The sequence below is a fragment of the Populus alba genome, chromosome 5 (assembly GCF_005239225.2).
Source record: "Populus alba chromosome 5, ASM523922v2, whole genome shotgun sequence".
Lineage (NCBI taxonomy): Eukaryota > Viridiplantae > Streptophyta > Magnoliopsida > Malpighiales > Salicaceae > Populus > Populus alba.
The window spans coordinates 1,831,714-1,967,750 of record NC_133288.1 but is presented as its reverse complement, the minus strand read 5'-3'; the positions used below and the strand labels follow the sequence as shown (position 1 = coordinate 1,967,750).

The 136,037-nt window shown below is 34.7% G+C and overlaps 21 protein-coding genes and 3 non-coding genes across 34 annotated transcripts; 18 read left to right on the top strand and 6 right to left on the bottom strand.

Moving 5' to 3' along the window:
• Window positions 1–1,355: 1,355 nt before the first annotated feature.
• LOC118047636 (zinc finger protein GAI-ASSOCIATED FACTOR 1) lies at window positions 1,356–4,927 on the top strand. Its single transcript, XM_035056978.2, has 3 exons — window positions 1,356–1,859; window positions 2,641–3,037; window positions 3,721–4,927. Exons 1-3 carry the CDS (start codon window positions 1,679–1,681, stop codon window positions 4,700–4,702), a joined length of 1,560 nt encoding a protein of 519 aa, XP_034912869.1. The 5' UTR covers window positions 1,356–1,678; the 3' UTR covers window positions 4,703–4,927.
• Window positions 4,928–5,736: 809 nt separating this feature from the next.
• On the top strand, window positions 5,737–7,406 carry LOC118047635 (psbP domain-containing protein 7, chloroplastic). The gene is made up of 3 exons (XM_035056977.2): window positions 5,737–6,555; window positions 6,657–6,882; window positions 6,966–7,406. The coding sequence occupies exons 1-3, from the start codon at window positions 6,231–6,233 to the stop codon at window positions 7,270–7,272; spliced, it is 858 nt and encodes a 285-aa protein (XP_034912868.1). The 5' UTR covers window positions 5,737–6,230; the 3' UTR covers window positions 7,273–7,406.
• Window positions 7,407–7,596: 190 nt separating this feature from the next.
• Window positions 7,597–14,378, bottom strand: LOC118047634 (E3 ubiquitin-protein ligase JMJ24). 6 transcript variants are annotated; one of them, XM_073409372.1, is made up of 14 exons: window positions 14,096–14,378; window positions 12,898–13,439; window positions 12,618–12,760; window positions 12,437–12,536; window positions 12,178–12,316; window positions 12,020–12,083; window positions 11,095–11,785; window positions 10,639–10,968; window positions 9,750–10,214; window positions 9,576–9,648; window positions 9,288–9,373; window positions 8,398–8,517; window positions 8,221–8,291; window positions 7,597–7,866 (listed from the first exon to the last, which is right to left on the bottom strand). In XM_073409372.1, exons 2-14 carry the CDS (start codon window positions 13,432–13,434, stop codon window positions 7,767–7,769), a joined length of 2,919 nt encoding a protein of 972 aa, XP_073265473.1. In that variant the 5' UTR covers window positions 13,435–13,439; window positions 14,096–14,378; the 3' UTR covers window positions 7,597–7,766. The 6 variants fall into 6 exon arrangements, with proteins under 6 accessions (XP_073265473.1, XP_073265474.1, XP_073265475.1 ...); XM_073409373.1 differs by having other exon boundaries at window positions 12,178–12,310; XM_073409374.1 differs by having other exon boundaries at window positions 12,443–12,536.
• A 1,815-nt stretch (window positions 14,379–16,193) lies between these two features.
• LOC118047633 (acyl-CoA-binding domain-containing protein 4) lies at window positions 16,194–24,183 on the top strand. 3 transcript variants are annotated; one of them, XM_073409578.1, is made up of 19 exons: window positions 16,194–16,503; window positions 16,926–16,996; window positions 17,535–17,598; window positions 17,686–17,757; window positions 18,759–18,950; window positions 19,063–19,140; window positions 19,450–19,560; window positions 19,702–19,768; window positions 19,849–19,910; window positions 20,275–20,414; window positions 20,648–20,774; window positions 20,855–20,969; window positions 21,308–21,396; window positions 21,922–22,005; window positions 22,089–22,277; window positions 22,383–22,538; window positions 22,723–22,782; window positions 23,257–23,465; window positions 23,854–24,183. In XM_073409578.1, the coding sequence occupies exons 1-18, from the start codon at window positions 16,339–16,341 to the stop codon at window positions 23,446–23,448; spliced, it is 2,034 nt and encodes a 677-aa protein (XP_073265679.1). In that variant the 5' UTR covers window positions 16,194–16,338; the 3' UTR covers window positions 23,449–23,465; window positions 23,854–24,183. The 3 variants fall into 3 exon arrangements, with proteins under 3 accessions (XP_073265679.1, XP_073265678.1, XP_034912864.1); XM_073409577.1 differs by having other exon boundaries at window positions 23,850–24,183; XM_035056973.2 differs by lacking the exon at window positions 23,854–24,183 and having other exon boundaries at window positions 23,257–23,721.
• A 603-nt stretch (window positions 24,184–24,786) lies between these two features.
• Window positions 24,787–29,910, top strand: LOC118047632 (PWWP domain-containing protein 1-like). Its single transcript, XM_073409287.1, has 3 exons — window positions 24,787–25,951; window positions 27,075–27,590; window positions 27,738–29,910. The coding sequence occupies exons 1-3, from the start codon at window positions 25,006–25,008 to the stop codon at window positions 29,579–29,581; spliced, it is 3,306 nt and encodes a 1,101-aa protein (XP_073265388.1). The 5' UTR covers window positions 24,787–25,005; the 3' UTR covers window positions 29,582–29,910.
• Window positions 29,911–31,637: 1,727 nt separating this feature from the next.
• LOC118047657 (protein SRC2) lies at window positions 31,638–32,844 on the top strand. The gene has a single exon (XM_035057007.2). It carries the CDS (start codon window positions 31,813–31,815, stop codon window positions 32,713–32,715), a length of 903 nt encoding a protein of 300 aa, XP_034912898.1. The 5' UTR covers window positions 31,638–31,812; the 3' UTR covers window positions 32,716–32,844.
• Window positions 32,845–34,109: 1,265 nt separating this feature from the next.
• Window positions 34,110–34,562, top strand: LOC118047628 (protein SRC2-like). Its single transcript, XM_035056968.1, has one exon. The coding sequence runs from the start codon at window positions 34,110–34,112 to the stop codon at window positions 34,560–34,562; it is 453 nt and encodes a 150-aa protein (XP_034912859.1).
• Window positions 34,563–36,015: 1,453 nt separating this feature from the next.
• Window positions 36,016–39,251, top strand: LOC118047740 (autophagy-related protein 18a). Of its 2 annotated transcripts, none has more exons than XR_004687360.2 (4): window positions 36,016–36,814; window positions 37,455–37,662; window positions 37,751–37,886; window positions 37,982–38,108. XR_004687360.2 is itself a non-coding variant. In XM_035057112.2 (4 exons), the coding sequence occupies exons 1-4, from the start codon at window positions 36,083–36,085 to the stop codon at window positions 38,963–38,965; spliced, it is 1,155 nt and encodes a 384-aa protein (XP_034913003.1). In that variant the 5' UTR covers window positions 36,020–36,082; the 3' UTR covers window positions 38,966–39,251. The 2 variants fall into 2 exon arrangements, 1 of the variants encoding a protein (XP_034913003.1); XM_035057112.2 differs by lacking the exon at window positions 37,751–37,886 and adding an exon at window positions 38,878–39,251 and having other exon boundaries at window positions 36,020–36,814.
• A 576-nt stretch (window positions 39,252–39,827) lies between these two features.
• LOC118047739 (probable histone H2A.5) lies at window positions 39,828–40,877 on the bottom strand. Its single transcript, XM_035057111.2, has 2 exons — window positions 40,563–40,877; window positions 39,828–40,248 (listed from the first exon to the last, which is right to left on the bottom strand). Exons 1-2 carry the CDS (start codon window positions 40,767–40,769, stop codon window positions 40,018–40,020), a joined length of 438 nt encoding a protein of 145 aa, XP_034913002.1. The 5' UTR covers window positions 40,770–40,877; the 3' UTR covers window positions 39,828–40,017.
• Window positions 40,878–43,606: 2,729 nt separating this feature from the next.
• On the bottom strand, window positions 43,607–52,200 carry LOC118047738 (ATP-dependent DNA helicase Q-like SIM). 2 transcript variants are annotated; one of them, XM_073409514.1, is made up of 16 exons: window positions 51,963–52,199; window positions 51,148–51,769; window positions 50,820–51,039; window positions 50,619–50,729; window positions 50,066–50,255; window positions 48,682–49,024; window positions 48,225–48,451; window positions 47,705–47,761; window positions 47,157–47,237; window positions 46,849–46,912; window positions 46,474–46,573; window positions 46,288–46,371; window positions 45,949–46,042; window positions 45,651–45,764; window positions 45,433–45,525; window positions 43,607–44,955 (listed from the first exon to the last, which is right to left on the bottom strand). In XM_073409514.1, the coding sequence occupies exons 2-16, from the start codon at window positions 51,746–51,748 to the stop codon at window positions 44,638–44,640; spliced, it is 2,697 nt and encodes an 898-aa protein (XP_073265615.1). In that variant the 5' UTR covers window positions 51,749–51,769; window positions 51,963–52,199; the 3' UTR covers window positions 43,607–44,637. The 2 variants fall into 2 exon arrangements, with proteins under 2 accessions (XP_073265615.1, XP_034913001.1); XM_035057110.2 differs by lacking the exon at window positions 46,288–46,371 and having other exon boundaries at window positions 51,148–52,200.
• Window positions 52,201–53,036: 836 nt separating this feature from the next.
• On the bottom strand, window positions 53,037–57,058 carry LOC118047737 (formin-like protein 11). Its single transcript, XM_035057107.2, has 4 exons — window positions 55,079–57,058; window positions 54,810–55,000; window positions 54,270–54,505; window positions 53,037–54,182 (listed from the first exon to the last, which is right to left on the bottom strand). The coding sequence occupies exons 1-4, from the start codon at window positions 56,797–56,799 to the stop codon at window positions 53,454–53,456; spliced, it is 2,877 nt and encodes a 958-aa protein (XP_034912998.1). The 5' UTR covers window positions 56,800–57,058; the 3' UTR covers window positions 53,037–53,453.
• Window positions 57,059–67,061: 10,003 nt separating this feature from the next.
• On the top strand, window positions 67,062–72,825 carry LOC118047736 (respiratory burst oxidase homolog protein B). Of its 2 annotated transcripts, none has more exons than XM_035057104.2 (13): window positions 67,062–67,410; window positions 67,759–68,312; window positions 68,553–68,712; window positions 69,387–69,435; window positions 69,525–69,638; window positions 69,849–70,277; window positions 70,377–70,763; window positions 70,895–70,990; window positions 71,335–71,450; window positions 71,555–71,657; window positions 71,784–71,857; window positions 71,952–72,469; window positions 72,579–72,825. In XM_035057104.2, the coding sequence occupies exons 2-13, from the start codon at window positions 67,805–67,807 to the stop codon at window positions 72,686–72,688; spliced, it is 2,664 nt and encodes an 887-aa protein (XP_034912995.1). In that variant the 5' UTR covers window positions 67,062–67,410; window positions 67,759–67,804; the 3' UTR covers window positions 72,689–72,825. The 2 variants fall into 2 exon arrangements, with proteins under 2 accessions (XP_034912995.1, XP_034912996.1); XM_035057105.2 differs by having other exon boundaries at window positions 67,064–67,410; window positions 71,955–72,469.
• A 2,574-nt stretch (window positions 72,826–75,399) lies between these two features.
• On the top strand, window positions 75,400–77,631 carry LOC118047735 (heavy metal-associated isoprenylated plant protein 35). Its single transcript, XM_035057103.2, has 3 exons — window positions 75,400–75,676; window positions 75,762–75,837; window positions 76,190–77,631. The coding sequence occupies exons 1-3, from the start codon at window positions 75,608–75,610 to the stop codon at window positions 77,071–77,073; spliced, it is 1,029 nt and encodes a 342-aa protein (XP_034912994.1). The 5' UTR covers window positions 75,400–75,607; the 3' UTR covers window positions 77,074–77,631.
• Window positions 77,632–83,564: 5,933 nt separating this feature from the next.
• Window positions 83,565–86,216, bottom strand: LOC118047733 (small ribosomal subunit protein eS21y). Its single transcript, XM_035057101.2, has 4 exons — window positions 86,097–86,216; window positions 85,915–86,015; window positions 85,685–85,817; window positions 83,565–83,822 (listed from the first exon to the last, which is right to left on the bottom strand). Exons 2-4 carry the CDS (start codon window positions 85,962–85,964, stop codon window positions 83,757–83,759), a joined length of 249 nt encoding a protein of 82 aa, XP_034912992.1. The 5' UTR covers window positions 85,965–86,015; window positions 86,097–86,216; the 3' UTR covers window positions 83,565–83,756.
• Window positions 86,217–87,102: 886 nt separating this feature from the next.
• On the top strand, window positions 87,103–88,377 carry LOC118047626 (uncharacterized). Its single transcript, XM_035056967.1, has 5 exons — window positions 87,103–87,108; window positions 87,232–87,364; window positions 87,614–87,709; window positions 87,882–88,079; window positions 88,151–88,377. The coding sequence occupies exons 1-5, from the start codon at window positions 87,103–87,105 to the stop codon at window positions 88,375–88,377; spliced, it is 660 nt and encodes a 219-aa protein (XP_034912858.1).
• A 5,889-nt stretch (window positions 88,378–94,266) lies between these two features.
• Window positions 94,267–95,025, top strand: LOC118047732 (rapid alkalinization factor). The gene has a single exon (XM_035057100.2). It carries the CDS (start codon window positions 94,439–94,441, stop codon window positions 94,799–94,801), a length of 363 nt encoding a protein of 120 aa, XP_034912991.1. The 5' UTR covers window positions 94,267–94,438; the 3' UTR covers window positions 94,802–95,025.
• A 4,583-nt stretch (window positions 95,026–99,608) lies between these two features.
• LOC118047731 (REF/SRPP-like protein At3g05500) lies at window positions 99,609–101,741 on the top strand. The gene is made up of 3 exons (XM_035057099.2): window positions 99,609–99,833; window positions 99,997–100,224; window positions 101,091–101,741. Exons 1-3 carry the CDS (start codon window positions 99,798–99,800, stop codon window positions 101,553–101,555), a joined length of 729 nt encoding a protein of 242 aa, XP_034912990.1. The 5' UTR covers window positions 99,609–99,797; the 3' UTR covers window positions 101,556–101,741.
• A 6,174-nt stretch (window positions 101,742–107,915) lies between these two features.
• LOC118047741 (U2 spliceosomal RNA) lies at window positions 107,916–108,111 on the top strand. The gene has a single exon (XR_004687361.1). It is a non-coding gene; the product is annotated as a U2 spliceosomal RNA (small nuclear RNA).
• Window positions 108,112–108,532: 421 nt separating this feature from the next.
• Window positions 108,533–112,357, top strand: LOC118047730 (uncharacterized). Its single transcript, XM_035057097.2, has 7 exons — window positions 108,533–109,103; window positions 109,369–109,487; window positions 109,593–109,658; window positions 109,818–110,015; window positions 110,640–110,758; window positions 111,086–111,191; window positions 111,637–112,357. The coding sequence occupies exons 1-7, from the start codon at window positions 108,863–108,865 to the stop codon at window positions 112,174–112,176; spliced, it is 1,389 nt and encodes a 462-aa protein (XP_034912988.1). The 5' UTR covers window positions 108,533–108,862; the 3' UTR covers window positions 112,177–112,357.
• A 336-nt stretch (window positions 112,358–112,693) lies between these two features.
• LOC118047729 (F-actin-capping protein subunit alpha) lies at window positions 112,694–117,295 on the top strand. The gene is made up of 10 exons (XM_035057096.2): window positions 112,694–113,137; window positions 113,228–113,343; window positions 113,934–114,023; window positions 114,129–114,193; window positions 115,004–115,165; window positions 115,337–115,415; window positions 115,649–115,726; window positions 116,477–116,551; window positions 116,627–116,662; window positions 116,923–117,295. Exons 1-10 carry the CDS (start codon window positions 113,035–113,037, stop codon window positions 117,028–117,030), a joined length of 912 nt encoding a protein of 303 aa, XP_034912987.1. The 5' UTR covers window positions 112,694–113,034; the 3' UTR covers window positions 117,031–117,295.
• A 362-nt stretch (window positions 117,296–117,657) lies between these two features.
• On the bottom strand, window positions 117,658–117,729 carry TRNAE-UUC (transfer RNA glutamic acid (anticodon UUC)). The gene has a single exon. It is a non-coding gene; the product is annotated as a tRNA-Glu (tRNA).
• A 2,207-nt stretch (window positions 117,730–119,936) lies between these two features.
• On the top strand, window positions 119,937–123,857 carry LOC118047728 (uncharacterized). Its single transcript, XM_035057095.2, has 13 exons — window positions 119,937–120,174; window positions 120,650–120,787; window positions 120,885–120,966; window positions 121,108–121,184; window positions 121,262–121,377; window positions 121,466–121,583; window positions 121,799–121,915; window positions 121,995–122,086; window positions 122,586–122,652; window positions 122,735–122,816; window positions 122,917–123,008; window positions 123,120–123,263; window positions 123,442–123,857. Exons 1-13 carry the CDS (start codon window positions 120,040–120,042, stop codon window positions 123,586–123,588), a joined length of 1,407 nt encoding a protein of 468 aa, XP_034912986.1. The 5' UTR covers window positions 119,937–120,039; the 3' UTR covers window positions 123,589–123,857.
• TRNAC-GCA (transfer RNA cysteine (anticodon GCA)) lies at window positions 120,379–120,450 on the top strand. Its single transcript has one exon. It is a non-coding gene; the product is annotated as a tRNA-Cys (tRNA).
• Window positions 123,858–125,635: 1,778 nt separating the features above from the next.
• Window positions 125,636–129,741, top strand: LOC118047727 (26S proteasome regulatory subunit 6A homolog). The gene is made up of 10 exons (XM_035057094.2): window positions 125,636–125,903; window positions 126,434–126,550; window positions 127,012–127,119; window positions 127,408–127,599; window positions 127,696–127,887; window positions 128,056–128,174; window positions 128,299–128,386; window positions 128,586–128,705; window positions 128,803–128,943; window positions 129,429–129,741. The coding sequence occupies exons 1-10, from the start codon at window positions 125,787–125,789 to the stop codon at window positions 129,504–129,506; spliced, it is 1,272 nt and encodes a 423-aa protein (XP_034912985.1). The 5' UTR covers window positions 125,636–125,786; the 3' UTR covers window positions 129,507–129,741.
• Window positions 129,742–136,037: the final 6,296 nt, after the last annotated feature.

Below are 136,037 nucleotides of genomic sequence, written 5' to 3'. Positions count from 1 at the left end.
AACGCGTTATTAATTGTAGCAAAATCCATTTACTTTTTTAATAATCTCTCTCTCTCTCTCTCTCTCTCTCTCTCCTGCAGGCCGAATTTGTTAATGAAATGAAAAACTCTCTTTAATTAATCAAATTTCTTAGCCACAGAGGCACATCTCACCGTCCCATCATGCTTTGAGAAACACTTTTTCTTGGACCAATCTACCCCTTGTTTTTGCATGAAATATCGTTCAGGTACAGCCATGCACGTGAATGGGGAGAATTTTTTTTGAATCATTGTTGGGTCCTTTTCGAGAAGGATTTGATCAGTGCCAATTGGCCACCCGTGACGGATGAGGCTATTTTGGTGATTTCACTGCTCTTGCCGGCTGTTTCTGTAGTGGCAATTATGTGGTTTTGGATGCATGGGAGGGCAGTCTTGGGATAAAATTACTTTTGTAGAAATATCAGCACAAGGAGACAAGATTTCAATCGGAGGCCGTCACGATGTCCAAAAATAAATTCGTTAGCGGGGCACACAAATGTTAAATACCAAAACTACCCCGGAATTTGATGAGAATTACTACATCTACACTAACGATGATTCATATTCAAATTACTAATATATTAATATACCTTTCTTTAAATTTATTTAAATTCAAAATAATACTGTGGAATATACATATATTAAGCATCCGAGAAATATCTTAATGTTATTAAATAATTTATGTATCATTAAATCTTACGAACACTAAACTTTTATATGAATGTTTTACTCACGGTAAAATAATAATTTAAAATTAATTTTTTATATATTAAAATTATATTTTTTATTAGATTTAAACATATTATTTGTATCCAAACCATTACGTTTTAAAAAAATATATTTTATTATAATTAGTTTCATGATTCAGATTCGGGATGATAATATAAAAAGCATGTTTGCTTACCAACCAAATTTAAAATACTTTTATACTATATTAAACATTACGTTAATTATTTGATTAAATAGCTTCAAGTCTTCAACTTCTAAATTAGTAAGTAAATTACTTTACAACTATTAAATTAAATCTATTTGGGTATCAATTTCTTTCATTCACCACTATATAAGAGCTTAATTTATTTATGGATATTCACTCACATATTTAAGGAGGAAATTTAAGAATTCAAAGGATAAGAAAGAAAGAAATTAACATCAATTACAAAAAGAAAAAAAAAATTGTGTGGATGTGTTTGACCGTAATATATATATACTATACAAAATGAATCTTTCAAGATTTAAATATTGAGAAAGGGCAATAACCTTAATATTCAAGAAAGCTGGGGGCAAGAAAAAGAAGAAAATTAATATATATTTATAAGATGCCTCCAAAGAAGATCTGCTTCTTCTTCTTCTTCTGTTCTCTCCTTGTAACAAAGCCTGTTCACTATCTCTTCTTTTTTACCAGGAATGAAGGAGAGTTTCCTGGTTTTTGTCTTCCTCTAAGTTACAAACAAATCTCCAACTTCCATGCTTTTGTTTTTGTTTATTTTTAAGCACTAAACAACACATCTTCTACCAAAAACAAGCAACTTACAATAGAGAAAGAAAACAAGGAAGTTTGGTGAGTAGAAGAGAAAGAAAGAAAGACAAAATTAAGGTTTAAATCTTCAAAAAAATAAAATTAATTCCCTTTCTTTTTATCATATTTCTTTTCCCTTCCTTCAATGTCAAACACCACAGGTGATGGCACTGGCAGCTTCTCTTCTGGAGGTGGTGGGGATGAAGTTCACTTAAAATCCTTAGCTTCAAGCACTGTTACTGCTACTAACAGCAATGGCTCCACTATTACTCAACAGCTGCAGCAACCTCCACTCAAGAAGAAAAGAAATATGCCTGGAAATCCTGGTATGTAGACATACACTTCAGCTATCTATTGATTTCTTAAAAGAAAATATATATAATGTTCTGTTTTATGATTTACTTTTAACCCCTTTTTAGTTAGGTAATATGGACTTTAATTTACTATATATAGCAGCAGCCTTGAAGATCTGATGAGCTCTAAATTGTTGTTGGTTTTTTGTATGCTTATGGACCATGAGCTTCTTTTTGATAGTTCATGGTTTTTTTTTTTTTCTCTTTTTCTATGGCTATTTGGGTTTCAAAAAAATTAGAATTATTGGTTTGTAAGTGGTTGAATTACTGGCCAGGATCTCAATCATTGCATTGGACTGTTGCTTTGCCTTGCTAGCTCCTTTTTAATTCTGCCTTGTTTTTTTAACTGTTTCGGGCAAAAGGAAAACATATATTCCTTCATGGAATATATATATATCTTTAGTCTCCTCCCTCTTTCTCTCCCCATCTCTCTCTTGGTTCTGCTGCACTGATGATTCTTTAGTCTCCATGGATCAACAATCAAACCAAAAAACATACAGGCTCGCCATCATATAGATATGAGTGTGTGTGCCAAGAACAAGCAAGCTACAAGTTTTGTGCCTATTAGTATGATTATTATTGCTATCACAAGCTAATTAAAAACATGATACAGCAGTAATTGTGCTTAGCATATAGCTAGTTTGTTGAAATTATCATTACCCTTTTATATAATTAATGAAATTTGACAAAAATATAAATATATATATATAAATATATTCTGATCAGAGTTTTTTATACATGAAATATGTGGCAGACCCTAGTGCTGATGTTATTGCTCTATCACCAAAAACTCTTATGGCTACAAATCGATTTGTATGTGAGATTTGCAACAAGGGGTTCCAAAGGGACCAGAATCTTCAATTGCATCGGCGGGGCCATAATCTACCATGGAAGCTAAAGCAAAGAGCAAGTGGTGAAATTCGAAAAAGGGTTTATATTTGTCCAGAACCTTCATGTGTTCATCACAATCCGGCTCGAGCATTAGGAGATCTTACAGGAATTAAGAAGCATTTTTATCGAAAACATGGCGAAAAGAAATGGAAATGTGACAAATGCTCAAAGAAATATGCTGTCCAGTCGGATTGGAAAGCTCATGTCAAGACTTGTGGGACTAAGGAATACAAATGTGATTGTGGAACCATCTTCTCCAGGTTTGTACTTTGCATTGATCACTAAGATAGCGATTATTAATTATCATTTCAAGAAAAAAAAATGAAAACAGAAACAGAAAGAACAGTTCTGAAATTCATTTTAAAACTGTTTTAAAAATATTTATTTTATATTCATATCTTTATCTCTCGAAATTTCAAGACACCAGCTTAATACAACCTGATATATTACTTAATTTCTACTTAATTAATAATTAATTTCCCCAAAAAAATTGAATTGGTTAGAGACGATACTTGTACAGTACTTGTCTATGCATGCAAGATGATAATGGTTAATGGTAGGTTAGGCAAATTGATTGATTGGTCATGATGTGGGACCACTTTATTTTATATATAAATACAGTGGCTTGTTGATTAATAGGAGATCTGTGCCTCGACAGCACTCCTAGCTTTGCTTCAAGTCTTTGTTTGACTATATGCAATTATGAAATCATTATTTTATCCAAAAGTCCCAATCATGCTTTTAATTAAGCTTTCATTAGGCTTAGTTATTCAGCATAAATATAGTTGTCGTGATCATCATATTAATGTTTAACAAGACTGGTTCAATTGCATTACCATTGAGGTAGAGGGTCTCTCTCTATCTCTATCTCACAGCATTTTTATATGTAAAAATGTTTAGTTTTTTTAATTAGGGTTTGATAGTTAGCTGTTTGAGCATGCAGGAGGGATAGCTTCATCACTCACAGGGCTTTCTGTGATGCCCTAGCTGAAGAAAATAACAAAGTGAATCAAGGACTAATGCCCAACATGGAACCTGCAAACATACAAGGCCAAATCTCCAGCCTCATACCCTCCCCCATGGCCATCAACAATAATCCTCCAAGTCAATCTGCCATGATGTCTAGTTTTAGCCATCTAGACACCAAAAACTCGCTGTCCTTGCCCCAAGCACTCTTGCCAATGCCACCTAAACCCTCATCAGGAAGCATGTTTTCAAGTAGCACCGCCAGCCTTTTTGGTGGTTCAAGAAGCATGCCATTCAATTCTTCCTCTGCCCTTCAGTTGAATGCAAACTCATCAGCAATCTTTGAAGGAAATGGTCATCATAATTTAGCTGGCTCGGCTTCAATGTCAGCTACAGCTTTGTTGCAAAAAGCAGCTCAAATGGGTGCAACTGCAAGCAGTAACAATGTGAGCTCTCCCGTGATGCAAAAGAGCTTTGCTACAAGCATGGCACCCCCAACATTTGGTTCCATGCATGCCCAAAATGACCAATCTCATGTGATAGGTGGTGATGACGGATATGCTAACCAGTTTTTCAACTCAAACGGTGGTGTTGGGAACTCTGTGTTGAATGATATGGGGATGTTTAGTGCAGTTTTGGATCAAAACAATGCGTTATTCAAGACCATGGAGCACGCTAGCAGCAACAATGAGAACGCTTTTCAAGGTGCAAATTCAAGCCCTGGTTTGAGTAGTCCAACGAGTGGAGCTAATCCAGGTGGTTTATCAAGATTTAGTGGGGACATGATGACTGTTGATTTCTTGGGGATAGGAGGCTCTAGGCAAAGGAATCTTCAAGAACACCATAACCATCAAGAAATGGAGTTCACTAGAGGAATTAGCCATCCAAGGATGCAAGGATTGAACCACTTCGAGCAGCAACAAGCAGCAGCACTAGAGAAACCCTTGTGGGATGTTTGAGAAATTAAGAAAATAATCTACACAATTTCCTTTTCTTCTACCTCTATAGCTATAGTCCCTGTAATGATTTCTATCATCACTTCTTTTTCTTCAAGTTAATTGTATCAGCCAGGGAAGAACCTCAACTGTTTTGCTAAAGAGCAAGCAAGGTTTTGAGGATTTTTGGCCCACCATTAGCGACTTCAATATGAGTAGAAGATCACATAGATTTTCTTTCTAATTAAAGCTCGTCTCTGATCACTCCAAAGTTTCTTCTATCATTTGACTTGTGGAGCGACTCGAATCGGTGTGTGACCCATCATTATATTTTCTTAGGTTAAACATCATCGATCGGTGGGTTCCTTTTTTTTTGGTTTAATTAGCTTTTAAAGTATTTTTTTACACTGTTTTTTTTTTTATTTTAAAAATATTAAATTGATGTTTTCTTTTAGAATATTTTTCAATAATTTAATATAATAATGTTAAAATTAAAAAAAAATCTAAAAAAAATTAATTTAATATATTTTTAATTGAAAAAAACTCTACACCACAATACCAGTCTCACATTATAGGCCTAATTAAAATTGATTTGTAATTGATGTTCAAAAACAGGGCATGTGGCTTGGCTGGAAGACTTGTAAGAGTTTTGAATTCAAAGTTCATGTTCAATTCTGAAAATTGACCTCTGGATTTGATTGATATATATATATATATATATAGAAAACTTGAATTATATATCGAGTTTCGATTGATCAAAATATTTTATATCAATTTAAATGTACACATAATTGAAGAACTAATTATTAACCAATTAATTTGGAACTTAATAAGAGCGAGGTTTCATAGAAATAAAAAAAATTCCACACTCATAACTCAATAAAAAATTTAAATTAATCTACCATCTAATTAAAACCTGCTTTTAAAAAAAAGATTAAAATAATATTTTTTTAAAAAATTTTTTAAAAAATCAAAATTAAATCAATTGATTGAATAACGATGTTGAATATATACCACTACTGAAAAAAAGGGGAAAAAGACGCTTCTCTCCGTCAAATCGTTGAAGTTAAGGCATTCAATCGAAGTGGAAAGTTTTTAACTATTGGACACGTCGCATTAGACCCAAGATACCACGAAAAAGTCAGCCGAGCTAGACGGTGACATGCATGGCCCAGACCAAACTTTTAGCGTATCGAATTGACCGAGCCCACAAAAGGGTTTCGACTTTCCATGACGAACATGGCTACTTTATGCTGAGCCAGGGCACCACCATAGGTCCACACAGCATTTTTCACGCGCTGGAGGCTGGACAGGGAAATTTGTATGGCTCCGAGCATTCCTTGTGAACCAAAAAATGAGAACCACCGAAAATCAGATAGCATTATCACTGTCAAAGGGCAAGCCCCTCCTCCCCTTTGTGCCTCTCTCCATGAGCCTAAGACTGCACCACCCTAGATCAATTAACAGTTGGCTAGTCCAAAAGGTTATGTGAGCAACTTTAGAGTTGATAAGCTAGCTAGGGTGGTGCTACACAGCTGGAAAAGCATCGACCATGGCATTGCAGCATCACTTTCTAGCATGCAGAAATGCCTCCATCCAAAAGATTTACATGACTCAATCATCTGGGGACTGGAAGGAGAGCTTCCCGGAGGTGCCTAGGCCTCCAGCCGAACAGTTTGCACCTCTGGCATCGACTTTTCAGCGTCGTCTGCTTGTTGGTGTTGGTTCAGCTTCTCTGGTGGCTGTTGGTGCAAATTTTGGTGGGATTACTAGTTTTCTTCTTGGATTATCACCGGAAAGCGGTCGAAATGTTAAGCTTGATGTGCTTTATCCAATTGGAGGGTATAGCCGATGCATTGAGACAAATGAAGGGTTTGGTTAGTGAGTCCTCTGTTATATGAATTTGTTTAACATGATTTCTTGGCACCTATAGGATTGATGCGTTCTTCTAATACTATTGAGTGCTTTTTGAGAGCAGAATTCATATACCCTGCAACTTGGGTTGGAGATCAGAGGCTGCTTTATCGAGCAGCTGAGAAGACAGAATATGAGAGATCACTCGATCCACCTCCACTGAATAATGGGAAATCTGGTGATGGGCGGCGGAAGAATGTGAATGAACCGGTTGTTGCATTTGGCCCCCCGGGTTCAAGTGGTGAACTCAATGTCAGTGTCATTGTCTCACAAGTCCCTCCTGACTTCTCGTGAGTACCTAGAAAACTGATGCTAAGATCCGAGCTTTCGAAAAATAGAACATGTAATGAAGGTTCATTTATGAATTTTGTAGGATTGAAGCATTTGGAGGGCCTAAGGAGGTGGGAGAAGCTGTGGTTCGGAAAATCACAGGATCACGCCTTGACGTGAAAGGTACTTTGACAGAATCAAGTTTAAGAGAGGACTCTCTGAGGAAAGTTAATTACTACAAGCTGGAATTCAGAGTTGAAAGCCCCGCATTTCACCGGCATAATCTAGCGGTTTGTTGTGCTCGTGGTGGTAGATTATACACCTTAAATGCACAAGCACCGGAATCTGCATGGCCAAATGTGAAGGCAGACTTCTATAGGATAGCAGATTCATTTAGTATCATCTCTTGATAAAGAAAGAAAAAAGCACAGAAGAGCATGAACAGACATTTTGAAGTTTGTATTCTCCTGAAATCTTATTTCAAGGCAGCTAGTCCTGGAGCATTATTACACAGTTTAACAGAAAAACATGAGATTATACTTTATGCTATTGACTTCAAAAGTACGCAAGTCATGCTAAATTACTGTTGCGGCAGCAAGCTGAAATTTTTACTCGCAACTGAATTCATCTGCCGCGGGTTCAATGAAGTTGAGGGAAACCCTAAAACCAAAGTTACTTGAATTTCAATATCAGATATGATAAGAGTAAACAGTAAACAATCCAAAACATCAATCAAACAGAAATGACCTAAAACTAGTTACTTTTACTTAAACTCTGCATATTACAACTGCCATAATCTGTCAAAACAAAATTTACATTTATACATTTAAATTCCCTCAGGGAGCATCTCAGCCACTTAAAAAAATATTTTTCTATATCTAAATCACTAATAATGTACACTGATTTAAGCACAACTTATCTGTCTTGGCTTAGCAACCTTCTTCAAGTTCTCAGAAACTGCTGCAGTTAAATTAGGATCCTCGAATCCAATTTCTGCTCCAAGCCTGCGAAAAAAATTATAAATCTTATAATCCCAGTAAACAGATAAAGGGATGGGAGAAGGCAACTATTCTATATATGTGCAAAAATCCCCAATAAAATACAACAAGAATCGCCCAAAAGGTTGGCTAGGTCATAGGCAAGGAATATAAGCTAGATATAAGTGCACTCCAGTCTTGTTTCAAACCTTACTCCTAATGTTAACCCCTAACTGGGATATGTGTGATGCCACAGGTCCACAAGGCCAATGCATCAGATGTTAATTTCACTTTTATTTCTCATCACAAAAATCAAATTAAAGATTTGAAAACACAGACAATAAGCAAGCAGTGGAATGAAAGTCAAGCTGTTTTGCTTACTTAGGATCAAGCACCAATTTCTGGACTTCTTTAATGGCTGAACTAGCAGCATAGAGTGACATCTTACCCACCTGTATCAAAACCAAATAGAAGATAAAGAAATCATTGATAGGAGAACAAAAGAATTTCAAGGAAAAGGAGGCATTGAATTTTCGAGGAAAGTTTCTGTATTCTTACCTCCAAAACTTGAAGTTTTGCTTCGTGTTCATTTGGAAGACAGCGAATTTCTTCTGCCAATCTAGAAGCCATCCCCAGACTTTCAGGAGATAAGAAATCAAGACCCAACTGAACATTGGACTGCAAATTTACATGAAGAAAAGAAATAATTATAATGCAGAATTTAATTAATTCTGAATTAACCATGTCAACAATTTAGACAGATCTATATCAAAACTAATTCAAGAATTACAAAAATCACAATTAAAAGAAGAATCGGAAATAAAAGCAAAAGCTTCAGGAGCCACTCTAAACATAATGGTCTCTAAATATCTTTTGTCCAGGAAACTGTAAGTATTTTTATAAGACTTTTAAAATCAGGCAGTACTTGAATTTAAAAGAAGGAAAGAAAAGCAGCAACTACTGGCTGTTCACAAGTGTTGTTTTCAATAGCATATGCCAGTCCCCCAAACTACTAAAGCACCTTTTTTTATCCCATTGTTCGATGATAAATATGGTCCCTAACCTGAAGGCCTAAAATATTCATCTGCGGAGAGTAGAAGCAGCCCCATTGCAGCAACATTATTTGGAAACCACAAATAAAATCATCTCCTCAAGGATGAAACTTCTATTCTTTTAATACTTTTAATGGATAAAGGATGAATATGTCGCAACTTTGGAAACAGACCAATGCTGGTTCCAAGAAAAAATGTGTGAATGAACCTTGGTCTAATTGGGGAAAATCACAAACCATTTATAGTAAGGATATCAATTAATATCCAACCATTTGAAAAATAAAATATATATTTTCATCATTGTAGTTTAGATGTTTTAAGATCATTTTACACTTAGAAGTTACTGAGTCATATATCTATCAGAATTCAGAATCCAATTAGTTGCAACAAACTTGCCTGAAGATTCCTCACTTGGAAAGGGCAGCCAGCAGGGACGAATACAGCTTGCCCCAGGTGCTGTTCAAATGACCATGGTTCAACCCCTGAGGAAGAAAAATAATAGGAAAGTCAGATACCCTGCTCATGAACAAAATAAACAATAGGAAGGTCTATGCTAACAAAGTAGAAGCTCGGATACCTGACTATGTCAACAGAAAAACTAAAAACAAGCAGGAATAACTGGCTCCTGCTAAATCTGATCCATTTTATCTATTTTGAAAACTAAGAAATGCTATTGTTACTCACCAAATTCTTCCTTCAATTGTCTCTTATGAAACCCATTTAGGAAAACTGTTCCATCATAAAGGGGACGTGTGGCCTGAGATCCCATTAATAAGATCAGCAGCATGCAAGTTACAGAAGCCATTTGTCTTGATTAAAATATGAGGTACATTTCCAAAGATAACTAGGTCAACTTACAAAATCATGCACTGTGTTGTCAGGCTTCCAAAGGTCCTCACAGTGTGTTCGCAAATAGTCAGTGAACTTAGGAACATCCTGCCGACGAAAGACATCCCAACTAACTCCTGTGTGAATCTCTACAGGCATATCATCATGATTTTTCCTCAACTGCTGACACTCCATTCCCTCAACCTCTTCCATTCTGATGGTTTCCGTTCTCTCAACCTCTGGAGCACTGGTGGTTCTTCCAGCCCCTTGATCTTCAATTCTCTCAAGCTCTTCAATGCTAGTGGTATTATCAACCCCTTGATCCTCCATTTTCTCATTCTTTTCTTCAGCTGTCTTCACTTCATCTTGTATGTTACACCCACCAAGTGATATATCAGGCAACCTTACCTCCTCCAAGCTCTTTTCTGGGTCAAATGAGCCATTCTCCTGGCAATGTTTTGCCTTTGCTTCACATGTATGCACCAATAAGTATACCTGCCCATGCCTCAGCAATGCCAACATATATTAGACACCTTAGACAAGCGAGATTGTTCAGAAAAAACAAATAAACAGCCACTTAATATTACATGTTGGCTCTCTGTACAGGGCATGGCCACAGCTGCACTTGTTGCACTGGAAGCCAACCGAATTTGTAAAATACTTGTTCAACCCAATGTTAGAGATACGAAGAATTTATTTGTGAACCATGTAGATTGAATTTAGGATCTCAATGGGATTAAAAAGATTTCAGTTCTAAAAACACCTCATGTGTATATTTTAATTCAAAGTTTGTATACAAATGCTAAATTTCAATCTAGGACCTATAGTTTAAATCTTCTAACATGAATTTCAAGAAGGAACAGCAATACATGCGAGTAGAAAGTGTCACAATATCAATGTAATAACAAATATAACTTACCATGTCACGCATTTTGAAATGAAGATTGATTACAGAATTGCCCACACCGAGTTCCTCATGGCTCCCATATGATATACAAATCTTAGGTCCTACATCATTCTGCAAAGAGTAATGGGGCAACTTTGCAGCAACATTTAAAATACCCAACCTCGAATGGATGAATTCAAGGAAAGGCAGTTTACTGATAAATTCAGGTCTCTGGTATAATAAGAACTCTTCAGAAGCACTGGGGGAAGGCCAATCCTTCAACTTCAACATCTCTAGTGAACCGTTTTCCTGCATTCGTCCCTCGGAGTATCCTCTGATAAACTGATCAAGATCAATATCAACCTGCCAACACAGAAAACCACATATCATGGAAATCAAATAGATTAACACAACAACAATTTATTTACTGATGTTATTAAGAAAGAAGAGCCATACTCCTAACATAAGCAAAAGTGAGAGAAAACACACCTCAGACCAGTGTAAGCAATCTATGGCCTTCACTGTTCTGTTTTCATCTTTTATTTTCTCGTCTGATGTTTCCCGGACCCCCCTCCATATGGCCATTGGATCCCAGCTTGATATGGATGAGCTGTCAAATACCTGCTTCACAATAACAGGTTCGCCTCTGACCCAATGTTTTCTAAACTTGTTTATCCCATCAACTTTTATATCTTCAGATAAGGGGCAATATAAGAAATTATCATCACTGTCATCTCTATGAGCATACTGGCAGAGTGTGGAATCATTCAACCCAGATTTCTGTGGAGTGTCAGCATCATAGACCTTGCAGCCAATGACCATTTCCTCCACATTTTTCACAAGTTTTGCTACCCAATTCATCTTGAAAATACGGCTTAGGTTCAATGATGAGTAATTACAACCACCGTGCTCCTTTGGAGGGCATGGAATGCTGCCATCATTGTTTGCCTTCCAGCCTTGGTACTTATCTGATAAATTTATTCTTCCTCGGGAGTCTATCACAAATTTTGATAGGGTCTCTTTGTCTTGAATTCTCCTGTCAATCTGGTTTTCATTCACTTCAGTTCCAACACCATGTTTTGATGCTCCTCGAAGATCTTGACAGCAATGGAGGCACAGATCATACGAGCAATTTGCACAATGCCGATGATAATCAATGATTGGTATCCTACATATATTGCTGCAAAATGATAAATTACAATGAACAACAATACTTGAAATGAGGAGGAATCTATTGTACTTGTACACCCTCCAAAAAACCCTATCTAGAAGACAGGCTATAGTTCAGCTTTCTGAACTCATCAAATTGCAAGATTATTTTATAAGATAAGTAAAGACCAGGGTCCTGACTACAATTCATATGCACAGTAAAGAAGAACATAAAAGAAATTGATAAAGCAGTGCATAAGTTTACTTAATATACCAGCACATCTGCTCATCGGCATTCAATTTGGCCCGGACCAGATCTATATCAGTTCCTGAAGAAGTAATGCCCAGTTAGTCACATAACAGGGAAAAGCTTATAAAGCATTCTAAACTCCATATGCCACTAAAATATAAAAAGCATCTCACCACACAGCCTCTGTTCCAGCTCTACTTCAAAGCATTGTTCGTGATGGATCTGCTTAACTATAGGAAGCACTGAAGATAATAGGCAGTGGAGATATTGTAATTTGTCTAGAACAGGTATCTCTCGTATTCTCACCTGCAACTTATAGGGGGGAAAATATCCTCAATGGATAAGATAATCCCACTACTATTTGTTCATGATACATAAAGAAACTTAACAATATAATAGAAACATGGTCCCTTCAGTTCATGAGTGAAATACCTTTACCATATTATCTCCTCGCAAGCAACTCCTGCAATTGCAGATCCCACGACATGCAGGACAAACCTTCTCAATTTCTTCCAGTGGAATGTCCGAGTACCTAGAAGTACAGAATAAATCTTTGACTGAGCTTATAAGTTGGAAATATGAATACATTTTTGCAACAGTGTTCAACCCTCACCATTCAGAGATACAATTATCACAAAAACCTCTCTTGTCACATCTGGGACACCAAATAACTCTATTTCTGTCATTCCTTCGGCACTGATGACAAGTTTGTCCACCAACGTCTTCAGAAGAATCTGTGCTTGCATCAGAGTATTCCTGAAAACAATGTGTTCATCTCAATATCTACAAGTTGAAGCAGAAGAAAAAGCAAGCATACAAAACATAAATGAACAGTACGGTACAACAACAACATTTTAAAACATGCTGTCAAGTACGATTTCAATTTCACTCACTGTCATAGCACTGGCATCAAAGCTTCTTTGTGATATGCTCTTGGATGAATCCATAGTTAAAAGAGGAGGCGTCTTATACGACCTCCGATTCTCTTCAAACTTGAAATCTCTTTGCGAATCATCATTTAGTTTTTGAGAATTCAGACCAGACAAACTCCTTATAGATGTTTCAGGAGAATAGCGAGACTGACTTTTTGGTACTTTCTCGTTATGCCTCTTTGATGGAACAAAAAACGGTTGTTCCTCTTCAACTTTCATGTTCACAAGTGGTATATCAAAATCATCACTCTTGCTCTTCAAGTAAATATCTCTTTCACCTAGCGATCTTCTTTTGGCCTTCTTCAGACTGGCTCTCAAGGCAGAATTAGCTGCCCTCTTCTTCGCCTGAATATAATGCTTCTCACAAACAGTTTTATCTGGCATAGACATGGCAGTGCATCTCCACTGTTTCCCGTCTGACCTCTTGCAGCGCAAGTCATCAGGAATCCCACCACCATTCTCCTCACCATTAGCCAAGGATGATCGTGGGTGATCCATTATAGCTGTGTCACAGAAAAATTCAACAAGAACAAGACACTTAACTAACAACTGTACGCTCATAACACCAATCTGAAATAGAACATTACAAACCAAAAGATCCAGAAAAAGTCACAACATAACACCACAGAGTCAGCAATCATTCAAACCACACAGGTTGCAAAGCTCCAACACACGACATTCATTCGCAATCATCATGTGAAAAACCCCAACACAAGAAAACAGATTTACTAAAATTAACAAGATTTTCCCATAATAGATTTGCAAGAAACGCGAGATACAAAAACTAAAAAAAAAAAAAAAACTAAACTGCCAAGTTTCAAAATTTAACTTAATTCATCAAATCATTGCAAGACACAGCAAAATTCGTCAATAAATCGATAGCCCATGTTCCAAACTTTCAATCCAAACACAGAACGCATTGAAAAACACAGTAACAATAACCATAACAAAGTTTCCACTTGAGAAATTGTTAGAGGGAGAGAAAGAAAAACAATATTCAAGAAAAGAATCAGAAAAACCAGGCCCAATTAAAGAATTGGGTGCTTCTTTACCAAAAAAAAAAGGAGTAAGAAATCAAGCATTGCAATCAACCCCGGATCAGCAAAGACTATCAAGAACAAAAAAAAAAAAAAAGAGGGAAGGAAAGAGCAAAGGGTACCTGAGAGAGACTAGGGTTTTTGGTGGTGAAATAATAATGTATATAAAGAAGGGAAAAGAGAGTTATGAGCCAGAGAAATACTGCTCTTCATTATAGTATAAGCTAAGGAAGAGTGACTTTAGCAGATTTTTTAGTGGACGGCTTGTGTTTCACAGACCAGAGACACACCAGCAGTAGAACTGTACTACTGTTTTGCCTTGCTGTCTCTCTCCCTCTCTCTCGGGTTCTGGTTTTAAGGTTCAGACTACTGTGTATGAAGTTCAACAGAACTGGAACTTATGCCAGTCCTCTTAGCTCTGTTATTGACTTTTCTTTTCTTTTTTAAGACTTTTTTATTGAGAATAAAAATCCAATTTTTTTTTTTTCATAATTACAAAAAATACTTTACAGGCTGAATTGTTGATTTTTTTTTTCCTTTTTCAGCATGGCTTTGTTGCGTGCATGATTTCCGATTTGGAGGGGGTCAAGTCCAAAAAAAAAAAAACAAGTTAATGATCAAATTTTATAAAAAAATCACCTATTTAAAAATAATATTACTAATATCACTAACTCGCGTGCTAGCTAAGTGAACTATAGTAATGATTCAATGAATTATAGGATAAAAAAATATATATTAAAATGCTTCATTGTTTTCATATGAATAGTAAAATGTTATAAAAATAATCTAGTTCTTTTAGAGTGTTTAATCAAATCCAACATTTTCTTATAGATTAACATGGTAAATGATATGAGATGTTACTGCTTGTGACTGCAATGTGATATAATATGATTTTATTAGTAAGGTATTTATATATAATCTGAAGAAAATCTGCATTTGAGTGAAGTATCAAATATTTAAAATAAAAGGTGAAATATGTTATTTTTTTCTTCTTTTAATCCATTGGAATTGACACAATTTATCTCCATCAAAATGGATGGCATATTCACAATGCCCAAATAAAAATACACCAAATAAATGAGTTGGATAGCAGTGTAGTTTATTTTTTAAAATGTTTTTGTTTTTTAAAATATATTAAAATATTTTTAAAAAAAATTAATTTTAATATCAATATATAAAAATGATAAAAAAAATTAAATAAAATATCGAAATTTAGTGAAATGTGTTGCTTCTTTGTCAACTCATTGGCGTTATAAGCTGGGTAGAAAGATTTTTAATTTTAATGTATATATATATATATATATATATATATATATATATATATATATATATATATATATACATCTTTAATGTTTTATTATTAACAAAGAAAATTAAATAATATGAGAATTAATCTTAACAATTATCCTATAAAAACAAGGTAATTGTTTTTTAAAAAAAAAAAAACAAAAAAAAATAGTCAAATGAAAGCAATTTTACTGTTTTTTCCCCTACACTTAGAAAAAACAAAAACAAAAATTAAGAGTTGTTTTTTACAGTATGGTTATGGTTGTATTTTAAATAATTTCTTGTTTTAAAATATATATCAATGATATTTTTTTATTTTAAAAAAATTATTTTTGATATCAGTATATTAAAATAATTTAAAAAAACTAAAAATATATTAATTTAAAATTAATAAAAAAAAACTTCAAACATTTTTAAAAATAAGTTATAAAATATAAAAACAAACAAGTTCTAAAAACACTCACAAAAAGATCCAATAAAACAAGAATATAATAAAATATTAATAAATAAATAAATAAAATAAAACAATAACCTATTTAATCGTGCGCTATTATTAATGGTTATTAAATTTAGTTTGGTTTAATTAATTGAGTTAAAAAATAAAATTAATTAATAATTTGATAAAAAAAAATTAATTCTTTTAAAATATTATTTTTTAAAAAAAATAATAATTAAACCAATTTATATGAAGTGTAATAACTATAATTATTATTTAGTTTTTTATTCTTATGTGTTAAAAATATTTTTGAAATACTTTTAAAAAATTTTATTTTTTAAATTTTAAATTAATATTTCTTTAATATTTTCAAATTATTTTAATACATTAATATTAAAAATAATTTTTAAAATATAAAAAAAAATATTATTTTAATAAAATTTTAAATAAAAAGCATTTTTAAAAACAAAGTAACCTCATTCTCAAACATCTCCATACCATATAAGCACTTCCCCTACAAAAACCAAGTGTTTCCTTCCATTTCACAATCTCTCTCACGCAAATAATTTCAAATCTCTCAAACCAAACCAGAGAAAGAGTCAGAAACACGCACGAGAGAGTAATTAATTGATAAATTATTGTATGCAAATGGCGATGGCGAGGTCAAGCTCTGGCCTCGCATATCCTGAGCGATTCTATGCAGCGGCATCATACGCTGGATTTCATGGATCTCACAACTCTACCACCACTGTCTCTTCTAAATTCCAAAACGACACCGCTCTCCTCCTCTACGCTTTGTACCAGCAGGTCACCTCTCCATCTCCTTTCCCTGATCCATTGCGTTTCTATTTCAACTCGTACATTGCACGATCTGATTCGCATTGTTCTGGCGCGAATTTTAATTCTATTTTCCGTTATTTTTATTATTAATTATAGGTTTTATTAGCTCGATTCTATATTATAATTTCCCTGTTTAATACTTTAATTTCTTTTTTTACGCGATTTATGAGTTTTTCAGTGTTACTTATTTTCTAGTTTATTTTCTTTTTGCAAATGTTGCGCGTTTTGAGAGTGTAATTTTAGTGGATCTAGGGTGATTAAAAATTATACTGTGATTTGAAAATGTTAGTTTTCTTTTTAATTATATATTACGACGCAATGAGTTTGGAGTGAATTGTGTTAATCCGAATTTTTTAGTGAATTTGGTAATTTTTGGAATGTGATTGCAGGCGACAATTGGACCGTGTAATGTGCCGAGACCTAGTAGCTGGAAGGCTGTAGAACAAAGCAAATGGAAAAGGTTTGTTTGCTTTGCACATCGGCTTTTAGTTTTGCTTTTGGATCTGTATTTAGTGTGTACTTGTTATTTATTCACCCAAGGCTAGATGCGTAATAGGTGAAGTACGAGATTTTGGAAAGTTGGAGCAGAAAATGTTAAGAAATTGGAAACGAGACTTGCTAGAATAAAGCAACGTGTAAGATGGAGAACATGACTGTGTCTAGGGAGATTAGTGTGGATTTAGAACTTTTCGTGGAACTTAGAGGATCATTTTTAATTTGTTGCACCAAGGAGGGTGATTTTTAGTTCCTGAACTCCTTTGGGTTTGCTCGATGGATGGATCTGTCTCTTGTGAAGTAGGAGGCCAATATAATGTGCTTGTTATGATCCAGTGAACAGTTGCTGGAATCTCTAAAAGATTGCCATCTAGTGATTTAGATGGTGCACCATTGTCATTTTATTTCACATTTGCTAATTTGCACATTGTATTTTCATTATAATAAATCTGTTTGAATGCATGGATGAAAGTGCTCCTCTAAAAATGTTTGTGTTTGTGCAGCTGGCAGGGGCTTGGAAATATGGCTTCCACAGAAGCCATGCGTCTCTTTGTGAAAATACTGGAGGTAATGGCAATGGGGTTTTCATGTTCATCTTTTCATGATGATTTTAATACAAGTTAATTTAATATTGTTTTTGCTTCTCTTTGGCAGGAAGATGATCCAAGTTGGTACTCTAGAGCATCTAACTCTATCTCAGAGTCTGTCACAGACACGCAAGTGAATGTGAGTTCATTGAGTATTATATGTTGGAGCTTATTATCATTTCTTCCATACTGGATATTTTATCTTCTAACCATGAATTACTTCTATATGTTTTTATGAGATTGATATTTCTTCTAGTTAACATACGAAAGAATATCAAAGTATTTATGTGAACCAATACCTTTGTTAGTTGTCCTAATGACTCTTTGTTTAGTTAGGTGTGTGCATGATTGTTGATGCACAAGTTGAATTATTTATGTGTAATTCACAGATAATACCAGTGTCATGTGACAACCTTTTAGCACCTGAATGGTTTTCTAATTCGCGTTTCCTAATTCAAATTCAACATGATAAAAGTATGTGTGGCAATTGATTTGTGTCCTTTGAACACACCATGTATGATTCTTTTAGGCAACACAATTTAAGCAAAGGATAAAATGGAGAGAGTCATTGGAATATTGAACAAGGAAAATTTCAGTTAGAGGGAAGGAAAATGTTGAGCAATGACCAACTAGCTATTTGAATCATCACAGCTGCTGTCATTAAAGTGCCGCTGCTTACCTCAATCCAAACCATCCTCCACCACAATCCATAGCTACTACCCTGCTACCACCTGCCATCAACAACACATCAATTTCATAGCTTACCACAGGCACCACCAGCACCTTCAATCTAGAACTTTCAAATTGCACAGCTAATGCCACTTCTGCTCTCACATAAGTACATCTTTTAATTGAACTGAACCAATGAAAGTGTATATTTATGTCTCATTTGTATGGAGGCTTGCTCAAGCATACCTTGCTTGTATGTCCATACGTGTGTTTCTAGTGAGTTGCATTTGTTTGATTAGGGAGCTTTCCTTTTCCTTTATTCTACTTAAAATCAAAACAGTGGAGGGAAAGAACTGAAGGAAACAATGCTCATCATGGCCATCAATGTGATACTTGTGCCTTGTTCTGCACCTTTCTCATTAATTTCTCCCTCCCGAGTTTTGCATGCTTACCTGATATTGCTTCCTGTAGCATTACTCAGATGAGCATGTCATTGAGAATGGAAACTCTTTCCCAGACACAAAGACCATTTCTACTGAGAATGGAACCCTAGTAGAAACTCAGGATAAAGATGTCGTCTCAGAAGATGTTGGGACAGTTGCTGTCTATGATCAATGGATTACACCTCCAATAACTGGCCAAGCACCAAAAGCCCGATATGAGGTGAGAAAACCTTTTAAAATGGCAACTGCACTTGGTCCCTTTTCTTTTGTTTTTTTTCATTTCCTCTGCTTTCCTGTCATTCTCTCTGAACAAGCTCTTTCTTATTTTCCAGCATGGAGCAGCAATTGTTCAAGATAAGATGTACATATATGGGGGAAATCACAATGGCCGCTATCTCAATGATCTTCATGTAGGCAAACCACAGACTGGAATATTATTTTGGTAGATGTAACTAAGTTCGGAAATATTTATTTGTTTGGTTAAGATATAATCCTTATTTTTTTCTGAAAAGCTATGCTTTATATCAAACTAAATCTGGAATACTAGAATATTTTAAACATCACATTTCATGGTCCTGTGCTTTTAAACTCCATTTTACCTCTTATATTTTACTGTGTATTTTGCTTTTACGTTGAACTAATGACTGTTGAAAATGACTGTCAGCTATGCCAACACACCTTTTTAAATATTGTTTCTCAAAATTTGGTGCCCTATGCAGGTGCTGGATTTGAGAAGTTGGTCATGGTATAAGGTCAATTTTAAGGCTGAGAATGAGCCACAGGAGGGACAGTCTCCAGCTAAATTAACTCCTTGTGCCGGCCATTCCTTGGTTAGTATATAACTGAATTTCCTTTTATACGTGAACTTCTTGAAGCAAGTTTCTCGAAATATGCTGATCCATCTGCAGACAAGTGTGCAGTGGTGTTGAATTATCCTCACACATTGATGAATAGGACAATGTGTTCTGCAGATACCATGGGAGAACAAGCTTCTATCAATTGCTGGACATACAAAGGATCCTTCTGAAACTATGCAGGGTATATAATGTATTACCATTATGTGGCCGAGTGATTTAAACCAACATTGCCTTAATATTTGATTTTTTTTCCCTTTACAGTCAAGGTATTTGATCTTCAATCTTGTACTTGGTCAACCTTGAAGACTTATGGGAAAGCACCGGTATGCATTTTTTTTTCCTTTCTTTCATCTACTGCATTTCATACAAAACAAAAATACTCAATCACTGTATTATTCAAAGTTCAAAGCTGGAGTCTGCTGAGCTGATGCACAAAGAAGAAATTTTAAATCTTGACTTAATTTTTTTTTTCTTTTTTTTCCAAATTTGTGAATTATTTTTCTTTTTGATTTTCAGCCAAAACTTGTTGTTAGCGTATTGACACTTGAAATGAAATTGTGGGTTGGACTTGCGAAAATGTAACAGTGAATCACAATGGAATACTTATGCTCAACAGTTTTCCATTCTCTTTTATGACATTGGTTACTTATATAATGTATAAAATGTTGCATATTTCATGCATTGCAGATCTCACGTGGAGGTCAATCAGTTACCCTTGTCGGGACAAGCTTAGTGATTTTTGGTGGACAAGATGCGAAGAGATCTCTCTTGAATGATCTGCATATCCTTGACCTAGAAACCATGACTTGGGATGAAATTGATGCCATGTAAGATGAATCTTGCAAATTGATGCCATAATGATTTAAGATACAACTCTCCAGATTAGCACATATAAATAAGATTTCACTTTGAACCTATTATGATTTTCTCTATTGACCACAACAATATCTCATGTTTCTAGCTCACATCCAATTTTTGAGATATGAATGTTGGATCTTTGGATTTCTGTTAAAAATGGAACAATGTGAGCAAGGATTAATTTTTCTTTATTATTTTACAGTGGGGTGTCTCCATCTCCAAGATCTGATCATGCTGCTGCAGTACATGCTGAGCGTTACCTTCTTATTTTTGGTGGAGGCTCACATGCCACTTGTTTCAATGATCTGCATGTGCTTGATTTGCAAACTGTAAGATAACTAATCTCAATGTTTTTTGTTCTTGTGCAATAGGACTGTTAGTAATATCTTCTACATACGTGGATTTTTAGATGGAATGGACGAGACCCACACAACAGGGGGAGATACCTACACCCCGGGCTGGACATGCCGGTGTAACAGTTGGGGAGAATTGGTTTATTGTTGGTGGTGGTGACAACAAGACTGGTATATATTTTACAACTTGGAGCTTATGCATTTAGCATTAGCTACCAAATCCTTTTATATTTTCCATTTGTCCTGAATGAAGTAAAATTATAAACACAAAGAAAAAAGGGAAAAAGTTTTTCCTGGAAATTCCTTCATGTTTGCTTTTGTAAAAAATGACTGGAGCAAGTCCCCAGCCTGTTTAAGTATTGATCCCAGTAAGAATGAATTTTTTTATTCTATTAGTCGAGCAGTTTTAAATGGAAGAAAATGGGCAGGAATTTTGATTTGAATGATTTAAATTTCTCTCCAGCTTCATAAATTTATCTCATATATTCCTTTCTGTCTACTTTGTTTAGGGGTCTCTGAAACTGTTGTCCTCAACATGTCTACACTTGGCTGGTCTGTTGTAACTTCTGTTCAAGGGCGTGTTCCTCTTGCCAGTGAGGTATTTTACGTAACAGAATTGTGAACTATTTCAAGCTGCATGTAATTTTACTGGAAAGTTGTATGATTTTTGTGTTCCATGTGAAACTTTTTGCAACCATCAAAATCTACGGAGCGCAAAATTTTTCCATGCGTCTTGAAAGTTTTTTTGCTTGGTTTATTTTAATAGAGCTTTAATAAGGAGCAACTTCTATAAATTATCAACAGTTTAGCTGTTATGAGTAATCAAAGGATGTGTACCTGAGTGCTGTAGAGACTGTGAATTGTGATTTAGATGCATCTAAACTGTTGAGTTTATTGCTGCCTTCTGGAATGGAGTCTGAATTTATCATGCTAGTATAAGTGTTGTCAATTTCAGTCTTTGATGTTGTTTTCTTTCTCTAGTATTTATAGTTATCTTAGAATTGGTTTTATCAATTCCATCATTACTACCGAGGGGGTGACAGGCTGTAGACAGATAGGCTTGGCCTTCTTGACTGTGAGTTTTTTCCCTCAAGTAGAATGAGCTGACCATCTTTTATTGCAGGGCTTGAGTTTGGTCTTGAGCTCTTATAATGGCGAAGATATTCTTGTATCTTTTGGAGGATATAACGGGCATTACAGCAACGAAGTTAGTAGCAATCTTCCTTTCTTGTGGATCCCCCTCCCCCTCCCTTCCTTCTTTCCTTCTTTCTGATTTTGTTCTGTTGTCAGGTCAATGTTCTTAAACCAAGCCACAAATCAACTTTGGAATCAAAAATAGCAGAGACTCCTGTGCCCGACAGTGTTTCTGCTATCCATAATTTTACAAATCCCACCAGAGATGTGGACTCTGAATTTGAAGGGGGGCATGAAGGCAAAATTAGGGAAATTGTTATGGATAACATTGACCAAGGGTCCACGGTATGGCAAATTGCAATTTTTTTTTAACATATGTAGAGATTCACGAATTCTTTTGCTGTATTGTTGTTTTGGATTTGCATCCTTAAGACTTTGAATTCCATGCAGAAATCTAGAGGTGAGGGAACTAGTGAGCATCTTTTAGCTACTTTAAAGGCTGAGAGAGAAGAACTGAATTCTTCGCTCAGCAAGGAGAAGTTGCAAACTCTCCATTTAAAGCAAGAGTTAACTGATGCTGAGACTCGTAACACTGATCTTTACAAGGTAATCACCTGACATACAGGTTTAGTCATCGTTTGAGCACTTCTGTCAAATCTTGTACCAGAGTTGCATGCCATCTGAAATTTATCCTGTGGTTGTTATCCACTTATCAACTTTTCTGTACCTCATAAGATGTTCTTTCTTTCTATATCAAATGCCCCTTAATTTTGTTCTCTTGGCATCACAGGAGCTCCAATCTGTACGTGGTCAACTTGCTGCTGATCAGTCAAGATGTTTCAAACTAGAGGTATTTCCTAGCTACTTTCTCTTCATATTCTTTTTTTCGCATTCTTTGGGTTTGATCGGTGGGAATTATTGGAACTTCCATGAAGAACTACAATCTTTGTCTGTTGACTTCTCTGATATGTATCATTTAATTTTTCTTTTTTGGTTAAAACAGCCACAGGATATCTCTAGTTCAGTAACCCAACCCAGAACTGAAGATATGGCTAATATCATCTTTGTCTACTTATCAGGGAAATGAAACTGTGTTTGGTTTGCCATAAAATTACTGTACAAAAAAAGAGATTGAACAATGGCCAATATAATATCCGCCTTCTTGTTGCTACGATAAGTAGGGTGAATTATGTTAATTAAGAACCGCTAGCTTCTTTTATACTCTCCTTTTACTTACAGGTGTAGTAATAAGCGAATCTTCCAAAAATAGCACCACCAGTTACGAAACAGATTCATTTGTGTTAATTACTCCTTGAACTAACAGGTTGACGTTGCGGAACTACGACAAAAGCTTCAAAATATGGAGGCACTGCAAAAAGAACTTGAACTCCTGCAACGACAAAAGGCTGCCTCTGAACATGCCTTGAATGCAAATCATAGGCAGGGCTCAGGTGGCGTGTGGGGTTGGCTTGCTGGAACCCCCGGCTCTGGCAACCAAAAAGAAGACGATGCGTAAATTTTGTGTAAGCCTCGGTAAGTAGTGATTGTGTAGATTTGGTTCTCGCTGACCCACTACCTACCAAATATTTTTGTTTCACTAGCCTGGTTCTTTTTGTGATGGGAATAAAGATATCAAAAAAAATTTGGGTCAGATTGAAAAGTCCCTTTGGGGTATAGTTTGTAGTTTCATACGGTCGTCACTGCAAATTTTTACAGGGTTTGTATTGGAAGTAAACGGTACTGTTTTGAATGGTCACTAAATTATAGAGTTCATTATTTTCCAACAAAATTTGGCAAACATTCTTTTGTTATAGCAATGTTAAGCTCTTAATTTTACTTCTATCTACAGAAATTGTTGATTTTTTCGGTGCAAATTGGGAAACTATTCTGATTCTGTTTCTTCCCTTTTCTGTATAGCTAGTTGTCTATTCAACCAAGAATTTATTGAGCTGCCATAATTATGAACATGGAGTTGCGAAGGAGTAAGTGTGATGAACGGCCCTTTCCTCCTCTTCATATTCACTCGAATCTTTATAATATTGTGATTAATCACGAGTCATGGCTGATTCAATATCTGAGTCAAAATAAACAATATTTGTCAACTCTCACAAACCTGAATTGGTGGATTGGTGATTTTTATGATACTACAGAGTATAGAGTGGTCATCACGACATAAAAGTGCCAATAGAATATGCAAAGAAGATCCATACATTCCCTGGTCCATGGTCGTGTTGATCTAAACTTGAAACTTGATTCAGCTGTTAATTAGTAATTTGATTAATTTTATAAATCTAGCTCAAACATTGCCAACTGCCAAGTAAACCTTTAAAACTCGAAAAACAAAATAAAATAATGTTATTTTAATAAAATTGTGTTAATTCACGAATGCCCTAATAACTTAAATTTATCTTTCAAGCCAATTTCTATTATCTTTCAAGTCAATTTCTAAATTAGATCTGGAAACCTAAAACTTAGTTCTCATTTTATGAGAATAATTTTCAGTATCAAAACAAAATTATTTAAATTCAAATTAATATATTTATGAAATTTTTTATGGAACACAATGAATATACTTTAAATCTCGTAAAAAAAATATATATATATATATATATTGTCCTAAAAACAAGCTTGAAAATGATTTGGTCCAGACAATTATCAACCTCATTCTATATATATATATATATATATATATATATATCTCACACGTTTCTCATCTTCCTATTTTCTTTGAAAATTCACTTCCAAAAAAAAATCATTAAAGAGAAAGTTGGTGGGCCCCGTTTCCATCATACGGCCAGAACCCACTCCGAACTTTTACTTCCACTATCAAATAACGTGGCACCATCCAAAAACCCTCTACAGCTCCTCATATTACACCCACACTACCGCATAAAACCTTCGTAATTTTCTCTCCATCCAAACACGCCCTTATCTCTTGCCCTACAAAAATCTCACAGTTCCTCATACTTGCACAGGAACCAAACAAACCCTAATCAGTCTCAATAGAAATGCCTTTTTAGCCTTCAAGACTCCAGCTTTCTAGGGTTTATTTTATCAATTCCACCTCTCGCAAATGATATCTTTTGAATCAGACGCTAAAAAATCGAATGAAGAGGAAGAAGAAAAACCTAGGGTTTCTGAACAGGAAGGTAACAATGTTAGGGTTTCTAAGGTTGAAGAAGAGGAAGAAGAAGAAGGATCTAGGGTTTCTGAGTTGAGAAGTGAAAGCAGTTTTGATTTTGAAGAGAGAGAGCAGAATAACATTTCAGCGGTAGGGGATTGTAAATCTTTATGGAGTGAATTTGATGATTTTATTGCTAATGAGAAGAATGAAGCAATGGAAGGTACGTCTAGGGCATTAAGTTATGGTTTTGAAGTTGGTGATATGGTATGGGGGAAAGTGAAATCGCATCCGTGGTGGCCAGGGCATATATTTAATGAGGCGTTTGCTTCGTCTTCGGTGAGGCGGACGAGGAGGGAAGGTCATGTGTTGGTTGCGTTTTTTGGGGATAGTAGTTATGGTTGGTTTGATCCGGCGGAGCTTATTCCGTTTGATGCGAATTTCGCAGAGAAATCGCAGCAGACGAATTCGAGGACTTTCATTAGGGCGGTAGAGGAGGCTACAGATGAGGCTAGTAGGAGGAGTGCACTTGGTTTGGCTTGTAAGTGTAGGAATAAGTATAATATTAGGCCTGTGAATGTGGCAGGGTATTTTGCTGTGGATGTGCCGGATTATGAGCCAGGAGGGGTTTACTCGGTGAATCAGATTATGAAGGCAAGAGATGGGTTTAAGCCGGGCGAAGCTCTTGCTTTTGTGAAGCAGTTGGCTGCGGGGCCTCATGGGTGTGATCAGGATGGTCTTGACTTTATTAAGAATAAGGCTAGGGTTTCAGCGTTTCGCAAGGCTGTGTTTGAAGAGTTTGATGAGACATATGCACAGGCATTTGGAGTTCACAATTCACGGCCTTTGAATGATACAGCTAAGGTTTCAAATCAGCTTGCTAAAGAGCCAACTCGAGGTATTGTCTTATTTGTCTTTCCCTGATTTTTTAGCTTTGCAGATTGCATGGGTTTTGAACATCTGGTCTGATTTGTACATTGGAGATATTATCTTGATTTTATTGCCCCGTGATGGTGGATATCCATGCTTCTTCCTTGTGTGCCGTTTTGTTTCTATCAGATGCCATTTTACATTTCTCCTTGAGTATGACAAATAGTTAGAATTACTTCACCATGCTTTTGCTTGTGCACTGAGTGCTTTCACTTCTCTGATGCAACACAAGCTTTTACCTTAAAGTTGCAGTGAAGGTATGAGAGTTAAGATCTCACTCTGTTTTATGACATAAGGATGGGGTATCAGTGGTTATCAAATGGTAAATTTTTTAACTCATTGAGAAAGTGGAAGGTAGTGGTTGCATCACAGTAGCTTTAGAGGATGCGTGCACAACTTTGTTGAAACTCTTAATTTAGCAAGCATGCACATTTAATTTTATGTGTTTTTTTTAAAATGCTTGTATTTGTGATTGGCACCTCAAAGCATCGTTGCTTGTGTCCTTTTATTCAACTCGATCTTTTTCCAAAATGGAAATTTCTGATCTTTATATCTTGTCTGCCGTTGAGAACTAAATGTCCCCTTTTAATGTAGTTGCTTGCTATTGAATTTGACATTTGATTAACAGAAGGATTTCCAATTTGCCTGGTAATAAAATCTTATGCCTGAGTTGAATTGTTTCATTTCATGCCAAATAAAGGTAGTATTAAGACTTCTAGCCTAAAATTCTGAGTTTAAAATTAACTCTCTTGCAATTAAAACTGCAATATGTGTAATATACTCAACACTCTTTTCTTTTTTTGTTGTGTAAGATTCACTGCACCAAGTAATTCTATATTCTGTAATTTCAGGGATTTTATAAAACACAAATGAGCTCCTTCTCTGAAAAATTCTCAGCAACTTTAATCACTTGCATTTTTGGTATAGGTTTGGTTCTTTTATCATCACGAATCATACACGGGTCCTGCATTTTTCTTCCTTTATTAGCGTGTGTTTCATAAATTTCTCTTGATTGTCCTTTTTTATTGCCCCTTCTATTGGCTTTTTCTTATCCTATGTTTTATATTCTCATTGGGTTGTTGCTCCTTCAGCTCCTTTAAGTGGTCCATTGGTGATAGCTGAAGCTCTCGGTGGTGAGAAGAGCTCAAAAAAACCTATAAAAGTCAAGGAGCATTCAAAAAGGGACAAGTATCTCCTTCAGCGAAGAGACGAGCCAAATGACCCTGGAACTTTTGAAATTGTTCAGAGGCAAGCAAGTTCATCATCCCCAGCAATTCATGTGGAGGGTTCATCAGCAGCAGAAGCTGGTGATTATGTGTTGCAAAAAAGAGCTCCAGCACCCCACATTTCAGCAAAACATGAACAGTCTCCATTCATAAACAAAGAAGGTGTTGATTCTAGTGAAGATGTTGCTGGCAAAGCAGCATTACTTTCGGATCAGGCTCCAGGATATGGTGGTGCTAGTTTAAATGCAAAGCCATCTCTTGATAACAAGGATGCTGTGAAAGAAATGAAAGGTGAACCAGTATCTGATGTGGCTGACAATCTGAAAAGTGCGGGGTGGTCTGATTTGCCTGGGAAGGAGCAGCTTAAGGGTGTTTCAGGCTGTACATCACCAACCTCTCAGCAACAGGAGGGTATAGTTGACCTTAAATATGAAGAGAGTGCAAAAGCATCCAGATGAAATGAAGTTTCTCAGCAAACTGAACTAAACTTTTCTGCAAGAGCTGAAGGAGACAGTGGATTGAGTAAAGTTCAGGATGGTGGCCCTGGTTCACATCTTTCACCACTTAATGCCTCACAATCTGGTGGAACAAGTACTGGTAGCGGAGTGAAGAAGGTCAAAGTCGTTAAAAGGCCTACTGGGCCCCTCAGCTCTGAGACGTCTATTATGGGGGAGAAAAAGAAGAAAAAGAAGAAAGAGTTGGGAGCAGAAACTAATCCTGATCATCCGAAGAAGCGGTTGGCCACTGGAAAAGGTGGGGTAGCGGGAATCTCATCTGGAAAGTCCACTCAAATCAGTATGTCTCCTGGAGAGGATTTTCAGCTTAACAGTCAGAAGAAAGATGTTGGTGCCAGCAATACCTTGCCCAACAGTATTGAGCTTGAGCTACCCCAGCTACTCAGTGATTTGCATGCTCTAGCTCTCGATCCCTTTCATGGTGCAGAAAGAAACAGTCCTTCAGTTACAATGTCTTTCTTTCTGCGATTCCGGTCCCTTGTTTACCAGAAAAGCTTGGCTTTATCACCACCATCTGAGACTGAGCTTGTTGAAGCTCGTGGCGCTAAATCCTCTTCCAATATCGGGGCGTCTGACTATTCTGCCAGTGAGAATTCCAGAGGTTTGACATCTTCAAAAGCAGCAAAATCCCTTGCCAGACTTGATGATCCAACAAAAGCTGGACGGAAGCGTTTGCCTTCTGATCGCCAGGAAGAAATTGCGGCAAAAAGGTTGAAAAAAATTTCTCACCTGAAGTCATTGGCTGCAGGGAAGAAGGCTGGACAGAGAAGTTTGGATACGCAGCGAGCAGAAGGAAAGGAGCCAATGGCTACCCAGCGAGTAGAAGGAAAGGAGCCAGTGGCTACCCAGCGAGCAGAAGGAAAACCGCCTGCCACTACCCATCGGGCTGAAGGCAAACAGCCAGTGGCTCAAGCTCCTAGAAAGTTAGTTAAACCAGATTCTTATAAAAAGATGGAGCCTCCAGTTAGAGCTACTGAGCCCACCATGTTGGTGATGAAGTTCCCTCCTGAGACATCGCTTCCATCTGCTGCGCAGCTGAAGGCAAAGTTTGCTCGATTTGGGTCGATAGATCAGTCTGCAATCCGTGTCTTTTGGAAGTCATCACAATGCCGCGTTGTGTTCCGGAGAAAGCTTGATGCACAGGCAGCTCTCAGATATGCTGTCGGTAACAAATCCTTGTTTGGCAATGTTAATGTAAGATACAACCTCCGGGAAGTGGGCGCTCCTGCCTCCGAGGCACCTGAATCTGAAAAAAGCAGAGGTGATGACACCTCTGTTGATGCCACACAGGCCAAAGATCCTCTGGTGGAACGACAAGCAGCAGCATTTGCACACCAGCCTCCTTCACAGTCAGCAGGCCAGCTGAAATCGATATTGAAGAAACCAAATGGTGAAGAAGCAGTACCAGTACCTGGTGGTAATGGTGGTAGAGGAACACGTGTAAAATTCATTTTGGGTGGGGAAGAAACTAATAGGGGAGAGCAAATGATGGTTGGTAATAGAAACAACTTCAACAACAATGCTAGTTTTGCTGATGGTGGTGCACCTTCTACTACTACTACTGTTGCTATGGATTTTAGTAGTAAGAACTTTCAAAAGGTTATTCCTCCATCTCCACTGCCTATCCTTCCCCTCCCTACTCAATTTGCTAATGACCCACTTAATAATTCACACCATCATACTGAATTACCACCCAGAAATTTGCACAATTTCATGAGTCCTCCTCCAAGCTCTGGACCTAGTAGTGCACCAAGCATAGATATCTCTCAGCAGATGCTTAGCCTTTTGACAACGTGCAACGATCTTGTCACCTCTGTGTCAGGCTTGCTAGGCTATGTGCCTTACCACCCTCTTTGACAACAAATATGGGCCAACACAATACTCGCAACTCTCATCAAAGGATTGGACTACATGACAAACAAAAAAAAAGCCAGTCATCTCCTCCAAAGCTGCTCGATTGCTCTTGTGGGCGAAGCAATTGAGACGCAATCGACATGGCCGCCCAAAATTTTCTCGTGAGAAGCAGCAACTGAAACACATGGAAATGGGGTCTTTCTTGCCGGGTGCCATTTAAGCAAATCCATCACGATCAAGTTTGGTGTAAAACTATGTAGTTTTGAGAGTGGACTAGTCAAGAATTTGTACCAGTGCCATCCTTTTGCTTTTGGGCTCTTTTCCCCCCTTTATTTTCTCCCTGCTCATGGCATTTCCATTTTGCCCGTTTGCGAACGCGGTCCACTGTGATTGCACCTGTCAAAAACAATGTATTTGTCGCGGTGCATCACGCCGATCATCTTGTGCTTGATCTGCGTGTGGTGAGAGCTCGTACCAATTTGCTCGTTGCCTCTTCCTGTTAGATAGCGACCTGGCTATGGCAACGAATTCGTTGTATATAGTCCCACCTAACGTGTCGCACCCAAAGTCTACTGATTATTTACTACTATACTAAATTAGTAACTCCTTGCAGTATTAAAATAATTAAATAGTCATCTGATGAGTGTTTGTCATGCCTAATTCAGTGATATTTTGTTTCAAAAAAATATCTTTTACTTTTCCTATAATTTAAAATAAAAAAAATAAATTAGAAAAAAAAAAGTCAAGTGGATGTGTATGAATTTAAAAATATAGAGATTTAAGTGTATCCATTAAAAAAACTTAAGGACTAATTGGTTGGTTGTGATAAACTACAAGGATTAAATTATATTGAACTTATTAATTTTTTTAGTGTTTTTTTGAATAATTTTAAAATATTAGTGTTAAAAATAAATTTTAAAAAATAAAAAAAAATTATTTTAATATATTTTTAATTAAAAAAATACTTTGAAAAAGCAATCAGCATGAAAATCAAATTATTGATTTTATTTTATTTTTCTTAACTCGAAATATTTCAAATCCCAAATAAATGGCACCCAGGTGGAGCCATCATGTCAATCCAGGATTTAATTAAGACTAAGGGTCATGCTATAAAGCCGGCAACAAATCGTTGTGATGATAGAAATCGGCTGCTATAATAATACTGCTTGCTACACGTTCAGCTTCAAGGAGACGTGTGCCTTTACGTGTCTATATCGTTCATTCTCCGTCCTTCTAGAAGAATACATTTTTTCCTTCGAGAGTAAGGAAAAGGCAAATAAAAATTACATATCTAATCTTCACTAGCAATACTTACTTTCCTATTAAATACAGACACGGGGATTCCAAGCATTTGCCCGACAACAACAAAATAAAAAAAGAAGATATTATCCACCATTCTATCTTAATTATTACCTCTAATTATTATGCTTATCCTCTTGCAAGATAATTAACGAATTATATTCTTTTTATGAATACACATTTAACTTGAATTACTTGAATATATTATACATGATTATCGGATGAAGAGTGAGTTATTATTAATATTAATATTAATATATTGACTATAGCTTTGAAATCCGGCTCGGCCTCGTAGATTGATCTGGGACTTGAGGTTGAAATTGGATCTGGTTTAAAAAAAATAGGGAAAGAAAAAACTCGGGAGACCCAACAAAACCTGGTTAAAAACCCGTTGACTTTTATCTTTTTTACTAAAACGATGTTATTTTAATTTTAAAAAAAATAACTTGAGCGAGTCGGTGATCTTGTCAAAACCCGAAACCCGGGTCTTGTACCGGGTAAGGTTACTAGACCGAATTTAAAAACTATGATATTGATGTTAAAAATAAATTTTAAAAAATAAAATATATATTATTTTAATATATTTTTAAATTTAAATTTAAAAAAATAGTTTTGATATGCATATTTTACAGAGCTTATAGATAACTATAGCTTTTGGAAAAAAAACGCGTAGGATATTATTCATAGAGAATCTAAAAAAGGTAAAACCCTCTTGAACCTCTCATTTAATTCTCCATATAAGACGGCTCGCGCGGCTAAGGAATTTTCCTGTCACTTTCCTTCGAACCAAACAGAATTGTATATATACCCAACGTTTCTCAATTGACTCTTATAGAAAACCTCGAATAAAGAACAATCTTTAAGGAAAAATTCTCTCTTTTTCTTGATAACAATTACTTGATCGTTTTTGTTGTTTGTAGAGGAAAATAGTCATCATGGAGTGCAGGTCATTAGAGATCACAGTTATCTCAGCCAAAGATCTCAAAGATGTCACCCTTTTCGACAAGATGGATGTGTACTGTGATGTTTCTCTCAAAGGAGATGATTATAATTCTAAGCAGAAACAGAAGACACACGTTCATAAAGACTCTGGGCCAAATCCTGTATGGAATTTCCCCTTGAAATTCACCATTGATGATGTTGCTGCTCAACAGAATCGCTTAAAGCTCAAGTTCATGCTTAAAGCTAAGCGAATGTTGAAAGATAAAGATGTTGGTGTAGTCTTTGTGCCTGTCAATGAATTGCTGGGAGCAAAGGATGGGAAAGGTTCCTTAAGCTATTCCGTCAGTACCCCGAGAGGGAGGATGAAAGGAACATTGAATTTCTTGTTTAAATTTGGCGAGAAATTCAATGTTGCTGCGCCGGCAATGGCGAAAATGATGGACGGGAACGTCTCTGCTTACCCTGCCATGGGATATCATGCTGCTGCCGGCGGGAATGAAATGAACAAGCCTGTCACTGCCTACCCTGTGATGGGATATCAGGGTGCTGCAGGTTCAAGTTATGCATACCCTGCGCCACCGCCTCAAGCGGGGGGGGATAAGCACCAGACTCCTTATCCATATCCTTATAATCAGCCGCCGCCGCCACAACAACATGGTTATGGTGGGTACCCACCTGCTCCCGGACATGGGTATCCGGGTTACCCACCACAACCCATGTATGGTGGTGGGTATCAACCTGGGATACAACAGAAGCCTAAGAGGAGTGGTAGAGGAAATATGGGTTTGGGATTGGGAGCTGGATTGCTTGGTGGATTGCTGGTTGGTGATATGATTTCTGATGTTGGTGACATGGGTGGTTATGATGGTGGCTTTGATGGTGGTTTCGACTTTTAGTTTTTTTTTTTTTTTTTGCATTTTCTTATTTCCTTCCATTTGAAGGCTTTTCTTTTATTAGGTTTTATTACGTAGGTAACCAAGGATTTGAATAACTATTTTATTTGAGTTATATTAAGCTTTTTCTTAGATGCAATTGTTTTATCCATTGCTTAATTGTGATTAATTACATTGATATATGTATGCTTGGGATTTAATTAAAGATTTAAGATATGAATTGAATTTCCAAGTTATCTATAGATAATTACTTCTTACCCACACACCACTCTTAATTATAAGAAGTTTTGTAAAGGGTTAATCATCTAGCAACAGGTGGTCGATGCTAAAAAGTTTTGACTAAAATATTTGCTTCTTTTTTTTATGATTTCAGTTTAAACTATGTGGTTGCTAATATTAATGGTTACTGGAAGTTTCAGTTTATCTTATTATTAACTTTAAAACTCGTATGGGGAATTATTTAAAGTACACGTAAGTTAAACCGAACACCCACATGAATCAAAAAAATAAAATAAAAAATACAAATGATTTGATTCAAGTTACAAGTTGATTGGTTTCTTATACGATATGTTTTAGGCTGTTTTAAATGGTTCTGGTACAGGCATATCTATATAATAAGCAAGTTAATGAATGGACTTGAACCTGAATTTTATAACTAAGACATCAATAGAACTTTTTTAATGAAGTAATGTTAGTATTATTAAATATTTGAAGAATATTTATAAAGAGATTATCACTATTCTTTCTTTCCTTTTGTTTCTTAACAGATTTTCATTCATGTTGCCGATGAACATGCATGTAGCTAGCTCAACTAGCAGTAGATTTTTTTTTCTTTAGAGATCTCGTGTTCTATTCCTGTAGATTTCTATATATAAAAATCCGAGAGTGGCAGAAGGTATATAATCATGTATGTATCCAAACTAATAGATGAAGGACGCAGCGACAATAATTGAAAAAAATCCATGGCAGCTTCTCCGTTTAGACTAATGCAGTGTTAATGGGTTCTTGCCTTTCTGTTAAGGAGGCGGAAAAGAAGATTTTTTCGAAGAGTATCAGTATCTCGATATTAATATATTAAAATAATTTTAAAAAAATTAAAAAAAAAAATTAATAATAATACCGCCATCATAATGATATTTATATTGATGATGACATGTGGTTTTTTAGGTTGATTGTCGTCTAAGGATTTTTTTTTTTTTTTTTTTTAGCATCCATTGTTTTATCTTTTCTTTCCGAGTTGTATTAATAATACAAAGAATGGGAATTTGAATTATATAATATAACGTAGCACTTAAAAAACCCTGATCTTTTTGTGCATGCAAAGCCAGATTTCTCCCCTCAATCAGCTCAAATTAATAGCTTTAATAATATTGATCTTTTCCTTCAAGATCACAACAATGGATTGCAGGACCCTGGACATTACTATAGTGACGTGCTTGAAAGGCCTTGAACTCTCAGAATTGTTCTCCGAAACTCGTGTTGTGGCCTCCATCGTCGGTGGCTCTCTGATTTCCAGGCAAGAAACACCGGTTTGCACATACAAAGGAATAGGCAGTCCAACTTGGGATTATCCGATGAGATTTTACTTAGAAGATCCGGTCAAGCTCCTTTTGGATAATTGGACAGAAGACAAGCAAGCAAAGGAGGGTTCTTGTCCAGTCGTGACTCCATCAGGAAAGCATCGAGGTTGCTTGGTTTTCAAGTACGATTTTGGACATGGTACGATTAGGGGTGCTCCCAAGAAGGCCGGTGAGAATCTTATTAATCCGGCATGGTCATCTCAATTGCTAACGTCAAGACACCACGGAGGATGCTTAAGTGCACCTAAAGTCTTGTTTCCTAAAAAGTAATTTTTGAAAAAATATTTTTTAAATTTTTTTTGTGTTTATTTATTATTAGAAAAGTTGATCAATAAAAAACACTTTCCAGTTAATAGAAAATATTTTCTAGTTAACGAAAAATATTTTCCGATAAACAAAAAATATTTTCCAGTCAATTTCAGTCAAAGAAAAATTTGGCTTTGTTTTCAAAAAAATATTTTTCTTTTAGCTTGTATTTGTTTTCTGAAAAGTGGTTTTCAAGAAATCACTATCAAAACTTTCTTGTGTTTGTTTGCCATTAGAAAAACTTGGTCAATGGAAAAACACTTTCTAGTAAAAGGAAAATTTGGCTTGGTTTTTAGGAAAGTGTTTTCCTGAAAAATTTGGGGGAAAAACACTTTCCGAAAGTTGTGAAAAAATTAAAAATGTCATTATTTGCTGATTATATCAAATTTGATCCTCAAACTTTTGATTGCTATATATATTTTGTTTTGAATATTTATTTTTCAATTTCATCTCTTAAAATTTTATTTTTATATTAACTTTGGTCCTTATTTTTATAATTGCTATTTGTTTTCCTTATCATTTTTTTATTAAAAATTTTATTTATCAAATTTAGTTCTCATTCTTTTGATTGTTACTTATTTTATTTGAAATAATTTATGAAATGTTGATTATTATTATTTTAATTTCTTCATCTTTCATTTTTTTTAATGTTTTAGATTTGATCTCTATTATTTTGATTATTATTTATTTTATTTGAGATAATTTATGAAATTATATTTTTTTTTCAATTTCATTCTCATTCAACTTTTTAATTTGTAAGATTTGTTCCTCATTATTTTAATAAACTTGAGAAAAATAAAATATTAATAAGTTATTTTATAGCTCATTTTTCATGATATAATCAAACACTAGAAAGTATTTTCCAACTTATTTTTCATTACACTATCAAATATCAAAAAATAATTTTCCGAAATTCATTTTCCCAGAATTCACTTTCCAAAAGAAAACTACTTTCTAGCCAACAAATGTGGCATAAGTCATCACCGTATAATCTAGCATATTATGAAGCAACTCGACTGCCATAGGCTCCACCATTTGGCACCATATATTGATTAATCTTGTATGATTAATTAAACTCGAGAACCACTACCAGCGTCGCTATCGGAACCATGTGGAGGTTAATCTTGTATGGTTAATTAAATTTAGGGCAATATTCACTTGACATTATTGATATGCACGCGTATGTAAAGGGTATGTTTTTATACTGGCCTTTGACACATACCTTTCTTGTTCTAATTAGTTTATATGATTCCAAATTAGTTTTTCCATAATATAATTGTAGAGTTTGATTCTCTTTTATATATTATAATTCTCTATATTATTCAATTTGTGAATATGGTGATTGATTTGGATTTCAAAAGAAATTTGTATTAATATGAGGACTAGATTAATCTTTACCTTGCCAAGTGTCATCATGAGGTACAAAATCCCCGCAAAAACCTATCCCCTCTCAACACTCTACTCTCTTCAACCGCAAACCTCTCATGGCGACCCGACCCGGGTGCGATTCCGAACCCGACCATCCCAAAACCTCTTCCTCCGCCGCCACCGCCATAACCCACAACCCGAATCGAGTAGCAACCCCGCCAATCTACCACCTATCCTTCAACCAAAACCACACCTGCTTCTTAGTTGGACTCCAAAACGGGTTCCGGATCTTCGACACGGACCCATTCAAACCCTCATTCCGCCGCGACATAGACGCACAAGGCGGCATCGGAATGGTCTCCATGCTTTACCGCAGCAACATCTTCTGCCTAGTCTGTGGCGGACCCGACCCTATTTACCCCAGAAACAAAGTGATGATTTGGGACGACCATGATTCTCGTTGTATCGGAGAATTATCGTTCCGGTCGGAGGTGAAAAACGTGAAACTTCGTCGCGATATGATCGTTGTTGTGTTGAATCAAAAGATCTTTGTTTATAATTTCTTGGACTTGAAGTTATTGAATCAAATTGAGACGGTTTCGAACCCTACTGGACTGTGTGAGATTTCGCATAATTCGTCGCCGATGGTTTTGGTTTGTTTAGGGTTGCAAAAGGGGCAAATTAGAGTGGAGAATTTTGGGTCCAAGAAGAGTAAGTTTGTTATGGCGCATGATTCAAGAGTTGTTTGTATGAGTTTAACTCAAGATGGGAGGAGGTTAGCGACAGCGAGCAGTAAAGGGACTTTGATTAGAGTGTTTAATGCTTTGGATGGTACTTTGCTGCAAGAGGTATGGTAATTGTTAGGCTAATTAGTGTGATTATATGTGACAATGTGGTTGTGATTATGGTGATTGGTAAGCTAATTAGTTGTGGTGTTTTTGGAGTCTGTTGTAATCTTAATTGGTGTGTTAAAATTTTGTTGATGTGATTGTAAGTAGAAAGGAATGAACTTTTTGGATGCGAGCATATGTCTGCATGAGGTAGTTTTAGCAAGGATGATTTTCTCAGTGATTTAATTGATGGATATGTTAATGTGATTTTGCCAATTTTGATCACATTGGACAAGTGCGCAGCCACTCTTGTTGATTGAAGATTTAGCTCATTTCTTTTATAAGAAAATGCAGTGTAGTTGCATAAATCAAAGAATTGTAAAGTGATTGATAATGGATTTTTAAGCAGTGAGCATGTAATGAGATCATGAGGTTTCTATAAAAAAAGAATAAGATCTTTAGGTTTGAATGTTTTATGAGCTTCAATTTTTAATTTGTTTTTGTTGGAAACATAATTGAACATGTGTCCAATTTCTGTTTTTGGTCGATTAATTGTGTTTGTGATAGATTTTCATCCAGCTAGAAACACCCAATTTCTTGTCTGTGGTTTGTTGATGCTATTTGCTAATGTTCAATGATTTCTTGTGCCTCATGCTAGGTTAGGAGAGGTGCAGATAGAGCAGATATCTACAGTCTTGCATTCTCATCCAATGCTCAGTTCCTAGCTGTCTCAAGCGACAAGGGAACTGTACATATCTTTAGTCTCAAGGTTGATTCAGGGTCCCTGGCCTCATTGCCAAATGATAGATCTCACTTTGCATCTGAACCAATTCATTCTAGAATTTCATCTCTTTCCATTTTCAAAGGTAATTTCCCAATTTATTGTTGCTTATTCTTTGAACTATAAATACTGTGCTAGTTTGCTGTGAAATCCTGAGAAGTTAGTGCTATCAGTTATTTGAAGGCTATAGGGGCCAGTAAATTTTAGTAGCTGGGCATGTTACACTCTTGCATAGGTTAAGATATGACTCCCAAGTTCTAAATCCAGTTCATTAGCTTGCATGGGTCAGAGAATCTTTGATTGTCATTGGTGAGTGTACAAGCCTGCTAGATAACTCCCCTTTAGGTTTTGATATCATTGTTTGGAAGTGAAGCTTATATTGGGCTTCTCTCATTATTTTACAGGGGTATTGCCAAAGTATTTCAGCTCTGAGTGGTCAGTAGCTCGGTTTCGATTACCTGAAGGTTTGCAGTACTGTGTCGGGTTTGGCCACCAGAAGAACACTATTGTCATCATTGGCATGGATGGAAGGTAATGAAAAACCAGATCGTTGTGGTTTTGTTTATTAGTTATCGTTTTGCTAAATTATTTTTTTTTGCGGGGGGGTGCTGTCATGTTTTCTTCATGGCACTCGCAGGGGTGGTGTGCTAGGAGGTTATCCCTAGGGCTGATAGTGAAAATGTCCTTGGAAAAATAGCAAAAATCATATTAATGCAATGATGTCCATTCTCATAATATGCTTAGTTCTTATGCCTCGATCATAGTGGCTCCTTCAGCTTCCTTGGGAATATGCTTTGGATTTGTCTCATTCTGCTTCAACTAAAAAACTCTTGTTGCTTTATTCTGATGAGCATAGATGAACGATCTTTTAGAAGTAGTGTTACTGATATCATTGTCATTCCATATTCATAACAAGTTGAGCTGATTTTTCTCAATTGTGCTGGGTTTGAATTCCCATCGAACCTAGACTCCTCAAGTTCATTGATGAATTCAAGAGTTAATGAGAAGTTATCTTTGGTAATCACATAAACCACATTACCATGTGTCCATTCTAATACTATGATTGGTTCGTATGCCTTATGATTTCGACTCCTGTCGGAATATGTTTTGTACTAGTTACGATAACAGTGGATCTTCAATCAGCTTTAAGCGGACAAGATTGTATGCAGATCTTGTTTTGATTATGAATATATCACTGTAATTCATGGATGGATCGTGTTTTGAATATTTACTGCACCCAAATTTTGTAATAATGATCATGAAGAATCCTAACAAAGTTGTTTACTGGATGGTTTTGCAGTTTCTATAGATGTGAGTTTGACCCTGCGACTGGTGGGGAGATGATCCAGCTTGAATATATCAATTTCCTGAACGTGGAGAGTTTCTGAGTCAATCAATTTGGGGGTAAATATTGTTAATATTATATTATCAGGAGACTGGAATTAATTTGTACATATAAACATACGAGTAACTAAAACCAGCATGGGATTAACCCCATTGAATTGGGCGGCGTAAGAAAAGGTTCTGGTGCGTGCTTTTTGTTAATAATGGTGCCCTGTACATTCATGTAAATATTAGCCTTGATTGTGAGCATGATTAAAAGGGACAAACATTTCTTAGGTGATCAGTTGGCAGAGCCATAATACTCAACCTGGCAATCCTTTTTTTTTTTTTCTCTTATTGAAGGTGGAGGGTGAGACTTGACGGTGATTTAACAAAAAACCACCCAAGTAGTGTTAATACGTTCAATATATTGACGTTCTTCTGGTCATCAAACAAGCTATACAATTTCAGAGAGCTCCTGAAAATTGGCTCCTTGGAAAGATTTCAAGGCCAGGGAAGCTCTCTATATTTTAATCGCCCCCAAATAACAGCAAAGGAAATGCCGCAGCTTCCAAGACAAGGTTTTTATATTCCATTTCAAGAACTGTGATTTCATATTAAGAAAATGATTAATTTAAACACTTACGTTGAGCAAAGGTTTGTGAATTGGTGTTTTGAAGCTATGGTTTGCTCATAACTATGATATTATGTTCTCATTGCTAAACATAGCCAAAACACAAGCACCTTCCCAAAGCGTCCAATTTTCAAGTTTACGAACGCCATCAGAGCCAAAACTTTTGAATTTTGAAACCCCCAAAGCCCACTGGGCGTTATGAAAGCCGCAACTTGGTACCAAGGCAAGGCAGGCAAGCTCGATAAATTTGAGCAACCACACAACAAGAGAGCAGCAAAGCGAAACACATGCGATGGAAAGAAGAAACCTTTCCATTAAATATTTGATAAACATGAGAGCGGCGGCGGCTGCTACATTATCTTTGTGCATCAAAAAGATAAACTTGTAAAGAACAAACTACACTGCACGTCTAAATTCCTACCACATTGGATAACAACCGGTCGTCATACAACAAAATAAAACCTGATTTTATTACAAGTGGTTTTAGGCCTTTTTAGGTGATTTTGGCTCTGACCCAGAAGATTTCTCACTAGCTGAAGTTTTCTTAGGCAAAAGTACTGGGTTAATGTTAGGTAACACTCCGCCGCTTGCTATTGTAACTCCTTGCAGCAATTTTCCGAGCTCTTCATCGTTTCTTACAGCCAACAAGACGTGTCTTGGGTTGATCCTGGTCTTCTTGTTGTCTCTCGCTGCATTTCCAGCCAACTCCAGCACCTAGAAACATGAAATAAAAACAAATTAAAATACAAAAATAGATGATTATATTGGGAAAAAAAAAAAAAAAAAAAAAAAGAGTTTTATATGGATAGTATCTTGTTTAAAAAAAACCAAGAGAAATTAAAACAAACACAGACTACTAATCTTGTTTTTTATTTAAAAAGGAAAAACGATTGTTCTTCCATAGAAACACCAAAAAAAACCGAAAAAATAATAGATCTGAAATTTTTAAATAAAAAAAGACCGAAAATTAGAAATTTCTCAAAAACAAAGGAAACAGGGATGGTTCAAAACGGAAACACTGGATGTACCTCAGCAGCGAGGTATTCAAGAACAGCAGCCATGTAAATGGGAGCACCAGAACCAAGACGCTTAGCGTAGCGACCTTTCTTCAAGAACCGAGAGATCCGACCAACAGGGAATTGAAGGCCAGCTTTGATCGATTTTGAAACGGACTTCTTGCGGTCTCCTCCTCTTCTTCCTCCAGCACCTTTGGTTGCCTTTGTCGTTGCCTCCATTGTTAAAAGAAATTGTAGAGAATGAGAGATAGTAAGATGCGGGTTCAAACGGTAGCGTTTTCTAAGAGGGAACTGAAACTGGAGAGCGGGATTTGCAGGGGATGGAGAGGGTGTTTGGGCATTTATAGCGGAGTGTGACACGTTGGCGATCCGAGAAGATTTGGGTTTGAGATTTGAATGGGCGGTGAGATCGCGACAGGTTGGCGATCCTGGTTTTTTTAAATTGGTAAATGAAAATGAGAGTTTGGTTTTGGGTTGGTGTGTGGGTGAGGTATGTGAGTCGTTGGATTTGCCATGCTGGCAATCCGTGGAGATAATTGCTGGTGTGAGTTTATAGCTGAAAATTTTAAAGTGATGATAAACATGCTTGTGTGTGAGTATTTAAATCATCATAAATTAATATTTTTTGGACCACGTGAAGATTTATTAATCAATAGAAATATTATTAATGGATAAGTTAATGATTTAGTATTTTATATATTAACTAATAAAAAATATTTATTAAAAAAATCATTATTTTTTACTAAAACATTTAATTTAATATGTATATTGTATGATGTGGTAATAAAATATTGTATGGTTATTGAATTATAGATTATTATTATTATTATTCTATGTATTTTTTAACAAAAATAAAGTTTTAAAATGTAACAGTTTTATACAATAGGAGTCATGTGTATATCTATTTTTTCAAGGAACTAAAATTACTTCATAAACGTTAAGTCAAGCAAAAATATTTATAAAAAGAACATGCAACATAACAAATAGTAAAACTAAACGTGAAGATTTATTAACCAATAAAAATATTATCAATGGACAAGTTAATAGAAAAATGGATGGTTTAAAAGATCAGTTACTTGTTGATAATTACCTCACTCATTTAAAAAAAAATTGATTAAGTCCATGGAACAACATGACTTCAAATAATTTGAATAAATATTTATATGGTATGGGAATTAGAAAATTACATGCTCTAATTAAAGAGTTGAAATATCATCATGATACAATTAAGTATAATGTGAACTACCAATAAAAAAATAAGTAACTTCATGTTTGTCAAGTGACAAACAAATATATTAGGAAAGTCATCTAAAATAACAAAAAAAAAATAAATTGAAGATGATAGATATTTACTTGTGCCCCCGTCTCACACAAATATGCACTCAAATTAACAATACATTGCATAATTTTTTCTTGCAATACAAGAACAACACACCAAACTTCTCGACATACTGAGAAAAGTTAGAGATAAGGTTAAAAAAGGCATCAATTTGAAAAACAAATAAATAGCATTGGAGTCATATTTTATAAAGACCTATCAATAGAGTTTTACATGTGTATAATCTTGATCTATTAAAAGATTATTAATCTATATTTTAAGTGAAACTTATTTATTTTTTATAAAATGTATCATCTTAAAATCTAGCAAATTATTAATTTACCACATCGGATCCCAAATCAAGGATCAACCAATAATATCATTTAATCAAGATTATTAATTTATTAATTTATATCATATATGGTAAAATATGTAATTAAAATTTAATTTATATTGGAAATATTTCTTAAAAACAAATGAAGAGATTGTAAAAACATTATTCTTCTTAGACACATTACATTGTAAACGGGAATGGAGTTTTTATTGTACTACCCTTAAAAAAAAAAGTCACATGTTAATAATCAAGGGTAAAAGTGTCTTTGCAATGAACTAATTGAAATTGATCGAAAAAACTTTACTTGTAATGGGTTTTTTCATTTTTTGTTAAGAGAACGAAATTAAAAGGTCCTTATTATCCTTTTAAATTCAAATTCATGTACATTAGGTCAGAAGGTATTATTGTCATTGCACTGGCATTTTTTTTTTGTCCTATTATCAAGTTAGGATAGTCACATTTGGTAATTTTATAAAAAAAAGTAATTTTTAAAAAATACATCGACGCATGTTGTGCACGTCAACCACTTCAGGATGAAAGCGTGTGGCTAATTTCAGGAGCCAAAAACATTGTTTAGGGATGACATGTGATTCTTCTTGGTATTTTTTCTATGACCGGACAACGCATGCATTGAAAGGAACTCTGGTTTGACGTTGAGGAAAACAAAAAAAAAAAACAACCTTGTGGTGTGAAAAGACACTAATTCTCAAGTTAGGTGTAACTATTTCTTGATATATGTTTCAAATCTATTTTTATTTTGAAATATTTCTTGTTGTGATAAGATGCATGATAACCTAAGCTTCCATCAAATAAGAATTAAAGGAACATGATTTAAAAATTGAAAGTTGACGTTAGCATAAATAAAATAGAGGAGGCAAACGAATACAGAATCAAGAGTACATATATAGATGGAAAGAAGCTCTCAAGCCTCAACACACCAATTACACCATACACACAAGGCAAGTTGCTCAACTGTTCATCCCCATTATAAAATTAAGTATTATTCATGCCTTTGATGTGTTTAGATCTTGAAAGGTTAAGGTAGCAAAGAAGGGACAATACGAGAATAATATTTTGACACCAAAAGGCATTTGTTGAAAAAATCTTTGTTTTAAGATCCGGAGATTATTCAAGGGTATAAATCATTCTAGGTTAAAATTTAAAACAAAAACACTTAATTAACTTGGTTTAAAATCAAGATTGACTCAATGACGAGGCGTCAATTCAAATTAAAACTCAACTATTAACTTGGCAACTAATTTTTTTTTTTTAAAATCATATCGTTTTGATTTTTTTAAGTTTTAAAGTTGACCCAAATCAATTTTTCTAACCTATAAACAATACCCATGTATATCTGCACGTTTTAAAACCAATGAAAGAAATGGACATGATGGTGCTCATAGCTAAGATAAACAACAATAGCAATGCAGATGCTTGCTAGTTCATATTATTGAAAATATACAGGGAGAAAGGGGTGGGAACAAACATTATAAACATGCCAAGAGGAATAAACATGGTTTCCTAATATCTAGTAGTGTAGTGACCAATTAAACAGTTTTTGCATGACCAAGCCAAGCAGCTAAAGCCAAAGCCCATGTTGAAGCTGCTCTTTTTTAAGCACTTTAATTGTTCCCAGGCCTGGCTGCATTTGCATATGGGCTATCCAACATTGAAAGATCAGCTTCATCTGGGAAATTGACCAGGACTCTCATTTGCACTTCCCTCAATTTGACAGCAAACTCCATTGCCTCATTCATTGCAGCCCTAGCACCAGCCAACGCATCTCCGAGTTCTTGATTGATCAAATAATATGAGCTTATTTGACCCAGTATGTGATCATGCCTTTCTTGAAATTTGTGAGCCCTCTCTTCAGCATGTTCCAGCACCTCAGCAATAATCCCCAGTTTCTCTTTTGTGATTTGTTGCTTGTGCCATAGCTTCAAGTTTGGCAAGAGGAGAGAGAACGACGCAGAGAAGCCAGCAATGGCGAAAATAAGGTGGCTATAGCCCATGAACAAAGCTTTTCTTCGTGTCTATGCATCAGGAGAACAAATTCACAAAAGAATATATTGAAATGCAACTATGGTGCTCGAAATGATTCCTTGCTTTCATCGAGGGACATCACTTTCGTTTAATACACTCCTTTTGTATTGTAACGTTGCTTTACGAAATACAACTCCCTTTTTCACATCATGGAGCTGAGTTTTTTAATTTTTCTTTGTCATGAAACAATGTTTCTGAGATTTTTCCCTGTAATTTTCTTATGGAACGACACCGCTATTAAACAGTATACCTAAATCATACCATATCCAATTTTGGTCCAAAAACACCATGCTTTCGTGATCAGAAGTTCTATATGGGATATTAAGGAGGTTGAAGGGTAAGACACAAAAACATGCACTTACAAGGACACAAGACTCAGTTAGTATCATTACTCACTTCTGTTTGCAAAAGAGCTTTGCTGCTATTCTACCCCTGGAGGTTTTGAAATCCAGTTTCATTTTACCAGATTTTCTTGTCCGTCTCGGCTTTCGTGGTTTTCTATTTGATTGCTTTCTTTCTAAGCGCTGACGACGGATCTCTGGATCAGCCCAACCTTTGCCCCATTCCGCAAAAGAAGAATATGATTTGTGTTTGTTCACAGAGAGTTGCATATCAGCTTCCGGGTAAACAGAGAGCGGTTGCTCTCTATCATATTCCAGATACTCGAGTCCTAATTTTGTTGGCTCCGGGAATTTTATCTGGACATGGCTCTGCATAAACAGTGAATTTAATACAAGACCAATTTAGCTGAGAACCAAAATTTCAAACAAACACAACTTATAATCTGCATGCTTGTGAAAGCAATGGAGATTCGTGCGATAAAATACAGATTTCAAATTTTGCTTAGAATCCACAGCTAAGCTTCAGGAATTTGCCTTGTTCAAAAGACAGCCATGAGATCACAAATTCAATTGTGTCAAAAATGTTTCTTCCGCTAATTAATAGAATCAGAAAACAGGTCAAAATAAAAGCTAGGGCAATCAGACCTAGGAGCTGCCAGAAGGCTAAGCAAATCCCGAGTCTAAATTAGCAACCCATCCATTTGATTGATGCCCAGGAAACAAGAGATTTTCTTAAGTTTTACACATGCATAGCAACGCTGACACAGAAATACTCTGTAAACACTTGGTATAATTAAGGACTTCAAAGACACTACTAGGAGAATGGAAAATCATTTGCGCAGGTACCTTTTCATCACCCTCTCTGATGTATCCTTTGCCTTCCATAATCCGAGCTAGACCTTGCCACCATAGCTGATCTGTTGTCCAAAATTTTTGATACTGCACAAAACCACCATAGATAATCAAAATAACATCTGATAATTTGAGTGAAGTGAAATATTCCTAACCAGTCACTGTTCCAACACATGAAAGAAGTATAAAGAGATGGTTTGCATCTAGGTTACCTGCTCCTTTATTTTAGTGACGAACATTCTGAGGTTTGGCTTCTGCACCGCTCTCTGTGATTTAGTGTCATTACATTTACCATCATATGAGCTATCAAAAGAATGGTTCTGTTCCTGAAACTCAAAAAAAGCCTTCCATTGAGAATTTTAATAGGAAAAAGGAGCAGAAAATGACTTATCTGGATACACAAGAATCTCTCTTTATTACTCATCTTATTGTAGATCTATATGTCAATAAAACTACTGGTAACATGTAACCTGGCACTTGCAAAAAACTAACCAGAAATAAAATCCTTACACTTAGATGATACGCTGCAATGACCTTCATTAAAATATCAGCCTCCTCTTTCAAATCCTGCATTTCTGGAGGCCCATTGACACACACATCGCACCTGCATTAAAGGAGTCCCATTAAAAATGGCTTGAGAAAGCATGTTGTGGAACAGTAACTTGATAGATATGATGAAAAGTAACTGTGCAATCAATGTGAAGCAAGGGGTATTAGAGCAAATAGTAAATAAGACAGAATCTCAGCAGTAAAAGTAGGTAACCACGGAGAAAAAAAATTCAAGTCAAAAGAGCACTTTATTGAAATAGATATTAAAGCAGATTCTAAAATGAAAGAAACACTGCGTACAAGAGGCACTTCTCATAACTGAAATCCTCCCCAAAATACTCTACAAGTGTTTTAGCTCGACAACATGAGGTATTCATTCCATACCTGCAAGAAGACAAGTAAAAAGGAAAAGAAAATCTGTAACAAAAGTTGAAACGGAAGCCAAGATGCAGGACCGCAAAAAATGTCTTGAATGACAAAGTGGACCTGAAACAATCAGACAGCGTCTTGAATGCATGTTTTGTCTGAGATTCACTTCTTTTACTTGGTAAAAGTGATGGTGTTCTTGACAGGTTTGCATACAGAACTGCTTGGCAAAGAAAAAGATTTTTTGGTTAGTTAAAAAAAACAATCATGATGCTGATGACTTCTATTACAATCATGCAGTGCCTCATCCCAGAATACAAATCCTTCACTTGGAAGCAACCGTAAGGAATGAAACAGATATTGTATGAAAAGGGAGTTTACTGTACAAGTTTTGATCAACACCATGACATGGAACTTCTATTCAAATTAAAAATTATGACCAAATAAGATTTATGTCCAACAATGATAAGTAGTCTATACGTGAAAAGAGCTTACCACATTCTGCTAGTTTCCCATCCCTTCCAGCACGGCCTGCTTCTTGATAATATGCTTCCAAACTCTAAAATTGGACATTAGATGAAAGAAGCGTTAGGAGAACAAATATAACTGAGAATTATGTGATAAAAAAGGAAAAAAGAATAGGCAGACAAGTTGCCAGAAGGAGAAGTGAACTGTTGCTATTGCTTAGGATAATAAAAGTGAGAGCACCAGATTTTTCCTACAACATATGATAAGTTCTTGAGTACAAATGGATAACAATATCCAATACAATATTGCAGAAATATCAAATCTCAACTGCTAACCTGTGGCCATCCATAGTGAATAATTCTTCTGATATTTGATTTGTCAATTCCCATTCCAAAAGCAACTGTTGCGACAACCACCTAGAAAGGATGTTTTGTCAGAATTTCTTGCTATTGCCTTATTCTACTAGGAAATAACAGAAAGTGAAAGTTAAAACTAGGTTATTTTCTTCCTTGTCTCAAGAAAGGATGATAATAAGAGGTTTAGCTTCTACGAAACCACATGGAAAGAACCAGTTCTGATTTTTTCAGCACCCCCATTTGGCAGTACCTTTAGAAAAGTCAAGTGCATCATAGAAAGAGGAAATATAATCCCCGAAAAAGAAATAAATAATAAGAAGAAATTTAATTGTTGTAAATTCATTTTATCACAAGCAGACAAAAAAATGGAGATCAGAAATGGTGCAAGACATGCCCAAACAGGATGCTGCATGAATACAGGATACCTTAGTATTCAAACAGTGCAAGTTATTAGCACCGTTAAGAATTCAAAAACCAGATGAAAGACGCATCATGCAATCCAGAATGATCAGTTTCCCTACCCATACCTGTATCAAGTTTTCGTGGAATTCCTGGTGGACCTGCCTTAGGTGTGATTTTGGCAACTGAGAGGGGAAAATGGCCATGGGTCAGTTGCATGTTAAACAAGAGAAGTTTTCATAGGAGTAACTACCCTTAGTCATGTGATGTGAAAGATTAAAAAACAAGTGAACATAAAGAATCACCACCAACCAAAAAAGGAAAAATACAAATAGAGAAAAATCCAATGATTAAATCTGCAAAGCAGTTTGAAAGGTAATTAGAAGTTGAGGTTACTTTTGCTTGATAGATCAGCCATCAAATCAGACAGGTTTCCTTTTGTAATATTTACACCATCAAGTGCTATGCAACATAGCAGTTTCACTACCAATATGTCGCATTATATTACAACTGAGTCAAAGTGATTCCAATTCAATTGCAAGGTTGATTCAGTAGGCTTAATAATGGAAAAAGAAAACCCTTATCAAACTAAAATAGAATACATGGTATCCATCCAATTGACCTGGGAAACAATCATGTGATACATACCGATGCATTATAAGCAGCAGCTTTCACACCAAAACCACAAAGATACTTTGTGATGCTCAATGTTTGTTTTCTTGTAGGAACATATATGATGGTTGGTCCTTTTTCTAAAGGCTCTTGCAAAAGTTTCGACCTGTCTTCTATCTTACTAGAGGGATCAACTGTTTCAGATGACTCGCAAATATACTGGTCCTTGCAAGGAGATTGTCCACTGAATTCACCACATGCAACTTCAAAATGAGAAATAATAAGAATTAGAATAGAATATATATATTAATATTGGAGGTTAGAGATGAAAGAAAATTTCTTTTTTCTAGTAGCAATTCTACTGGCATAAAACTCAATACTTTGCATCTGCAATTTTCTTTTCAAGTTCTATGTTGCATTCATGGCATATTTTTACAGCCAGCCAGTATAATGCAGCAACAGACATGATCTAAATTAATAGAAAGATGTATACCATCCCAATCATCCACAATGTTAAAGACATCAACATCATTTTCCAAATATTCAATTGACATTTCTTTTTCCCTTGAAGCAGTCGATCCATTTTCCTTTGTTAAATTTAATTCATCATCATCTACATCACAGCAATCATCTTCAATTCTGTTCATGTCATTTGGAGAAGATACATCTCCATCAGATATGCTATTATCAGCAGAGCTATCGGAGCAATCATCTAATTCTTCCGCAATACTATTCCACTTCTTTTCATTGGACCTTTTCTTTCCAGCATATATGCCTATCAAATGGCTGAGATTCTTCCCATAAGAAGATGGAGAAGAGGTTCTACAATGTTTTACCTGTAAGAGCAGAAACTGAATTTTGGTTTTCCACACCAGTAGATATTTGATATGTTCAATAAAATATGATATATAAGGCATGTAAGTTAGGAAGCAAACTAGAAAACATGAGAAGAAATCATAGAGATTCATTAGGAAAAAAAATAACAAAAAATTCCATCAGGAAATAATCTAACATGTATACTATTTAGAACATCAAATTCAATTTTCAATTGCTGGTCCAATTGTAACAATATCAGACTTCATAGGGGCATGATTACTGCAATACCTAGAGAACATAATGATGCTGTAATTAGTAGGTTGACATCATGGTCCTCTTGGATTTAGGCTAAATATTTCAGATGCAGACTTGTAATTTTCTGTTTACCATGTTAAAAATTTTCAATGTGAAGCTGAAACAGTCATAATGTTTTGTTTCATGAAACCTGATATGAAACTAGCAAAAATCACACTTCTTGCATTAGTCACATTAATCTTCCTTTCAATGGAAAGTATAGACAGGGATTAAAAAAAACCCATTAAATATTAAACATCATACAAGCAGGAACCACCCTCTGCACATTATGATGCATAGTCCTCTTGGACCATTCTCACGAGTGGAGTAAGAAGGAAACTAGTTGGAAAATGAGCTAGATGTGTATGTGATAAGTTAAGATTTAGACATCTTGTACTAAAATTAAAATTTTGGAAGCATGTTTTTAGTACATGAAAAATATGGATACATCTTGTTTATATATCACAATATATCGGTTAGTTTCTATGCATCCAAATCAGGTAAGAGTAATTCTAATGCATATGACCTGTGGACAACCTGCAGGAATTAAACCAATCAAACAGCAGCTATGTAGAAATGGTATTTTTTAATTCAAAAGCTGTTTTTCAATCCTTTACTCCTATTCCTTTCTTCCCTTTTACTTGCTACCATCAAATTAAGGTTGACAGGTTTGGGTGTTGTTTTCACCTTCCACAAAAAGAGAACAAGAAAAGTTGAGCCCTGATAGGTCAAACAACTATTCAAACATAAGTTGGAGGGCAGATTACCGAGAACTGTAGATTTGGCCGAAAAAATGAAGTAAGCACAACCTTTGTTTCCTTTGACATTCTCAGCACTTTAAGCACATCTCCTCGAACCGGAATTGTGGCAGTTGCGGTCAACGCCATCAATGGGATGTTGAATTTTAAGAATTTTAGATTGCAAGCACTAAAGTTCTCCCGGAGAACAGACAATTGCCTGAAACATTACAATATGCTTCTTGTTAGTTTTTGTGATGACATCTAAGCGTATAGTACTTTAAGCCAAGTCCAATAGCATGAGAAATGGTGAAAAAGCTTCATAATATCACCTTCCTTATAAAATCATCACTGATAAGATGACTATCAACACACATTAAATAGATAAAGGACACATAGCTAGCCAACTTTCTTAACTTGGATTTGCTATGTTTAGCTTCATCTGAGCACTGATGGTACTTCTCAGTACATGAAGTTCATAACTATATGTATAAAATTAACCAATACAATCAGCCTGTGATTGTAAGAGAATAGGTATAACAAACAGGAGCATGAAACAGCCAACAGAACGAAGAACACAAACCTGTAGCTAGGCCGAAAATTATGTCCCCACTTAGAAACACAATGAACTTCATCAATAGCAAACAAAGTTATGCCACGACTTTCTGCAAGTCCCTGGAGCGGTTTTATCAGTCTGCGGTGAAATTATACCACTCTTTCAATCAGGAGAGCTAACAAACTCCCTTTTTTAGACACAAAAGCGAACCACATACATGCAGCTTACCTTGAAATTGTCTCTGGGCAGACATATATTATGTCATACATGCCTCTCATTGCTTTCTTTTCCACACTGCTATCAGGCTGCCCAGATCCAAGAAAGCACGCAGAGACCCCATGTTTTGATAGCTTTAAGCACTGATCATGCATCAAGCTAATCAACGGTGAAATCACAACCACAACCTTTCCTGTTAGTAATGCTGGAATCTGGAAACACAAAGATTTTCCTGCAACAAAATAATCATATAACAAAAGTTACTACCGCTGACCAAAACAAAGAACAAACCAAACTAATCATATATGACAACAAAACGAAAAGAAGAAAAAAACAATACCAGATCCTGTAGCGGCAAGAACAAGGCAATCTTGATGAGCTGCCCAAGCAGCCAAGGCTTCCTTTTGGAAACCCTTTAATGAACTACAACCAAAACGCTCTTGCAATACCCTATTCGCTCTCTCCTCCCAATCCAATCCAAAACCCACCTCTTCTTTACACAAAACTGGCAAACCATCCACTGCATCCTTGACCTTACCACAATCCACACTAACACACGATTCCTCACATCCATTCACACTAAGCGGCAAAACCTTCGACCCAGAAACCAAAACATCAGACACATCCCTACTAAGCATGCCTCGTTTCACGCTGCGTGGCAACCGGAAATGCTCCAATATACTAGACTGTCGCTTTCGACCCGAATAGGCAGAGCCAGACAGCATTCTCTTTCCACTTCTGCTGCTTGTAAAGCATTCAGAACTACTGGTCATAGTACCACTACCTTCACAATTTCTGCTCAAAGAACCGTTCAATAAATAATCCACAGCTTTATCCAACGACGGACCGACTTCTTTAACAGCTTGTTCCGCCGCACAACTCTCAAAACCCATTTCTATGAGCTTTTCAACGGTTCCATCACAAGCCACAGATTTTTCCATCACACCAAACAGAAAAATTCACTATAAAAGGAAAAGGAAAAAGAAAAAGAAAAAAACTGAAATTAAGAATTGTTCCTGAAAAAAAAAAAACCGTGCTACAGATTCATGATTTTAAGCGATTGGTGTCGGTTTCTTATACGTGTCCGTATAAGATCTGTGTGTATACGTGTACGTGTGTGTGGTGGAGATGGAGAGGTTCTGAGCAGTGAAATACGATAGGAATGTTGTTCGATTGAGCAGATGGAAACCCTAGGATTATGCAGGTATGAGAAATTGAGGATTCTTTTATGAGAAGTTTTGTTTTTCTGTTTTTGAGAGAGAGAGAGAGAGAGATGAATCAATATAGTGCGTGGATGTGTGCGATCCCGCTCGAGAACTTAAAACTTTGCCCGCGCAATTCGGAAGATTTTGACATTGTTATAAAATCAGATCGGGCTGTTATGTTAATCCGATTATCCATCAATTTTATATCTTAATATGAGCTGGATTTTAAATTAAATTTGATAAAAACTGATTTAGTAAATCAGGTTATCTTTATATATCAATTCATGATTTAAAGTTTAATTTGATATTTTTATTTATTTTTAAAAAATAATATTATTTTAATTTTTTTTAAAAAAAAACTTAAAATAACATATTTTTTATTAACTTAAATCAACCTAAATTAATTTATCCAATCCATAATTTAAGTTTTGAAAATATATTATATTTTCATGTGTATATTAAATTTAGTAATTGTTTTCATAAAAATAATTAATTTATAGTTGTAAAAAATTATTAGACTAACTTGTTTGGCAATATAATTACGATTGTTTTTCAAATAATTTTTTGTGCTAAAATAATTATGAATAATTTTTTTTATTTTTAAAAAATTATTTTTGATATTAGCATATCAAAATGATTTGGAAATAATAAAAATATATTGATTTAAAGTAAAAAAAAAATTTTAAATTTTTTAAAAATTATTTTTAAAATGCAAAAATAAACAGATTTAGCGGTGAGAAAAGTTTTTTTTATTTGGCTGAATTATACTTAATGCCCATATATTTTAGTGAATTGCAATTGGCCCTTCAATTATTTTTAATTATGCAATTGACAGTCATGCTCAAAGATAAAATAGAAAGAGAACAGGGAAAAATTGAGATTTTGTTTTACAAAACTAAAGGGATTTAGAGTTTGTTTACATAGAGTGGTTAAATCTACTCTACATTTTTCTTCATTGGATAAATCCCATGCAATTCCCTCTCTTCACTCACACATTCCTTGCTAAGCTTTCCCTCACACTTCATGTTCGAGTAAAAGAAAGCGAAGTACAGAACAAAGGTAGAGGGAGTCGAGCGAAGACTTGAAGAGGCTAGAAGAGGGAGTAGAATAGTTGAAAAAGCTGCTGGGATTAATTCTTTGGCTTTTGATTCACAGTGGTGGAAATGGACATCATCAACGCATCAGAAGAAGTTGCGAGGAGGAAGAATAAGCAAGATCGGTGGAAACTCCACGAGACTGTTATTACAAATCCTTGACGTGCCCGATTCATTCTAATTCAATCAGTTGAACAAAGACCAGATTCTAGCTGGTTGGGACTAGTCACAAGGCAATTAATCTAAACAAGCTAAAAAATCTACTCGAAATTCATAAAAAGAAGGTTACATTCAAGTTGGTGATTGGATGATAATCCTCTAAACACGCAATGCAAAGATCCAGTCTACTACCTAAATGGAGCAAGAGGGTTTGGACTGCTAGGGACTTTGAGGCTCTTAAGTTCTTTACAGACATGATCTAACATTCCCAGAAAGTCTCTTACAATCACGAAAATACGAAGTGGATTGGATTCTTCCCTGCTTACATATCCATGAAAGTATTCTGTAATTTCTCTAACATGCAACATGACTCTACCTTCGTCTTCGTGCAGCTCCTTTAGATTCCTTGCTGCGTAATTTAGGAAGGTTTTCGTCGTGTGAACATAGTCTCTGCTCTTTTCATCGGTCAATAAGTCCTTGTTTACTAGCTGTTTTAATTTTTCCATTCCATCCGATAGGTTTGAGACTGAACTTGCAAGAACATCAAGGTCTATCGTAGCTGTTTTCCTGACATTGTAGAGTTCCGTGCTTAGACCTGAAACCAGGTCGAGTCCCATTCTTCTGTAATCTTCTTCCCTTTCTTCGACGGTTTTAGTTTTGTTTTTCTGATTGATCCTCCCCATGATGCTATCTGATACTCGAATCCCTTCCGACCGGATTATTTCTTGGACAACGAAGTGGAGCAAGGTAGTTTTACCATCTGTTCCTTTCACATCAGAAAGTTTAAGGAGTGCATCGAGTTTGAATGCTTTTGCACCTCCTCTGATCGTTCCCACATTCATCCGGTTGCCTGTTTTGAGCACTGTTTCAAGCAACTTTAAGAAGAGTCTGCTTGACCTGAGTTCTTTGCAGGCTTCCTGGTAGAGAACAAGAATTAGAAAGGAAGATGGATTAGATGCGTTGAAATATCGTTTCGATGAAAAGTTTGCGTGTTTGATGGTTACCTCTAGCATCGAAAAAGAGTTTCTCAGATGAACCACCTCATCTTCAAAAGTTTCTCTATAAAGCATGGCTTCAACTCGTTGAAAGGCAAATGGTATGCTAAGAACTACTCGAACAAACTTCTCTGCAGACCCCAACTCATTGATGTTTCCTTTATAACCGAATAGCTTAGCCTCTTCTTCCTCAGTAGGTACCATCTTTGCCAGTGCCTCGAGTTGTTGTAAACACAAGCCATCCCCTGATGTCCACAGTATTAGTCAGTTGTTGTAGGTATATAGCATATATGTTATGTGTATATTTGTACATAGTACTCCTTTCTAACGAAATGTATCCAAAGAATTTATAGTTCGTTGCAATGATAAGGCATCTATCAGGAATCCATTTGCAGGAGGAGATGCACTCTTGCTTGAAATTTCTAACTTTGATCCTAAAAGTATGTATTGTCTGCTTTTGCAAAATTTAAAATTCTGTCCAGCTTTGCTGTTTACTATTGGAAGAGGATTTTGAGATATTTCAGGGCCTTTCAAGTTTACAAAACACACCTCTCATTAGTGCACCACACACTTGCTCAGCAGTTGCAGTTATGGCTTTTGAGAGAATGGTGATGTTCTGCAGTCTCTTTGGCTCAAGCACATGCTTGCTTGGTGAAGGAGTTTTGCTCTTTGCTTCATCATTCTTCTCTGTGCTTTGGAAATTGTACCCAAATAGTGATTCAATCATCTCTTCATCTAATCTATTACAGAAATCTCATGTTAGTAAACTCCAAGCGGAAGATTGGAACTTTGCAGTAAATACAAATTCACAAACTTACTCAAATGAGCTTGATCTTATCTTGTCCCACACCATGCTTTTGTCTGGTGCCGCTCTAACTTTGTCCCAATGAAGTGGCTTCAATTTTGTCAGTGGTGCTCCATCTTTTCCCATTGGTGTATATTGAGAAGGCTGAGATGGCGGGGGAGGTGGCCCAGTGGCAGAGCCAATGTTCCCTTTCAGGAATGGAGGTGGGCATGGTGGAGGAGGTGGGCCATTGGCAGAGCTATTATTTCCTTTCCGAAATGGAGGTGGGCATGGAGGAGGAGGAATACTTAATAGCGCACCTGTAGGTTTGGGAGACTTTTGAGGTGAAGTCGGCAAGTCATACCGAGGTGTTCGGTTTGATCCTGAAGAAGCACCTGGCTTCCTAGGAGGTGATAAGTTTGGTAGTGCAGAAGAAGTTGAAGCTTCAGATGCCATTCTGGTAGACTGCAAAGATGTGCTTGAAGGAGGCATGCACATTCTTTGTGCCAAAGTGAGTGGAGGTGGTCGAGGGGGAGGGGGCGGTGGCGGTGGCAGAGGCAGTGACGGGGATTGAGTTGTAAAATTCTTATCATGAACTAGTGTTTCTTCTTGAATGTTTGGATTTTTTGGAGCTGGTGAAGGAGATGGCATTATCTTTAGTGCGTTTGAGGGGGAAATTTCGGAAATATCGTTGAGACTACCAGCCGAAGCATTCGAAAGCCGAGCATTAGATGATCGAGAATCAAGAAAAGAGTGAAAAGATTCATCATCTGATGAATGACATTCAGCGGGAATAATTTTATCCCCAGAAGAAGAGTTACCACCATCAGATTCATACATTACCGATTCCAAATTATCATGAACATGCTTGATTTCCCTTGTGGAAGAACTACTGGCATTATCAGAATCTGATTTCATTACCAATTCTTGCTTTGATTCCTGCCTCTCATGTATCGTAGACTTCGGTGTGCTATGATTTGATAACGTGTTTACAGTTTCAGGAATTCGATTGAGATAAGTAGTTTGTTGCTCCAAATCCTTTTCTATTGAATTAAGATACAAGAGATCGAGGGCAGGATTTAAGCTCACCTTGCTTGGTGACTTTTGAGAACTCACAAACTTTGATTCACCTCTACTTCTTCCTCTTTTCCTTTGCTCCGAAGTTTTTCTCGCAGATTTTTTCCTTTGCTCCATGAATTTGCCAGAGAACCAAATGAGCCCAAGAACACAAATCAAGAAGGCAGCTCCTATAGACCCTAGAACTGCTACAAGAATTGTCTCAAGCCTACTCTTATCTTCGTGCTCCCTCCAAATCTTGTGTGGTGGTGAGGCTTGATGGTTGTGATGCGGTGGAGAATAGGAATGTACATGAACTGGTAGCTTTGGAGCAGGAGCAAAAGCTGGAGGCTCAGCTTCAATGGTGGGTGATGGGGAAGGTGCTGGTGACACAAACTCAACTGACGAGCTTCTTCTTTTGGAACTCTTTAGTCCAAGTAAAGCTCTAAACTTTTGAACGATCAATGCTTCTTTCCCTTCATTCTCATCTTCTCCTGAAACTTTCTCAATTCTCTTCTCATCATTAACATCTTCAGTGCTTCCCTCCATGAAATCTACCTTTGGTAGGCCAGGAGCTTTGAAGCACCCTTGTGCGTCCACTGAAGCATCAGAAATCAAAAGGTGGGAACTTTGTGATAATACAAGCATAAAAACAGTGGCGATGAAGATCATGTGGAGAATCTGAGGAGCACAACCCATGTTCCTCAACGAGAAATCATCAAAGCATAAATTCTAACTTTCTGCTTATAAATCTAGCACATTGTTTTCCTAGACTCTTTTTTCTTGGAAAAATATTTGTTTTTGGGTAGTGTAGGTGTTGTAACAGTGAAGAAGATGGAATGCAGTGACTTTAATGCTACTCCAAGAAACCCCTGAGCTTTGGCAGCTGTAGTTGTACTGGGCCTTCTTTACTTCTCTCCTCATAGATTCTTATCTCTGTTCACCTCCATAAATTCCCTGGAAACATTGTTAAATTGCGTGTTACAGTTTGTCTTTAGGACACTGTCCTCGGTTTTTACTCTCTGTCCCATTCTTATGTTTAACTTTGAAAATCTGACCAGCTGAGTATGTTCTGTTTTTGCACTTCATTAAATCATGTACTTTGCACTTCCAAAGTTGAAAAAGTGATACCAAAATCTTTATTAGCGTCTGAAATATCGAGTCATGAGGTTTTTCTGTTGATCAAAGCTTTTTAGCTGCTAAAAGCCACAAAAACAGATGATGAAAAAGTTTTCTAGGGGGGTCCCCATTTTTGGTTGGACTTGCTTAACCTTCCAGTAGCGTGTTGGCGCAAGTTCTCTTCTCCAACACCCCCATCCTACCTATAAGATCCGGAGCCTTTTCAAATTAACCTATATGATCCGCAAACCCGAATCTTGAATCGGGTTTGATAACCATGTCCATAATCGATGAAAGAGAGGGGTTGGAGGGGGCGGTGGGGAGTTTTAATGCTGATTTATGGGAGGCTGAGGAGGTTACGGCTTCCAACTATAATAGGAGTCCCTTTCCTGAACTTTTAATGGCTACCCTGCCAAATTGGTTATTGCTGCTGCTGCTGCTTTCAGGTTCACAATGTGGTACCACAGTTTGGTAGGAGGCTGATTTCTAAGACATTGTTAGGTTATTTGCCTTCTGTTGTCTCTGACCCCAAACTCAAAGGAGAGAGGAGGAGAGGCCTGTCTAGAACCAACCAGAGTAGTTAAAGTAAAGGGATCCTTTCGTTGGCTGATCTGGGAATGCTTTGTGAGTACTGTCTGAGATCATTAATGAGATAAATACCAGATTTAAGTAAAGTCAGGAGATGGTCAAACTTTTGAGCCCAATTAAGGCAAACAGGTAGATTCTTATTTGTACTTTAAAAGATTGCCGAACTGTTCTGTTTTCCACTTAACCAATCCCATTTCATGCATGAACATGAAATGAACGTATTAGCAGGCTACACTTAGTTTTACTAAACCATACTCAGTTCTCGCGAGTCGATCCAGTCATACAAATTAACTTAATATAACTTAAACAACATGGCAGGTCATTTATTGATTAACTAGTTAAATCGATCAAAACTCAATTAAAAACTAATTTGACTTTTTTTCTTGATTTTATATCATTATAAACTTTAAAAATAAAATAAAATAATGTTTTTTAAAATTAATTTAGGTTAACTCATCACACCCCACCTCAAATTTTAAACCGAGCTAGGTTTAATAAAGCTGGCCGCACCCAAAAGGCAGACGAAGAACAAATCAAGCTAGCTAGATACCAAAGAAGAAAAGAACAGTCCCTCTCATTCATGAAATAAGTCAAGTCGGTAGCATACCAATAATCTTTGTTTTACTTGGTTAAATCTCAAGCAATAGCCTCAAACTCCCAGGTCAATTAGGGGACCTGAGGCGTTGCATTTTAACTGCTAATCTGGATCTTTACCTTAATTAAGAATCACAGTAAAGATAAGACAAGAAAATCATTGAAGAACAGATCCATGGTGAGCCAGAAAATTCAAAAAAATTGGATCTTGCAAGAACGGATAGTGGTGGCCAGATTTGAAGATTTTCACGGCATCAGAATTATTTTATATTTTATTAGGGTTAAATGATTCTGGGTTTGAAGGGCTTGGCCTAGGAACATGACCAGACTCCATATCAGTCCAAACAGTATGCTGCTGAGCGATGAGCATCTGTCTGCTAGTACTGTCAGCTCCATTACATGTGCCACAGGAAACAACAAGTCTCATGTGCTGCATACAATTCAACGTTTTGAGGGCAAGAAGCAAGAGGCAAGAATCTCATGTGACGTGTACTTGTACTGGAGGGGAAACATGGACAAGACGATATGGGCATGATAAAAAGAATCCTCGACCAAAAATCTCATTTATCGAGTGCAAACCATAGCTTTTAGTAAATTTTTTTTTTTTTTTTGGATTCGTGGATAACTTACTTTTTAAAAAGTATATTTTATGGATTCAAGTGAGCGAGAAAAATCCCAGTTGTCCTAGACTTTTACAAGAGATGAACATCCTGACTCGAATTCAAGACCTGCTCTAGGGATTTTAAGTTCTTTACCATCACGCTATGTTTTTTTAGGACAAAAAAGATGCAAATTAAATATCTAAAAATTTTTGTTTTGAATATTAATGATTTAATTTTAAATGGAATTGAATATCTAAAAATTATATAAAAATAAATCAAATGTCAACCTTGCTAATTTATAATTTCGATGAGAAAAAATTTAATGTTAAAACTATATTTCCCAAATTTCTTCTCTTCCCATTAGTATTGATTGTGGTGACGCACTTGGACCTTCTCAAGAAAAATCTCCTGGATCATTTACATTAATATGGATTTTGGAAACTTCAAAGAAATTACTTCAGATCTTGAAGTTCAGCATTGAGTACAATTTATTAATATGAAAATGTGTTTTTAATATTATTCAAAAATAAAATTTAATCCGAACTGATATATAAAACGACATCAAAATATAATTATATACTTTGGAATAAATTCAGTGTGCAAGAACCTTTTTTTTTTTTTTCCTATCGAAAAAAATAATAATCGGGCTTTTAAAAAGTTGGTCTACGGGCCCAAGGCCCTGAGCTAACACTAAATTGTAACGGGCTTTGCATTCATCGAGACAGCTATGCATTGATTAGATCTATAACGGGCTTTGGCTTTTTAGCGGTTTGATTAATTTTTAAAATAATTTTTTATTATAAATATATTTTTTATTTTTTAAAATTTATTTTTGATATGAAAAAAAAATTAAATTTTAATTTTTAAAAAAATTACTTTTAAAACATAAAAATAATAAACTCTATATATACTTAAATTGAACATTCTAGTTTTTATTGGAAGACCAAAGCAAACCATTTTTTTTCATAAATAATAAACTCTATAAAAAATACTCCTGAGTTAGAATTTTTTTTAGTAAATAATTTTTTTGTATACATATTCTTCAACACATTTTTGTAATTAAAAAAATTTAAGTGAAAATAAAATTTTTTTATACGTACATGTAATTAAATAAGTAAAAAATTATGTTTGTTAATAAAAAACCCATAAACGATTACCAAAAACAAAAATAAAAAAATTAAGAGGCAAATCAAGGCTTATGTTTTTCTTTTTTATCCAAGAACTTCTTTTCCAATCTATTTTTAAATCAAAACACCTATAAATAAAATTATGCTAAACCTATCCATAACCTCAATAAATAAAATTTACATTAATATGGATTTTGGAAACTTCAAAGAAAGTACTTCAGGTCTTGAAGTTCAGCTTTGAGTACAATAAATTAATATGAAAATATGTTCTCAAGATTATTCAAAAATAAAATATAATATGGACTGATATATAAAGCGACATCAAAATATGATCACATACTTTGGAATAAGTTAGGCGTGCAAAACCTCTCTTTTTTTTTTTTCCTATCGAAAAAAATAATAGTCAGGCTTTTAAAACGTTGGTCTAAGGGCCTAGGGTTACATTAAATTGTAACGGGCTTTGCGTTTATCGAGACAATTATGCATTGATTACATCTACAACGGGCTTTGGCTTTGTAGGGGTTTTTATTTTTTAAAATATTTTGTAATTAAAAATATATTAAAATAATATTTTTTATATTTTGAAATTTATTTTTGACATATCAAAACACTATATATATATATATAAATAAAATTTTAAAACATAAAAACAATAAAATCTATATATAATTAAACTGAACCCAACTAAAAATGCTAGTTTTTATCTTGAAGAACAAAGCTTTGATGAAAAAATATATATTTTTAATATGTTCAAACTTATCTGGTTCTAACAAAAATTAAACCAAACGAATTAGTTTAATTCTTTGGTTCAGTTCTATTCAGTTTAAATTAAAAAAACAATGGTTCGGTTGATTTCTTTTAATTCAAACTAAACCGTTTGCATTGATACCCTTAAACGACATCACTTTTAGATGACAAAAAAAATAGGTGTTACCATCCCAAACCTTCTTACCTAACTGTCAAGAACCAATCCCGATTCATTTTTACCTGCATTCTTTCCTTGCGCGCGCACAAGATGCTTTACATTTGATTCATTGCGAGTTAAATATTTTTTTTAAAAAAAAAAAATTATACGAAGGCTTTAACACATTTTTGTAATTAAAAATATTTAAGTGAAAATAATTTATATATATATATAGATATAATTAAACAAAAAAGAAATTATGTTTGTTAATAAATAAAAAATATAAAAAATAAAAAAAAAAAATTAGAGAAAAATATATATTAAAATATTTAATTTTGCAAGCCAGGACATTTACCTGGTTATATTTTCTAAATTTATTTATTTTTTATTCAATCAATTGATAATAGAAATAGAGAATAAAATAAAAGAAAAAAAACCATGCAAAGCTGCACATATTAGAAATATTATATGAAAATAATTTTTTTTGTTTTCAAAAATAAAATTTATTTATACAAAATATTAAAAAACAATTATAGATGAATCATAAAAGCTCTTTAAAATTTAAAAGTATAATAAAAAATAATCATTATTTTAAAAAAAGCTCTTCGATCAAAATGAAAGGGAGAAAATGTATTAATTTAAATATAAAAAAATTAGAGAAAAAATCATATAAAAAAATGTTAATTAAAAAAAAATTAGAAAAAGAAGAGAAAAAAGCAAAGTCCAGCTTGTATGGCTCATTTTGTCAGGGTCCACAAGTGTATGGACCTTTTATTGTAATTAGAGCCGATGATGTGTCGTTTATTCTATTTGTTTTGAAAAAATACAATTAACATGTTGTTTGATTTGCTCAAATTCTGACCATCGTGGCAATTGAAAAATTGAAGTTTATTTGTTTTTACCCAATAACTTGCTTTTCAACCTACTATTAACTCAAAACACCTATAAAACTATAATAAATCTATTAATGACCTCAAAAAAAAAAAAAAAAAAACTAAAATCAACCTAAAACAAAAAAGCAAATCGAGTTCAAATATATTTTTCATGGAGTTTAAAAGTAAAAAACACCTAATATAAACTCTCATCATCAAATAAAAATAATTTGACATAAATATTAATCATTTTGGTGTCTTTGATAGTCTTGTAATTTACCAAAAAACTTATCTAAAAAAATGCTCCTCGATATATGGCTTAATCTTTTTTTTATTACAGGGGCAAAACTATAATTATATTGTATTAAAAAAATATATATAAAAAAAAACAAATTACTCGTCTTACGCAATTTTAAAAATTTCGATACGGAGAGTAAATATATCATTACAATATTATATTTAAAAAGATGAGAAGATAACAATTATTCCCGAACAAATTTTTAATAACTAATATATTATCTAAAAAGATTAAAATACCCCCAATATAAAAGTTATTGAATTTTTAGAAAGGTAAAGATGTCATTTCTAGATAGAAAAATTAGTCTATGCAGACAATGCTTTTTCCTTCAGCTTTAGTGTTTCTTTCTCTCCTTTCGTGTGTGTGTTTTTTTTTCTTTTCGTGTTTCTGCATTACCATATATGCATTGAATTTAAAGGAGCCCAGGAAATTACTTTTCCTGAATACATTAATTTAATTATAAATCAACGATTCATTTTTACCTAACTGTCAAGAACCAATCCCGATTCATTTTTACCTGCATTCTTTCCTTGCGCGAACACTAGATACTTTACATTTGATTCGTCACGAGTTAAATATTTATTTTAAATAATTTTTTTTATACGGAGGCTTTAACACATTTTTGTAATTAAAAATATTTAAGTGAAAATAATTATATATAGATATAATTAAATAAATAAATAATTATGTTTGTTAATAAATAAATAAACCATAAATAATAATTTAAAAAAATAAAAATTAAGATACAAATATAGATCTAAATATTTAATTTTGCAAGTCAGGACATTTACTGGGTCATGTTTTCTAAATTTATTTATTATTCAAGCAATCAATAATAGAAATAGAGAATAAAATAAAAGAAAAAAAACTATGCAAAGCTACACATATTAGAAATATTATATGAAAATAATTTTTTATTTTAAAAAATAAAGTTCATTTATACAAAAGATAAAAAAAATATTATAAATGAATCATTAAAACTCCTCAAAATTTAAAAGTATAACAAAAAATAATCGTTATTAAAAAAAGGCTATTCAATCAAAATGAAAAGAAGAACATGTATTAATCTAAATATAAATAAAAAAATTAGAGAAAAAAAATTATTAATTAAAAAAAAGAATTAGAAAAGAAGGAGAAAAAAAAGTAAAGGCCAGACCCGCTCATATAACTACTTTTATCAGGTTCACATGTGTTGGGACCTTTATTTTTTTATTATAATTAGAACGGATGACATGTTGTTTGTCCTATTTTTTTTGAAAGAAAAAAACAGTCACCACATTGTTTAATTTGTCCAGATTCAAATCATTTTAGTGATTGAAAAATCAGAACTCATGTTTTGTTTTACCCAAGAACTTCTTTTTCAACTTATTTTTAACTCAAAACACCTATAAAACTACAATAAACCTATCAATGAGCTCATGAAATAATAATAAAAAAAGAGTCCAAAAAACCAAAATAAAAAAATAAACCAAGTTAAAGTAAAAAAATGCTCCTCAAAGTATGGCTTAATCTTCTTTTATTATAGGGGCAAAACTACAATTCTATTGTATTTAAAAAATAAAAAACCAAAATACTCATCTTATCTATTTTTAAAAATTCTCACATACATGGAGGGTAAATATATCATTTTATTATATTTAAAAAGATGAGAAGATAACAATACTCCCGAATAAATCTTTAATGACTAATGTGCTGTCTAAAAAGATTAAAACACCCCAACATAAAAGCTATTGATTTTTTAGAAAGGCAAAGATTTCATTTCATTATTATAGTAAATAGAAAAATTAGTCTATGCAGACAATGCTTTTTCCTTCAGCTTTAGTGTTTCCTTTTCGTGTGGGTGTGTTTTTTCTTTTCGTGTGTGTCTGTGTATCCACACATATAATTTAAAACCTGCATTACCATAAATGCGTAGAATTTAAATTAAGGAGCCCAGGAAATAACTCTTCCTGAATACATTAATTTAATTATAAATCAAAGATTTAGATTCTTTGTGGGGGCTGGGATGATACGGTTTTGACATATGAACATTGTTTCTAAATATACTAACATGAAAATACAAAAAAAAGAGAAAGAAATAAACACAGAATCCATCATTTATCGGCTTTGAAATTGCCTCCTGTCTCCTAACTTCTCGAAACCTATCAATTCCTGAATTCTGACATCGACATCAAAGCTAGCCTCCATAATCGATCTCCAAATGCGTACAAGTCTCCGTCTACAGTGATCATGTCTTTAAATTTTTCAAGAAAACATGTTTTGCCATTTCCAATCTACTGTTAGACAAGAACAAACAGCCGCAGCACAGAAAGGCTTGTTCATATGGGGATTTACCAAGCAGGACAGGATTTTCACTTGTTTTGACAAGTTGCTGGTTCAATTGTCTTCTCTTTAACGTGGAATATCCACACTCGGAACATGAAAAGAACATCGCAATTCACAAGTGTCAAAACCTAGACGAGGATGCCTTCAAAGTTGACTGGTTTTACTTGCTTAATTAAATCCAGTGGCTGCATATAGCTGATTTTGGAACATACATGGCAGCTTCTTCTAGTGCTGTTCTCCAAATCGAAACCCAGATTGACTTTCGTATGTTTTCACTCGTATATGTCATTGTTACTCGTCTTCTGTCTTTTTGACATCTTCTGCGCTGTATAGTTCCCAGGAGTCGAGGGTGGATGTTTTTCACGAGAGAAGTTTTGAAATAATAAATTAGTGATGTTTTATTAATTAATTATTGTTTTTTAAAAAATTATTTTTAGTAGGTAACCAGTGATATCATTCTTTCTTCTTCTTGTATCTGTTTTTCTTTAAAGTAAAAAATAATTAATAGGATTTTACCAGTTTTTTCCAAGCATAAAAAAATTTCTATGTAGATTATTCTGTTATGCGATTATCAAGGATAATTTTCATTATTACAAGTTACGAATATAATAATGTCAAAGATACGAAACATAATGAAAAAAAAAAAAAATCTAGTTTTGTAAGAATTACTCGGTCTCGACTGACAGGTGGCTTGAGAGTTGATCTAAGATAAATTAGTGAAAAAATTCTTATGTGTATTTTTATTAAAACAATTGTGTTTTAGATTATTTTCTTTGAAAAAAAAAGAGTAAAAGTTTGGTTTTTATTTTTTTGAAAACCAGGTTTTGATCCATCTACCGGATCAACCCCCACCCGTGATTTATTTCAACCCTTATGGAAGGTTGACATGAATATATCATCATCAACTAATTAGGCTGCTCATCTTAATTTATATCAATTTCTTTCCTGTTTATGTGTTCATTGTCGGCATCCCAAAGGCGAAAGTCCATATTGAACTAAGTTAAGCACTAATCCATTTGTTGATTATTCTATTTGATCCATAAATGCGAAGACAAGAGAATCATCATTATCTACGAAATGGGATTACCACATACGCATTAACAAAAAGTAAAGGGTTTTGGTGTTGATTGTTGATTTTTATTCATTATTTCTTACCTCCCCACTAACCCATATAAGTTGGACCATCTCCAACATTTATTGCACACTTCAAATCCCATCTTTTTCTTGCCATTATTTATTCATTTCAAGATTCTTTTTCATTTTTTAGGTAGATATTACAACTATAATTATAAAATACTGATTGACTTGATAAATCAACTCAAAATTTAGCTGATTTAAGATCTAAATTAGTTTGAATTGTAAAAAAAATCTAACTAACTCAATAAAAAAAATATAAATTAACTCGTGTTTGATTGATTTAATTTAATAAAAATATAAAATATAACTAAACTAGTTTGATCAATTTAAATTTAATTTAGTAAAAAATATATCATTTTAATATATGTATCTCTTGTTCAATTTTTAGACTTTTCAACTATCATTGCAACTCTAATGTGCTATGGCAATCATTTCAACCACCTTTTATATTGAAATTAAGTTTTGTTTGATATTACAAGTTACCTGCATGGTATATGTTTATTCTCTGGCCGCATTTCAAGACTATCATTAGACATAGTAGAAATTATTTTACAAGATGTCGATGATCCATTGCACACTAAACCATGACTTCATCATACAAAACATCACATTGCCGAAAAAAAATAAATCAATTCACCACTAGGCCCAGAAAAATGGACGGAGAGGATATACTTTCTACATAAAAAATTGACATACTTGTGAGCAAGATATATAAAATCAAGTCTAAACAACAAGTTTAGATGGCCAAATATAAATAATTTTTTTTTATTAATATGAGTATTGGACTAGTTTTCATATATCTCGATTAATTCTATGAGTTTTAAAGTTAACAATCATGTAAGTCTCTAATGACTTTGAGATTCGTAAAACTCAAACGGATGATTTTTAAGAATAAACTTGATGAATTAAATTGCGTACACCCCTAGGATTTAAATATAAATAATTTTAATTTAATGACCAGATTAAATAAAGATTTCACGAGCATATTTTACTGTTCATGTTTAAGGAAAATGCCCAAACCCAGCTAGCCTAGTTTCATGGATGATTAATCTTCAAAATCTATCAAAACAAAGTTTTCTCTGCGATTTAAATTTAGAACAGTAACCGTAGAAGACGTAATTAATTCCATGTTTTGAAACACGCTGCGTCAAAAAGGATTTGATCTTGATATCAACTTGCGTTAGTGGAAGAGTAATTCCACACGCCATACAAATGTTTTAATAACAGGACCAGATTAGATGAGGTAATGATTTCCTCCACTGTTATGGATTATCTAAGAGCATATTGATCTTGACAATAATCATATACCCTACCACGTTATCTGTCAATGGTTGATCTGTCACTAATGCAAACTTTATAATTTTTCTCCGTAAGTTTGTTAAATGTCGAAGACTCACTTGTCTCTTCTTTGACGAAACTGGGTAGGTGATGGATGATCTTTTGAATATTCGAATATAGAATTGATCAAGAAGTATGAACCCTAACTACTACAAATAACTACCATTTCAAGACAACCCAGATGCGCCCCTGGATTTCTGTGTTCTTGACTTTCTTCCTCATCCAAAACCATCCACGCTATTAAGCCACCCCACATGAGTATAAATCATAGGCATTCTTCTTTACATCCTCACGGCAGATTTCTATACCTTCTTCCAAAAATATATGTTCTCTACCTTCAATCTTCTTTTGCCCTGTACAATCTCATCAAACGTTGAAAGATTTTACCATTTCGAGTCATTTTCAGGTAGAAGATTTTATGTTTCAAAATGCATTCCATCATTTCAATTCTTACATCCCAAGTCACGTCCTTGGCAAATGGCAACATTCAATGAGAACTTAGCTTGATGTGATTGATTGACGTTATATATAGTTCAACTGATATTAGTGTCTAAGGTCTGAAGAATTTGTTCTGTAACAAAAGGAAGAAAGCTAAGCGGTGGATAAATATTTGATTGATACCCGGCCCTTCAATTTCTCCACCAGCATAACATCTTATTCTAGTCAAACTGTACTAAATATTGCACTTAGCTCCCCAGTTTTTTCACCTATATGACCATACTCTAACATGTTTTCAATTTGGTCCTTAATTCAGGAGGCCAAGCTAGGTAGCACTGTTTCAAAACTCTAGAAGAAAAGAGATGGAGATTCAAGAGAACCAACAAGATTCATGGTCGGAGACAGAGAGCAATACTAGCAGCACCAGAATTGGTTACAGTGGTCCGCTAAGCGGTCCATTGGTGACCACCACCAAGAAAAACAGCAGCAAGAAAAGCGCAAGATTCAAAGATGAAGAATACGTTGAAATCACTCTAGATGTTCGCGATGATTCAGTTTCTGTGCAGAACATCAAGGGAGGTGATTCAGAGACAGCATATCTTGCTAGCCAGTTGGGGAGAAAGCACCCTTCACTTGGATCACAACTCTCTATTAAGCTAAGGCAGGTTTCACATGAACTTAAAAGAATGACATCTTCTAAAAGGTTTGACAAGGATGATAGAAGCAAGTCTGGAGCTTCTCGTGCCCTGAAAGGGCTAAAGTTCATGACCAAAAATGTTGGAAGTGAAGGTTGGTCTGAAATTGAAGCAAGGTTTCATGAATTGGCTGTTAACGGATCTCTTCCAAAATCAAAATTTGGCCAATGTATAGGTACGTGATGGTGAGATGATAGAGTGATTATAATTTAATCAAGGATAATACATTTTGATCATGTCATGAAATCTTCTTCTATGCATGTTAAAATCATGAAGGGGAGAAACATTCATGTTCTGAAATGCATGAATTTTCTGTCTTTTAGAGTGATTATATGCTAAAAAAATGGAAAAGAAAAAAATATTGTTCGATAGATATGGTCTCACTGCTGACAAAATATGGTGTTAATGTGATCAGGGATGAAAGAATCAAGTGAATTTGCAAGCGAATTGTTTGATGCATTGGCTCGGAGGAGAGGCATAACAACACCTTCAATAATCAAGGCTGAATTGTATGAATTCTGGCAACAAATTACAGATCAGAGATTTGATGCTAGGCTACAGATATTCTTTGACATGTAAGAGCCTCTCACTATTTTATACTGTGTGTGTGTTTTATAGTTACTAAATCTGGATTGTTCTTACAGGTAAACTTCGTAACTTGTTGACTTAGAGTCTGATTTGACAGATTCATCTGATGATCCTGTATGTGTGGGGTGGAGAGTATTATAGTTACGAAACTTGGATTAGCCTAGTGGGTAAACTTGATAACATGTTAACTTAGAACATGGTTTGACAAATAGATATGATACTTGTATGTGTGTGTGGAGAGAAGGTGTCATATTTATTAAACTTGGATTAGCCTAAAGGTAAACTTGATAACCCGTTGACTTAAAAATTTAGCTTGATAGACCGATCTAATGACTCATTGATTTAAAACTTAGCTCAAACTAAGTTATTTTTAAATTTTTTTGGATATTAACCCTGTCAAATTCAAATAATCCAGATAATCCAACCAATCAACCTCCAAACCCCTTGAACTTGACAAAAGTAAGACTTTACCATGAATTTTTTTTTTATCAGTAATATATATCATGCAAGGAATCAAAACCGGGATTCTAAGCACACGGACATGCATGTGAAACCATTCTTTTCTAATCTTTAACAAGCATCTAGCATCAAGGATATTGATGTCGACAACTTATCTTATAAAAATATTACGAGTTGTTTGCCTAACATATGCCTGATGCAGGGTGGACAAAGATGCAGATGGTAGGATCACTGAAGAGGAGGTGAAAGAGGTGAGATCAATACTGAAAAATGAAATGCCAAAAACAAAAGAATCATAACATTACATTGACTGGACATTTGTTTTATTTGAATCTTGCAGATTATTGCCTTAAGTGCTTCTGCTAACAAGTTATCAAAGATTCAAGAACGTGCAGAGGAGTATGCAGCTCTAATCATGGAAGAGCTGGACCCGGACAACCTTGGATTCATCGAGGTTTATATTCAAAACTCCTCTGTTTCTTTCTTCCGTCTGAAAATTTGATCAACCAAGCCAGCCTCAGTCCATTCTTAAGGCTCTAATCTGTCAAAACGGCTAACATTGGGCTTTCAATTTGATGGCAGCCCAGTCTTGATCACCCCTTCTAGCCCCTCTATGGCCTGGCCTAATTCTATAAGCAAACTAATTTTATGTGTGTTCATGCAGCTGTACAACCTGGAAATGCTCCTTCTCCAAGCTCCAAGCCAATCGACAAACCTAGGAACCGATAGTCGCGTTTTAAGCCAACTTCTAAGCCAAAAACTTGTGCCAACTAAAGATCATAACCCCATCAAGAGAGGTTATCGGGGGCTATCCTACTTCGTCGAGGACAACTGGAAGAGAATCTGGGTCATTGGCCTATGGCTTGCAGTCTGTGCAGCTCTGTTCACATGGAAATTCGTTCAATATAAGCACCGTGCCGTGTTCGATGTCATGGGCTATTGCGTCACCACAGCTAAAGGTGCAGCTGAGACACTTAAATTCAACATGGCATTGATTCTTCTACCAGTTTGTAGAAACACCATTACCTGGCTTCGAAGCAAGACCAAGTTAGGAATGGCTGTTCCCTTCGATGACAACATCAATTTCCATAAGGTACGATCCGTTCAAGAAAATGGGATTTTTTTTACTTTTTGGGTTCATTCAGGTACGATCTGAGCTGTGTAATTTATTCGGCTAGCTTGCATTTTGCAGGTAATTGCTCTAGGAATTGCTATCGGAGTTGGGCTACATGCTGGCGCCCATCTTACCTGTGACTTTCCTCGGCTACTGCATGCCACCGATGACGAGTACGAGCCAATGGAGCAATTCTTCGGCGAGGACCGGCCCGATGACTACTGGTGGTTTGTGAAAGGGACCGAGGGTTGGACCGGTGTGGTGATGGTGGTGCTAATGGCCGTAGCCTATACACTAGCCCAGCCTTGGTTCCGCCGGAATAGGCTAAGCCTCCCTAAAACCCTAAAGAAGCTAACAGGATTCAACGCCTTTTGGTATTCACATCACTTGTTTGTTATTGTCTATGCCCTCTTCATCGTCCACGGATACTATCTTTACCTCTCCAAGAAATGGTACAAGAAAACGGTAAGCTTCTCGTAAACAAATACAACATTTGTAATTAAGCCTATTCGATCATTGGATTAACACTAACAATTATACTTAATCACCTTAACTTTGTCTAATGCTTAGCATTGATCTTGCATTGCCTTTGACAGACATGGATGTATCTTGCTGTCCCAATTCTAATATACACGTGTGAACGCTTGACCCGTGCTTTTCGGTCAGGTTATAAAACCGTACGAATATTGAAGGTACATGTTTATTTAATAATTAATATTTTATGCATAGTTGTTAAATTCAGTTGAGTTCTGCGAGTTAATTTAACTGTTCGGCTGTATTAAGATTTAAATTAAATCAAGTGGGAGTTAAAATGATGAAACCAAATTGATCTAACAGGCCAATTCATGACCCGGTCATATTTTTATTTGAATTTTAATTTATTTTTTAAAATAATATTATTTTGAATTAATCTGAGACAAGCTGTACAGGTCATGAACTTGGGTTTAACGACGTTGGTTTTATATAATTAATTTTTTAATTGGGTGATTAATTAAGAATCAAAACTGACATATATATTTCCATCTTCAAAATTCAGGTTGCAGTGTACCCTGGAAATGTACTATCATTGCATATGTCAAAACCACAAGGATTTCGATACACCAGTGGGCAATATGTGTTTGTAAATTGTTCTGCTGTTTCTACATTTCAATGGTAACGATTAATCTTCCTTCAGTGCGTCTCTGTTTTTTCACTTTCTTTTTTTTCTTAACGAGGACATATAGTGAAGCAAATATACATGCTGGTGTGCATTTCAGGCATCCATTTTCAATCACTTCTGCTCCTGGAGATGATTATTTGAGCATCCATATTCGAACCTTGGGTGACTGGACATCGCAACTCAAAGCTGTTTTTTCAAAGGTGTTCTTCTGCAAGAACTGCTCCAAAATTTCATCTCTTATACTCCCCAATTCTTGGAAAATTTCCTTTCACACAGCTAAACATTTTGCTCCTCTCATTGTTCTGTCTTGTGGGGTGCAATTGCAGGTATGCCAGCCAGCATCAATACACCAAAGTGGCCTTCTAAGAGCTGATATGGAACAACGCGATAATCAACCTAGGTAGTTAACTGCTTGATTTCCTTCCTATTGACACTTGTTTTTTAAGCAATTATTTGAATTTGAGCTGTATCATAGTAATGATCCTGTACACTAGCAGGTTGCCAAGGCTGCTAATCGATGGACCTTATGGGGCACCAGCACAGGACTACAAGAAATACGATGTTCTCCTTCTTGTTGGACTCGGGATTGGTGCCACCCCTCTGATAAGCATAGTCAAAGATGTGCTTAACAACATCAAGCAGCAAAAGGAAATGGAAGAGGGGCTAGTAGAAAGTGGTATCAAGGGCAACAACAGAAAGCCTTTCGCAACCAAACGAGCTTACTTCTACTGGGTCACTCGCGAGCAGGGCTCGTTCGAGTGGTTCAGAGGTGTGATGAACGAGGTAGCTGATTATGATCAAGATAGAGTCATCGAACTTCATAATTACTGCACAAGTGTTTACGAAGAAGGCGATGCCCGATCAGCTTTAATCACCATGCTTCAATCTCTTCAACATGCTAAAAGTGGCGTCGATATAGTCTCCGAAACACGAGTTAAGACACATTTTGCCAGGCCTAATTGGCGAAAAGTGTTCAAGCACGTAGCTGTCAATTATCCTGATCAAAGAGTTGGTAAATTGCCTCTGCTTAACACTAATCTTCCAAGTTTGTGTTAACAAAAGAAAAGGCATTGCATTTCATTATACCGAGCTATGCTAATTGTTGCCTGTTCTTGTTGCAGGAGTGTTTTACTGTGGAGCACCTGGATTGACCGGAGAACTAAGAAGGTTTGCTCAAGATTTCTCCAGGAAAACTACAACCAAATTCGATTTCCATAAAGAGAATTTCTAAGGGATCTTCTAAAATCTTCTTCTTTAGAAATGTTATATCAATCTTGTTCTTTGTATGATAAGGTGCTATGTTTAGGTTTTTTTTCTAGTCATCCCCTGGTCAGAATATTTCTTGCTTGGTAAATGTATATTGGCATTTATAGTCCTCATAAAATATATATATATATATATATTGGAGTTTATGATTCTAGTCCCTACTTCTAGCTACTTGTTGCTGCCGTAGTGGCTCAATTCCTTGATCTAGCACGGCCAGTCCCAAGCAATTGTAAGATATAAAAAAATTCCTCATCTTATGGGCAATTAATCAACATAAAAACGGTGATCTGTTAATTTAGAACCTTGCTTACTTCATGGTGTTGTTTTTGTCTTTAAAAACAATGACAGTGTATTTTCAGGAGATATTTTTTTATAAAAAATAAAAAATAGTTTGTGTTGACCTGTTGACCTTGGACCGGATTAACATCATGTTTGTTCTTATAACTAGGAAGAAAGATGAACGATGATCATGCGTGTTCTGTTTTTTTCCCCTGAAGTTCAAACTTCAATGGATTAATGCCAGCATGTCAGATTGTATGACCTAGATCCAAATCTAGAAGGATGTAATGTTAATGAAAACCCAACTACATATGATTAAGGCAGTGATTGAAAGATGAGCAACCAAGTTCATCTTAAGAGCTCAGCCATGAATCTGGTAACATGTGCCGGAAGTTGATTAACTAAGTTTTTATTAGTATATTTTAATAAAAAAAAAAATACCTATTCAAAAATATTTAGAAGTATAAATTTTTAGATAAACAAGTATGTCTAAGTGAAAGCGTATTGGGTCTAGCACTAGCTTATTTGACATGTTGGGCTTAACAGTGTGACAAGCTTTAAAAACACTAGGTGTGGCGCTAGCCAAACCCAAACACGATTGGGATTGACAATAAATCAGGCCCCGAGCACACTCAAGGGAATGTGCATCCTCACTTGGACCTTATCCTTTCTTAGGCATGTCCAAGGAAATAACCATCATACTTGGGAGATGCCTATAGAAATAACCCTTTTCCTTTTCACAAAAAAACAAGATTTATAGACTATAAATACACTATAAGTCCTTCATAACAAAGGTTCATAATTTTTATGTTTTACTATGTATATATTTTTAGAGTATTATTTTAGAATATTCTTGTATTTTCTTTATCTAAAAAAATATTTATTTAAACATCCAAAATTCCACTTCACCAAAAGAAATATTTTGCAGATACTAGCTACAAACCATCTTTGCCTACCAAGTACCTAGTATAAACTATCAATCTCCTTGGCTAAAGATAATAAATGATATTGCTAGGACCAATTGATTACTAATTATTTTATTACCAGACTACTTGAATTATTAGGATTATATTAGTTTTAAAAATATATTAAAATAATTTTATTTTTATTTTTAAATAAACACATCAAAATACTAAAAAAATATTAATTTAAAATTTTAAAAAATTAAAAAATATACAGTTATGGCACTTGCAAATAATGACGTAATCTTAATCATATCTTGTCATGCATGAATCGCTAGAAGTGATCATTTTCGGTTTGATTCGATTTATATATATAAAAAAAAAAGTAACTAAAATCGGTTTAAAACAAAAAATCAAAACCGGTTCAAATTGATCGGTTTTGGTTCGGTTATTTTGATGAAAAAACCGGTTTGAAGCGGTTCGGCTCGATTTTTTCTGGTTTAACTTGGTTTTTTCCATTCGAGTTTAGTCAGTTTGGTTTTTTTGATTTCAGACTTATAAAATCGAACTAAACTGGTCAGTTTTATCAAAATTTTAATCAATTTTTTTTCACAGGTCGATTTTTTATTTTTTTTTTCTGATTTTCTCGATTTAATCCGTTCTTTAATTATTATTTTTTTCATCCCCTAGAGTCACCATGTGTCCTGTCACGTGTCACATATATGCTGACACGTACGTGGCATTATTAACAGAGCAAGGTGGCAAGGGTCCAATAAAGTTATCCCAGGCAAATTATTAACACTCTCATGGTTGTATCACGTATAAAAAATAAATCATGGTCTAATAATTTAGGGATCAAAGACTTTAAATAGTGAGAACAGAAATCGCATCACAATAGACTTATAATAATAAAAATAATTAAAACAAATCGTATTGCAAACCCACCAAATAAATATTGTCATAAACAATACCAAATATTTGAAAAAAGGTTGTTTTAGGTTTTTTTTTATTGAAATAATATTATTTTTAAATAAAAAAAATTAAAAAATATCTAGAGTTAATCTGACCATGTTTCTCTCGGACTTGACTAAATTAATCAAATCATGTGTCACTTGAAGAATCGGTTTAATAGTCACCTTGTTTTAAAAAATAAAATTATATAAATTAGACTAGATTTAACCAGTGCTGGGCTAAAGTAGAGTTGAAAATACACATTAAAATTGTATAATTAATTTCTAACTTGGTTTTTAAATCAAGACTTCTACCTTAGCATTAATTAAGCAAAAGCATCAAATGTCTTTGTGATCACAAATGAAGTCCATTAATTTGATGTTAGTAGCTAGCTAGCTGGGAACCAATCTTTTATAAAGCTAATTTTTGCTTATAATACCAAATGTGATATATTCACCTAAAAAAAGGGGGGAAAGGTATCAAATGCGAATTTAATTAATTAGGCATCGCTTATAATTTATGACATAAAGTTAGTCTAAAATTCAAGCAGTACCAATATTCACATCTCAGCATCTCTGTTTTTTCCTTCTCACCAAGCACGAACCTTGAGGCCCTACATCTCTCCCTTTCCTCTCACCTCGAGTCCTTGCAGGTTTGCAACTTTCAATATTGTTCTTAGGCACTTCCACCCTTTCTCGAATTCCTCCCCACTCTCTCTTCCTCATCCAGAACAGACGCCCACAATTCTCCTAATGGCAACAGCGACAGAAGCTAAAGAAGGAGGACCAGGAGAAAACACAGAGCCACCTCTCAAGTACAAGGTAACTAAATTAAGCCAAAACTACGATAAAACTGCCGTCTTTTCCATGTTTTTAAGTTTTAACCTCCTTTTCCTTTGTTCTTCAGAAATTGGTCTTGAAGGTCTCAGTTCACTGTGAAGGGTGCAAGAGGAAGGTCAAAAAGATCTTGAATAATATAGATGGTATGTAGAGTGTAAGCCCAGTAAAACCTTGCATTGATTCCTTGGATTTTTTTCTCTTATTTCTTGTTACATGCTTGCAAGATTTCCAAGATTCCCTCATTTTCTTTTTATCGAAGTCTTCTTTATCTTCGTTTAATTTCAAGCTTTCTGCAAAGCTTTTTGTACAAACTGTGTTCTTTCACAATATTTAGCTACAGAAGTTTTATAATTTGTCTCTCAATTTTCCCATCTGGGCTCTTGTTAATTTTCACTCTTCCTTTGTCGTTTTTAATTTTGATTTAAGGACTAAACCCTTGATTCTACTTATGAACTTCATTGAAGTTGCTAATTTCTGTCATGATTGTATTTGTAGGCGTGTACACCACAGATGTTGATTTAAAGCAACAAAAGGCCACGGTAATAGGGAATGTTGATGCAGATACTTTAATCAAGAAACTTATAAAAAAGACAGGGAAGCATGCAGAGCTGTGGCCTGAAAAAGCTGATAACAATAAGAAAAATAAAAAGAAAGGAAAGGGAAAAAAGAAAGAGAAAGAAAGTGACCAAGAAAGCAGCGATGAAGAAGGCAGTGATAGTGAAAATGAGAAAGAAGGTAAAGGCAAGACTGGAGTGGTAAAAATCGAAGACCCTTCTGATCCTAAACACGGTGAAGGTTGTCATGGTGTTGTTGGCAAACCAGGTCAAGAAGGTGGTGGTACTGTTCAAGTGATGAGGGAAGTAACGGTTAACGTGGTTAGTGCTAACCAACCTGTTACCTCACCGGGAGGTGGCCAGCCAGCGGTGACTGACAAGAAAGTTGATGGTCAGAGTGGGGTTGGAGCCGGGGGTAGTGCTGGTGGTGGTAAGAAGAAGAAGAAGAAGAAGAAAAAGAAGGGGCCTACAGCAGGGAACAACAACCCTGTTAATGAGGGTGGACATTCTGGCCATGCGCCAGCAGGCACTGGATCACCAGCTCTTGGGCAAGTTCATGTCGGAACCCCACACCCTACCAATCACAGCCCTCCACGTCATCATGGGTGTGACTACCCTGCAACAACTTACTATGCACCCACGGTGTTCGCTGTGAGCAGCAATGTCGCCTACCCTGGCACTTGTTATGGTGCCTCATACTATGCCCCACCGTATTCCTCCGCGTGTATGCATCCGCCATCCGATTTGGATACATGTCCGCCACAGCCGTGCGGTTCATTCGAGATTTTTAGCGACGAAAACCCTAATGCATGCTCAGTTATGTGACAATGGCTTCACCAATGGTGGCAATCAGCACATTGATCAACTTGTACTGCCTGTACAAGTCTATGAGGGGAGGGAGGTATTTTTGTAATGCATGTAGATATATGAAAGGTAAAGTTCTTCAAGCTTTAGAATTAGGGGATAATAAGAGGTGAATTAGGGTTTGGGGTGTTTATCTTTAGTGATCATGGGTGTTCATGCTTTTAGCTTCCTTGACCTTATTAAGTACTTTTTACTGCTTTTAAGGCTGGGTTTTAGAAGAGTTCTATGCATGTAGCAGCAGCCTTGTAAACCCTCTCTTGTTGACTACCTGCAGAACCACCTCAATGTCCCTTCATCTATCGATCTATCTCGGCGAGGGGATCGATTTGGCATTTTGGATCATTACAATGTGATTAGTGTTGATTATTTGCATAATTCAAAAGCGGAGCGTTTCGATATGGGATAAAAAAAAAAGGACAAAAAAGAGATAGAGAGGACATATTTTTCTGTATTTTTTATTGTTTTGAAAGTGTAGAAACTACATTTGATTTAAAACAATGAATTTTCTATTCTCGTCAAGATATGTAGAAAGAATCTTGCTATGTATGTATAAATATAAGTTCAAAGCAACAAAACAATGGCCTTGATTTGGATAGAATTAAGATAAATAGGATGGGCCGGATTATATTATAATAATAACATGATTAATTAAGATCAATGTTTTCCTTTCTAGATACATTGAAGGGAGGATTAGCTCTTGACTAGGGTCTTGGTGTTAGTTCCTCTAATTAATTAATTAAATTCTAATCACTTTGGTATTTGTGTGTGTGCTTGAACCTGCAGCCTCTTGGTCTCTGGCTCGTTTTCACTTGGAAAGTTTCTCTTCCTTTCATAAAAACAACCTTTGAAGTGTGTGTGTTTCTCTCTCTCTCTCTCTCTCTCCTCAAGTTTGCTCTGTTCAACCTCTATTTGTGTTTAACTTTTTTTTTTCCGGGTTTTTTCTTTAATTTTTGTTTTAAATAGCTACGAAGGAAATAGTGCATGATGCATGTGTACTGTTTGTGTTTTTATATTTTAAAAATATTTTTGAAGAATTTGAAATTTTTTTTTTTTTTATTTTACTTTAAATTAATATTATTTTTTTGTTTTTAAATTATTTTAATTTACTGATATTAAAAATAATTTCTAAAAAATAAAATTATAAATTATTTTAATATATTTCAAAATAAAATAAATATTTTAAAAAACAATTTAAAAACATTTTTCGACAAACGGGAAAGGAGAATCTTAAAAATACTGCACTGTAAACCTCACCTTTTTCGACAACTTTGATCGGAGTTCTTGCTTTCCAAGCAGCTGATCAAGAACAACCACCCCTTCCTTTACAATATCCAGAAAGCTCTCTTTGGAGTCTATATTCCCTCTCCCACTAGATGGTCATTTGACATTCCAGGCTGCTTGCTATCAATGGAGAATCTTCTTGTTTTATTCTTATTCTTCATTGAGGTGTCCATTTTATCATATTAAAGCTTTTTTAAGGCTCCATTTCCTGTGCTAAACTACCTGGTCATCTTCTGCTGCAAAACCCTAGATACAGAAACTTCAGATTTAATTAATTAAGCCATTATTAATTAATGTCAGTAAATGGAAGTCGTCTTTACTGATCAGAGAGGAGGAATCGAAGCTTGGATATATTGACTATTGTGAAGGGGCCAAGGTGGAGATAACATATTTGACAGGTAGAAGATTATTTATTGTTTTGGAATACTGATATGGATACAAAAATTCGTCGTGTCTGGGATTGATGTTTAAAGTGGTTTTTTTTTTTAAATGGTTTTATTTTTGAAAATATATTAAAATAATATTTTTAAAATAGTATATCAAAATGACAAAAAATTAAAATAAAAAAATTAATTTTAAATTTTATTTTATTTTTTTTAAATTATAGTTAGATCATCAAAACAAACAGGCTAGAAGATGTTTGAAATATGAATAATAATTATTTTTTATAATATCTTAAAAATACATAAAAATAATATTTTTTTTTAAAATAAATTTATTTTTTATATTCAGTACAATTTAAAATTAAAAAAATAATTTAAAATTAAAAAAAAATTAAAATAATATATTTTTATCTTAACCGAAATTCATATAAAAATATTTAAAAAACAAATGATATGGAGAAAAAAACAAAGACATCGTATCATTGGGAGAATCTTAATCCACGAGAACGTCATGTTAAGCTCAGTCAATCAAACATGAAATCTGCATATTCCTGTCGTCAGTTACTGGGCATTTTCCATTTTATCAGGAACCTGATTCCTTCATCCATCTTCCTGTCCAAGCCAACCAACGGTTTTTGGAGCTCCTGTAGTTTTACAGCTTACACAAGGCCAACAGATTCAGCTCAACCCTTGTTCGGAAAGCCACCTCATTATATTTTACTCAATCGGAGCTTCCGACCCGCCACTGTATCAATTCAGGATTTCACCTGTTCAACTAGCCGTTCACTGGTTCAACTAGGTTCGGTTTAATACCCAGATAGAGTTTCTTTTTATTTATTTTTCTCAGATTCTTTATCTAGTAATATGCGGCACGATGATGTTGAACCGGTTCCATCTAATTCTTTGTTGGTTCAAGTTGTTTCTTTTTTTGTTAATTGTGGGTGTCCGAGTCGGCTTACATGCATCTCGACTAATCTTCTAAGACCTTAAAATTAATGATCATATAAGTTTTCAATAAGTCTAAGATTTATGATACTAGAATTAGTGATTTCTATGCAGTGAAAAAAAAAATGAAATATACATGCAAAGAAGATGAACCTCCCACTTTATTAAAAAAAATTCAAACCTTGAAAGCTTAACCGGTCAGGTCTTAAGTTGTTCCCTAGAGGTCACCAGTTTGAGTTTTATAAATCTCAGGATCACTAGGAATTATATGGTCGTGAATTTTATGACCCGTAAGATTAATCGAGGTGCGCATATACTAACCCGGACACCTATGTTAGTAATAATAAAAAAATTTGTTAATATCCACGGTAACAACTCCAAACTTATGAAAAATGAAATTTTCATCGTGAATCAGAGCGTGTTTGATAGTGTGGTAGCGGTTGCTTTTCAAATAGCTTTTCGTGTCGAAATACATGTCAATGATGTTTTTTTATTTTTTAAAAATTATTTTTGACATCAGCACATCAAAACGATCTAAAAAATACAAACCGAACTCAATTTTAACAAAAAAAAAAAATCAAATTTGGACAAAACACAGGTACAACCTCACTACCAAACGGTGCCTCAATCTCAAGGCCTTTACGAAGTTTGAATCAGAGATGATTTTTCTTTAGCCCTGGTTCCAAGCTAGAACTAGCCCCATGTTTAGTAGCCAGAAACTTTGGAAGCACATAGCGTCAGTTCCTTGAAAGCCAGATCTAAAATAAAAGAGATATTTTCAAATTAATTTGTATATTAATTTAATTTAAGATTTATCTTTAAATGATTTTAAAGATATTCTATACAGACATGATACATTTAATAAAATAATTCCTCGTACTTAACAAATCTCTTGAACATATTCTTATTCCTTGGGATATTGCGAACGTTAAAATCAAATCAAACCTCATTTTGTTTTTTTACAAAATTCTTAAGTGCTTAAACAAAATAAATAAATATTGAACGAGAATCACAAATCAGCAATGATTATGGATAGTGATGGCATGATTAAGATTGTGTTTGTTAATAAAATTGAATTTTTTAAAAATAATTATCTTAGTAAAATAAATAAATAAACTCTAATCACAATGTAAAAAAAAAAACTATAATCACGATGTCTGGAAATGTTGCATAGACCAGAGATTAGGCAGTTTTTTTTGGAATGTAGTTGTAATTTTTTTTTAAAAAATATTTTTTATTTATAAATATATAAAAATAATATTTTTTAAAAAAAATTTTATTTTTTATATCAGTATATCAAAATAGTCTAAAAATACCAAAAAAATATTAATTTAAAATAAAAAAAAATAAAAATATTTAAAAATATTTTTAAAACATAAAAAAAAAATTACATGTGTCCCATCAGCAGGGGACTAGGCCCTCTTGAAATTTGCAAACAAGATTGTATTGATCCACATACCCAATTAAAAAATTGCTGGTGGTTAATATTTGCCCTAATTACCTTCCAAAAAGCTGTGCATGTTGCTAAACACCCACCTTGATTTTTTTCTTAATTTACCAATTTCAACTTTTAATATCATTTACCGGAAACATCGTCAAGCCCATTGCACTTGTTCCTGTTACCAAAATCAGTCCTTTGCAGTATTATAAAAATAAATTTATATTATTTTTTTAATAAATTTCCTAAAATAAAAGCTATTTAAATTTATACGTTTTTATAATTATCCTATGCTTAATTTTCTTTAAACTTGAAAATTATATAAATTCATAGTGTATTATATTTAATTTTATCAATTTAATTAAATAAAATAAAAATAATAAATTCTAATTATTTAACCTTTTCAGGATTTAAACTTGAAATATGTATGAATTTACAACCATCTTATACTTGATTTTCTTTAAACTTTAAACTCACAAAGTTTCATCAATATTTTATGTTTATTTTTATTAATTTAATTATATAGAAAGAACTTTGTAGAGTTCAAACTACTAACTGCTAGCACTTGATAATAAAAAAAAATTATAATATTATTTCAAATAACTATTTTATATTAAAAACTTAAAATGTTAAATAAAACTTTTAAAAATAGTTTTATATCATTCTACGTCAACTTAACCCAATCGTATTGGTCTTGCGCTTTTATGTATTTTGTATTATGGTGTAAAATGATTTTTAAAAGTGTTTTTTCATGAAAATATATTAAAATAATTTTTTAAAATTTTTAATATCAATATATTAAAATCATTAAAAATCAATTTATGCTTTTTTTTTAATAAAATACACCTAAAAACAGAATTTACAACAACACTCAAAAAGTTTGAAACTTATTTGCAGAGCAGTAATAACTTGTCTGCCTCTTACATTTACAAGAGGGCAGAACCTAACTCGAGGAAGAAAAGTGTGTCTAAAGCGGGAAAAATGAGATGGTAGCAGATGAAAAAGGTCCATAAAACTGAGGACAGAGGATGATTGTGGAAAGGATCAGTCAAGCCACGACTGCAGCCAGCCCCACCAGTTGAGTAATTGTGGCTTTTCTGGGAACAACCAGTCAATCAATGCAGCGAAATTATGCATCTACGAGAAAACACAAACAAAAGAGACATGCCAATGTACTAGTGATCAAAACGCAGCTATTAATTGCTTCTTTTTACATTTAAATGTTCTTACATAAATTTTTTTTTTATTATTTTAAAATAAGTTTTTTGTTTTTTAGCATGTTGATCTCAAAAATTATTTCAAAAAAATATATTATTTAAATATATTTTTAAACGAAAAATACTTTAAAAAACAACTATTACCACATTCTTAAATACCCATAAGAGTCCCTTTTGATTTTAAAATAATAATAATTTTTTTTAAGTATTTTAAAAAATAAAAAACATATTATTTTAATTTATTTTTAAATAAAAAATATTTTAAAAAATAATTATTATTATATTCTTAAACACCTCCTAAATATAGGTCATAAATTAAGTAGATTAATCTATAATTGAAATAATATTATTTTATTTAAAAATAAATAAAAATAATATTATTTTAAAAATAAAAAATCCAAATTTAATTAAAATCTAATGAATCAATTATTTAAAAACTTTTGTTAAAAAAACCCGGCCAGAGAGATGATGATCTGACCTTGAAGCGTCTCTCCTGATTCGTCTCTCCTGATTCTTACTACGCTTGTACTTGGCAATTCAGATTTCTTCTATGGTTTATGGGCCCATAATTCCAAGTTCTCGAAAATCCATGATAAATTCTAATTCATCAAAATCATATTATTTAATGACATACTTTATGCTTAAATTATTTCAATTATGGTAAAATAAAGTTCCGACTATTAATTTAATTTACTTATTAAACAAATTAAGAATTATCATAAAAGAAAAATAAAATTTATTAGGACTGACTTCAATCATGAGTCCAAATTTTATAATCACCTTCTTTTAAAATAATTGACCTTTTCCTAATTAAAAATAGAATAAACAAAATCTGAACAGCCATAATTCAAAAGAAGAAAATTGTTCAGCAACATTCAGAGCTCGCTTTTTCTACATTTCTAATTATTTTTATTTGTAAACAATATCTAGTTTCTTTATTTCTAATTGTTTTTATTTGTAAAAAACTTAAAATAACAGCTTTTGATCGTAGATCTTAACAATCGAACTCGACAACAATACTAAATTTGTCAAATAAATAATGATGTAAAAATGTTACAAATCAAATTATAGTGTTTCAAACCTCAATTTAGTGTTTTAAACCTAAATTTGGCAAAAAGGCCTTAGTTGCGATAGAGATAACCCCACCTCACTTGGAGTTCAAGACGTTCAAACTAGCAAAAGACTTGATGGCAACCAAAAATTAAAATATTGGATCTAGGAAGCGTTCAAAATATAATCAAGCTACAAGATAAACTTGTTCAGGCAGAGAACTAAATTAAACATGGTTTCACGAAAATGAGAGCAGTTGTCACTGCTATCACACACCACTCTTCTTGCACTAACAATGTTTAAGACAAAAAAACGTATTCTCTAACGCAGTTACTGCTGGCGGAGTTCAGTCTTTTTCTTTTGCCACAGCCTGTCCACGGCACTGTCGGCATCACCCTGGAAATATGTATAAAATCACATGTGAGATTAAAATCTCATGTGAGATGAGCACGGAGGCAGTACAATATCTTAAACGTGTAGAAAGAGCTAAGGAACACGGCTGTATATCAACAAGTGAGGGCATGATCAAGGAACCTGATACGTTTTATGTTAATGAAGTCCAGGGAAACCCTAACATGGTTACTCAAAAAGGAACTAAGTGTCGAATGAATGAAATGCATCCAAAAGGGTAACACATTCACCAAGAACCAAGCCAAAACAAGCCTTTCTATCCAATGTAGATCTCTATCATTCTAAAGTGAAAAGAAGCTTATTATAGCAATTCCTATTTGAATGATGAAAAATCTAGCCATTTGATTCGGACGGTGTAACACAAATGCCTGCATATCAAGTTTTTCCAGCATAACTCAGTATCCTAAATATAGTTCATTATACATAATAAATGTTTAAAAGCCCTCGGATCTCATAGCTTGTGAAAATCATTCGCAATTTATTACTAAAGGCAATCATCAAAAGCCTTCACACTGCCAAAACATATCAATGTGTGAAAGGGAGGAGGGGGTGGAGGCAGCAGTGAAAGTGGTAGTGAGTGAATGCTAGCAATGAACAGCCCATTAGCAACCATTCAACATGGTTTATGTTGTGCATCCTTGGGCCAAGCAAAGAATAATAAAACAGGATCATAAAATCAAATTTTGTTTACTAGAATATACTAGAACGCTAAAACCATTTTCAAAATAGATAGATAAATACTATCGCATACATAAAAATAATGTAGCAACAATGACCAAATTATACTGTTCAAAAGTGAGAACAGTAAGAGAATGACAAAGTGTGAAATGTTAAGCTATTAGAGAAAGTGAAGGAAACAGCATGTGAGACAACCAAAAAGGATTCAGCATTTCATAATATACAGCATAAAGTCTTCCTAAACAGAGCCTCTAACAGGGATCATTAACCCTTCCCTAAACTAGATTTTAACCCAAAAAATACATGACAGTAGTATGTATCCTAAATTCTGCATAGGTATAAAAGGTTTCACAATCCAATAGCACTGAGTGATTGTGAAAAAAGATTAGCTGCAATAACACTACCATATAATATACATAGTTTATTATTAAAAAAAATGAAATAAGTGTTAGAATGCCCTCAGATCTCATAGCTTCTGAAAATCATACACGATTTATCGCAAACAGGATTCATCAAAGGCCTTCACACATCACCACGATGTGTGAATGTGTGGTGGAGTAGATGAATAGTGGAGGCAGAGGTGGAGGTGGTGGTGAGTGAAGGCCAGCAATGAATAGTCCATTTGCAACCGTTCAACACAGTTTGTATTGTGCATCATTGGGCAAAGCATGGAAAACAAAAAATTCCCGCTCAACAAAAGTAAAATAAAAAAAATATTTAACAAACCAAAAAACCCTGAAATACATCAAGATCGATAAATATAATTGGAAAGATTAATCTAATAACAGCCAGGACAAAAACATTTGGAGAGAAATTAATAAACCAAACATGAGACAATCCGGCAAAGAACTTGGAAGCTATTACATAATAAAAGCATCAGACTATCAGTGACCAATGAATTCCATGACAAGAATACATGTCCTAACAGAACTAAAACCCCATCTACATAGGTCAAAACGAAACCACTCTCCATCAATTGGAACCCTTGTCGACAAACACTAAACCAAAACTACACAACCACACTTACTAGCAGCTATTAACTTGAAACTATGCTATCAAAAACAACGATAGCAGATAATAAACAACCTACATTTTACCACAGAACACATAAAAAATCACAAGACAAAACAACTGAGTTCTAATTCTGAGAGCAAGTAAGACAGAAATACCTGGGCACGAACGAAACCACAGAGAGCAAAAGTGGTGAACTGGCCAGTGTAATGACCACTAGCATCCAAGTGACCAATGTTAATCTGAACAGACGCATGGTCCTTAGAGGTAATAAGCCTGTTGGTGGCAGAGCTGCAAGAACAACACAAGTACACAACAAAACCTTAACTGGGATTCTTAATCTGAACAAAACTAACCCAAGACGAGAAATTAAAGGAAGTTAACATACCATTTCCTGGGGATGTAAAGATCCATGTTCTGTCCCTCCTCGTTCTGCATCTTGACTGTCTTGTTTTGCTACCCAAAAATACAGTTAAGGCTCTTAATCACCTGATTTTACAAATAACCCTTGTTAAGAAAACTTGTGCGCTTCGCAGTTATTTAAAAAGAGAGAAGGGAGAGAGAGTATACCAGGAAGAGGAGAGGCTGCAACTGCTACGGTAAGCTGAGAAGGAGATGATGGCTTGCTTTGCGGTTTTTATATATGCCTGCAAAACCCTAGTATATTGATGTGAGGATATATGGACGGAAATACCCCTCTAGAGTCTTGACTTAAGACGCTGCCGTTTCTCATGGCCTTTTGTTTGCATAAGTTATCTCTCAACCCGGAGCCTGCTCAGACCGGGATTGTTTTTCAACCAGGTAAGGAATTAAATGGACAGATTTGAAAGGATTTGATTGATGTTGAATCAACTTTAATGATTTTTTAAATTTTTTATCTAAATGATGAATTTTATTTAAAAGAAAAATGGGAGATTAATTCATTCAGTCTTATATAGTCTCATATGAAGTTAAATTTCACATTATATTTGATAACTATATTCATCTATGTAATATTTACGACCTTCTCGCCTCTATATATTTATTTTAGATATTTTTTAAGATATGCTTTTATTTTTTTGAAAAAAACGATAGTTAGATTTTTCATACAATATCGATACACTCCTTAATTTTTTTAATTTTTTGGAAATAGGAAGCTAATAGAAAGTGTACGGTAATTTTCCCCTTACGTATGATTGAGAATATAAGTTAATGCTAATTTTACGATAATTTTGCCCATGGATTTGAGTAAACTAGCACTATTCTTTGAGAATTTTCCTCACGAAGGAAGAAAAATCGAGGGAAATTGAAGCTTTGAATTATAAATAACCATGCATTGGTGCTTCAAGCCACGCTACTTCCTCGAGCTTTAGGACAAGCTGAGAATAGATGCAACTGAATCTCTGTTACACCACCACACAGTTTGCAACCTGGATTGAAGTCTACAATCTGAACCAGTGGCTAAACTTTCTGTCAACACCCTCCATAAGAAGGTTTTTAGTGTCCAATAAGGACTTGATGAGTTGATTCCAAGTGAAGGTTATAGTGAGTTGGTGAGATGACTCGATGGCTAGTCATGATGTGAATTCTGAAAGAAATGAAGGTAATGTAGCGATGATGGAACAATGTATATAGTATATGTTCTTTGAATTGTGTTAGGTGCCTTGGAGATTTTCAGTGATAGGAGTAAGAGATATGATTGCTACATGTTACTGGCAATGTTGAGCCCGACGCCCAGCTTCTATCTCTTGACAGGAAGAGACCCCGTGATCTTAACAGGCTGCTAGTTAATTTTCAGCCATGGCTACATGTGATCACTGTCATTGCAACAGAATCTACTTCCATGGCTTCTGATACTGGTAGTGAAACAGGAGGAAATTAAAACAGTTGACCTGAGAAGTTATATAGACCAATGAGTGTGATTACTCGTGATTTTTATTTTTTTTTATTTTTGATCCTTGACCTATTGCAAACAGGACATTCATGCTTCAAATTTCAACTGCAGACAATGTTCTTCAATGCACACTCGGCTGTGGATAGAACCAGCTGAAGAATTTTCCCAGTATAATCACAATGGAGACTCTGTGGATGTGACATTTGGTGTGTAGGGACTGAAGGTGTAGAGGTCCTGGTTCGAGTTTTCATAACATTTGTGTCATATGCTCAAGTTGACGAATACTTGTTCCTGGTCCTGTTTACTGAAGGTACAGTCTTCCTTGTTCTTTTATTCTTATTCTCCTTAGCTTCAGCTGCGTCAAATTTGGACTCGCACATCTGTATCACATCTTTAATGCACATTGCATCAGCAATACTTGTTTTTTTGTTCATACCATTAGGGATTCAGTATTACGTACGATCATCTAAAATGAGATGCAGTTCATGGAAAAACGTACCGTGTGTTGGTAAACAGGCTCATATCACAGCTCCGTGAAGGAAATCCATCAGAACTTCCGCATCTGGCTACCTCGACGCATGGTAAGGCTAGAGATGGGACAGGGTCTCGAGGACAACTATGTAGAGTGAATGTTTCTGAACAACCATCTGATCACACCAGAATTTGGTCTAAACTTTCGGGTAATTGTTCAAAGTTTAATTGTAACCTTATATATGTGCCTGAAAATCTGACATCGTTTGACTTCATACAGGAAGTGCAGCAATAAGTGGTAGTGGAGCTGAAGCAAGACAAGCAGAAAGAGATTTCAATGCTAATGAACAGAGGGGAATCCAAAGGATCAGCACAATGCGAATATCGAAAGACACGTCTGCTGGAGAAAATGTTGCTGTGGATCCTTGTCTGTATGCTAACTGTTTCTGTTTGTTTCAGTATGTTACCTTTTCTGGTCTGGTGATTCTTAGAGCTCTCGTTTCTTGAATTGCTAGCGATGGGACCTTACATCTTTCTCTTACGTATGTTTAGCAAGAACACGTCCCAAGTCTTACAGGCCACAGGCTACATTGAGAGCTGGATAGAGTGCAGATGCAGGGTTCAGCCTCAACTAAGGATTTCCTCGTCCCAATACTTTCCTTCTGTTGTCAGTGTCCACAAGTTCTATAAATTTGCTTATCTTCATATTTTTACTAAATGTCAGTTTCTTTACTTTGAACTGACATTTGATGATCTGCCTACTCGAGGCTTGCTACAGGCCAGATCAGTGGAAATATCCAATCTTTTTTTTTTAATCAAAACAATATCGTGTTAGTGATTTGTTTTCTAAATCGAAGCTTGGATTGACTCAGGTCTAACCATGCATAAAACCACCATCCCGCTCCATGTGTTATTCATTGAAAAGCTTGACATGTCCATGCTAGCTTTGTGCTGTGCTGGTGTTGCTCCTCCGTATTATTCTTTGGACACCGACTTTCTAACCGCACAGTTATTGGATCGATCCAACCTTGAAAGTACATGTTGGCTTCCATTAATGTCCTCTTAGCTATAAAACCTCTAGTTTACATGATATTTCTGGGACACGATGTCTGAAAGGACATTTGGATTGGAAGGTGCCAACCTCCATAGGTACTACTACTCTGGCATGTGGGATTGGTGGATGGTTCAAGAACTCACATGGTTCATCATCCATCACAGTGCATTAATTAGATGGCCCCTCTGTTTATCATGTTCACGAAGCAAATCTGAGCATTCATTTTAAATGGAGTTATCTTGCAGCGATATTTAATATTGCCCTTGATTTGATCTTTTGGACTTAGAACAGGAGAAGATTTGCTCACCATGTCAACTATTTTTAACTTTCATTTCTAGGGGCAGATTGACAACAATTATAGTGCATTTGAGCTTGGATTGGCATGATTTGACAGTGCCATTGGTAATGTGATATCAAGCTGTGCTCTAAGAAGATTATGCTATAAATGACTTGGGCATGAAGCGTACATAAAATCTCAGGTATTGGAAGGAGTGTCCTTTCTGATAGACCAGAAGAAGATTCTCAGGGAGGGGGGCACAGTTGTTGCTGTATTAGACTGCTTGTTCATGTTCTTCGCAAAGTAGCTTTTCTGGACTCTCCAGAATAATTACACGCGCTTGTGAGTTTTGGAAACAGATCTTGAGATGTTGCAACTGTGATGTGAAGCTTCAATTCAAGAACCTTACAACCTGGTTTTTTAATCTTTCAAAGATTCCAGAGAAGTTAAATAGTTTTCATTTCTATTCAATGCATCCAGTTCTCAATCACTGCAACTTGGAACCTAACACAAGATGAGTTGTTCATGAATATCTTCGGCACTTCTCCACTGTTCACACACCATAAAAGCATGGCCGTCAGACTTAGCCCAAGGTTTAACTCGATGAAAGACCCAGATCACCAGGCTATTGTGTCAACTCGGGCGTAATTATAAAATAATATTATTTTTTATAAAATTTTAAAAAGAAAATATTTATAATGTTTTAAAAATATAACTTGTATATCATATAGAACTTTATTTTGTTTTAAAAATATAAGAGGTTTTGTTGTATTAATGTGAGGGATATCAATGTGTGGATTATATATGTGTAAAACAAGACGATGAAGAAGAAAAGGAAGAGTTTTTATTTCTAAAAAAAGAATTATATATGTGTAAAATAAAATAAAAATATATATAAATAGAAAAGGCTGGTAAGAGACAGCTGGCATTGGAAAGGTTAGTTCAGGGACGCGCAAACACCGTCCATCATGATCTGTAAAAGGGCCCCGCATTTAACGGCTTCGTTCACGTCACCTTGGCGCCTACCCTGTTGGTTAACGCCGTTTAAGAAAAATTCCTCTAGCCGTTGTTCATTTTGAATGTTGTTTGGCGGGTGGTGAAGTCTCTCCTTCCCTTCGATTTTCCCATTTCAGCGGCCGTTTTGCGTGTAGAATTGCTAGCACAAATTCTTTATGGTAGTGGAAAATGGCTTGGCAATCTAATATTCTCTTAAGCACATGCATTTATTTCTTCATATTTTGTATGAAACAAGTTTGATTAGGAGTGTGGTTGTAGTTATTTTGTAAGTACTTTTTCACTCAAAAAATATGTTAATAGTATTTTTTTATTTTAAAAAATTTATTTTTAAAATTAGTACATCAAAATGATTTGAAAACGTCAAAAAATATATTAATTTAAAAAAAAAAAAATAATTTTTTTTAAAAACACTTTTAAAATGCAGTGCCAAACACACCTGAATTATTTTATTTCCATTTCGCACACAAATTTCTTAGAACATAAAAAAAATACATTTATATCATTAAAAACTTTTTGAAATGTTATTTAATTTAGAACAATAGTCTAAGCTTAAAAAATTCATATATAACTCTTTAAATGATATTTTAGCTAGCATGTCAACTTCATGACTCGAGTTATGAACCCATTTGGTTTAATTGGTTTTTTTTTTTATTATATAATAGAAAATATAAAAATTGATTTATCATCAACCAAATACCAAATGATTAAATTAAATAAAAATTCTTGTATTTAAAGAAGGAACTAGAGGGAAAAAACATGTAAACAAAAGGGCTAAAATTCCTAGCTTGCTTTTTTATTAATATTTAGTCTATTTATTATAATATGACTTAAGTTATGGAACTTATTATGTCAATTTATTTTTTATTATAAAAAATCTAAAAATTGATCTATCATTTAAAATAAATAAAAACTTCACACGTTAAATAATGAAATTAAATAAAAATTAAAAAAATTGAGAAAAAAAAAGGTTTCGCACTAGCTTAGGCTTGTTTGAAAGAGTCAGGCAAGTGGCCCTTGAGGAAGAGCCGCATCTAGCTTATGTATTTTTATTTTTTTTATAAGGGGTGAATGATCCGTTGTTCATCTTTTTTTTTTAGGTCAAGAAAAACAAACAAAAATGACAAATTATTTAGTTATTGTCTCATAGTATAAGTAGTATATGGATGTTAAGAATAGAAAAAACATGTCACTTTATTTTTTAGTTTTAAAAATAAAAAAAAAATCACTTATCTCATAAATATATCATCAATAACAATATAATATTTTGTTTTTTATTAATTAGATCAATATATTTGAAATGCATATCATTTGCACTTAATAGAATTAATGAAACAATATAATATTTTGTTTTTTTATTAATTAGATCGATATGTTTGAAATGGGAATCATTTGCACTTAATAGAATTAATGAATGTGTAATGTTGATAATTGTCAAATAAGATAATTATTTAAAAAGTTCCAAACACGAATAGATAAATTATATTTAAAAAATAAATATTTTTTTTTGTTTTAATTTTTTTTTTTATGTTTATGAATGGTTTTGATACTTTGATGTTAAAAATATTTTTTAAAATAAAAATAAAAAATATATATTATTTTAATATATTTTTAAATAAAATTATTTTTAAAAATTAATATTTAGCATGCTACCAAACACTCTCCAGTACTTGTCTAGAAGAAAAAATCCATTAAGCAAGTGAACAGTTAGTTGACGTTATGTTGATTACTGGGAAGGAAAAACGCGCTTTACATGTATGTTAACGAAAAGCTACTTGATAAAAGTTTTAAGCTCAAAATGGAACTGGGCCATGTGGGAAACAGAAAACGTGTTTCGGTTAAGATTCTTGAACGAGCTTGGAGAATAGATAAGCAATTGGCATTTTATAGCTTTTGCTGGTATATAATTTTTTAATTAATATTTAAAAAAAAAATCAGTGAAACTCGTATAAAATTACAATACATATTAATTAGTTACATTTTCAAATATATAACTGGGGCAAACAAATACTATACATAAAAAAAAAAAAAAAAACTCGGTATATATATTGATTAAAAATAATTAATGAATTATTGTGTCAAATCAAAAGTTATTGAATCAATTCAAATCTATATTTTCAAAAAAAAAAGTAATATCATTTTATTTTTTTTAATTATTTAATTTTAACTTCACCAAAATTTAATTAATTAAACTCCGCGTGTACTAAAGTCTAATGACTATAACTCTAATTTCTCTCAATTTTAATTTCCTTTCTTCCTCCCTCTCTCTCCATACGAACCTACCATAGAAGAAGGAGAGGAAAAGACAAGCAGCCAGGAAGTGCATGTAAATCTCAGCTAAGGACTTAGGAATATGTCCATCTCTACGAGGTTGTCATCTTCATTCTTCCCTTTCATACTTGCTGTCAGTGGGCAAGCATTTAGCTGGGATTTGTTTCTATATTTTTGTCCGAATCCAATGATACTGATATCTTTTCCAATTAACTCTACATTTTTCCCATAATAAATATTTTCATCTTCCTCGTAAAAATAATAATGATAATAATAACAATTAATTATATATTACTTTGATGGATTTTCATAATAAATTTATGATTTTTTTAATACCGCAAAACATAATATTAGTTAGATGACAGAAGTTCTATTTTTTTTATCAAAATTTATTAAAAATATAGTTATAAGATCTCACTTGAAATCGATTTGGTTTATGATCAAGATCAATGGTAGAATAGATTAACTCTAAAATAACATCATTCAAGTAAAAAAAATATTATTCAAAGATTTAGACCAAATTAAAATGACTCATTAAATTAACTCGTTATACAGTCTGAATTTTATAACTATAATTTAAATATTAATGGCATAGCTAAATAGTCTACTTAGTGCTTGATTGAAAATGTTACTGTGACTATTTTTTAAAGTATATTTTGTATTAAAATGTATTAAAATAATATTTTTATTTTTAAAAAATTATTTTTAAGATAAACGTAGTAAAATAATTTAAAACATATAAAAAATTATTTTTAATAAAAAAAATTGAATTTTTGTAAAACAGGGTTTGCGCCCATGTTTCCTTACAGTGACTTAACATTGTTTGAGTGGTAATGACTTTCGTCTTCAATACTTTCATTTCTTTCGATCCATCAATTCAAGCTTAGTTGTAATCCATTAGCAATGATATGTGGTTCTAAGCACGGCAGTATAAGACAATGATAGCATATCTTTAATCTTTCGACCATTTGTATTTGAAATTTATAATTTGACCCAGCATTTCCAAATATTAAAATTAAGTTCCAAACATGCATTCTTGTGTAATCCACACAAAATCGTGAGTTGAACTGTTCTTCTAAAAAAAAAAATAGTTTATTTGTATAGAATATGAATGTACGATGCCAAAAAAAAAAAACATAAAAAGGTCAGATTTCCAGAACTATTAGCTGTCATATTAAACCCAAATATAGCTAGGGCAGGGTTTCTCAGGAAAAAAAATAATAGAGTCGACCGATATAATTTGATTAAAAACTTGAATTATTAATTATTATCCAATTAAAAACTATTAACTTTTTAAATATTTTCAAAACAATATTTCTTAAATTTTTTAAAAAATTAAATTAACACAAATTAATATGTCTAACTCGTGACATAAGCTTTGCACGGGATAAATTGATGTCGGGTTTAGTATATGTTTAACAGTATAATAGAGGTTAATATTACTTTTTAAAGTGTTTTTGTGCTTGGAAATATATTAAAATAATATATTTTTTATTTTTAAAATTTATTTTTAATATCATGATATAAAAATAATTTCTAACAAATAAAAAAATAATAATTTAAAACTAAAACAGATCTTTAAAAAACACTGCAAAACCAAATTCCAAACACCCCGTTATATGCTGACCGGCTGATTGGCCGGTGCCCTATCTTAATCCTTGTAGTTAGTGGCTGCCATGAACTTAGATAAAGCAATGGCAATTTAGTAAATAGAACGCAACATCAAAGTCAATAATGAATAGTTGCCCACTTACTAGTCTTCAACTCGGCAAGCCCTTAGCTGTTGTCTTACCCATGGAGAGAAAAGAATAAAGAAACCTTATAAGCTCGTTGGCACAGACAACAACACAGTACCATCCCTGGAGAGAGAGAAAAGAAGCCCTCAAGAAACCATTAATTCAGGAAAACCTAGCTAGAAAGAGAGTTTCTTTGTCTATATTCCTTTCCAAGAAATGGCAAGGTGGAGTTCTTGGTTCTTGATTTCAGCTACAGTCTTGATCTTGATGGCGATGGGCTTATCATCCACCGTTCAAGGAAGCGGGGATCACCATCTGGGGTGGATTCCTGCCACTAGAACATCAATCTGCAAGGGGTCTATAGCAGAGTGCATGGCTGAGGACGGAGAAGAGTTTGAGATGGACACAGAGATCAACCGGCGTATTTTAGCAACTAGCAGATACATCAGCTATGGTGCGCTTCAGAGGAACAATGTTCCTTGCTCTAGGCGTGGCGCTTCTTACTATAACTGCCAGAGGGGGGCTCAGGCTAATCCTTATAGCCGTGGATGCAGTCGCATTACAAGGTGCAGGAGTTGAATTTTATTTATTTACTGATTTTTTTTACATTTTTTTGCCCTTTTTTAATTTTTTTTAATGGGTTTGATTGTCATACCTGAGGGGAAAAGACAGGGAAAGGAGTCGGTGGTGTTTGGGTCTTCGATGTTATTTGTTGATGGAAAAATTGTTGTCATAACTATATTTGAATGTCTTTGTAAGAGATTATTGTTAAGTATTACTATTATTCTTTTTTCTTCTTCAAATTGTTCTCTCTAATTTTTGCAATGGGAATTTTTGTTTTTTCCAAATTATTCTCTTAGATTTGTTCATTTTGGTGGAAAGATCTGTGGTTTAAGTTTGATTGATTTTAAATTTGGATGTGTAATTTCATACTCTTCAATTCCCTTGGTCAGTTTCTTTTCTCATAAATAACTCTTAATTATTAGAATTGTTGGACAGGGTAGCAATTTATGCCTAGAGATTTTTTTACCAGTGAGTGTTTTTTTGTTTTTCAATCTGAAAATTGATTTTTTTACGTATTTTTGCATATTTTTAATATATTAATATTGTTCCCTGTTTGTTATTATTATTATCATAGAGGGTTTTTTTCATTCTTGGTTCCTTTTTGTTGAGAAATTCTAACATTCTATCGGGACTTGTGCGTGAGCATGAAAATTCTCATAGCTGACTGGTAGCCTTGGGGGTGTTTGGACTTTGGAGTGCGTCTGTGTTTTTTTATATATATATATATAGTTTTATTTGTATGAAAAACAAGAAATAATATGGAAAACTTGATTCAGTACAGTCAAATTTAAATATGATATGTGCAAAGTTATTGAAAAAATTTGTTTTTTTATAACTAAAATGATATATTTTAAAAAGTTCTTTTTGAAAAGAAATTAAAGCCTGAAATGAGCAGGCGAGTCTATTCAACTCACAGCTTTATATTTTAATTAAACCAATTTCTTTTCAAGAGCTTTTATAAAAATAAATAAAGATTGAATTGAGGTATTATAATTATATATGCCTATAATTCATGCGAAATTGAAGCCCTTCACTTGAAGAGTGATCGACTGAATAGCTTGGGTTATTGTCACCTAAGAAAATTAAATGTTTGTTAGCGATGGGTCCGTCCATCCACCCTAAGCTCTCGTAAATCAACCACAAGCCAAACTGCGGTCCCCTTTGCCAAACCACGAAATTCTTTCAAGGATTTTGCTTTTCCATTGTTGGGACTTCATGTTTCAACTTTAGTAAAAGGTTAGAGATTAGTGTTTGTGTGCAATTTCTTCCGGACAGGGCGGCCAAGTCTACAATAGACATGAGTCTAGATAAAAAAAATACAAAAATGAAAAACACCTTGGAGAGACGAGATTCACTCGGTTAAAACCCAACTATTAATTTTTAAATTTTTTAAAATTATTTTTTTATTAAAATAATATTATTTTTGATTTTAAATATTTTTTTTAGATTGAGTTTTCTCACCCTCACCCAGGGTCATGCGTCGCAGCTGAAATTAAAAGTATTCATGGTTGGGTTTTAGATATAACATTCAGTAGAGTTGATGCGTAAATGAGAATTCAATGGATTAGTTGAATTATTGTTATAGTTTTCTATTGAACTCAATTTGAAAATAACATTTGAAGTGATGCAAATATCTAAAGGGGCTTTGGCACGGATGTATTAAGGATTTTTTGGAAAATTAATTTGATACATACATACATACATATATATATATATATATATATATTAACGTGAGTGTCCAGACCAGCTTGCACATACCTTCGACTAATCCACGAATTTGAAGTTAATGATCATGTAAACTTTAAGTGACCATCATATTAGCAATTATAGGGCTCGAACTTGAGATACAAGGGGGGATAAGCTCTTTGAACCCAGGTTTTTATTACTAAGCCACTTACAATATGGTTAAATATTTTTGTATTTGATTGCTACCTGTTCTATCCATTAAATTGTCCATAAAATTAGAGTTAAAAAGGAAAAAATGAGATTACAAGCACTTATTATTTTCCTAAATACCCCTTTCCCCTTCCACTTTTAGATTCATTTTAATATGTTCTTTTTAAACTTGGATAGTATATGTGTTTGTATTAAAATTAAAAAAAAAAAGTCAAATTAAATCTTGTTACCGAATTTTTTTTTTGTTAAGATTTAACAATAAAATAATAAATTGTTAAATTCAAAAGAACTAACCAATACATAAAAACACTAATAATAATTCTTTTTTTTAAACCAAAAACAAGAATCAAATTGTTGATAATTACATTTCCCATAATCACATTTTTAGCCATGCCCTCCCAAAATTAGCATAATAGATAATATTTGGTTGTGTTTGGTTAATGTTCTAAAAATATAAAGATAAATACAAAAAAAACAATAATGTATTTGTTTAAAGAGATACAAATGAAAACAGAGGGTAAAATAAATCTATCTATAAAATATATAGTTTTAGGGTCAATTTTCTATATTCTCATAATATAAAATATATAAAAATATATCTTTTACTATCTTTATACATTTTATCTCGTAACAACAAGTAAACACTACATTACCGAGATATGGTAACCCATGTGGATCTCATATTGTAAAAAAACATTAATTTTTTTTTTTAAAATATTTTTGAAACCAGACGGATTCATCCCTTGTTGCCATTTTTTTTAATGGACATGTGACTGCTGCAATAAGATGGGCTCGCTTTGATGAACGCCAGGTAAAATCATGTCCAAAAAATATATTAGGGCGACACAACACACGTGAGGCCCGACAATCTTCAAGGAGATGACAGCTGACAGATCAATGGATATGCCAGCAGGACACCTTTCTTTGATTTGTTCCTGACATGGTTACAGGAATCCAATCGGACGCGAAATATCTTCTGTTTTTCACCCATATATGTTTTTTTTTTTTTTTTGTGATTTTGAATGTATAAAAATAAAAAAATAATTATTTTTAATATATTTTTAAATAAAAATTTATTTTTAAAAATATTCTACATCACAATATCAAATACACATTAAATCTTATCTGGTCTGGTATCTAATTGAACAGCAGAGTAAATTCTTTATAGCAATTTATAAGATAATAAGTTACTCTAGATTATTATTATTTTTTTTTAATTTAGAATCTAGAATCTAATGGGACTTGAAATATCTTCTGTTTTTCACCTATATATGTTTTTGTTTTATTTTGAATGTATTGATATAAAAAAATTCTAAAAAAAATAATTATTTTAATATATTTTTAAATAAAAAAATATTTTTAATATTAAATACACATTAAATCTTGTCCAGTATCTAGTTGAATAGCAGAGTCTAGATTCTTTATAGCAATTTATAAGATAACAAGTTACTCTAAATTAATTTTTTTTATTAAAATAATAATATTTAGTTTTAACCCCGATAGATTTAACTAAATTATTTGTAAATCTACTGAATCAGTTACCTATTTTATTAGATTAATCTTAAAATAAATTCAAATAAAATTTGACTTGAATTTTTTTATTTTTTGTTACAAAATGACATTGTTTTATTTTATTTTTTTAAAAATGAGGATCTTTTGTAATTCTAACCAAAGTTTATTTTTTTTAAAAAAAACATAATACATGTTAAAAAAGTATTTGAAAATTAACTAATTTGAACACAGCCACTATCATTGTTTTAATTTTTTTTTTCAAATGAGGGCCTTTTTGTAATTCTAACTAAAGTTTAATAAAAAGAATTAAAAAAATAATACAAGTTAAAAAAATATTTAAAAAATAACATATGATTTGAACACAATCACTATCATGAATAATGATTAAAAACATAACCATTGAAAATAACAATTATACATAATTGCTATTGAAAATAGCGGTTGTTTTAAAAGTCCCTTCTAAATAAAATTAACCAACAACTATAAAGTCAATTTTAATATTTATGAAAATTCATTGGTAAAAAATGAAATTCAAGATCTGATGCTCAAGAAATAATGGATCACCAGAGACACTCTTAAGCTCTATTTTTGACATATTTAGTATCACTAGAAAAATCTTGACAGGACGATTATACTCACATTTTGAAATTCAAGACTATCAAATATAGTTGTAATTTGTCCAAGATTTTGTTTTGGGTTAATTATGATCTCATTTAGTGGTTTTTCCAGGTGAGCTTAAAATTGTTTAGAAGAATTTTTTCTTTTCATTTTTTCATTTTTTATTTTTCTCTCTTTTCATATTTCTCTCATGCCATATCACTGTATCTTCTTAACCACTAGATCTTGAATTTTATTTTTTAATCATTCTATCTTTATAAAATTTTGAGTTGATTATTAACAAAGTTAATTATTTTATAAAAGAAAAAACATCATTGCACAATAACTATTTTTAATGATGGTTGTGTGTATAATATATATTGAAAAACATGATATATTTAAGCTGTGTTATTTTTTTATATATATATTTTTTTGTTATATTTCTAAAATTAATTCAAGTCAATCCAGCTCGAAGTTTTGAATAGAATCAAATCATATTCCTAGTAGAGTTTAATTACTCAGTTTTATGGAATACAATAATGTTATCAATAATATAGATCGAACAAATAAATAACACCCGAATTTAATATCAATAAAAACGACCCCCGATCAATTTGATGGAAATTTTTTAAGAATTGAATCAATTTATGGTAAACCAAAAAGCTTACCTTAATAAGCTTTCTAGAAAATTCGACAACAAAGCGTGTCCGTACGATCATTGCCTTCCCATAGCACACAAACTTAGCAACTAAGTTTAGGAGTAAACTGCCCCTTGATGCCAGCTATAATTCCACCAAATCACAACCCTCCACGTGCCAATCCAACTCTCCCCGTAGCCGTCCATTCACACCGATTTCTGTGCTACCCATTTCACACCGAGATCCGTGCCCTTTCCTTAACCCCTTCTATAAATAGAAAAATTCCTTTATGTTATTTTATTTCATCGTCCCGTTTAGAAGCCATAATTTTCTCAACCCGCTTTGATCAATTTTCTTGCAACCTCGTCATGGCTGAAAATGATGTCAACATGCAACAGCAACTGGTAAGGATTTTTTCCTTTTCCTTTTTCTTTTTGTATTTTTGTTGAATTGGGTTTTTTTTTTGGATTTTGTTTTGATTGATTATTTTTAATTTTTTAATTTTTTTGAAATTGGGTTTTTGGGATTTTGTTTTGATTTGAGTTTTTGGAAATTGGGTTTTTGAAGGATAAAGAGGAGGAGGAGAGGAGGCTGAAGTACTTGCAGTTTGTGCAAGTGGCTGCAGTACATGCTGTGTTGACGTTTACAAACCTCTATATTTATGCTAAAGACAAGGCTGGACCGCTGAAGCCCGGCGTGGAGACTGTTGAGGGGACCGTTAAGAGTGTTGTTGGACCTGTTTATGACAAGTTTCGTGAAGTTCCCATTGAGGTTCTCAAGTTTGTTGATCGCAAGGTGAGTTTTTGAGTTTCTTTATGTTGCATGGATGATAGAGATTGTACAATTGCAAGGTGGTGTATGTGGGCTATTGTGTTTTTTGATATGAGATATTATATGCTTTTTAATGCACGTATGATGAAGATCGCACAATTGCAGGGTGATGTACGTGGCCTTGTGCTCTTTTTTCTATACGGGATGCTTTTGTTCTTACAATTTTCTGTTGCTATGTTGGTTGCTTATGATTTAGATGAAAGTGGCATGGTAAGGTTGTTGTGAATTGTGATAGGGTGTGTTATTGAGGGGGTTGAGAAGGATGGGGACTAATCCTAGTTCTTAACGGTTCCAATTTTGTTTTGCTATGTTGATTTCTTATAATTTAGATAAAAATAGTATTGTAAGTTAGATTGTTGTGAATTGTGATAGGGTGAGTGTTGTCAATGAGGTTGAAGAGGATGGACTAATCCTAGGTCTTATTGGTTCCCATTTTTTTGCTGTGTTGATTGCTTATGATGATTTAGATAAGGAAAATAGTTTTCTTTTCATGGCTATAAGCTAATTTATGCTCTTTTTTTTGCCTTCTGGTTAGCCGATTCTTTGCTTATTGTTTCTAATTGAGTTTATGTATGTAATCGTTCTTTCTTTTGTTTGGTCATAAGATAAGATTGAGGGCATGGGAACCAGATTGGTCATTTATAAAGACCTTGTTTTTTGAAAGAAAGAATGTTGTGCCTCTCTGAAGATGCTAGGATTAGTCTATGATCTGATTGTCTGCTTTTCTTTATATACCTTATGGTGATAGAATTGAAATTTTAGGCTTGTTTAATTAATCATACATGGTTTTGGAGGATTTGGTTGTGAATTGAAACCTTCCCTGGTTGCAGGTGGATGAATCTGTCACTAATATGGACAACCATGTGCCCCCACTCGTCAAACAGGTGTCATCCCGAGCACTCTTGGCAGCTCAAAATGCTCCAGTGGCAGCTCGAGCAGTGGCTTCAGAAGTTCAGCGTGCTGGTGTGAAAGAAACCGCCTCCGAATTGGCAAAATCTGTTTACTCCAAGTACGAGCCTACAGCCAAGGAGCTCTACTCCAAGTATGAACCGAAGGCAGAACAAGCTGCTGTCTCTGCCTGGCGCAAGCTCAATCAGCTCCCACTCTTCCCTCAAGTGGCTCAGGTGGTTGTGCCAACTGCTGCCTTTTGTTCTGTGAAGTACAATCAAACCATACTCAGCACTGCAGAGAAGGGATACAAGGTATCCTTGTATTTGCCCCTGGTGCCTACCGAGAAGATTGCTAAGGTCTTTAGCGATGAAGTGCCTGAATCAGCCCCATTGGTTTCCAGCTAGACACAAGTCTGATGTCTGATGCTCTTTACAATTGGGTTGTTAAGTGTGAACGTTTTCTTTTTATTTTTTTGAAACTATCGAGTTAGTTGTATCTGTATATGGAAAGGCATGTCCAGACTTCACGTTTGGATATTTTGTTTTTTGGGTTCTATTTCAATCATGGCAATGGATGCTTTTTCATGTGAATTCCTGAACTTGTCTTCCAATTGCTTGTTTTGTTTTCTCTTCCTTTTCTATATACAGGCAGTCTATTTACTATTTAGCATCTTCAGATCCCATCCCTTAATAGAATCTGCTATCTGCATGTAGGAAAACCCAGCATTCTGTGTACTGATTTAGATGCTTTTTATACAGATTTCTGTGAACGGAACTAATAAATTTGATCATGTGGATACAAATGCTAATCACCTGGAAAAATATTGAGGTGTTCTTTAAATTCTACTGCGATGTTTTTGACTTGCCAGTACATTCTTGCTTGCAGAACCAAAATATGAACTGGTTCTAGGCTTGATTCTCGAGTTATTTTGAATATATTATTTTTATTTAAAAAGTATTTTTTTAAACTTTTCATATATCTAGGCTATTCGAATTTAGCAGATCAATATCAAAGCAATTCAAAATAAAATCCAATTGGATCATCCTATTAGACCATATTTTAAGATGATCAGGAATGCATCGCTTACAGATGATCGGGAATGCATCGCTGACGGATGACGTTAAACTATGGAGAGTAGGGAGTCTTAACTTTTTATCTCCTGAGAGCAATTTGCTCACTGCCCACGCAGAATAAAAATGGGTTCCTTCTAGATGAAAAGAAGGGGACAATGGACATCTAGCATCAAGAATCGCCAAAAAGAATCCTCAAAGAAACCACCAGAAAAACTAACGGTTAATCACTCATTTAGCTTCCACCGCCACACCACTAGCCTTTGAAACCACTGACCTGATGGATTCGACAAGCTAAAGGGAGAGGCTGATATGCCGATGAAGATGCCGTCGTCTCATGAAATCTTTTTTCTGCTTTGTTTTTCACTAAATTGAAAATAAAAGCCCAACCCAATATTGAAATCCACGACCCAAAAAACTACTTGCCAGAAAAAGCCATGCCCAAATTGGTTTGAAGCTACGCTAAAGGAAACGAGACACTGTCAAGCAATGTCATTAAATCTAAACCTAGCTGGATTAGACTAGGTTTTGGTGGGAATTGACGTGATTTAACCTGGTTGATTTAACAGGCTGATTTGTTATCGGTTGACCTGGTTAAAATCTAAATCAGACTTTATTCAAAGGAAATCATTCATCCCGCTTATTATGAAATCTCTCCTTACAGCGTGCTAAACTCTATGTTTGATATCTTGATAAGAAATGCTGCCAGTGATGTACTTCAGCAATGTTTCTAGTGGCACAACTTGTTGTGGACCGAGGGTGTTCATGATCAATGCCATTTGAAGTTGGTTCGACAAATCATACATCCATGAAGAAGCCAATCTTATTATTTAGTGAGAGAACAAGAAAAACACAACAATGGAGGATGAGAAATCATCAAGTCTACTTAACTTCTAATCTCACTCGTTTTCTTTCTTTCTTAGTAGTGCTGCAATAACAACCGCTACTTGCTTCCAGCTCACTCTCTCCTTCTATTTCCTATATTAATTCAGGCTCATCTATTTGGATGTAGGCGAGTAAATTAAGCTGAGAGCAAGAATGGGTCAATGGGGTTGTGAATCCTACCGTCAGATTAGCTGATTGGAGTCATGGATCAGTTGTGTAACGAAGTTAACCCTTCAGTCTGATGGCCCTTATTCATGAAATGGGGTGCTCCATACTTTTTCTTGCAAGAAGGCAGAAATCCTGGGAAATGCTACCTTTTTGAGCCCTCACTTTAGCATGCAAAGCAAGAACCTTGAACTGTTCTTGTTCATTAGTCTACTCTAAACCTTTGGAGAACTTAAGAATCCCTCGCCTTAATTTACTGTTATAGTGAAAATCCTTAGTCAACACAGAAAATTATGTAATATATAATATAATTTTTGAGCATTTGACATGGCACTAGTTTGGTATTTCTGCATCATGAAGGCATGAGCTGGTGTTGTTCATCAATGCAAGAGGCCTGAACACCCATACAGAGTTGTTTATTTGAGGCAGACAGATACATGTATCCATGTATGAATCATTGATAGACTGAACTGTACTCGCGTGTTTATCAATTGGTAAAGGAAGTGCAAATAGTTCAATAAGATAGCTGCAGTCTTTCGTCAATGGATGGGCATCAAACCCCGGGAAAAAAAGATTGTTTTTATTTTATTTTATTTTATTTTTACTGACGACTTGCTGCTTGTTTTATTATCCTTTCCTTAATCATTTTGCAGGTTCCATGCTAGAGAATACCCAGCACATGATAAAGAAATATTTGCATACAGCTTGTGAAAAGTTGTCAAACAGGTAAACTGGTAAAACTTGCATGGAAAAAGTCCACTGGCTGGTACTTGCTAGGAATAACAACTTCAGCCCCTTAATTTCTAAATCTACTGTATTAAATATAACCAACTCAGAATAACAATTTTTCATCCCTTCATTTCCTTTGTTCTTAGTATTGAATAGTGTTTTTTTTTCTTTGTCGACCTTTTAACTTGCACCTGGTGAAGAAAATGATCAAAGAAAGAGAAACAAGATGTTGTGAAGTTTTCAAATCTGTAAGTGCTTGTGCTAACGTCTTTTTTCCCTCTCAGGTTCTACTGTCGCTTATGATGATTCTATGAATTTGCAAAACATTCTCTGGCTGGCTCCTTTGCCAAGCAGTTCCACTAAAGCTTGGGTGGCACCAGGTACCTTTCTCAAATCAAAGAGTATCAAGTTGCTATGTTCTATTACTGTGACAGATCTGGATCCAGAAGCATAAACAGTAATCCTACCTCTCGAGCTCTGCTATTTCTTGTCTTCAACATTTTCAATCACAGTGGAACTCGTGAAAAGTAGCCAGGGTGTGATTTATGATACTGAAGTTGTAGCCTGCATAAATTACTGAGAACAAAATAATATTGTAGTGAATAGCATAAAAGTTAATCCTTTCAGTCATAAGAAGTCTGAACACGCTACATAGGGAGTAGAATATGTGGCTGGAATTCGCTCCATGTTTATTATTCCTCTGGGAACATAAGAAGTTTTTGGTTTTCTTTGATTTATCAAACATAATATCTCTGAGAGTGCCACAGAATTTTATCTATTCTTGTGTCTTTTCTTGTAACTATCTAAGCAAACACTATCATAATCAAGTGGAAGAGCCAGGTCTCATGCCATAAGTACAGCGTAATGCAGTTTGATATTGATTTAACAGGAACCCTCGTTGTGCTGGATGCCCGTCCTGATGGAATCATATACAGAGATCTTATACCTGAATATGTAAATTTTGCGAGGACCATATATGAAGGTTTGAGCTTCATTTTCATTTCTTGTATCTCACAGCTTGCAAAATTCAAATGTCATTGCTTTCTGTCGCTGAAACAAGTTTTAGTAGGATTATTGACACAGATTTCTCCTTGGCAGATGACTTAGGGCATGTTGTGGTTGATGTAAACTTACTTGAATGTTGGAGATACAGTTCCTAACCATCAGATTTTCATATGCTGAAATTTGAAGTCCTGCTTAAGGCAGGCAGCACTTGCTCTCTTTGTTGTCTGACACCGTGGGAAGCGTTTGGGAACGCGGTGCAAACCGCGTTCCCACCAAATTTAAATTTTTTTCGGTGTAGGTGCTCTTTTTCCAGTGGCAGATATTGCGAGGAGCCCCCAAAATGTGATTATCAACAAATGCTTGAGATTCTTGCAGACATCAAGACTCATGAATCCCTAAACACGGTGGCCAATGCTCAAAGTTTCTGGCGCTGACATGGAAATCAAAACTAGATGCAATCTTATATCAATTACCTTGGTGGCGGGGTTTTACACATCTAAAACTGTACATGTTCATTTATTAGCTATAGACTGGAAAGCCATGATCAAGGGCGGAACTAGAATTATTTATTAGGGGGGGTCAAAATTAATATAACAAGATATAATAAATTTGGTATATGAGTTATAAAACAAAACCTACATAATTTAGTTTTATTCAAATAATTTACTACAAACATATAATGATCTTTATATAAGGTAAAAGGTTTGGAGCAATACCAAATTGAGTCAAATCAATGAAGTTAATTTCATCTTTATAATGTATCTATCACTTTAATTTTGTTGGTCTTTATACCTATCAAATATAAACATACAAAGTATATAAGAAACATTAACTAAAACGAAGCATTATTTATGTTTGATAAACTTTGAAATAAAGCAAAAAAATAATAAAAAATGATTCTTACATATTTATTTTAATTGTGCTCGTTGTTTCTTTCATAGAATAGAAATCATTGATTATCATATCAATTGTGAATTTTTCAGCAATTTCTTTTTTTATATAAACAATCAAATAATTTGCAAGAAAATCATTCTCCATCTGATTGCGAAGTCTTGTTTTAACAATCTTCATCGTTGAAAAAGCTTGTTCAATAGATTGTGAGTTATCAATATTTTTTATTTTTTCTTAAAAAAAAAAATCAATTCTTCTTATTTTGTTCATGGTTCAATCTAAATCTAAAATCAAAATATATATAGTAAGAAAAAATTGATAATTTTGGTGGTTCTGCTAAAAACAAAACATAAAAAATCCAAGCATAATAAAAACAAACCAATAAAATATATCTAATTAATTAAAAAAAAATCACTATAACAAGAATTTAAAAACTAATTGGTAATAATTGGTAGAACTAGCAGATTTGAGAAAAAAAAAGAAGCTAAAAAAAAACTCGATCAAATTATTAACAAACATCTCAAATAAAACAAAAATAAATTTTAAATTTAAGTTACCTTGTTTTGTTTGATGAAAGATAAATTAATTAGTGATTCTGTTTTAATTTTTTTATAGAAAATTTTACTCTAGATTTTGTTTTTATTTATATTTTTGATTGCTACATGATTTATATTAGAACAAATTAAGTGCTTTATTTTTTGTTTTATAAAATAATATTTTTATATTGTTTTTTTTCCACGTAAGTTAAGAATAAATTCAAGAAAATCAAAAGTAAAGTTAAGGCCCACCTCTTTAAAATACAATATATGAGACATGATGGCTATGCTCACAGCTCAAATTCTATTTCAACTCGACCCTCTGATGACTAGGATGCACGAAGACGAACTTCTACATTGGTTTTACATGAATGTGATAGAAACTTCTACCAAGCACTTATTGCAGATAAATTTTGCTATCAGCATCTCGATAGCACAAGTTTTATCAGTGTGTATTGTTGGTGCATGAAAAGGATTTTATTTATGTAGGAGATTTGAAAACATATTTTCTAGCAACAAAGTTCACTTCTATTTATTCAGGTGTCAGGGTTTGCTAATTGTGTATTAGAGATCATTCATGTCTGGAACAAAGAAATCAAAATAGGACGAAAATTATCAATAAGAAAATCCCAGAAGAACTTAATTATCAACCCATCATCCCCATGAAGAAGAAAGAAGATCAAGTTTTCCGGTAATTAATCCATAGTTAACATTAACAACTCTTATAATTCATATATTTTTCAATTTATTTCATCTAGTATTGAGAATATTTTTCAATTTTTAATTAAAAAATTTCATAATAATGGAAAACCGGAAATGCTTCCACAATGTCGGCTCTTTCTTCTCGTGTTGAAAAGCAAATCAAGATCCAGTTCAAATACCCAAAGCGTAACAAGGGTACTCTAGCTAGTCTTAAAAGCTTCATATTTGCTTCTATGGAAGTGATGATTCTCCTCTCTGGTTTTAGTCAGTGACAAAAGGATGCAAAAGACAACAGGCAATTTACAGGAGCCAAGGAGCCAGCACACACACTATCTATGCAAGAAAGAATGTCTCATATCTCAATGGTTGTAAGTTGTAACTCTCCACCAACAGTGGAATTGACCTCCATCATGCCTAACGATGGTGAACATCAACAAAATTTCATTATTATTGAGTTATGCTAAACATGTATCATCACTAACCAAGAACCATAGGAACCATTTGAGTTAGAATTTCCTGTCCCACCATGAGCTTCTCCAACCTATTTCACCCTGGGACTGGCAGCATCCTCTTCCCGGAGTCCTAGCAACTGCAGTGAGCAGATGACCCACCATGGAATCTATGCCAAAGCAAAGCACACCCGTCCTTGGTTTTTGATTTTGAGAAACCAGTGCCTTCACACCTGTTGTGTTTTGATGTTTTAGTATCCCACATCGGTAAGTAATGAAACGACACGTATGGACGTAGACTATAAAAAGAGAAGCGGGCAACTGAACAACTCATACCTTTCTCGGCCTTTTGGCTAAGATCAAGTGTAGTATCTGTTCTTATCAGTTTAATATCTGATACGTGGGCCAATGGCCCACACGATATTAAATTAATTTTTTAAGGGGGAGGGTCCATCACAGTAGCTTGCTACTGGGGCTCTCGGGCGTCGCCTTCGCGTTGCACTATAGCGTTGGCCTGGCGCACCCCTCCATTTCTAGTCTAAAGTTTTTAATGTTGTAGAAGTAAGTTGTATTACTATATCGAAGTGTTTATTATTTATGAAAATATTATTTTATATTAAAATATTTATTGGATACAAATTTTATATTTTCATAATATAATTCCGAGAAACAGTATTTATTTTACTTGATAATAATAAATTGGGACTCAAATATGAGGAACCTGGTCCCTCAATTCCATGCCACGTTTCATCATGGACCCATACACGACTTTCAATACCATAAATCTCCAGTCGACTAGATAAATTGATCCATGACATGACAAGAGGATTGGATCAAGCAAACTCGATAAAGGCAAGTTGGTTGATCCATGGTCTAGATTTGTATCAAATAGGGTTTTAACAAAAATAAAAAATTAAACTGATATAATTCAATTAAAAAGTCAAGTTCATCCATAACCTGATTATAAACTTTTTTATTTTTTTAAGAATATTATTTTTAATTTTTTTATAAAATTAAAAAAATAAATTAACTCGGTTTAAATCAAGTCAGGATCAGTTTAAAACCCGTGCCTCGACCCTCCAAACCAAAAAGCCATCTCTTAACCTACGCACGACCTCCCTTATGCGTTCGTTAGAACCAACCCCCAAAGTCTCATCTCCAATACTAATCAACTCAAACCCTTCCTTCTCTACACTCACGCTTCTGCTTTCAAAATAAAAATAAAAATTTATTTCTCAAAACAATAAAAGAGCTAGAGATCTCTCTTTATGAAGTGAAAATGGCGGTGCAGAGGATAGAGCTAGGAAGAGGAGATCTATGGAAGAGCAAAGCTAAAGCACTGCAGCTCCGTCTGCGAGACCGCTTTAGAGTGGTGGTTGATCGTCATCGCCGCCGTCCTCATATTTTCTCCGCCGCTTCCGATGATCACTTCTCCTCCACCGTCCAACGGTGGCTCAACCATTTCCGTGATTTTCGGCGAGATTCTCTCCACTCCCCCTCCGCTTTCTATCGCAAACGAGGTTACCTTCTTTCCTCTACTTCATTTATCCATCCATACATCCATACATGCACCCCACCGTCTATTTAAACTCTTCACATGCATACATACATACACATTGACACGTGTCGTTGTTACATTATATGCATCCATAAATAAATAAAATACGTACATACATGAGATGGATGTATGTATTTTATGTACGTGCATATACATACTTAAATACCAACATTCGCCCATAGATTGACGCGTATTTACTGAATTACCTCTGAATTCTGTGGGTGCAGTAAGCAAGGACTTTAATGCTGATGAAGAATCGGTTATTATACGAATGGTTCAGTCAGTGGCTGTGCCTCTGCTTGGAAACATGTGTCATGTGTTTATGCACGGGCTTAATCGTGTTCAGGTAGGAGGAATTGCTTTGTTCGTGACTGAACTGTTTTTGTAATCTTTGGCTTTGAGGACTGAGGTTCTGCGAGAATTACTAATTTGGGGTTTTGGGGTATCGCAGGTTTATGGTGTGGAGAAATTACATGATGCATTGCTGCATAGACCCAAGAACAAGCCTCTTTTAACGGTATAGTTTGGTCGTTCTACTTTGTGGGCTTTGGAACAATAATGCTTGTGTTTTTTGTTTTTCTATTGGCTTGCTCTTTGCAGTTTTGGGATTTATTTTGAGGAATTGTTTTGGGTTTGTGGTGATGAGGTAATTGTTGAGGATAATGGTCTGTTGCAGGTGAGCAATCATGTTGCTTCAGTGGATGACCCGTTTATTATTGCTTCACTGCTTCCTCCTAGAGTATTGATGGATGCTCAGAACTTGAGATGGACGCTTTGTGCTTCTGATCGCTGTTTTAAGAATCCTGTGAGTTCTGCATTTTTCCAATCTGTCAAAGTATTGCCAGTTGCTCGTGGTGAAGGGATTTATCAGAAGGTGAGCTTTTAAAGTGTTTCTTTTTGTTAGTCAATTAATGTATTGGTTTAAATGGGGGTGTTAGAAGTACTTGATGATCTGTTGTTGAATACCTGACATGTTATTGAGCTAGCTGTCTAAGCATGTAGGTATCTCTGCTTGATGCACCTTGTCTGAGTGATTTTAAGCATTGGATCTTCAGCTTGCTGCTTGTTTTAGTGCTTTTGCTCCTTTTGTGTTATTTTGACCAAATTAGATTATAAGATTTTAGGTGCCATCCAAGATAATAAAGAGTCTTCTCCTCTTCCGCATCTCTCTGTCCCTTGCAAACTTTTTGTTTAATTCGTTCTGTGGAGCCTAATTATGATGTTTGACAGCTTTGCTGCATTGCTGTTCAGTCCTCATAGTTAGTGATGTCAATGGCTATTTTACCTTAAGCCGAACTTTCTATTATTTGGATTTGAGGCTGTTAATAATGGCTTATCAAAAAAATAAAAGGAAAGTTTGATTATAAGTGGACTTGCTTGGAGGCTGATAACTATTTTGAGTCGTCAGTTTCACACACTGCATGTCTAGCCTTTTTGCATGTTTGTATTCAAAGTATTTTCCCCCCTCTAATATGCTATTCTTATCATCTTGCTGTAGGGCATGGACATGGCTATTGCAAAGTTGAACAGTGGTAGTTGGGTTCACATATTCCCGGAAGGTAGTCGTTCTCGGGATGGTGGAAAAACCATGGGTTCTTCCAAGAGAGGTGTGGGGAGGTAAGAGTCCCTTCCGTACCATTTAAATCTTTTTGGGTTTTGGTTTTAGTTGTGTGGAAGGCATGGAAGAGGATTCCACTTTTATAATTTTGATAAACAAGAACTTGAGGACAAGATGAAATGGTCTCTTAGCAGGGGAAGAGAATTGAAGAGGATGCTATATACCCTTCACTTCTCTTCTCCTATCCTCTCAATTTGTTTTGCATCGAGTTTTTCCAAGTCCTGACTAGCAAGATGATTTTTAGGATAGTGCATATATACATCAAAACATTTGTGTTTTTTGATTGGTTGAGCTGTTTGAAATATCTGATTTTCATGCTTTAACAGGTTGATCCTTGATGCTGACACCGTCCCTTTGGTCATCCCATTTGCACACACTGGGATGCAAGAGATCATGCCCATAGGAGCCACTCTCCCAAGGATTGGAAAGAGGGTATGTAGTATAATATATAAGATGTTTCTTACTGTTTCTAATTATTTTCTTAAGCATTTACAATATCTGATTTTCTTCTAATAAGCTACTGGGATAGTTGAAGCTTCCTTTTCGTTCACTTCCTTAAAGAGTGTATAAATGCAGATGTATTCGAATGCATGCATAGTCTTTGCAGCTTCTACTTCCTTTCTGATTAATTCTCAGAACAGGACTCTGCAAGCTAAAGATTCCTTCAAGTCAACAGCAGCTTGGAATTTGACTGACTTGTCCATGTACACATCACACAATTTCAAAATCAATAATCCATTTATTTGTAACTTCCCGTGTTTTTTTAGGTTGTGATCTTTCCATAGCTTGGATTTCCTGTTCTAATGTGTTCAGTTATTTTATTCTTGTATCGTGCTCATTATTGTTCTTTCTCAATTGGTGTCCATGGAACATGCAGGTGACAGTGCTTCTTGGTGATCCAATCCATTTTGACGATATACTTGATGCGGAAGGTGTTGAAAACATATCAAGAGGAAAAATGTATGATGCCGTGGCTTCAAGAATTGGCCAGCGATTGCAACAACTAAAAGTCCAAGTTGAAAAATTAGCATTGGAACAATCAGTCGAGTTTCAACAAGCTGCTGCTGGAATCACAGATAGGGCAGCTGATATGTTGCAGCAGGTTGACCGGGGTTCATTTGGCTCGGGAAGCCACGTGTCCACCGAAGAAAGCGATTTACCATGTGAACCCCGACCTTCACAGGAGCTCCTTTCTTCGGATCGTTACTTCAGAATTGGATTCTCTTATGACAGTATAATCATTTCAAGGATGCGTGGCTACATGGACTCAACTGAGCTACTGGGTTTTGCAGCCAGAGGCCTGTTCATGAACTTTAGGGCAAGGGAACATACTGCTAGTATTAGAGATGTAGGCCCAGTGAGGGCATGGAAACAGTTTTTGGAAGCTAACTTACTGGGGCAATGGAACGCCTGCTAGTAATACTCTGGTAGATTTTGATGCAATACTGATTTGGTTGCTATAAATAGAACTTTAACAAAATTCAACATCAACTGTCAATGTAATACCTTAATCTGTAATAATAAGCTTTCTTATTTCAAGAAATGAAAAATGAATTTCAAGGAAAAAAAAAAACAGTATTGTGATATTTCGAAATAATGGATGTCATGCCATCTGTTTTAAAATATTGTTGTAGGGATTTTTGTTTCTAATTTTCGTAGGTGATTTTCTATATTTTTAATATCAGGATGTAAAAATTATTGAAAATTAATTGAAAAGGTATTAATTTTTTAAAAAACCAGCATGGTTATCATATTTACTCTATTATTAATTTGTTTTTTAGAAATGTATTAAGTAATATTTTTTTATTTTTTAAAAATTATTTAATATTAAAATATCAAAAAAATTAAAAATAAAAAAATAATTTTTTATAATTTTTTTAAATTTTAAAAAAATATAATTTATATCATGTTTCCAAACATATTTTTTAATTTATATGTTCGGGTAAACTCATGTCGTGGCTCTGGCTCATTCTAGAGTTGAATGTGTATTCTGGTTCAAAAGAAACGGGCTGGGCCTTAAAAGCAGTCTCTTTCGTCCTTTTATAGAAGAATCTATCTTCATGCCGTACCTTAAAACAGAGGAAGTTACAACGGCAAAAAGGTAATATTACAATTGAACGGTCACGATCACATTAAAAAATATCCCGACCCCACTGATCCAAAAATCATTTCCCTCTCGCCTTTTCCAGATCACACACAACCCTCCCTCCTCTCCCCTCCTCTCTCCAATTCATTTTAAAAAAACAAGCGAAACAAAAGAAGACAGGGCCAAAAAATGGCAGAAGAGGACTGCGAATTAAACGAGAAGCGAAAGAGAGAGATCGCTAAATGGTTTCTCCTCAATTCTCCCGCTGGTGAAATTCAATACATTGCAAAAGGTCTCTCATATTTGCATTTCGTCTCCGTTTTGTTTTCTAATTTCTGTAGCCTTCTCTGCTGCGTGTTTATTAAGATTTTGCATTTCGCAGATTTGAGGTCGGTATTGAATGACGAGAAAGCGTATAATGAAGCTGCATTAGAGGCATTTCCTCTTTACAATAAATCTCACTTCATTTGCCTTGAATTACCTGATCGAAGCGGAGAAGTAAGTCTCTCCATTTTATTTTATTTTGCTTTATTGCAGTGTAATGTGTGTATTTTAATTAAATTATTGTGTATTAGAGATTTTTGTTCCTTTTTGGGCTGTTAATTTTGTTGATTGAATTTTATGATTTTTAATTAATTACTTGATTTGCCTTCAATTACCTAATAGATGAAGAAATAGAAGCCTTTTAATTATTTTTCTTTCCTTATTTTGCTATCACTTTGATTTTGTGCTAATTTCTTTTTTATTTATCATAGATTTGCTAGGTTTTAACTTGCTGATTTTGAGCTTAATATGTAATTAGAGGTTTCATTTAGCTTACATTTGGATATTTTGTTGCTAATTACTGTTTTAAAATTTGGAGGGCTCATTAGCGATATTACATGTTACGTTGTGTGGCAGAGACTTGTTTATTTATTTGGAGGATTAAACTTTGAAATTATTTGGTTTTATACTGTATTTTAGGGTTTAATTGTGATTCTAGATGTGTTTTATTTGTAAAACTTGTTTTTTTTGTATGCAGTTAGTTATGGTAGTTATTTTTATGGTAGTTATTTTTCTGTCTCATGTTTTTTAAATTGTGTTTACAGGTGTTGGTTACATCATATAATGAGCTTGACGAGAATGAGTTTCTTGATCCTAGGACTGCCCAGGTTGCGATAGTTGACCATGTTAAGCAAGTGGGTTATCTAAAAATGTTGAAGCACATATTTTTTGTTTGCTGTCTTTTTTCTGATGTGTTTGGTAGTCCATTTATTATATAATGATGTGCTAAATTCGTTCAGGTTTGTACAGAGATGAGGCCTACAGCTGATGAGGAACTTTCATCACCATATATTGAAGAATTTCGGTACGCTATCTAATTTTCATGGTTATTACTATATGATTTTGATCATCTAGATGCTCTTTTAGTCATTATTGCATCAATGCTAGATCTTTAAAAGCTTGATTTTAAATCTGTCAGGGTAAACAACATTTTCTCAGTTATTCCCTGCCTATGTTTAAATTTTTAAAGTTTCAACTTTTGAGGCTGCAATTTTCTATTACTCTCTTTTCCTGTTACACTGTGCTGGATTGGTAGTGTGACCAGGATCTTTTAGAGGTTAGAATTCTTTGTATAATGAAGGGTAGACTTAGAGAGGTACTTTTGATGGGATATGAACTAGTCCTGCTTTATGCTTTTATCATTTAATGTTTGGAACGCTTAAGTGCTTGAGCCAGTAGTCATCAAATTATCCTGTACCCTTAATCTGTTACTACACTCAGTGATGCTTATGAATGAATGAGCTAAATGCTTTTTGAGGACTGAGCTTTTGAGTTGTATCAAAATCTCTCTTTGTTGATTTTTATACTCTTTCATTTATATAGAGTCCTTTTTGTTTGTTTTTGGAGTTTGGAATAATTGTATCTCTAGTACAGTTTTCTGCATAAATTATCTTTTCTTCTGTGCATGTTTGGTTGAGTTTGGATTGTGAGTCATAGGATTAATTTGTAATTTCTCCTTGTATATACATCTAAATGCCAAAAGAATTGTGTACAATTTGGTAGCTCGTGACTAGAATTATGGCTCAGAACACACCAAGAGTAGTTCTCTTCTTCTGTTTCTTTTGCAGTATTCTACACATTCTTGCATCACCAATGCTATTCTGTTCTCTGTTAGTTGTGCCCTGGATGCCGAAATACTCAAATATGTTGCAGAAGCTTATCCAAAAGGTATATGTTCTGTCTACTGTGTTAAAGGGAAGGATGTGGAGGGGCCGGGATCTAATTTTGAGCTTGTAGTGGTCATTTCTGCTGTTAGAAATAGCCCACAGAATTTCTGGTTCGTGGAATTCTTATCACTTTTTGGTTTTTATTGGATGCTTCATCTAGGACATGTTTACGATGTCCCATCACTTGCTTGTAGCTGCACATACCAAGTCACTTCCAAGCAGTAGCATCTACATTTTATGATTGCCTGTCATTTGTTAATGTTCTTTCGCATATATTACAGCAATGGAAGCTGGCGATCACTGTGGAACATAGAGTTCAAGGAAGATGTACAAATGCTAGAAGTAAGAGGTGAATTACAGGTATGATAAAAAAATTGACTTCTGTAGACTGTTATATGAAAGTCAGAATGCACACTTATAAGAAAATGCAAGTACAAGCTGATTCTTTTTCCCTATATTTTTACGTGGGGTCTAATGACATACTGCTTTATCTTGGGTAAAAATTTGAGGTCCATCAAAGTTTAGGAAGGTCTTGAAAATAAATACGGAGATAGTTTGAGTGGGGTAGCGCTAAGTTGGTTTTCCTATTTCAGGTGGGTGCCCATTATTTTGAAGAGGGAAATGTTCAGCTGGATGCAAAACATGAATGCAAAGATGCAACAATCTTTCAGGTTATTACAATATCTGCAAGTCTTTTAGCTTGGAATTTCTTCATCATGAAAATACAACTTCTTTCTTTCAAGAGATAGGGTTGGTAGGGCATTGCTTGGTGCAAAGTCTTGAGCATGCAATCTCAAGGTTGCACATATTGAGTCTGGAGAGTAGCTACTACATCCTGAAGGGCAAGACCATCTCTATATTCTCCTTCACATGACACCACTCAATTGGAACCTTAATCTGGTAATCAGAACAATGCAGCAGTTGACCAATTACTTAAATGAGAAGGCATGTAAGGTGTTAGGCTGGGACATTACACCAAGAACTTACTTGGTTAGATTTACTTGGGTTGGCATGGGGAACTTTGATTATTTGGGTGACTTGTGCATCCAGTCTGGTTGTTTGTATTGAGTGACCTTGAAAGCAACCCTAGCCACTTCCCAAACATTAAAGATTAGTAGAATGATCGAGCATTTTCTAGTGATCTCACTCTTCAGACTTCGGAGCATGCTCTCTGTTTTTTGCAGCTTTCTACTGAAGTTGTTAAAAAAATTCTCACTAGAATACACCTAGCAGCTGTGAAATAACAAGTTCCTATAATATTACTTCAAGCACAGTTCTAGTACTTAGATTGTATATTAGAATCATATTAAGGGAGTGGAGCACCTGCTTGTTCTCGTCATCATTAATATCTCTGTGTATGTTCTTCACTTGCTGATGAATAGAAGAAAAAAATGGCGATCCTTCATAATCTTTTGTTTCAGGCCCCCGATGATTGTGCTATTTCCATAGCCAACATTATTCGTCATCATGAGGCACAGTACCTGGAATCTCTTGAGGTTTTCATTGCATCTCCTTTTTCATTTAAATGCTTGGATTTTAAGGCTTCATTATTGACCATCATTATTTGACAGGCGTCCTATTCAAATTTGCCAGATACCACATTCAAGGTATTCTTTGCTAGATTATACTCGTTCAAAATTTTGTTTGGCCTTTTGTTCTGTATGGGACTTCACTGTAGAAGACGTACTCTCTAGTTACTGAACCCAAGGCATATTGCTTTTCCTTTTTGTGAAATACAATGGTTTAGTAGGAAATCTGTGGTGGTGGTACACATAATCATTCCCTTCCCCAACTGTATGTCTCCTTTCATTGTATTATTATGCCTCCTGAACTGTAGACACAATCATTTCCTTTTGGCGTGCTGCAGGATCTGCGAAGAAAACTTCCAGTTACTCGTACCTTATTTCCATGGCATAATACTCTACAATTTAACCTGACAAGAGATATCCAGAAGGAACTTGGAATTGACAAGTGACTCATACCATGCCAGAAGTGTACACCAGCATTACTTGATCTGTAAAGCCGAGATAGTGAGATCCAAATATACCATTCCATTTTTATTTTTTATTTTTTTTTAATCTTGAGCCTATGTTTTCTTTTGAGGGTTGTTTGATATCTTGATTATAGTTATTTCACCGGGTTTGAACACTCGATCTCCGCAGTTAGAGATCTTCTCATTTTTGGTGTGTATTACTGTACAATTGATACAAGTTTTGTATAGAGTACTCTTGTTAATGATCGTTCTTGTGATGTGCTGTGCAAAATTCTTTGCAAGTTTCTAATTTCATGTGCTGTTGGAAATGGAAAATCATGCCAAATTATTTAATAGAAGAGTCACTATGAAATGGGGAATCAATGACTGAAACCAGCTGGGTGGGCATCTAAGATGCTTGAGATGGCGGTTCTTGTGGATGTGCCAGTTTGCCAGCCACAGTAAGCAAGCTCTCTTGTCTCCTTAACAACCAATAGCCACAAAATCTTGCAGCCATGTGTCCATATAATCGGAACAATGCAGTTGTAGGCCACCCTCGAGTGAGAGCCTGGGTAGCCTTTGGGCAGTAGCCTACGTCGGATATGAATGCTGGGAAAAAGGGCAAAAAAGTTCCGTTGCCGGGAATCGAACCCGGGTCTCCTGGGTGAAAGCCAGATATCCTAACCGCTGGACGACAACGGATTATTGGGAAAGCTTTGCAAGAAAGTTAATATATTAAAAAACTAAATGTAAAGATTCATTAGCCACTGAAAAACGGAAATGTATATGAATGGTTGTTGTAATCACTGGATAATGGATAGGAATTAGCTCACCCTTAAGTAGATAATAGAAAAATATTATTGATAGTTTTTTTTATTCTAATAAGGTCTATAATAACAACCTTTCAAATTGATTTTTTTATATCATACATTTTTTTTTAAATAAAATAGCTTCATTGGTATTTTCTTTAATATACATGCATGTGGAAAAAGTGCACGAAATAATAGTTTTCAGCCTTTTTATTTTATTTTTTTTGTTAATGATGTAGTGGTTATTTTTTAAAATATTTTTTTATTTAGAAAATATATTTAAATAATATTTTTTTATTTTTAAAAAATTATTTTTAACATCAACATATTAAAATAATATAAAAATATTAATTTAAAATAAAAAATATAAAAAAATTTAATTTTTTTAAAAATACTTTAAAAAATACAAGTATAAACAGACACTTAACTTCAAGGCCGCAGAACTCTATTTTCCTTTCTCGCATTTCTCAGCAACCAAACAAGAACTATCGTCTATCCAACTTTGAAAAAATGAGTTCCTGCTGCCGAGCGTCCTCGTGAAGCACCTAAGAGACACTAGTAGTTTTTGCAGCAACATCTTTAGCTTCTTTTATCATATCACCCATCACTCACAACGGATATCGAAGTATGAAAATATATCATTACTTTTTTTTCTTGATCAAGCCCTGATCCTGACATGAATTCATCTGGCACAGGGAAGTAATTTGGCAGAATTCTGCCCACACTGTGTCCAATATTGCCTGTACCTAAGGATTTCGCTTGTGTTACATCTATTGATTCTAAAATCTATAAAATCCCAAGGAGAACAATGCTAATTTCATTCATTGGCAAGTTGCATGCACATCTTTGGATTATCAATATCGTCATCGTTAAGTCTTTACTTGTTCAGAGAAAACCACTTGTCTGGGGTCGGACATGGAAGGGGAAGATGGTAAGGAGGGAAGTGGTGGCAAGATGGGTACTCTCTTTATGAGGTGTCACGTACGGTAATTGCCCTAGTTGCTTGTGGATTCAAGAAGATGGTTACTGGAACTCTGCTCTGCTTTTCATACACAATACATTCATTTGCTGTCTTCGCAGTTTCCTATGAAGCTTATATTGCAAGAAACTTGTGACTCTTCAACAAACTTTCTAACATTTATCCACACCAATCGTCCAGGAAGTTTCACTTTGTTGTTGGCTTCTAGCAGGAAAAATGGCCTTTTCTTCATGGGCAGTTGGGGGGTGAAGGTCATGATTACTACAAAGCTCAGGCCATTGAGTGACTGATCGGGACGGGAATCTAAATTATGAGGCGGGTTACTCTTTGGAGCGAAAGATGCATTTATCAGATCAATCGGGTCACGCATTAACCTGCTGAATCACTGGGATTTAGCGAGCTCAATATCAAAACAATTTCAAACTAAAATATGTTTAGGATCAGGTTTTGAATTGTAAAGTTAAGCCAAGTTTCTCATTCGATTTTCTTTTGATTGTTAAGGAATGCGGTCGAGTCCTTGTGTTCCCGTAACAAGATTTAAACTTGCCTTCCATTATCCAAGATCATTTTCCGGCGACAGAGGCTGTTGCCAACAAAAAAATCAGAAGATATCCATGCCCAAGCTCAAGGTTGGGATGGCGAATTGGTTATTAGATGTCTCAAGATTACAAATGATTCGAACACAACATAGAGTCTCTTAAACATGTGATACCAAATCAAAAAGAATTCTGTATCACAAACTAGCTAAGCTCATAACTAGCCTCATCTTTGCGTGCAGAATCTAGGGTTCGGGAGAGGCAGACCAGTATTGATATTCTCCGTGAAACCCTGACCTTTTGTGTTCGTATTTTACTTAAACCTAATCGGGTCAACAAATTTCTCTTCCATTGAAGGCGGTTCAAGTCAGATTCGAGTGAAACTGTAGCAAAATCCCTTGCTCAACAATAGAGATGGCGAGTGGAGTCAAAGAAGTACTAAGAAACCACTGCATCTTAAACCAAAGAAATCCACTCTTTACCTTCCGAAATATTCCCCTGAACCTGTCCATTCCCCATATACACTTATCTACCCTACACCCCTTCCATCCGTTGAGCTTCCTTCACATAGAATCATCAAAGTACAGTACCCAAGGGACTTAATTTATAGCCCCCATGACACCCCTTCACAGAATCAACAACCAAGCTAGTTTGTTGAGTTCAGCTTCTCTATTCTTGGCCTCCAAAAATGGCTGACATTAAGGCCTATATTTCTAACGCCAAACGGCTGCTAATAGCTGACGGAACCCATTTTTCAGCCCAAAAACCTGACCCAGAAAGGCGTTTAGCTTCATTAGACATCTTCAGAGGCCTCACTGTTGCTGTATGTATCTATGTCTCTCTCAAAAGATATTTACTGTCTCTGTTTTGAAGTTTGATGAACTCAGCTCTCGTTCTATGTTAAGCACTCAGTTTTTGTGCCTCACTTCATCTTTTGGGTTTTTGGGGAGAGGGTTTCTCTTTAAACCGAGTGTGCACATTCGTGGATTTGCTATTTATAACATATGACTTGCGAAATAGTACAATTGGGTCCATAGCTCAGTGGTAGAGCATTTGACTGCAGATCAAGAGGTCACCGGTTCGATCCCGGTTGGGCCCTTTTATACAGTTTAGTTTTTTATAAAAAGCAATTGCCCCACTAATTTCTCTCACTTCCCACTTTAGTCCTCATACCTTTGTCTCAATTCCCCCCTTAATTTTTTTGTACTGTGTCTAGGCATCCTTGTAAATTTTTTTTATGAAACCTTAATCATTTATTTATGATACTAAATTTGTGTCTTTTGATGGGATCAATGCAGTTAATGATTTTGGTTGATGATGCTGGAGGAGAATGGCCTAAGATGGGACATGCACCATGGCATGGTAGCCACCTTGGAGACTTTGTCATGCCATTCTTTCTATTCATAGTAGGAATGGCCATTCCTCTTACTTTTAAGGTTGGTCTACCATTTTTACAAATCCAGTAACTGATAAGGAAAAAAGGATACATGTATTTTCACGTTTTTGCTCATAATTGTTCTTTGATTAACGTAGGGAATTACAAGCCGGGATCATGCTGTCAAGAAGATGATTGTTAGAACTTTGAAACTACTCCTTTGGGGTATCATGTTACAAGGTTTGTTCTGCTAGGCTCCTATCCTGCCTGCAAGCTATGTTTCATGATTAAATGTTTATGATGCTCGCCAGCAACTTGCCATGGTGATAGAACACTATATTCATTCTATCGCTTGACGGTACTTTGATTATCATCATGCAGGGGGCTTCTCCCATGGTCCTGACAAGCTAAGTTATGGAGTTGATTTGAAGAAGATAAGATGGTGTGGGATTCTTCAGGTAGTGTTCGTTTTGGTGCTTATAATTTAGTTTGCAGGACATATTCTTATACAAGAACTTTGATTTTTCTTTTTCAGAGAATTGCTTTTGCTTACTTAGTTATGGCACTGATGGAAATCTTTAGAAAAAAAGACCACACCAAGGATCCACCACCTGGCCGGCTCTCCATTTTCAGGCTATATGGCTCGCACTGGTAAGTTTATGTTTCTGTGACTAGCGAGTAATTTTCATTAAGTTTCTTGACCAAATCTCCAATGGCTACTCTTTGCTAAAATTTGCAGGCTGGTGGGAGCTTGCATTCTGGTTGTTTACTTGGCTGTAATCTACGGGATGTACGTGCCGCACTGGCAGTTCACTGTCAATGATGAAGAGAGTGCTGATTATGGGAAGGTTTTCAGTGTAAGAATCTCCTCTTCCACTTCTGCAAATTTCCCTCAATTTGATCTCATATACAGTCCTGGGCCAAGAATCAAGGAAATCAAACTGTGAACTCATTGCCTTTGCTCTTATACAAACTGGAATCCCGTTATTATCTCTTTTTTTTCTTCTATCAGAGACCACAGTTTCCTTCATTTTAAGGGATGCTACTTACAGTTGAGACCTGTTGATTCCAGGTAGAGTGTGCGGTCAGAGGAAAACTGGATCCTGCTTGTAATGCAATTGGTTATATTGACAGAAAAATCTTAGGAATTAATCATTTGTATCAACATCCTGCTTGGAAGAGATCTGAGGTGCATGGCGATTTTTTTTTCTAATGCTCATCATTTATTATTGTGAAATCACGGTAAGAATTTTGCCAAACTACTGCAGGCCTGCACAGACGATTCCCTGTATGAGGCGCCTTTTAAAACCAGTGCTCCAACATGGTGCAAAGCTCCTTTCGAACCTGACGGAATCCTAAGGTTTGTTGTACACAACCTTTATCAGTCAGTGTAATCTTGTACTCGAATTTGACTCAAACCAGTACTGAGCAGCCTTGCCTTTTTCTTACTGGGGAAACCACATGATAGGAAATCGTCCAACTCACTCATAATGCCTGCGATATGGCAATGTGCTTATCCACTGTGTGGGATTTTGAGCAATTTTTCTAAATCATTCATTCACTCAATCTTGCTGTACGTATGTGTTATCTGCTTGAGGAAGGGAATGTTTGAGAGATACAGGCTCTTCCACAAAACCACATGATTGCGGTGCTCTTCCCCTTTAATTTTTTCTTTATTTTTCATGATTGTATATAATGTAGAGCACACCTTGAATTCTCTATTCATAGGGAAACTTCACATGTGAATCCCATCCCTCATAAAAGAAGTTCAGATTGAATGCACACCACCTTCTATGGTGTCCACGCATCTTGAGAAAATGTCTAACTGGGTATGTGGATTTCAACCCCATTACTTGCAGCTCAATATCCTCAGTCCTTTCTACCATCACTGGAGTTCATTTTGGACACGTTCATGTACATTTGAAGGTTAGATTAATGGTTTTCAGCATGTAATGCTTGCTTAAATCTAGAACTTGCTTAACTGTTTTGATTGATCTCTAACCTCCAGGGTGATACAGCTAGACTGAAGCAGTGGACTTTGATGGGACTTGCTCTTCTCATTTTAGGGCTTGTTCTGCATTTCTCACATGGTGAGAACTGAAAATCGATATATGCCAAAGTTTGTCAGTATTTATGCTTCATATTTTCATCAAGGAGAATGCTATATATACGTATTGATTTCATTTGCAGCGATGCCCTTAAACAAACAACTGTACACTTTTAGCTATGTTTGTGTAACATCCGGGGCAGCAGCATTGTTGTTTTCAGCCATCTATATCCTGGTATGTTGTTGTTACAACTGAACCATTTCGGGTTTTAAATTTCAAGAACCCTAGTTTGGAACAGTCAATAAGTTATTTCTGATACGACGAAACAAGTTCCTTCCATTCCAGGTTGATATGCGGGGTCGGAAGTCCATGTTTCTGCCGTTTCAATGGATGGGCATGAATGCAATGCTTGTTTATGTCATGGCTGCTCAAGGCATATTTGCTGGTTTCATCAATGGCTGGTACTACAACGACCCTCATAACACACTGGTGAGTTTCTCATCAAAAACCTTAGAAAGAGGGGTTAAATGGCAAAAAAAGATAGCCACGATTTCTCCCTGTTCTTGTGGGATTCATTAGCAAATGCCCCTTGATGGAGGACTCCTTCAGCCATGAGAAGTTACTTCAATTCTCCATTCCATTGATATCCCTATAATTTTTGTTGCAGATAAACTGGATTCAAAAGCGTGTGTTCATTGGAGTCTGCAATTCTCAAAGTGTTGGTATTCTACTCTACGTCATCTTTGCAGAGATCCCCTTCTGGGGCATTGTTGCAGGCATTTTCCATCGCCTGGAAATTTACTGGAAGCTTTAACTATTTATCTTATGTATATTTCGTGATAGCAACGTAAAGCTCTGTAAATTGTCTACGATTAACCTAAATAACCACCTCGATCAGCTCACTGAACTGAGAAGGAAGAACTACTATGTTCATTGCACAATTGTCTACGTGATTTATAGAACAGGATAGGCCAGAGAGTGGCCTCTAGCATGTACTCAGATGCTTGTAAGATTGTCGAAATGCCTGCTGCTAAGTCATCAAGCGTTGTTGAAGCTTCCAACTGTCAAGGTCAAACCATGTCATCCAAGCTTGTCGTGCTATTCTATGTTATATTGTCGTGAATTTTTGAAGGCTTAAAGATAGAGCAACTGAACTACTGAAGCCTATAGCCCAAACTTCGGATTACATTGCCGATTTATTACTCACTGGGCTTTCAACGAGTAAATACCGATCAATTGCCAATTTCATTCTGAAAAAGATCGCCGAGTAATTTCCGACTAGTCCCCTATTAATCGCCTAGAATAATTAATTTCTTGTCACCGATCAATTTACCCTTTTAGGAACTTCATCGCTGATTATTTCGCAATTAATCACCAATAATTTCTCTGATCGCGGGATTGTTTCGATTTAAATCAACGGCCTTGTTGCCAATTAATTCATGATTAAAAATTTAAAATAATGAGCAATTACCGATTTCTTTCTGAAAAGATCGCGAAGTAATTTATCAATTAATCGCCTGGATTAATAAATTCATGCTCGCCAGTCGCCCTCGAGTTTGTTTTAATTAATCGCCGAGCTTTTCCTATTTAATCGTGATGGATTTCAAATTTTTTTCAGATAATTATCCAAATAATCGTCGATTATTCCACTCCCGATCTTTTACCGATGATTTGGGAATTAATAGCCTACTTTCCTCGTGTATTTCCCGAGTTTTTTTCTGATTATTCTCCTCTTTCACCAACATATTTCCTATCTGTACCAGCACAGCCTATTTATTTATGATGCATTTGGCTTTCAATTTAATGTTTTTTAGCCACTCCACTTACACTTTTTTTTTTTCTCTTTATTTTTTATTCTCCTGTTCATCGGTTTGTTTTTATATTTTAAAAATATTTTTTAAAAAATATAAATTTTTTATTTTTTTAAATTAATATTTTTTGATATTTTTAAATATTTTGATGTATTAATATAAAAAATAATTTTTTAAAAATAAAAAAAATTATTATTTTGATATATTTCTAAGTAAAAAATAATCATAACTATACTCTCAAACATACTTTTAATTGCATGCTCTGTGAAAAAAAAAGAAGCCAAAAAACTTAAATTATAAATAAAAAAAATTATGATGTCAGGGAAAAAAAAAAATAGAAAAAAGCTTAGACGTGTGGGTTGAAGAGAGGTATGAGCGCCCGAGCCAATTTTTGTTTTTATTTTGCTTTATATTGTCGCCAGATTTTTTTTTTTTGAAAAAAATAAAATTAATTTTATTTCCATTATGAATTGAATACATGACCTCAATATCTCTCGTATGTTAACCACTGAACTACGATCCAATATCAATAACAAAACAATTAAAGAATATATAATATAATATCTTAAAAGGTTTCTTTGGTTGAGTTTGTTGTGTATGCCTTTTGATTGGTTTTGAGATTAGGTTGGCTTGATTATAATTTTTAAATATGAATCTAAAATAATTTGTATAATTTTCTTATAAAATTATTTTGATTAAATTTATTTAATAAATACAATAATTTTATTTTCAATAGTATAAGTGCTATACTTATGAAAGTTGATCATGAAAAAAAAAAAATGGACCTTCAATGAACATACTTATAGAATAAAAACGAGTATAAAAAATATAAATTTGACTATGATATAAATAAAATTAGATATAAAAATTGCGAAGCTCTATAAAATGTGGACCTTCATAATTTATTTTTTTTGAGAATATTATATCATTTAAAGTTATTTATTATCATAAAAAAATATGTATATCTTTTCCCATGCCCAAAGAACGGAACGCTAAAAAGATTTATCTTCCATATGCCCAATAAACTAAGCCCAGAATAAAAAAAGAAAAAGAAAAACAGTAACCTCAAGCCCATAGCTACTTGTCTTCGGCGACAAGTAGAAAAAAAACTAAAATACTCTCTCTCAACACCCGGCCTTTCCTCCTCAGTGGTCTCCTGATTTCGTTTCTTTTTAGCTTGAATCGTTAAATCTCAAGCACCATGGCAACCCCAATGGCGGAGGATTCGAGCTTCGAAGATGACCAGCTTGCCTCCATGACTACTGAAGATATCATAAGAGGTTCTCGTCTTGTCGATAACGAGATTCGCATTCTCAAGGTCTGATATTTCTCTCTCTATTTGTCTCTCTGTGAAGATAATGACAATAACAATAATAATGTTTGATTTGATTGTTTTCTTCTTTGGTTTTAGGATTGTTGTCTGTTTAGGGTTCTGGTTTTAATTTTGTTAGTAAGAAAAGGATTGGTTTTGTTGATGTGGTGGATTTTAATGGTGATTGTACTAAAAATAAGTGAAAACCCAGGATTTTTTTCTGTGTGATGAGCTGCTATTTGTGGAAATTTGTGGGGTTTTGGTAGCTTCTGAATTTTTCTGAACTGGGTTTAATTATGGTTCTGTGTTTGTTTGTGATTTTGATTTAAGGCTGTGTACTGGGATTGATTGGCTTATTGTTTATGGAAGTAATAGTGTTGTTAGTGATTGTTTTTGTGTGTGTAAAGTGTGGGAAAGTAATGGGTTCTTGTTTGAATTGGGTGTTTTAGAATTGTAATGATTTGTTCGAGTTATGAGGTTTAGGATTTTTTTTTGGTGGGCGGTGTTTCACGGGTGTGTGATTGTGGGGATTGTAGGAAGAGGTGCAGAGAACAAATCTGGAGCTGGATTCGTATAAGGAGAAGATAAAGGAGAATCAAGAGAAGATTAAACTCAACAAGCAGCTGCCTTACCTAGTTGGCAACATTGTCGAGGTAAATGTTTGCTGATTTTTTATTTATTTATTTTAATGCCTAGATGTTAGATAATGACTGAGTGTTCAGTATGTTTGAAGACTGTCACTTAAGCTGAATTATTCTTGTGTGGACACAACCTGAGTAGCTGTTTTGGTATCTTGCCTCTGTAATACAAAATTTCTATTTGAATTAGCCGCCTTTTTTTTCTGCAAATCAAATGGTCAAAGACCTGAACTTTGCTGTGAATATTGCTCAGACGTCGGTGCATTCTTCTATTTTACTGTCGCGGAAAAAATGTGATGAGAAAGCTCTTGACTTGCTATTCTAACTATTTCATGCATTTATCTCGTGCCCAGAAAGAGATCTTTTTCTCCAACTTTCAGTGGTTTAATTGAATGCTAATTAAGCTGGCTGTTTTTAAATGAAGTTCTTGCAATGTTGATGCTAACTCCATGTTTTGGTGGTCTGTGCATTTGTAGATTTTGGAAATGAACCCAGAAGATGAGGCTGAAGAAGATGGAGCAAACATTGACCTTGACTCTCAAAGGAAGGGTAAATGTGTGGTGCTGAAAACATCAACTCGTCAGGTGAGTCATCTTACTCTACTAGTAGAGTATAAACAAGGGAGCAATGGTGGAACTGTGATGTTATTAAATTAAAATTTGATGCAGCTTGGTCTTTTATTTTCCTTACAATCAGTTGAGATCATCTCTTTTTAGAGCAGAGCAGTTCATATATCTTCATAGCCTTGATGTTCTTACTTTCAATCTGGAAATCTGTTTGAATTTATCATTTTGAGTTAGCAGAAGTTTAGACATTATACATCAGCTTGACCACACTTATCAAGACCTATAAATTTATTACCTGAACTGCAGACTATTTTTCTTCCTGTGGTTGGGCTTGTTGATCCTGACAAGTTGAAGCCTGGTGACTTGGTTGGAGTCAACAAAGATAGCTACTTGATCTTGGATACTCTACCATCGGAGTATGATTCACGAGTGAAGGCCATGGAGGTTGATGAAAAACCGACAGAAGACTACAATGATATTGGAGGCTTGGAGAAGCAGGTGATTTTGACTCTAAAGCATGATTTATACGACCAGTTCTTCTACTATCTCAGTTAGATGATAATACCTGCTCTGATTTTGTTACTTTTGCAACAGATCCAAGAATTAGTTGAGGCTATTGTACTGCCTATGACTCACAAAGAGCGATTTCAGAAGTTGGGTATTCGTCCTCCCAAAGGTATCCTCTTATATGGACCTCCTGGAACTGGGAAAACATTGATGGCCCGTGCTTGTGCTGCACAAACAAATGCCACTTTCCTAAAGTTGGCAGGCCCACAACTTGTTCAGGTATAGCAACTTTTTTTAAAGTACATTCTTCCCTCAAATTCTGTTTTTACCTTTTGTTTCCAAATTTGAGAAGAAAGATTAGTTACATGATGCAATGCCTCTAAACTTGTTTTAAGTTTTTAATGAAATAGTCTCTTATAGGATTAATTGAGCTTTTATCATTTTCAGATGTTCATTGGAGATGGTGCCAAACTTGTCCGTGATGCCTTCCAGCTTGCAAAAGAGAAATCTCCCTGCATCATTTTTATAGATGAGATCGATGCTATTGGCACAAAGCGGTTTGACAGGTATATCCCATTTTTACATCTTAGGCAATCAACTTGTTTTCACACTAGCTTTCAAAGTCAGAGTGCTGCTCTTGCTGCTTGGTTTTATCATTGATGATTTTAAATATCCCATTACCATGTGCAGTGAGGTTAGTGGAGACAGGGAAGTGCAGAGGACCATGTTAGAATTGCTTAATCAGCTTGATGGCTTTAGCAGCGATGACAGCATTAAGGTTTGTTAGTACTTTTTTTTCTCTTCAACAAATGCACTCTTTGATATTTCTTGTTGGGGTGAATATCTTGGCTTCTGTGAACTATGAAGTCTTGATCATTGCTCAGGCATCTCCTGTGTTTAAATATAATTACTCCCGCTAAATTTCATCTAACATGTTTGTGGAATAATAATTCACTAGTTCTTGTTATAATTTTCAGGTGATTGCTGCAACAAATCGCGCTGATATCCTGGACCCAGCCCTCATGCGATCAGGTCGATTGGATCGCAAAATTGAATTTCCACATCCAACTGAAGAAGCAAGAGCTCGAATCTTGCAGGTTTGCTGTGACAGAATTACTTGGATGTCCCTTTTCACTTGTATTTCACGTGAAAACAATAGTCTTAATTGTATTTTTTCCCCCTCTGATGTTGTAGATCCACTCAAGGAAGATGAATGTCCATCCTGATGTGAACTTTGAAGAGCTTGCTCGTTCCACGGATGATTTCAATGGGGCACAGCTAAAGGCAGTTTGTGTTGAAGCTGGGATGCTAGCACTTCGCCGGGATGCAACTGAGGTACTCTCACACGCATATCCTGTTTCATTGTCTAATCTAAGAACAATTTTTTTGGCAAGTGAAAGCCTGACTTGTCAACATAATAATCAAAAACTGAACTCTTCAGCATCCTTCTTGTCCAACGATAGTATTGGCTACAGATTGAATCTGGTTTCTCAATAGTCAAAAAACTAGAGGACATGATGCAGGACCCCTTTGGGGGCTGTTCTGGGCTGTGAACAGTTCTTGAACAGTGTTTTGGGAGATTTTAGGCTGAATCTTTGATAGGTAATTGTTGTAGGGTTGATTAGGTATATGCATGAACAAATCTGGAAATTACATAAATACCCTTGTCTACAAAAAGACTTTTCACTTGTTTTCTGCATCAGGAGAGAGTTGAACTCTCTTTTTTCCCCCCCCCTAAGTTCGTGAGATATTTGTTGCTTTGCTGGTTGCAAGCTACTAAGTGCTTACTAAATTCTTGTATTGGTTGGATTTGGAAACAGGTGAATCATGAGGATTTTAATGAAGGTATCATCCAAGTGCAAGCGAAGAAAAAAGCCAGCCTTAACTATTATGCATAAACTAGCTATAAAGCCACGTCGTGCAACCCTTTTCCCTACTTTTTTTTTTTTTTTTTTTGTAATTTCAAAAGATGAATTTTTTATGTTAGTTTTTTTTTTTTTTTGCCTTGTGATGTGTTGTAGTGAAGAGTAAGAGCATGATCAATTTTGATGATGTTCATTAAATGCACTTCTGTTATGAGAAAATTGACATATTAATATCTACATCAGGATTTAGATGAGTATGATTGATGAAGTGATTGGAACATCTTATTCCAATTTATGCTTATATATATATGGTTTATCATCTAATCATTTTTAAGTCTTTGGGGTCAAAAATCGGTTTAAAAGAATAAAAAGAACCCGTTAATTAAGTTATCTTGTTTTGCTCATCATTCAGATAGCTTGATTTTAAACTTTCAATTTTTTTTTCATTAATTGTTCTTTAAAAAATAAAAAAAGGGAGGAAAATTACTTTAGACACGATTTCACCTTCTCTTCAGTAAAAGAGTACTTTCTGAAATCATGGATGGAAAATTTGATAAGAGTGTCTTTACCTTCTTGGTCGACGCGAGCTAGGGGACAAGGATGATGATGTTGACCTAGTTGGAGAGTATAGGATGCCACCACACTTGAGAAAGAAATTGCTGGACAAGTCGAAGCAGACGGGATTTTTGATGTTGTGGTTCTGGCTGTTGTATCTCAGACTCCTAACCGGAGAAAGATTCAAGGGGAAATAGCAGATGTGATAGGTTTCAAATTAGATGCAGAGACTGGCAGTGGAAGACCAGATTTCCTATACAAGCGGCTGAGACGAGAGAACGAAGTACTAGTAATTTTGGATGACATTCGGGAGAGACTTTAACTAGATGATAAGACATCAAGATATCCAGATGTATTATCCCGGTGAATGGGTACAAAAAAAAAAAAAAAAAAAAATCTTGCTTGAAGATTTGTTTAAGAAGATGGTAGGTGATGTTGTCAAATATCCTGATCTGAAGTTTGTTGCTGTAGAAGTAGCCAAAAGATGTGTGCTGGTTTGCCCATTTTGCTTGGTACCATTGCGAGGGCATTAGAAGATGGGGATTCGTCAGAGTGGAAGGATGCTTTGGAAAAGCTGAAGAGGTTTGACAAGGATGAAACGGATGGCCATGTTTATTCAGCTCTAGAGTTGAGCTACAAATCTTTGAAAGGAGATGGAAGCAGTATTCTTACTTTGTGGACAACTTGAACCTTGCAGCATTGCAATCCTCGACGTATTGAAATATACTGTTGGCCTTGGTTACGAACCAGTACTTTGGAAGAAGCAGGAAATAGACTACATAAATTGGTCAACGACCTCAGAGCCTCTTGTTTGTTGCTAGAAGGTGACGCAGATGGAAGAGTCAGAATGCTTGATGTTGCTCTCACTTCTGCTACCTCTGTCGCTTCCAGGGATCATCATGTACTCGCAGCAGCATTTGGCACTGTATTAAAGAACGACCGGCAGAGACATGCTTGAACAGTGCACTCCTATCTCTTTGTCGCGTTGCAAAATTCATGGACTTCCTGCAGTATTCAAGTGTCCAAGAGAAGAGTTGTTTATGCTGTGTACTGAAGCCCCCTTGCTTGAACAATGTGTCTGTGCATTTGTGATTTGGGAGAGATAGCAATAATTTGAGAGTTAAGTACTTTATACATACACATTACAGATTCTAAGATTCTTCCCAGAGACTTGTTCTCTGAAAAATTGGAAAGACTTCGATTTTAATTTGGAGTGCCCATTTAGCAACACGGTGCACTGCAAAAACACCACAAAGTGAAGTTTTTGATATTTTTATTGTGGTGCACCACCGTTACCAGACAGTAACCAAGTTTGAAACTTCAAGCACAATGAAACTGAAGCTCAGTCCATGCGACTGCTGCTGAAGATCTACGTTTACATGGACTAAAGGGTTGTTTGTTGCCTATGAATTAGATGGGCAAGGTTTTAGTGTTTTGAGATCTTACATTTTAATCCTAAAATCTTGAAAAAAATTAATTATAACCTATGATTTTACATGTTTTGCACCCATTTTAAATTAATTGTAACCCCATTCTCTTTAGGTTCATATTTTGTTTTTTCGATTGTAAAGGTATGTTTTCTTTTCGAAGTGTTTCAACAAGCTATTTCGAGATTGTATTGTTCATATCATATTTGAATTATTATTATTATTATATATATAATTCAAAATATTAATTGAGTAAATATAATTTCAATTTCAAATTTAAAGATAAACTAACTTGAAATCATGCAATTCAAATTTCAAACACAAGTAAAAAGAGGGAGTTGAAATGATATGACCTAATCAACCTGAAAGGTCCAAAAACAACTTGGATGACTGGTAAAAATAAAGTTTGACTAAAAAACAATTCAAGACAACATCTTTTAAAAAAAAAATAAAATTGAGACAACAACAAATTGAATCAAACTAGGTCAACCTTTCAAATTTACGACTCGGGTCATAAGACCTTAATAACCCCAAATAAAACAAATCAAAACAAACTATGATTCGAAATTGCCAATAAACTTATTGTTGAATGATAAAATCAATCTAAAAAAGCAACACAGTAAAACGACATTTCTTAACAAAGTTACAAATTTGAACAAAGTTATGAAAATACCATCGGCATGCTTCCAAGGCCTTAACTTGTGAATTTTGATTGCCCTAAAATTTTAACCTCATATATAATGATATGTAAGGAGACCCCACTTAAAATTTTAGTACGATACAATGATCAAATTAAGAGATATAGTTGATACTATAAAACTCAATAATACATTTTTTCAGAAAAAAAAAAAAAAAAAACCTATTTGACCATAACAGATGCCGCCATGAAATGGAAACGTCCCATTCCATTGTGGGTTTTTTAAGTTAAACTAGGAGGCCAGGTAGGTTTGGTAAACTATTTGACAAACCGGTCTATACCTCAACCATATTTGGCGAGCATGCACACCCTGGCACAACCATGCAAGAAACCACCGAAAACTTGGTGTTTCTACACAAATTTCCCTTTCATCTTTCGACTATAATATATCTGGATTGGATATGAATCCAATAAAGAGGTGTTTTTGGTCATGTTTCTAGAAAGATTAGCAGAAAACCACCATAAACTGTAAGATAGAGCTGGCTAATGTTCTGTACTCTCCGCTTTCCGTGTAAGAAGCCTCACATTTTTCTCCTGAAAGACAGAAATATCAGGACTTTGCGGGCAGAAAAATAGTATAAATACACAGCTACTTCCCTTGGTTTTTCATTAACAAATTAAGGACACGTAGTAAATCTCCTGAGTTAATTATGGCTACCAGCAACGTTGTTTGTGCTTTAGTTCTTTCCTCTCTGTTCCATTTTCTTCTGGTTCCTGTATTAAGTCGTGATGTTCATGCTCTTGAAAAATGCGGGTTTAAAGCAATCTATCAGCTTGGGGATTCTATAGCTGACACTGGCAATTTGATTCGCGAAAATCCTCTTTCTCCATATGCTTCATTTCCTTATGGTTTGAAACTCTCGAAGCCAACGGGTAGATGCTCCAATGGGTTGTTGATGATTGATTACATCGGTAAGTTACGATATTCTTGATTTACTGTTTCTCTAAGCGGTAATGCTAGCTGCCGCGTTTCAAACTGTGTTTGACTTGAAAAGGCATCATCTTCTATGATTTTTATGCCTTGATCTACATAACAATGCTACACATCAAGAAAATCCGACACATCGTTGACGGGGCCTGTTGATTTTTATCTGTCAGATTTTCTCTATGTTTAGCATTACTCTCCGTGTGTCATTTACCTCGTGTTTGTTTCATTTTCCTGCTTCCATTCCCTTTCTCTTGTTTTCTTTTCTGAAACTTTCTTCTTCTTCAGCAACAACCAAGCCGCCTTAATCCGAAAACTTTCTTGTTAAAAAATATTACAGTGTCTATCAGAATTATTCTAGTTAAAGGCTGTCCATTTTCGTATGTTATTACGGTAAATTACATAATCTAAGGAAATTCAGGTTCTCAACTCTCTTTCTAACCTCATTTACAGTAGAAGTTGCTTGATTTGTTGACTTTTCTTTGAAACAATTGCAGCACGCTCGGCTAAACTTCCCTATCCTGGTGCCTACTTGAATTCGGCAAGAAAATTTTCCGGCGGCCGCGGTGGAGTGAATTTTGCAGTTGCTGGTTCAACTGCCTTGCCTGCAGAAGCTTTATCGTCAAAGAATATAGTGAACATTGTGACAAATGAATCTCTTAGCTCACAGCTTGAGTGGATGTTCTCCTATTTTAACACGACATGCTCTGAAGGTAACCGGCGTGTTTCATATGATGTTTCAATAGTTAAATCCTTTTCCAACCATCATGCCTGACGGTTATTGCGTCACAGATTGTGCTCAAGAAATTAAATCATCTCTCTTCATGGTTGGGGAGATTGGAGGCAATGACTATAACTATGCTTTCTTGTTTAACAAAACCACTGAAGAACTAAACGCGTTGGTTCCTGAGGTTGTGGGAGCTATAAAGGATGCTGTTGCGGTATGTTAGTTTTCGGTTTGTTCCTTCTGAATTTCTAGCTATACTGTTTTTGTTTATGAACGTTCTTCGACGTGATCTTGCAGAAAGCCATTGGTCACGGTGCTAGACGAGTGGTTGTCCCCGGAAACTTCCCGATAGGTTGCTTCCCGCTCTATCTTAGCCAATCGCAGCCCAATGATGCTGCTGCTTACGACGAGTTCCACTGCCTCAAGGGGTTGAACTCTTTCGCAAGTTATCACAATGAGCTTCTCAAGCAAACCGTTGAGGGATTGAAAACAAATTACCCCGATGTGATCATAGTTTACGGTGACTATTACGAAGCATTCATGTCGATCTATCAGAACGCTCAGTCTCTTGGTGAGTTTCTTTCCAAGATCCTTGTGAATGGTAGAGAAACTATACGGGGCCCAGCACAAAATTAATGCTTACAGCATCGTCTCCTTCTTTTTCTAAACAGGTTTTGATACGAAGTCGGTGCAAAAAGCTTGCTGCGGGACTGGTGGTCATCATAATTTTAGCCTTTGGAGAATGTGTGGAGCTCCTGACGTTCCGGTTTGTCCGAACCCTGATCAGCACATCAGCTGGGATGGAGTTCATTTGACACAAAAGGCTTATCAACACATGGCAGAATGGCTTATCAACGATATCTTTCCAAAGCTTCAATGCAGTGCTTGATGTGAAAGTTCTGTTCTCGCCAAGACATGGACTTGATAACATGAAGCTCTTAATTTTGTCTACAATTAAGCTTGTAAAAAATATTGCTGTCTTTGAATGAAAAAAGGGACCCCACAAGGTTGTTCGTCACTCTACTTGTTCATTTTTCAAATCCTAAATTTTTTTCACTGCCTCTTGATGCTTGCATTCAAACCCCCCACGGAGAAGGATGGTGAAGAACGAAAAAACATCCACACCACATCATATGATATATTCAAGCATTTCATGTGTTAATCAACAAGAAAAAAGTAGGAAGATCCAAGGTTAGAGAACAAGCAAGAAGATCCAATGATTAAGTCGGTAATCAGATCCGATGGTCAAGAGAAAAGGGGGAGATCCAACGGTAAGGAAAAACAAAATAAGAAGAAGAAGAAGTGGGTTGGCACATAACCGAAGAACGAGAGTTAAAAGAGAAAATAAAATAAGAGATTGAGATGATTAGGGGGTGTTCGCGGTCCGGTTTTAACCCAAAAATTCAACCGAACCGAAAAATAACATTCCTTATTAATATAACCCGAGCCGAACCGGTTTTGTTCTGTTCGGGTCGGTTTTTTAGCATAAAAACCAGAAAAACCGGACTGATCTTCATCACTGAGCTACTGAGATTTTCTCGCATGAATTTCATTGTAATTCTATAGAAGCATCGTTCTCAAGGTGAGAAAATTTCATTGATGGCTACTGAATCCCCGACTCTGCTCAATCCAACATATACAATACTCCTCGGTCCCTTCAGGTTTGAGCATTAAACAATGGCGCAGTACGGATCTATCTCGCTCTGTATTCTTCTCGCATGAATTTCATTGTAATTCTATAGAAGCATTGTTCTCACTGGTGATGAGAACCATTCTTGAATAATGGTTCCCTCGCATCTGGATTGTGAAACTGGAAGGGGAAGGCTGGGAAGGGGAGGCTTGAGGGGGGTGGGGTGGCGGCTGGGAAGGGAAGGCTTGAGGGGGGAAAGTGAGTGATTTAGGGTTCTGGGAAGGGGAAGGCGTGGCGGCTGGGAAGGGAAGGCTTGAGTGGGGAAAGTGAGTGATTTAGGGTTCTGGAAAGGAAAGGGGAAGGGGAAAAGGGGAAGGCTGGAAAGGAAGGGGGGGGTTGGCGGCTGGAAAGTGGGATTTAGGGTTAGGGATGGTTCTTTTTATGCTTTTTTTTTTAAAACCGGTTCGGTTTAGTCCGGTTCAATCGGTTTAAGCTTTTTTTAAACCGGAACCGGACCGGACCGGGTGGTTTTTTTTTTTATTTTTTAATCGGTTTATTCGGTTTTTTCTATCGGTTTGGTTTTTTCGGTTTTTTTGAACACCC

Excerpts from the sequence above, each read along its gene's own strand:
- LOC118047636 (XM_035056978.2), top strand. The coding sequence starts at position 1,679 with ATGTCAAACACCACAGGTGATGGCACTGGCAGCTTCTCTTCTGGAGGT. Across the intron at positions 1,860-2,640 it reads AAATATGCCTGGAAATCCTG|ACCCTAGTGCTGATGTTATT; the intron begins GTATGTAGACAT and ends AATATGTGGCAG. Across the intron at positions 3,038-3,720 it reads TGTGGAACCATCTTCTCCAG|GAGGGATAGCTTCATCACTC; the intron begins GTTTGTACTTTG and ends TTGAGCATGCAG.
- LOC118047635 (XM_035056977.2), top strand. The coding sequence starts at position 6,231 with ATGGCATTGCAGCATCACTTTCTAGCATGCAGAAATGCCTCCATCCAA. Across the intron at positions 6,556-6,656 it reads TGAGACAAATGAAGGGTTTG|AATTCATATACCCTGCAACT; the intron begins GTTAGTGAGTCC and ends TTTTGAGAGCAG. Across the intron at positions 6,883-6,965 it reads CAAGTCCCTCCTGACTTCTC|GATTGAAGCATTTGGAGGGC; the intron begins GTGAGTACCTAG and ends TGAATTTTGTAG.
- LOC118047634 (XM_073409372.1), bottom strand. The coding sequence starts at position 13,434 with ATGGATCACCCACGATCATCCTTGGCTAATGGTGAGGAGAATGGTGGT. Across the intron at positions 12,084-12,177 it reads GCTGGAACAGAGGCTGTGTG|GAACTGATATAGATCTGGTC; the intron begins GTGAGATGCTTT and ends TTACTTCTTCAG. Across the intron at positions 7,867-8,220 it reads AAATTGGTGCTTGATCCTAA|GCTTGGAGCAGAAATTGGAT; the intron begins GTAAGCAAAACA and ends TTTTTTTCGCAG.
- LOC118047633 (XM_073409578.1), top strand. The coding sequence starts at position 16,339 with ATGCAAATGGCGATGGCGAGGTCAAGCTCTGGCCTCGCATATCCTGAG. Across the intron at positions 19,141-19,449 it reads GCTATCTCAATGATCTTCAT|GTGCTGGATTTGAGAAGTTG; the intron begins GTAGGCAAACCA and ends TGCCCTATGCAG. Across the intron at positions 19,561-19,701 it reads CTTGTGCCGGCCATTCCTTG|ATACCATGGGAGAACAAGCT; the intron begins GTTAGTATATAA and ends TGTGTTCTGCAG.
- LOC118047632 (XM_073409287.1), top strand. The coding sequence starts at position 25,006 with ATGATATCTTTTGAATCAGACGCTAAAAAATCGAATGAAGAGGAAGAA. Across the intron at positions 25,952-27,074 it reads TGCTAAAGAGCCAACTCGAG|CTCCTTTAAGTGGTCCATTG; the intron begins GTATTGTCTTAT and ends TTGCTCCTTCAG. Across the intron at positions 27,591-27,737 it reads GCTTAAGGGTGTTTCAGGCT|TTCAGGATGGTGGCCCTGGT; the intron begins GTACATCACCAA and ends GATTGAGTAAAG.
- LOC118047657 (XM_035057007.2), top strand. The coding sequence starts at position 31,813 with ATGGAGTGCAGGTCATTAGAGATCACAGTTATCTCAGCCAAAGATCTC.
- LOC118047628 (XM_035056968.1), top strand. The coding sequence starts at position 34,110 with ATGGATTGCAGGACCCTGGACATTACTATAGTGACGTGCTTGAAAGGC.
- LOC118047740 (XM_035057112.2), top strand. The coding sequence starts at position 36,083 with ATGGCGACCCGACCCGGGTGCGATTCCGAACCCGACCATCCCAAAACC. Across the intron at positions 36,815-37,454 it reads ATGGTACTTTGCTGCAAGAG|GTTAGGAGAGGTGCAGATAG; the intron begins GTATGGTAATTG and ends GCCTCATGCTAG. Across the intron at positions 38,109-38,877 it reads ATCATTGGCATGGATGGAAG|TTTCTATAGATGTGAGTTTG; the intron begins GTAATGAAAAAC and ends ATGGTTTTGCAG.
- LOC118047739 (XM_035057111.2), bottom strand. The coding sequence starts at position 40,769 with ATGGAGGCAACGACAAAGGCAACCAAAGGTGCTGGAGGAAGAAGAGGA. Across the intron at positions 40,249-40,562 it reads TTGAATACCTCGCTGCTGAG|GTGCTGGAGTTGGCTGGAAA; the intron begins GTACATCCAGTG and ends TCATGTTTCTAG.
- LOC118047738 (XM_073409514.1), bottom strand. The coding sequence starts at position 51,748 with ATGGAAAAATCTGTGGCTTGTGATGGAACCGTTGAAAAGCTCATAGAA. Across the intron at positions 47,762-48,224 it reads CTGCTGCTTATAATGCATCG|TTGCCAAAATCACACCTAAG; the intron begins GTATGTATCACA and ends TTCCCCTCTCAG. Across the intron at positions 45,765-45,948 it reads TTGCAGCGTATCATCTAAGT|GAACAGAACCATTCTTTTGA; the intron begins GTAAGGATTTTA and ends TTTGAGTTTCAG.
- LOC118047737 (XM_035057107.2), bottom strand. The coding sequence starts at position 56,799 with ATGGGTTGTGCTCCTCAGATTCTCCACATGATCTTCATCGCCACTGTT. Across the intron at positions 54,506-54,809 it reads GTGTGGTGCACTAATGAGAG|GGGATGGCTTGTGTTTACAA; the intron begins GTGTGTTTTGTA and ends TGTGGACATCAG. Across the intron at positions 54,183-54,269 it reads ACTCTTTTTCGATGCTAGAG|GAAGCCTGCAAAGAACTCAG; the intron begins GTAACCATCAAA and ends GTTCTCTACCAG.
- LOC118047736 (XM_035057104.2), top strand. The coding sequence starts at position 67,805 with ATGGAGATTCAAGAGAACCAACAAGATTCATGGTCGGAGACAGAGAGC. Across the intron at positions 70,278-70,376 it reads ACAACATCAATTTCCATAAG|GTAATTGCTCTAGGAATTGC; the intron begins GTACGATCCGTT and ends TGCATTTTGCAG. Across the intron at positions 71,658-71,783 it reads TCAAAGCTGTTTTTTCAAAG|GTATGCCAGCCAGCATCAAT; the intron begins GTGTTCTTCTGC and ends GTGCAATTGCAG.
- LOC118047735 (XM_035057103.2), top strand. The coding sequence starts at position 75,608 with ATGGCAACAGCGACAGAAGCTAAAGAAGGAGGACCAGGAGAAAACACA. Across the intron at positions 75,677-75,761 it reads AGCCACCTCTCAAGTACAAG|AAATTGGTCTTGAAGGTCTC; the intron begins GTAACTAAATTA and ends TTTGTTCTTCAG. Across the intron at positions 75,838-76,189 it reads GATCTTGAATAATATAGATG|GCGTGTACACCACAGATGTT; the intron begins GTATGTAGAGTG and ends TTGTATTTGTAG.
- LOC118047733 (XM_035057101.2), bottom strand. The coding sequence starts at position 85,964 with ATGCAGAACGAGGAGGGACAGAACATGGATCTTTACATCCCCAGGAAA. Across the intron at positions 85,818-85,914 it reads CTTTACATCCCCAGGAAATG|CTCTGCCACCAACAGGCTTA; the intron begins GTATGTTAACTT and ends TTGTTCTTGCAG. Across the intron at positions 83,823-85,684 it reads GTGGTTTCGTTCGTGCCCAG|GGTGATGCCGACAGTGCCGT; the intron begins GTATTTCTGTCT and ends ACATATTTCCAG.
- LOC118047626 (XM_035056967.1), top strand. Across the intron at positions 87,710-87,881 it reads CCTGGTCCTGTTTACTGAAG|TTCATGGAAAAACGTACCGT; the intron begins GTACAGTCTTCC and ends AATGAGATGCAG. Across the intron at positions 88,080-88,150 it reads AATTTGGTCTAAACTTTCGG|GAAGTGCAGCAATAAGTGGT; the intron begins GTAATTGTTCAA and ends GACTTCATACAG.
- LOC118047732 (XM_035057100.2), top strand. The coding sequence starts at position 94,439 with ATGGCAAGGTGGAGTTCTTGGTTCTTGATTTCAGCTACAGTCTTGATC.
- LOC118047731 (XM_035057099.2), top strand. The coding sequence starts at position 99,798 with ATGGCTGAAAATGATGTCAACATGCAACAGCAACTG. Across the intron at positions 99,834-99,996 it reads TCAACATGCAACAGCAACTG|GATAAAGAGGAGGAGGAGAG; the intron begins GTAAGGATTTTT and ends GGGTTTTTGAAG. Across the intron at positions 100,225-101,090 it reads TCAAGTTTGTTGATCGCAAG|GTGGATGAATCTGTCACTAA; the intron begins GTGAGTTTTTGA and ends CCCTGGTTGCAG.
- LOC118047730 (XM_035057097.2), top strand. The coding sequence starts at position 108,863 with ATGGCGGTGCAGAGGATAGAGCTAGGAAGAGGAGATCTATGGAAGAGC. Across the intron at positions 110,759-111,085 it reads TCCAAGAGAGGTGTGGGGAG|GTTGATCCTTGATGCTGACA; the intron begins GTAAGAGTCCCT and ends ATGCTTTAACAG. Across the intron at positions 111,192-111,636 it reads TCCCAAGGATTGGAAAGAGG|GTGACAGTGCTTCTTGGTGA; the intron begins GTATGTAGTATA and ends TGGAACATGCAG.
- LOC118047729 (XM_035057096.2), top strand. The coding sequence starts at position 113,035 with ATGGCAGAAGAGGACTGCGAATTAAACGAGAAGCGAAAGAGAGAGATC. Across the intron at positions 115,416-115,648 it reads AAGTAAGAGGTGAATTACAG|GTGGGTGCCCATTATTTTGA; the intron begins GTATGATAAAAA and ends TTCCTATTTCAG. Across the intron at positions 116,663-116,922 it reads TGCCAGATACCACATTCAAG|GATCTGCGAAGAAAACTTCC; the intron begins GTATTCTTTGCT and ends GGCGTGCTGCAG.
- LOC118047728 (XM_035057095.2), top strand. The coding sequence starts at position 120,040 with ATGGCTGACATTAAGGCCTATATTTCTAACGCCAAACGGCTGCTAATA. Across the intron at positions 120,175-120,649 it reads TCAGAGGCCTCACTGTTGCT|TTAATGATTTTGGTTGATGA; the intron begins GTATGTATCTAT and ends GGATCAATGCAG. Across the intron at positions 121,378-121,465 it reads AGGCTATATGGCTCGCACTG|GCTGGTGGGAGCTTGCATTC; the intron begins GTAAGTTTATGT and ends TAAAATTTGCAG.
- LOC118047727 (XM_035057094.2), top strand. The coding sequence starts at position 125,787 with ATGGCAACCCCAATGGCGGAGGATTCGAGCTTCGAAGATGACCAGCTT. Across the intron at positions 125,904-126,433 it reads ACGAGATTCGCATTCTCAAG|GAAGAGGTGCAGAGAACAAA; the intron begins GTCTGATATTTC and ends TGGGGATTGTAG. Across the intron at positions 127,600-127,695 it reads TTGGAGGCTTGGAGAAGCAG|ATCCAAGAATTAGTTGAGGC; the intron begins GTGATTTTGACT and ends CTTTTGCAACAG.